At 40.9% G+C, this 110,756-nt stretch overlaps 5 protein-coding genes and 1 non-coding gene across 13 annotated transcripts; 3 read left to right on the top strand and 3 right to left on the bottom strand.

Annotated features, from left to right (window-relative positions):
* Positions 1-2,628: 2,628 nt before the first annotated feature.
* Positions 2,629-19,379, top strand: LRRC31 (leucine rich repeat containing 31). 2 transcript variants are annotated; one of them, XM_087933429.1, is made up of 9 exons: positions 2,629-3,015; positions 5,266-5,385; positions 6,620-6,787; positions 7,594-7,761; positions 9,540-9,707; positions 10,511-10,678; positions 11,248-11,415; positions 16,943-17,110; positions 18,589-19,379. In XM_087933429.1, exons 1-9 carry the CDS (start codon positions 3,003-3,005, stop codon positions 18,906-18,908), a joined length of 1,461 nt encoding a protein of 486 aa, XP_087789555.1. In that variant the 5' UTR covers positions 2,629-3,002; the 3' UTR covers positions 18,909-19,379. The 2 variants fall into 2 exon arrangements, with proteins under 2 accessions (XP_087789555.1, XP_026561572.1); XM_026705787.2 differs by having other exon boundaries at positions 5,263-5,385.
* A 75-nt stretch (positions 19,380-19,454) lies between these two features.
* On the bottom strand, positions 19,455-31,567 carry LRRIQ4 (leucine rich repeats and IQ motif containing 4). Its single transcript, XM_026705670.2, has 6 exons — positions 31,467-31,567; positions 27,312-28,461; positions 24,004-24,177; positions 21,874-22,012; positions 21,579-21,775; positions 19,455-19,598 (listed from the first exon to the last, which is right to left on the bottom strand). The coding sequence occupies exons 1-6, from the start codon at positions 31,565-31,567 to the stop codon at positions 19,455-19,457; spliced, it is 1,905 nt and encodes a 634-aa protein (XP_026561455.2).
* Positions 31,568-33,547: 1,980 nt separating this feature from the next.
* Positions 33,548-50,271, top strand: LRRC34 (leucine rich repeat containing 34). Of its 3 annotated transcripts, XM_087933416.1 has the most exons (11): positions 33,548-33,656; positions 35,300-35,421; positions 40,295-40,416; positions 41,460-41,524; positions 42,789-42,872; positions 43,552-43,680; positions 43,887-43,982; positions 44,497-44,651; positions 46,147-46,302; positions 48,100-48,226; positions 49,818-50,271. In XM_087933416.1, exons 2-11 carry the CDS (start codon positions 35,306-35,308, stop codon positions 50,019-50,021), a joined length of 1,254 nt encoding a protein of 417 aa, XP_087789542.1. In that variant the 5' UTR covers positions 33,548-33,656; positions 35,300-35,305; the 3' UTR covers positions 50,022-50,271. The 3 variants fall into 3 exon arrangements, with proteins under 3 accessions (XP_087789542.1, XP_087789543.1, XP_087789544.1); XM_087933417.1 differs by lacking the exon at positions 46,147-46,302; XM_087933418.1 differs by lacking the exon at positions 33,548-33,656 and having other exon boundaries at positions 35,415-35,552.
* Positions 50,272-50,369: 98 nt separating this feature from the next.
* Positions 50,370-65,246, bottom strand: MYNN (myoneurin). Of its 5 annotated transcripts, none has more exons than XM_026705790.2 (8): positions 65,154-65,246; positions 63,434-63,733; positions 61,541-62,343; positions 58,677-58,836; positions 58,398-58,576; positions 57,705-57,788; positions 57,459-57,545; positions 50,370-54,653 (listed from the first exon to the last, which is right to left on the bottom strand). In XM_026705790.2, exons 2-8 carry the CDS (start codon positions 63,697-63,699, stop codon positions 54,394-54,396), a joined length of 1,839 nt encoding a protein of 612 aa, XP_026561575.1. In that variant the 5' UTR covers positions 63,700-63,733; positions 65,154-65,246; the 3' UTR covers positions 50,370-54,393. The 5 variants fall into 5 exon arrangements, with proteins under 5 accessions (XP_026561575.1, XP_026561578.1, XP_026561576.1 ...); XM_026705793.2 differs by having other exon boundaries at positions 63,609-63,733; positions 65,154-65,177; XM_026705791.2 differs by having other exon boundaries at positions 64,923-65,155.
* Positions 65,247-65,859: 613 nt separating this feature from the next.
* Positions 65,860-65,932, bottom strand: TRNAV-AAC (transfer RNA valine (anticodon AAC)). Its single transcript has one exon. It is a non-coding gene; the product is annotated as a tRNA-Val (tRNA).
* Positions 65,933-69,301: 3,369 nt separating this feature from the next.
* On the top strand, positions 69,302-72,770 carry ACTRT3 (actin related protein T3). The gene is made up of 2 exons (XM_026705794.1): positions 69,302-69,504; positions 71,852-72,770. Exons 1-2 carry the CDS (start codon positions 69,302-69,304, stop codon positions 72,768-72,770), a joined length of 1,122 nt encoding a protein of 373 aa, XP_026561579.1.
* Positions 72,771-110,756: the final 37,986 nt, after the last annotated feature.

Here is a 110,756-nt window from a genome sequence, read left to right as displayed (position 1 = left end):
TTTGTCAAATCAACTTGTGGCATTAATCTCTAATGGTTTTATTCCCTTAGAATATTTTCCTTTAGGATTATGGAGTCATGATGAGGCAAAGTACAAAAATCCACTTTAATCTTTGAATTGTTAGATGTGTGGGAAGGAGCTAAAGAGATTGTCCTCAGAAAAAGGTTGGCCTCTCTTCTATTACCTTAATCCTTTCTCTTTCTGACATATTATTGAGACTAAGAATATATTTAGTACGGCTGGTATGCACACAATTGCATTATTTTCTGGACCAGCAAGTTCTTTTCTTAGTCGCCTTATTTTAATCACCTTCTGTTTGAACTTTTGCAATTTATTTAAAATGGGACTTGCCCTTGCAGGCCAATTAGAAACTATAGCCAATCCAGAATATAGAGGCATAAGTTGTTATGCTTATGTGACCCCTTTATTACGTGACCCAAAGATCCTTTTCCAAAAAGCAACTGAAGTTTCTCTGTTTTTTTCCTTGAAAATGTTTCGTCTGTCATTCAAGAAGCTTCTTCAATTCTGAACTTCAAAATTAAAAATGCTATGCTTATGCGTAATACCCGAAAAAATGGATAAACAAAGTGTATATTTAATATTGCATGTATTAACAGCAGCAAGGATTGTATTTGCGTAGCACTGGAAAAATGAAGAAATACCACTAGATGAAGAGATAGTTAAGAAGATGTTGGACTGTGCAGAAATGGACAGGCTTACATTGAAGATTAAACAGAAAGAAGATATGGAATACTACCAAACATAACATTTATTTTATCAATGGCTGGAAAAAAAGGGGGTAAAGATTAAGAATATGATTTGTATTGTTAAAGCAAACAAAACAACCCAAACTACACGATGTTTATTAAGCACTAATTAAATGTAATAGTGAAAAATTAATAAAACTTTATTACAAAAAACTAAAAGCACTTCTTGGATGAGAAACAAAATGTTTTCAAGGGGAAAAACCCCCGAAGAAAGTCCAGTTGGCTTTTGGAGAAGAACCTTTGGGATAACCATGACCTGGATGATTGAGAATCTCCATAGACTCTACGTTATGAGTTGCACTGGATATCAGTTGGTTTCTGGGTGCAGTTAAAGATACAGTTTTTCACCTGTGAATCCCTTCTTGGCTTAGGGCTTGCAATTTATGGGATTACCTGTCCCGAGTTATCTTTGCCTGTCATATAAAATCAGTCAGGGTTCTTATGCTCCAAGTCTCTTCAGCAAAATAGTGCAATCTTATGGGACCAGAGAGATGCCTTCTCTGTTGCTACTTATTTCTCCTATCTGGGACAACATTCTGCCCCTAAAGTACATTTGGCCTGAAATTATTGGAATTTAGAAGGGTTTTAATGCTTGTATTCCCTAATGTACTCTCAGGGATTCTGATGGGTGGCACATGATAAAACCTATATTTGGTTTTTGCAAACCAAATAAAGCATTTGCCAGTGTTTAACCAACCTGTCAGTTGGTTACATGATTTTAGAAATGTTTTTATCACATTTAGTGTTCACACCCTTGATAAATTGCTGTATTTACCCAACAACACCTGTCTTTGTGGCAGACTGCAATATGCCAACTCCCACACACTCATATTGCAGGCTTAGCCATCTCTGAGGCAATTACAATAACAAAACGATTGTTCGGGAAATGTAAAATATTAACACAAAGGTTTGCAGTGTAAACCTTTCCTAAGTACCTTACCCTATTACCTTTTCTGGAATTAAACTCATCAGTAATTTGATTTGTTGCTCTTTGGTTCCTGTTCTGTCTTGTGGCTGAATAATATTATATTGTGGACCTAAATAATTCTTCTGAGATTTATCCTCTTCCCATTGATACATTGCAATTTGGAATTGAATGTAGTTCAATAAATTGACAAGAGTCAAGAGGTATCCAAATTGAATTAAATAAATAAATAAATAAAATAATCATTTAGCTAGGGGTATCTTTACTTTTGGACAAGGCATTAATTACTTAGGTTTGGTTTCAAATCTATAAAATGAAAATAACAGTAATTTGAATAGAATAGAATAGAATAGAATAGAATAGAATAGAATAGAATAGAATAGAATAGAATAGAATACTTTATTGGCCAAGTGTGGTTGGACACACAAGGAATTTGTCTTGGTGTAAATGCTCTCAGTATACATAAAAGATACATTCGTTAAGAATAAAGAATCACAACGTACAACACTTAATGATAGTCATAGGGTACAATCAACAATCAAATCATACTAGGAAACAGTCAATATAAAGCGATTTGCTCAGTAAAATAGTACATGCAGGCATAATGAAGTCTGCAAAGATCTTTTAAAATTAAACACACTGAATAAATAGCAGATTTTTGTTCTGAAATCACTATCTTTTACTTATGATATTAATTTTTGTGCCTATTTGGTGCCACAATTTTCTCAGAGTGCATAAATTTATCCTTAAAACTAGAGGAAGCGAAAAGTTAGAGAACACACTGAACTTGTTCTTGAAGTATTGTAATCTGACCTATAAATTGACTCAACCCTTGGAAAACAAACGCAACCCCAGTAAAGTGTCACATGTAGGAAGCTGTAGTATCAAAGTCTACAAAATTATTCTCCTTTTAATTTTGGAACTGCAGAAAAGAAGCGAAGGCAGGAAGGCAAGCAGAAAGGAAGAAAGGAAGGAAAGGAGGGAAGGAGGGAGGGAGGGTGGGACAGTAGAGTATTTAATGAAATATCTAAGCACAACTATTTACTAAACCTTTGACAAAATTTGAGAGAACAGAAAACAGCCAAAATCAATTGAGAAAAAAAATCTGCTTGGGGCAACAAGTCTGCCACAGATTTCTAGAATAGCAGTAGTTTGGCTTTGTTTTTCCAAATTTTCCCTTTTTTCCTCCAGAGAAGTTATGTTAACAGCAGAAATTGTCCAAGAAGAACTAAACAAAGTGAAGCACTTAAAATGATCAAGAACCCATTGTCAAGGCTGATTTGATTTACAAGTCAGAAACCAATTTTACAATGGATGACAAAGGTAAGTTGCTTGATTTAAAATGTATTAGTGTATGTGAAGTTCTTCAACTTTAAAAGAAAAAAATTTTAAAATATGTCTTATTTTTGTGTATATTTGTGCATATGAATTCTGTTTCTGATGGGAGATGAGAAGATTGCAAGTTCCAATGATTACACAATGTTTAAGAGATCACATACAGCTGATAATGTTTCTAAACAAACCCTATCATGAGTTAGAGTTTTAAAAGATCTAAAAAGATCACACACACACACACACACACACACACACACACACCATGAGTAGGGGTGAGGGAGGACTAAGCATAAATGTTTTCATTAATGTTTAACAAATTCCTATTTTGCTCAGATTTCTACTGGAATTTTTTCTTCCATCCAGCTTATACACAGAACAAATTTTATTTGCTGCTTTTTCAAATTATGTTTAAGCATAGACTAATTGTTTCACATATGTGATCTATGTGGTAATACTAGATATTCAGGGGCATCCATAGCAAACTATGGTGATGCCAAATGATGATGTGTGCAATGATGCCATCATACAACTTTACCATAAGATGCTGTATTTGCAAGATAACATGACTGCAAATATTTTCCCTGCCCAATGGGCATCCATATTTGCATGAGGGCAAGTAAGATATGAACTATCTTGACCAATCGTTACATTTTTATTCCATTTCACACTAAAGACATTACCAGTATGTGAGAACACTGAATTGCATTTGTTCTTATTTCTCAAGAGGTGTATTTTAAGATTAGTCAAGACAGCTTGCAAAAATAATCAACAGTCAATAGGTCCAATGGTTCCTGTAGGGACATTAAGAGAGGTCAAAGAGGCCATCTAAATTAAAACTGAACAGCCTTCTCTCAACGCCTATCTCCTGTCTACAACACAGTTCTTTCAGCAGTCCCAAGAAGGTTCCACACTCATTTGCCCTCTAATTCAGGTGACTCTGTGGGTACAAACCTCCAAGCAGCCTCAACGACTCTCCAAGGACTAATGACTGACCTTCAGAGTGCTAACAACCAGATGACTACTAAGGAATATAAATTGTTCCATTTCTCACCATTCAGCCAGAACTGAAGATGCTTCTTGGATGAGAAGCAAAATCTCTTCAAGGAAAAAGAAAGTCCAGTTGCCTTTGGAAAAGCACCTTTGGGACTATTGGGCTAAACATTTTAGTTTGTCTTCTTTGAAGATTAGTTGACTGCAAAGACATTTGCACCAATAAGAATGAATGTACCTAATTGTTCCACTTCAAATAAACTCAATCATAACTCATATATTACTATGCCTGAATGTAAGAACTATAAATTCAAATTGCCATGCTGCTACGGATTTCATGCATATAGCTTTTGGACATACTATCACTCAACTGAAGTGTGCAATTCCTCAAAGCTCAAATGAAGTCCCACCGAATGTATTAGAAATTCTCTCAGTGAATCAAAAGGACATTGGTTCCAATTTAAGTAGACTGAGAAGAACAGTTTAAAACTGATGATAATCTTAGCCAAAGCCATTTATATCTCAAATGTTGTATGTGCAAATTGCATTTTAGTAAAAAAGCATGATCTTCAAAGAAGTCAGCCTAATAACTAATAATGAATAATGATGTCTGGTTCTGGTTATGCTTATATGGTGCCATCTCTTGCTTATCTGGGAAAGCTATGGACCATTCACAATAAATAGCATGAGATCAGAGTCAGACAAAAATGAGAACAAAGCAGTTCACAATAGATGGCAAACACATGTTTTTCCAAAGGCACTAAAATGAGTCAGCAAAATTGTGTCAAAATGTACATTCAACAAACTTGTCTGACTATTTGTGTGTTAACTAAGGTAACTAACTAATGGTGTGCTTGATTCCTGGTGACTTCCTGGACAATTTTCTGCTGTTTGCTTGGCAATTTTTTTAGAAGTGATCTCGCATGGCTTTCTAGGGTTACCTAGGGAAAGTGATTGGCTCAGAACCACTCACTTGGCTTCTGTGCCTAAGGCAGAACTGGAACTCACAGCCTCCCAGTTCCCAGCCTGATATCTTTTGTATTCATAGTTGAAGAAATCAGATCATTTTCACCAACTACATTTGGCAAGGGTATCTTTGTATTTCCAAAACTAGGTCAATTAGAGGCCCGACAAAGAGGGTTTGTTGGTTCATGCTGCCTGGCTTGGCTTTGTTGGTAGATGCTGAGATGGTACATTCCTAGTTTGTTTGTTCACCAAATAACTTGCTAACTTCTACTTCTCCAGCAGAAACAATGTCGTATCATTGGAGAGTTCAGCAGTTTTGGAAAAAAATTGGCAGATTGCGCTCTGACAAGAATTTGGATTTAAACAATTGTACGTTGAATGCAGTGGATATAATGGAGCTGAGTGAGTATACTTCTGTGATACTTCTTTTCACACTCATACATATGCACACACATCAATTATCTTCTCTGAGGCCCTTCAAGAATCAACTTGGCACATAATATTTTCATTTATAAAATTTGGAATATCTCATTCTGCTCTTCTTACGTGGAATCAAATTTTTTCTCTTTAAATTTCCAGCCCATCCTCTTTCTTACTTCAAGCCCTTTCCTAAAACTCTTTTTAAAAATAATTTAGAGAAGTATTTCTCAACCTGAGCAACTTTAAGATGTGTGGACTTCAAGTCCCAGAATTCCTCCAGCCAGCAGGCTGTATTTCTTGCATTGTATGGACTTTTGTTTTCAATTTTTCAATTTCTCCTTTCTACCAAGCGGGAATGCATTCAATGAATTCCACCCACAGAAATTTATTTCACATAATATCTGCTCATCTTTAAGGTTCCTCGAGACTATAATTTATTTTGCGGCAATAGACCTGCTATGAGGAATTCATTCATTCATTCACTCAACTGCTGCATTTTCCTAAAACAAGAGATAATCGTTTACATTATGGAAATTGGTGTAAGGCTAGATTTTCTCTGCTTTTTAAAAAATGCTGTTGAGAGTTGTAAATCAAAAGAGAGTTGTAGATCAAAAGAATGATCTACTTGTTATTTTTGTTACTATTGTATAATAATCAATTTGATAGTTATTTACAGTGTAATTTATTAAAATAAGTCATCTTTAATATACCATTTACAAAGCAAGCTTCTTTGAGCAAGATATAGTTAGAGCTGACTATGGTTTGTAACATTAAATAGCATTAAATAGTAACATATTGTAAAGCTTTCCATCTCCTTGTGGCTGGAGTTGGGAGAAAAAAACCTCAGGAAACTATATATGCCCAAGGCTCCATCAGACTTGTTTTCTTAGTGCTACATCATAGCACTTATATGTGAATCATTGTGTGAAAATATAGCCAAGGGCTGTTTACACAACCTATTTCACTCTGGTTAGCTGTGACACTGCTCTTTAAACTTCAGGGAATAAAGGACCAGCAAAAATTTTAAAGAGGAGAACATTTAACTACATGAATATACAGTAGAAGAGACATAGAGTGCATTGGTGTGGCTTAGTATTAACCATAAACTAATAAACTCGGATGCAGCAGTTGGATTTAAGAGAAATAATAACATTCATTCATGTTCTAGCCTTGCTGTGTGTCAGCAATCTTTCTCTGTTGCTTGGCTGCCTTTTAGCTGCTGTAATACCACTGATGCCGGATTTGGAAGAGATTGATCTTTCCTGGAATGACTTCATAGGAGGAGCACTAGAACCTCTGGCCCTTCAGTTCAAACATCTGCAAGAGCTGAAAGTTCTCCAGCTGAACAGCTGCAGACTCACAACCAAGGATGTTGCATGTTTAGGTACTGTTTAGTAGTAGTAGAATCCATTAAGTCATCCCAATTGACTTCATTATTAAAGAAATTGCAAAATCTAGACCTGCTGATTCTTTGAATTATCTCTAGCATATAACTGTCCCCTTCCTGATGTTAAAGCAGGGGAAGATATTGAATCTGTTCTGAAGTCTACATTCTGCTCCTTCCATATCTCTGTGAACCAGTCAGGCCCTGAGAGGAAGGGAAGCTTGCCTTTGTATCATCTGTTTCTCCATATAAAGTTTTTGTTCCCTGCATGATAGAAAGCAACCATTAAAAGCTGCCACAGTGGTTACTGATGGCAGAGAAATTTACTCTGTTCATATTTGATCCTCTAATTTTGTATTTTTGAGCCAATACCCCCCAAAAGAAACTCAATTATCCTTCAAAATTCAGATTGTTGTCTCAATACTGAAATGCATTTCCCCACTATACTTCCTATAGCATATTACATTTTACATTGGAGAAAGGACAAAAATATGTATATTCCTGAATGTAATGGCACAGCAAAGTATATATTCAGGAAAGTTGGATTCTAAATGGTATTTGATTGGACAAAACAGTTTGTGAAGTATAAAGAAATATGCAAAAAATACATTAGTACAAATTAGTTCCAATCCATTCTCAAGCTACTATGGAGATAAAGTACAGCAAACCAATTGAGGGAAATTTACAGATTCACTCACCCCCTATCAATGACTGAAATCTTCAATAGTCTTGTACATGTGTGATATTTTCCACATATTCAGTTCAATAGCTGAAACATCACAAAGAGTTTATTTTTTATTTAACAGGAGAAGCGCTAGATGGGATTCCTCACCTTGAGATACTGGATTTATCATGGAATTGTGGCATTGGGGGAAGCCTTTCCCTTCTAACCTCCAAAATCCTCAAAGGCTCTAAACTCAAAACATTAAAAGTAACAGATTGCTGTCTTACTCAGGAAGATGGGAAATCACTAGGTAAGATTCTGTGGCAGAGAGATGTTGGCATCTTTGGAGTGTTCCCTGTATCAGCTTATTCTTCAAACTCAAGGTCTGATTGAATGAACTCATGATTTTTCCAGCTCTTCTAAGTGGTCCTGACAGGAAACCAAAATCCAGAGGATTAAGTACTACCTTTGTTGTAGGGTTATAGCAACAGTATCTTGAAAGTACTTTCTCCCTGCCCTACCTTTATGTTCCCGATAGCAATAGCAATAGCACTTAAACTTATATACTACTTTACAGTGCCTTACAGCCCTCTCTAAGCAGTTTACAATGTTAGCATATTGCCCCTAACAATTTCGGTCTTCATTTTACCAACTTTGGAAGGATGGAAGGCTGAGTCAACCTTGAGCCTGGTGATATTTGAACTGCCAAATTGCAGGCAGCTGGCAGTGAGCAGAAGTAGCCTGCAGTACTGCCCTCTAACCATGGCTCCACTGTGGCTCATAATTAGGGAGGGTCTCTTCTGAGGCACCCTCATTCCTCTTTTAGACTCAGATTTCTCTTATTGGACTGTTGCTTATATTGAGGCTCTTCCTCCTGTCTCCCAAGATTGCTTTCACTGCCTATTACAATTTTCACTTATAGGATATCATCCCTGCTTCTCTTATGTGCATTATATTGTGCATGGAGCCAGAGTTAGGCTGGGGTAGAAAGACAAGGAATAAACAAGTCTTGGTCCATTTTATCCTGGAAGTGAGAAGAATTGGGAGACAGCAAAGCTGGTCATGTGTATTGGACAATTATTGTGGATAACTTCCAATTTAATTTGCATACAGGATGCATCTAGGATAATGCACTATATCTCTATTTCCAAATCAGAGCAAGCACACACAGCACTTAGTTCAGCTAGCGAAAATATAATTTGATATTTACTTCAGAAAACTTTAAAAAAAACTGACAAAAGTAAAACAAAATCAGGCAAAATGAGGGAGAGAAACATGAACAATGTCATAGGTCACAATATCCATGTCATCTATATCCATATCTATATGCCCCAGAACTTTTCAAAGCCACTGGAAATACTGTAGATAATTAACATGTCCTAAAAGGAGGAGCCATTGGTTATTCTAGTCTTAATCCCTTGTATATGTAACAGCAGTAGAATACAGGTGGGAATTAGGATGTGGTGTTTGTTCTACATTATGAAAGAATCAACATGGTGGATAGGGTTGATTTATCCAATAATGGAAATGCCTGTTCCCTAGAATACATATCCATAATATTAGGGTACCATGCACACTTGAAGATCTAGCTGTTGTAATGGTGTTATCTCAAGACTGGCTATTGTGTTATATAACTTACTTTTTATATTAAAATTTGATCTGTATTATTTAAAAGGACTTGGAATCTTTAGGATTGAAGCAGCATATAAGCCAAGCAGAGCAGATTATGTCTCATGCTTTTCCTATGGGGTTTCTTCGTTAAGATGACATACTTGAGCCTGTCAAAGACTTAAGACATTTTATTTCCTTCATTTGTAGCTATAAATGAGATTTGGTGATTTGTTGCTGAATTCTGGAGATGTACTCAGAATTAGATCTAGTTTCTCAGATTAGATCTAGTTTCTAGTTTCTCACTTGGAATTTTCAGAAACTTTATTAAAATGTCTCTGTGATATTTCTTTAGCAATCCTAGTTCAAAAATGCTTGGGGTGATTTCCTAAGTAGTAAACTCTGAAAAAAATTATTTGCAACTGTCTGCTATCCTGTGTTCCAGTGTTCTTAATCACTCTGCATCTGTCTTATTTTCAGCTGAGCTTCTAAGTAGAATCCCCAGCCTCAAAATTCTGGACTTGTCAATCAATGTAAAGTTGGGATGTAGTCTTAAAAACATTGCTCAGGAATTACGGTTTGTCTCAAGCTTGCAAATATTAAATCTGAACACATGTGGATTAGAACAAGATGGTTTCCATTCCTTAGGTAAATACAGGTGTTGATTGGGAGCTGGATTTTTTTTTCATAAGTAAATTTGTATCCAATATTTTTTGGGTAGGAATTGAAAACTATATGTTGAAGGAGGTGGTGAAGGTTAATATGGCCAAAGCACAAAAAGTCGGGGCTTGAAGTAAAAATCACAGAATACAGAGTTGCTCCATTACTGTAATTACAGCTGAATTGTTCATAAATTGAATTTAATTTTACATTGTAGACAGTTTCAGATTTCCAATATTTTTAGTGGTAGTTTAGCTAAGATACTGATCTTAAGCATCATCTTCATAAATTCAACAAGTAATTCAGCATTTGAAATAATGTAAAGTTTGTTAACATCCAGAATAAGGAATCTTGAAATAAATGCAAGTTATGAACAGAAAATTAAGTTAAATGTTTTTGCTTAAGAATATTTAAAATGCACATAACCTCTTAGTGTAGTAAGTTAGAATTTTTATAGAAAAAATATTGAAACTAAAACCTGATAACTTAAGGAATTCATCAATTCAAATCTTAATTCTGAGCTAATCAAAATGTGTTAGATTATGCTCCAGCCACATTTCTGACAAAGGAAAAATAACATAAGATAGTGAATATGGTTAACAAACAGCTTTTATCATTTTGGCTGTGTAAATTCAGCATTATTATATTATGTTAATCTTTTTGTAGTATTGTGTGCATCCTTGAATCCCATCATTATGGATGAAATATGATTTATCTGTCATACAAATGAATATCTTATTTAAATGTAATGGTTAGAAATTATATAATTAGTAAAAACTTACCTATTTCAGATGCTGCTTTCCAATATTTATCGGAATTGAGAATATTAGATTTATCCTGCAATAAATTGATTGGAGGAGGTTTCCAGTCTTTGGCTGGTCATTTGGCCAGTTTAAGTAACCTTGAAATCCTGAATCTTCATCAGTGTTGTATTACAGAAGAGGACATGTTGGTTTTATGTAAGAAATATGTGAAAATGCATTATAAAAAAATGGTAAAATCATTTAGCTGGGAGAAGCAGTGCTTATTAGCCCATGCAAAAAGGGAATCATCAATTCTCCCAGGCTTTTAACAAATCAATTCAAGTAATTTATATCTCAGTACAGAAGTAGCTGAGAGCAGGTCCATTACTGAAAATTACAGCAGAGAAATAGATTTGTCTGTTCGGCTAAGTGAGATAAATATCCCAGTCTAGTCAATTAAATCATCTTTAATGTGTTGTCAAAGATATTTTAATACAATGAGGTCATTACTTCAACAGAAGACACTCTTCAAGTGAGTGTTTTCTTCAATATTGACTATGATGGTAAAGTTGCATTATCTCCTAATAAAGATATTGCTTCATTTCTTATCATTTTAAAGCTGTTTCTATTACTCCATTTTTCAGATGATTTATAAATGTTGTATTCAAACAATTAAGAGAAGCAAAGAGTAGAAGAAAGATTCACAGGTCAATACATGCTGGTTTTCTATTAATGGGTTAAAAAAAATATTTTTGATTTTAGTATCTGTTACCATTTTTTCTCAGCCCAGATAATACCCCTTTTGACAAATCTTCGGGAGCTGAATTTATCCTCAAATACAAATGTAGGAATATCTACCTATCATCTTCTTAGCAGACTCCGATTTTTACCAAGACTGACATCTGTGCTCCTCAGCAATTGTGCCTTGCAACATGATTCATTTCTGTCTTTAGGTAAGAGCACACTAAAATTCTGTCTTTGACTCCTTGTGTCCTCCTCCTCCTCTTTCTAGTAGAATTTGTTCCTCTTCCATTTATGGTCTGCCTATAGAGGCAGACACTCTTAACATTAATGTCTGGGTCCATTATTAAAAGATATTCTTCAGTATGTCCAGGGTTAAAATATTTTGCTTCATTGTGTAAATCGAAGTCAAGTTTAAGTGTTCTTCTTTAATCATAATCTTTCATTCCTTTTAGTTCCTTTTAATGTCCAATTTTTAAAATTCAAAATGAAATTCTTTGGGAAGGATTCTTTATGATTAATTTCCAAGTCTTTTAAATAAATTTAAATTTTATTGGGCCCTTAGTCCATTTGTACATTTCTAAAATCTAAAGCCATCCTAAAATGTGATCAGAAGACTGTGGGGTGCTGCAAATGGGCATAAATGCAGCCATGTTGCCAATTGCCAAAGTGTGGTCATGTGGCTGTGGAATTGGGGGTGATGTCCTTGTTCCAGGTGCAATATTACTTTAAACAGTTGCTAAGCAGCTGGTTGCAAGTCAAGGACTACCTCAGCGGTGTCAAACTTGTGGCCCGCAGGCCAGATGTGTCACGTGCTGGTCATGTCCACGCCCATTTTAGCAAAGGGGGGAAAAGTCGTGATATATCACATGACAACAATGTGACGCTGCGAGTTTGACACCCCTGGAATACCTGGACATGGTTTTGTTCCTTAGTAGTAATAAGATTCAGGAGGAATAAAAGTTGGGAAATGTTGTAGAGCGGTGGAATAACCTGAGGCGAACACGGAGCAAACTTCAGCTTTACTTTATTGTAACAATAAAGGGTTGCCGCGGCTAACAAGGCAGCCAGCTGGCAGACAACAGCTGATGCCGTTTGACAGCTCCCTTTTATAGCCAGCTGTCAAACAGCATCAGCCAATAGGAACGGTCCGTGTTCCCACTGGAAACATGGACCGGAGTGAAGACTTCAGCTCAGTCTTTTCCAAACGCCACACTCCTTTCCCCCCGAACGGAGCATGCGTAGTCCTTCAGATAACTCAGGCGCTTGCGCAGGCGGCCAGATCTTCTAGGTTCTGACGAAGCTGCTCCTGGAAGGAACTTTTCTGCTTGTTGGGCAACTTCTGGTGCCGGCAAAACTGGCATCTCGGCTTCAGGCATCTCTGGGCGAGGGACAGATGGCTGCTCAGGTAGGCTTGCGTTCCTGTCAGATTCGCAGGAAGTTTCTTTGGGCACTGGCGGTTTCTCAGTTGTAGGAACGTCTTGAGGGCCATCTGCAGACGAACTCCAACGCCTTCTAAGTTGATCGATATGGTGGCGCCAGATGCGCCCATCTTGCAGTTGGACCCTGTAAGACTTAGGACCGGTTACTGCCACAATCTGCCCAGGCATCCACAAAGGGTGTCCCGCATAATTCCAGGCATAGACCTGATCATTTTCAGCAAACTCCCTTGCCTGGCTATTTGATCCTAGGGGGCGTGACTGGGGCATAATATGGATGAAATCTATCTAAAGTAGTCCTCAGATGCCTACCCATGAGAAGTTCAGCCGGGGACCTATTAGTGGTGGCACAGGGAGTCATGTGCTGGGTTAGAAGATACTTAGCAAGCCTAGAGTGCCAATCTATGGGCCCAAGCCTTTCCAGGACCTCCTTAGCAGATCTGATTGCTCTTTCAGCCAGGCTGTTACTGGCAGGATGGAAAGGAGCTGTAAGTGCGTGCCTGATTCCCAGGTTAGTTAGGAAGACCTCAAACTCACAGGAAGTAAACTGGGGGCTGTTATCAGACACGATAGTGTCAGGGAGGCCATGGGTAGCAAATATCCTTGATAGAGCCTTAGTGACGGCTTCTGAAGTTGTGGTGGTAATCAAGGTCAGCTCTACCCATTTAGAAAAAGAATCAACCATCGCCAGAAATGTACGCCCATGAAAGAGGCCAGCCAGATCAATATGCACCCGGGACCAAGGGGTCCCAGAATTTTCCCACCTGCCTGGAGTGGATGTGGGTGGAGCAGGTCTGGTAACTTGGCATGGCTGACAAGCATTCACCCAACTTGTAATCTGAGCATCCATGCCCGGCCACCATACGTAACTGCGAGCTAGGATTTTCATTCTGACAATGCCGGGATGCCCTTCATGCAGGACCTTTAAAACTGAAGCTTGCAACTTGGAAGGGACAACTACCCTAGTTCCCCAAAGTAAACAGCCTTGCAAAGAAGACAGTTCTTGCTGGTGAGTTTTGAAAGGCATGAATTCGAGGGCATAAGGAATTGCAGGCCACCCCCTTCCCACCCAGTCAAGGACTTGGGCGATTACCTTGTCCCTGGCAGAGTGGGCAGCGATAACAAGGGCGGGGATGGGAAGTTTGAGATCGTTGATCAGGAACACAGCATTAGTTGGTGCAGGATCCTCCACAGGAACAGGCAGGGGGCAGCGACTAAGAGCATCAGCGTGGCAGAGACTCTTGCCAGCTCGATGAACCAGTGTATAGGAATAGGCAGCCAGAAATAAAGTCCACCTGGTCATCCTTGGAAACAAAATCTGAGGAGTTTGTCTATCGCCTGACAGAAGGCCTAACAGAGGCTTGTGATCCGTAACCAACTCGAAATAGTGTCCATATAGAAACTCATGGAATTTTTTGACAGAAGCAACTGCAGCCAAAGCCTCCTTGTCAATTTGGCTGTAATTGCGCTCAGCTGGGGAAAAAGTTCTGGAGAAAAAGGCAATGGGTGCCTCAGAACCATTAGGCAGTCTATGACTTAAAACGGCAGCTATGCCAAAAGGAGAAGCATCTGCTACTAAAACTAAAGGTAAATGCTCATTAAATTAGATTAGAACAGCATTGGATGTGAGCAATGATTTGAGTGCACGGAAAGCATGGGCTTCCTTAGGTCCCCAGTGCCAGGGGGATTGCTTACCCAAGAGTCTGTGCAGAGGCTCTGCAATGGAAGCTTTATGTGGCAAAATTGAAACGTAAAAGTTAAGAAGTCCTAAAAAGGCCTGGAGCTCAGTTTTGTTAGTTGGTGTGGGTGCCTCGTGAATAGCCCTTACTTTGGATTCGATTGGGTGAATACCAGAGGCATCAATTCTGTATCCCAAAAATTCTACCTGTGGGGTGGCAATAGTGCACTTCTCTCTTTTTAGCTTAGGACCATGCTTCCTGAAACGATTGAGGACTCCTCTGACTCTCTGCAGTAATTGAGACTTGTCAGGGGCAGATATAAAAATGTCATCAAAATACGGAATTACATCTGGTAATCCTCGAAGAAGTCTTTCCATTAAAGATTGGAAAATCCCTGGGGCCACACTTACGCCAAATTGGAGGTGCCTACATTTAAAAGCGCCCCTGTGCATTACAATAGTTTGTAGTTCAGCGGCTGTGTCATCAACAGGGAACTGTTGATAGGCCTGTGACATGTCTAATTTCGCGAAAATGGTTCCTGGCTCAAAAAAATGTAGTAGGTACTGGATAACAGGGACTGGATAAGCGCTGATTTGTAAATATTTATTCAATGACGTCTTGTAATCTGCGCAGATTCTTACGCTACCATCTTTCTTCAGGGGTGTCACTATTGGGGTTTCCCATTTTGCAAAGTCCACAGGCTCTAATACACCCTGTTTAATTAATTTGTCAAGCTCCATGTATAATTTGGGGTGGATTGCAAAAGGTACCCTTCGAGGCTTTAAACGGATTGGTACTGAGGGTCCAAGTTGAAAGATATTGGGGTTCCTGAATTACAGCCCAGCCCCTCGCTGAACACATCAGCATAGTCATTAAACAAGGTGTTCACTTCAGCATTTGTAATAGAGTGGATTCCGCTTATATGGAGGCCAAGGGCAGGGAACCAGTCTAACCCCAACAAGCTAGGGAGGGCACCATCCACTACCACTAAAGGCAAAACTTTTGAAATTGATCAAAAAACTTGCCTTTTCCAATGACTGGGATGGTTCTGCCTTGGTAGTCACGTATGGTTAACTGGCAGCCGTGAAGCTTCTTCTTAGCCATTCTGGGAAGTAGTTGTTTCAAGGTGCTCCATGAGATGATGGACAACCTCCATCCTGCAAGGTTTCCCTTCTATAGAAACAAAAACACTGATTTTGTTAGAGCCTTTGTTAGTCAGCTTGGCTTGATAGCAGGTAAAACAGTCTTCAACTTGTTTTTGGAAATGTTGGGTTGTCCGAGGCTTTTGGGCAAAAGTCTTTCCTGCTTGACAGATCCTGGCTAAATGACCCTTCCTCTGGCATTTTAGACAAATGGCATTCCTGAACTTCTAGGATGCTCTGAGGTGGTTTCCTCCACAGCTTAGACAAATGGGCTGAGGCCGTGGAGGTAGATTGAGGTTTGGCCTGTTCTCCCTTGACTGTTTTTTTGCTGCTTGTGGCGATTTACATCATTAGCCTCTTCATAGCTTTCTTCTGTGGAGGCTTCATCGTAATGGATGGCTGAGCTGCTCTGGCTAATTGGATTTCCCTGAATTTCTGCTGCTGAAAGTGCTGATAGTTCAGCAGCTTGAGACTCTTCAATTGCTAATTTAAGGGTTAAATCACCTTTAGCCAATAGATGCCTTTATAGGCTTAAATCCCTGACTCCATAAACTAGTTGGTCTAATAACATGTCTTCCAGATAGTCTCTAAACCCACAATGCAAAGTGGCTTTTTGTAGGGCAGCCATGTACCCACCAATAGTCTCTCCCTCAGCCTGAATCCGTCTCCTAAAAGCATGACACCTGGCAATTCGAGATGGCTTAGGAAAATAGTGGTTGGAAAGAATTTCCTGCAATTCTTCCCATGGAACAGTCTTAACTGAACGTGGAGCCAATAATGCCATAGCAGTGTCAAACACTGTGGCTCTGCAAAAACTTAAAAAGTAGGACTTTTTCCTATGGTTGGAAATGTCAGCAAGGTCTATGGCATCTAGGAAACAGTCAAATCGGTTTCTGTAGGATTCCCATGTTTCTGCTGTCGATCTGAAAGGCGGGAATGCAGGGTTTGAAGTCATCTCAACTCAGCGGTGCCGGATCTTCCGAGGAAAGTTGAAATTCGCGCTCACGAATAATGACAGTAAGCTCTTAGTGACATTCAGCTCGGTAGTGACTTCGGCTTTTTTTGTAGTGACTTTGCTTAGCGATTCTTTGCCTGGTTGCCTCTTCTATGTATCCCACCTTCGTCGCCAGTGTTGTAGAGTGGCAGAATAACCTGAGGCGAACACAGAGCGAACTTCAGCTTTACTTTATTGTAACAATAAAGGGCTGCCACGGCTGCCATGCTAACAAGGCAGCCAGCTGGCAGACAACAGCTGATGCCATTTGACAGCTCCCTTTTATAGCCGGCTGTCAAATGGCATCAGCCAATAGGAACGGTCCGTGTTCCCACTGGAAACACAAACCAGAGTGAAGACTTCAGCTCAGTCTTTTCCGAACGCCACAGGAAATCAGTTTGATATATTTAGAAGAAATCTAATTTGTATGCATAGGGCCAAATTTCTCTGAGAATGGTACAAAGGGTTGTTGTTAATCTTTTCAGCTGATGCTGTCTCTCATCTTCCCGAACTGAAGCTACTAGACCTTTCTTGGAATAAATGTGTTGGTGGGAATTTAAAACTGATTCTGAAAGCATTAAAACCTGATTCCAAGATCCAAATATTAAGGATGAGCAGCTGTAGCTTGGTGGATGAAGATATGATTGATTTGGGTATGTACAGAATTATATCCACCCTTCTCCCATTCCTTCACACCTGTTCTGTCAAAACTACATTTCAATTTTGGTTTATTCATTGGGTATAACATATCTCCTAAATATCACAGGAAGTTTGCTCAGGAGGATAGTGTCAAATGGCTCCCTAATCCTTAGCAACAAATTTTCCCAATCTGGTGTCTTCTAAATTTGTTCCCAGAACTCCCAGTAGCCTGGCTAAAGACTCAAAATAAAAGGATTAACATCAGAATAAGCAACATAAAAATCACTCTGTGGTTTTCCAGATTTAATTTAGGAAGATGGGGATGACTTAGAAAGCTAACAAAAAGTCTTCAGTTAAAAGAGACATTATAGTGCACACGTTTGTTATCAAAGATTAATGTTCTGAGTCAACTGTCAATTGCTTTAGTCATGAGAGGGATCAGGTACTAAAAATGGCAGCCACTGACAGCAAGAGAGCAGGTAATTATTATAAACTGTATTAAAAGTTTTAAAAAGAACATAGAAAGTCAATAAAACTAATGTAGAATAAAGAAAGAAGGGGGGGAAAGCAAATATGCAGAAAAGAAGTAAATAAAAAGAATTAGAAAGAAAAAGAGACCTTGGCATTCTTGGAAAGAAAGAAACATCTTCAAAAATGTCAGCAACTGCAGTTTTCATAGACAAGTCAAAATTGTTATTTGACTTTCATTTGATTCAGGGCAATGGAAAACGTAATAGACCTAGATTCTTTATGTTTAGCTTTTGTGTTTGAAGTACCCAGGAATTGTATGAAAAATTCAGGGCTCTATTGGATTTCTTCAGTGCTAACTCCATGATTGGGAAAAAGTTCCCTAGCAACAGAAAGTTATAAGAGATAAGCCTTTATTTAATTCTTATAAATAGGGAACTCACAAGAGTCTCCTCTCTCAATTTTATTCTCATAATGCTGTGAAATAGTTTAGCTTAATAAATAGTCATGTGCAAAATCCAACCTGAGAGTACACCTTGTATGATTTTAAACCCATTATCTACATTTAGAATAAAATACTGTAGAATAGAATAACAGAGTTGGAAGGGATCTTGGAGGTCTTCTAGTCCAACCCCCTGCTTAGGCAGGAAACCCTATACCTTTTCAGACAAATGGTTATTCAATCTCTTCTCAAAAACTTCCAGTATTGGACCATTTACAACTTCTATAGGCAAGTTGCTCCACTGATTAATTGTTCTAACTGTCAGGAAATTTCTCCTTAGTTATAGGTTGCTTCACTCCTTGATTAGTTTCCACCCATTGCTTCTTGTCCTGCCCTCAGGTGCTTTGGAGAATAGCTTGACTCCCTCTTCTTTGTGGCAGCCGCTGAGATATTGGAACATTACTATCATATCACCCCTACTCCTTCTTTTCATCAAACTAGACATACCCAGTTCTAGCAATCATAACCTCCAGTCTCCTAATCATCTTTGTTGCCCCTAATTTCTTTGGTTGTTTCTTTCAGCTTTGATCATCCAGGCTAGACCTCTGGCTCAGCTAAAGAACCTGGACCTCAGCTACAATAACAGTATTTCAGACCAAGGATGGGAGACCTTCTGCGTAAGCCTATCTGCTCTCGGGCAACTTTCTGAATTGGATATTAGCTGTCGTCCTTCATCACAATGTGGCTGTGGGGAATGGCTTGGGAAGCTGTTGGATGCCCTATCTCAGATACTTCCATTCACAGACCTAGAACTAAATGGTTGGCTTCTTTCTGCAGCTCAACAAAAACTACTTGAAGATTTCAGGTTGAATAAGAAAGGAAATGCCCATTGCAACCTTTGATATAGAGCCTAAAATTTTGGAGTAGCATACAAATGGTTAGTTGGTTCATTGATACCAGTTGTCTCCAGATTTACCTAGACTTGGCAACTTTAAGATTTGTGGACTTCAGCTTCAGCTTCCAGAATTCCTCAGCCAGCCAAAAGCTTGAAGAGGAAAAGTGGAGAACTACATCTAATATCTAAGATAAAGGTTTCCCAGTCAGTTGTGTCCAACTTTAAAGGATGTTGGCCACTCATTTCTTGACCGAGGGAGCCACTGTTATCTGAAGACAATCTTCCATGGTCATGTGGCCAGAATCTACATGCTTACTTGAAGGTTTCAGGTTAGATATTAGGCATCTAGTCCTCACCTGTTGATGGGAGGATAGCCAATTCAGGCTTCCCATCCATACCACATGAAATGTTCTTTGAGCAGTAAAAAAGAAAATAACTTATTTACTTCTAAAGATAAACAGGGATTTTAAAAAAGCAATACTCATTCGTTTGTGTTTATTTCTCTTGTTTTCTTGCAGGCTTTCCAAAGGCCCTGTACAGCCCCAAGAAGTAATTATTTCTTCTTGTCTTTGGGTTTTTCTTTCTCCTTGCCTTTCTTCTCTTTTTTCTCTTTCTTGACTTTCTTCATCATTTTCAGGATCTCTGAATAGGCTCCAACCCCTTTGCGCACCATTAGGCCACGCCACCATGCCTGGACCTGTGGGAATGAGAGAATAATACCCCAAAGTGGTTAACAGTTCTTATGTTCCTTTGAAGATGCTGGGTGAGATATAGCATGCTCCTCCTTATTAAAAATGGGTTTATTCATTGATTTAGGCATAAAATATTACAGAGAATGCAATTCTTCTATTGTTTTTTCCACATGACTCAATATCCTGCCTCTTTATTTAAAGCCATGTCTCCTTTATATCATAAACCTGTACAATTTGCCTTTCTTTCAGCATTATTGCCCCTAATCCCACACTAATCAGGTTATACTTTTTATCTTGATCATAATTTCTGAGGATGTTGTGATGGTTTAATTATACTTTTTAGTAAGTATATTGAGTTTCTGGATTCTTGCTTTTTTATTTTAAAGAAGCTTATTACCAAACATTTTTAAAGTGTCATTTCTTACAAATAGCAAGAAATTACATCCATTCAGTTTTTCCAGTAAAAAGTTGCTGGCCCCTAGAGCATACTCATGGCTGCCTTTTTATACAAATATGATACAGAATTAGAATTATTTTTTATTGGCTAAGTGTGATTGGGCACACAAGGAATTTGTCTTGGTGCAAATGCTCTCAGTATACATAAAAATAAAGATACATTCATCAAAAGTCAACAATCATACGGTACAACATTTAATAATAGTCATAGGGTACAATAACAGGTAGTCCTGACTTACAACAATTCATTTTGTGACTGTTCAAAGTTACAGCGGCATTGAAAAAAGTGACTTATGACCATTTTTCACACTTATGATGATTGCAGCTTCCCCACATGATCAAAATTCAGGTATTCGGCAACTGATTCATATTTATGATGACTGCAATGCCCCAGGGACATGGGAACACCTTTTGTGACTTTCTGACAAGCAATATCAACGGGGGAGCCAAATTCGCTTAAACAACCATGTTACTAACTTAGCACCTACAGTGATTCACTTAACAACTGTGGCAAGAAAGGTCGTAAAAATGGGGCAAAATTCACTTAACAAATTTCTCACTTAGCAACAGAAATTTTGGGTTCTATTGTAGCCGTAGGTTGAGGCCTACTCTTAGTAGAATGATGTCAGCCTTGTGAGAAGGACATGTAGAAGTCGTAACTCTGTCTTTACTGAAAGGTTACATTAAGCAGAATCTTGCAAGTCTGAAAGTACATCTGTCCTCCCCCCTCACCTTTACAGTCCAAGGAAATAGGGAGGGTCCCTACTGAGAGGTTTGCCACGCCCCCATTCCTTTTGTGGACTCAGCTGCCTTTTGCAAGTAGTCTTCAACTTACGACTCAGTTGCTTAGTCTGTGTGATAGACATACCCAGGGGATCTGAATTCAACATTCCAACAGTCGCACGGCCCTGCCCCCAAACTGGTCACATGACCACACTTTGGATGCTTGGCAACCAGGCTGAATGTACAGCCGTTTACAGCATCCCACAGATACACTACTGCATTTTATGGAAGTTTTTCTGAAACCAGCATTTACTTCTGGTTTTCAGTAAAATCACACTCATAGCGAACCACTGGTTTGCTTAATGATCATGGACTCACTTAACAACCATAGTGAGCTACTTAATGTCCAATGCAAAAAAGGCTGTAAAATCAGATGTAACCGACCCACTTTATGACTGTCGCGTGTTATAACTGTGATGGGCAGACTCCATTAAGATCATAACCTGAGGACTACCTGCAATGAGTCATTGCTTTCTCTGCAGCTCCTATTTTATCAAATCATTCCCACATGCCATTACATATAATTATTTACACACAATCATGTTGTTACATACTTATGACTGCAATATGTAGTTTGATCATAAGAATTAAGGATCACAACATTTTTTCCCAGGAAAGACATTCTTGATCCAAATCATGTTGCTCCAACTGTTTAAGATATTAGGGGTGAACAACATACCATTTCATTTCATTTAACCTGTTCTCCTGTATGCTTTCTGACTGTCCTCCTTCTCCCAATGTCATACCTTTATGGTCGTTGCTCTTTTTCTTCTCCTATGTTGTAAATATTCCCATACAGCTGGCAAACCTTGACTGAATACCTCCACTGGTGGGGTCATCATAGGATTCCCTTCAAGCGATAGAACTTGCAATTTTTCTAGGCTGTCCAATTCCTCTGGGACTTGAAATAATTGGTTGTTATGGACCAATAGCTTCCGCAAACCTAAAGACAAACCAGGGGAAACAAATGAAATGGCATGATGAGCTAAGTTGGCTAAGCATGCCAAGAATTTTTTTTATGTATGTCTTTTTCATTTTTACCTTGTAGTTGGCATATGGAGTCAGGAAGTTCTATAAGAAAGTTGTTATGAACGTCAAGTATTTCCAGGTTATTCAATAATCTTATGCTTGATGGAAGATGCTCCAAGAAGTTGTTTTCGATGTACAGTTCTTTTAAATTCTAAGGGGGAAATGAACATGTCCATTTGGCCAGATGTGGCTACCGACTTGTCCAAATACTCAGGTAATCTTCAGAACAATGTAATGTGAAGCCACATATAATTTTAAATGAAAAAAGGCAAAACTGAATCTGCAGGCCCTTCCACATAACTGACTAATCACTCAAGATGTTTGTCTCCTCAATCCTTGTCATCTCTATTCTTTTGCCTCAAATGTATCTTAGAGTCTACCTGCTAAGCAACCTTTCAGGTAAAGTCAGCAATCCTTCCTAGAAAGCTAGTTGAAAAGTAGCACAATCAACTGGCATTCTGATGCCCGCCAGGTGGCTGCCTTGCTGTTTTGATCTTGCAGTGAAGAGATAAAACACAGGGATCAACTTATGGAATCACAATTTACAAACCTACGTTCAACTCAGTCAGGGAAGATAAGAAAACAACACCAATATATGGAGGGCCAGTTTGGTCCAGTGGTTAAGGCACCAGGCTAGAAAGTGGAAGACTATGAGTTCTAGTCCTGCCTTAATCATGAAAGCCATCTGGATCACTTTGGATTGGTCACTCTCTCAGCCCAACTCAATTCATAGAATTGTTGTTGTGAGGGAAATAGGAGGAAAGAGTATATCGAAAAAATAAATGCTGATATCTTGGTGCTTCAAAAAGGGGAATTCTAAGACTTTGATGACAGCAGAATTCCATCAATCAATATTTCCTGCCACTTCTCCAGAGTAAATGCAGAAGAAGGATCTTAGCAGCATTTTCTCTGTGGCAACATTTTGTGAGGACCTACAGGTAGTCCTCAACTTACAACCATTAGTTTAGTAACCATTCAAAGTTACAACGGCAGTGAAAAAAAGAGACAGTTGTTTTTCACACTTACGACCGTTAGAGCATCCCCATAGGTCACATAATCAAAATTTGGAAGTTTGGCACCTGGCATGCACTTAGAATACCTGCAGTGTCTTGGGGTCATCTGATCACCTTTTGTAATCTTCTGATAAACAATATCAATGAGGAATTGACTTAACAACTGTGTTACTAACTTAACAACTGAGGTGAGTTGCTTAACAACTGTGGCCAGAAAGGCCATAAAATGGGGCAAAATTCACTTAACAATTGAAATGTGTTTGAATATTAGTGGCTCAGGTTGGTAGTTGGCGGTTGGTGTGAGCTCCGAGCTTCGCAATTTGGTTGAAAATGTTTCATCACCATTCAAGGAGACATCATCAGTGTGTTTTGAATTGTGCTCATCTGTGAAAACAAACTCAAACAAGTGGCTTGTTTGATAGTTTGTTCTGACAGATGAGCACAATTCAAAACGCACTGACAATGTCTCCTCAAAGGGTGATGAAACGTTTCCAACCAAATTGGAACTCAAACCAACAGCCTCCCTTAACGGCTGTCTTGCTTAGCAATAGAAATGTTGGGCTCAGTTGTGGCCATAAGTGGGGGACTACCTGTACAGAATCCCCTGACTGATGCCAATCTCAGTTCTGCACAGCATTTGCAGCCAAAGCATCTTGTAACTTCATCAGAGTAGGCTTTGTTTAAAAAAAAAGAAAAATGCAGATCACTTTGAACAGTGAAAACCGGCTTACTGCTTAGCTTCAGTGACATCACCAGAATTTTCTCTTTTTGCAAAGAATGACTAATTAGTATGCATATGTGTCCGTTATTTTTTCTTATTAAAGCAATGAACAATAATCTGAGAAATGGGGAAATGGTGAACAAGTTGGATGAAAACTCTATACAATCTTGATCTTAACTAAAGGTCCAAGAGGCAATGAATTGGTGTTTCTCAAACTCAACAACTTTAAGACGTGTGGACTTCAACTCCCAGAATTCCCTAACCAATATGGCTGGGGAATTCTGAGAGTTGAGGCCCACATATCTTAAAATTGCTGAGATAGATAAACACCAATGAACAGTTTTCTAGGCCTGCTGTTTGCATTGCAAATGTCTTTACTTCAATTTATATGTTAGTACTTTTTCTTACCTGCAATTGGCTAATATTCTCTGGTAACTCTGTTAATTTGGTCCCTATATCTTGTCCCAGATAGAGTGTCTCTAGTGATGCAATGTGGAATATTTCCTCAGGAAACGAGACGAACCTGTTGCCGGTTAGTCCAAGGCTTTTTAGCTGATAAAGCTTATTTACAGCTGGAGGTATCTTGATGTTTTCAAAATATAGATTTGGGAAAATACATATTATTCAGTTTGTACATTTTAAATGGGTTCTAAAAGTTCTGTACATGAAGTAGTGTCATTGATTTCCAAGTACCCTTTTATATGCCAGTATCTTCTAAAACAAGGAAACCACCAAGGTATCTACAGGTGATTCACAAACACCAAGATTACAGCTGTGACCACATGACTATGGTCCCCCCCTCTTAACCTTCTTGAAACCCCAGGTGGCAGACATCCCTGGAAACAACAAACAGAGTTAAAGTATTCAAGATCTTGGAAAGTTATTCTTTTTCTCCTTTTTAAACTTCTCTTTCCCTCATCATCCTCAGTATGTAATGCCTGGTAAGTCTTCTGGCACCTTAAGAAAAAATATAACTACAGCTGAAATAATAATAATAATAATAATAATAATAATAATAATAATAATATCCTTTTAGAAGACCCCAGGGTATTTTATTCTGCCTGGAAATGTGAATCAAGTCACCAACCTCCAGAAGCGCTATTCTCTCCCCCCCTCTCTCCCTCCCTCCTGCTCCCTCTGTCTCCCTCTTCCCCCCTCCTCTTCCTTCTCTCACTCTCTTCATTCATTCATTCATTCATTTATTGAATGAAAATTGCAAATTTGGACAAGCAAAATGAAAAGAAATTAAAATATGATAGGGACAATGGATATGTTAGTGCACTTAGGAATTCCTTAAATACAGGGTGAGGTCCACAGAAGTTAAGTTAGAATTAAAAACTGAAAGTTAGTAGCTGAGACAACTGAATTGGAGTAAGATATTCCAGATCTTGACAACTCTGTTACAAAAACTGAATTTTTTATTTTAAGATAGTTTAAAGTGATTGTTCACACACATTGCATTATGATTGAAACTAAATAACTCATTTGCAGTAAAACAATACTTGTGCTGTCCAGCCAGTGTATGGGAATTGGATAGTTAGGTAGCAATTGTGAGCTGTTCCCTTAAGGGAATGCATTATGGTAAATGTAGTTAAGGTATCCTGGGAAATGTAGTCCATGTCACGTGACCACATCTGTAATCCTAATTGGTCACTAAACTGACCCTCGATGGGTTGGGGGAGTTTTCCTCACTCTTGGCTGAACTCATGGACTCGTGGTAACTGTTCTACTTCTATCGTTGCAAGATGGGAGAAAAAGGATAGGAGATAAACCATCTTTTTACCTACAAGACAGATATGCAAAGGATTGGTCATTAAAGAAGAACTTCATCACAAATGTGAGCTATGAGGATACCTGATGAACCAATAAAAGTACTTCGTTATGGATGTTTTGTGTTTATCTATCTGCATCTCTACAGTTTACAAATCTACCTCTGTACAGGATACAGAACAATACAATGTGAAATTTTATATGCAATATCTATATGTTGGGATCTCAACTCCCACAATTTTCAACTGACTGGCAGTCACAAGATTTGTTGCCCTAATACAAGGGTCCCCAACCCCTGGACCACAGCCAAATTCCAGTCTGTGACTTATTTCGATTTGGGCTGCGTGAGTGGCTGGCTGGAGAGCGTGAGCAGCAGGCCAGCAGGCACTCACATGTGGATGTGCCAACCCCCCACTCACACAAATTGAGCTGTGTGCGCACCGGCCTGCCGCTAACCTGGCCCAGTCCCCGTCTCACTCCCCCGGCTGGGCCGTCAAGCCACAAAGGTTGGGGACCACTGCTCTAGCATATCTGGAAGACATGAGAATGCTCTTGGGATGGCTTTCTAAAAACACATTTCATGTAGCTCCACCAGGGTGGTGTTGGAATGAAAATCCATCTAGTTCAGTTCCAAGCTGGGAGAAAGGCTCTGGAAATAAAATGGAGACTGGAGGCTGAGTGGAAAGAAGGTCCACTTATTGATGGACAGAACCACCAGGGTTTGTGGTTCTGGGGCAGCTGACCAAAATGGAGTTGAGAGTGGGTGGGTTTTATACCATTTTGGATCCCTGCAGATGGATTTTCCTTCCAACAGTGGCCTACCATAGTCTGAAGGAAACTGCAAGTTATGGTCCAAAGGGTTTGCAGCCATAAAGGCACAGTGAAAACTCCACCAATTTTGTGTGTCCCACATGAAACACAAAGAGATGGACATTTATGATTGCAACCTGTGGACACCCGTGCACCCCTGTAGACATCCCCACATTTATTGACTCAAATCTGCATATTTCCTCAGCCCTATGTGGGGAGAGGAAAAACCGAGCTAACAAGCAAATCTCAGCCACCCTGACTGCAATAAAAAGCAGACAGTTGCTTGGCTTACTGCTTTTCTTAAGCCTCTGGTGCATCACTTTTGTGTATCCTCTCATTATTTCTGACTGCACTTTTTAGTGCAAAATTTTGTAACAAAAGGTCTTTTAAAATTAAGGGGATAGAAAAGCACACATATTGCCAACTATTGTTATTATTTTACTTGCCAAGCAATATAAGTTCCCATGTTTTTAAAGATGAAAATGTTTGTGTATATGTTTATGTGTGTGGAATTGTTGGTTTAACTGAGTGGTCCTTATATTTTCTAAATGCTTATTTTGTATTTGACAATTTAAAGTTTGCGAAGTGCCCCTAGCAAGTAAGATTCTGCACTTTTACCTTTATACCAAAGATGGTATTCAGCAGGTTCTGACCAGTTCTGGAGAACCGGTAGCGGAAATTTTGAGTAGTTTGGACAACTGGCAAGTACCGCCTCTTACTTGCCCCGCCCCCATCTATTCTCTGCCTCCCAAGTCCCAGCTGATCCACTGGGTCTTCTTTTGTTGCCCTGCACAGGAGAATAGAGCTGGAAAGCAGGTTAGTGGGTTGGGGAGGGAATGGGTTTTTTGCAGTATCCTTCCTCTGCCACGCCCACCAAGGCATGTCACACCCACCAAGCCACGCCCACAGAACCTGTAGTAAAAAAAATTGAATCCCACCACTGCTTTAACATCTTTTATACTTTTAGGTACACCCCACAAAATATATCAGTGGTTTTCAATGATATAAATCTAGTAACAATCTACAAACATTGATCCTTTTAAAAAGTATTTAAGGATATTTTTAAGTGCATTTTAATTTACTAGGGGAGGTGATCTGGCTAGGAGAAGTAGGATAGAAATACGATGGATAAATACCTGACTTATCTGATTGTCGTCCAGGGACAATATCTCCAGGTTTTCCATTGCACAAATCTGTGCTGGAAATTCCTCCAAAAGATTTTGACTTAGATCTAAAATTATTATACTGGTTAGTTTTCCAAAAGAAGGGTGTAATGCTTTCAGGCCACAATTTTTCAGGTAAATCACAGTAAGGGATTTCCAATGCCGTAATGGACGTGGAAAACCAGCCAGGGCATTCCCTGATATGCTAAATTCCTTCATTTCTGTCAATTGCTTTAAACTTCGAGGGAGTTTGTGCAATTTATTTGTTGACAAATCAAGCACAGATAGCTTGTAACACTTGCTCAGTGAATCAGGCACCATTGTCAGCTTGTTACAGGCGAGATAAAACTGAGATAAATTCTGCAAGGATGAAATTTCATCCGGAATGAAACTCAGATTATTTTTCTCAAGATCTATAATTTCTAGATTATGCAGTTGACAAAGTTCCAAGGGAAAATGTTCAAATCTATTCTCCTTTAGATAGAGCTCTTGAAGTTTGGTAAAATTCACTATTTCCTTGGGAAGACATTTTAGATTGTTGTTAGAGAGTCCCAGCAACTTCAAGTGATGAAGATGTTTGCAGATTTCCAGGGGAAATGCATCCAGATTTAAATCATAGAATCGGAGATGAGTAAGGGACCGTATTTTACTGATGACTGTAAGTGAACTGTAAGGAAGTAGATTACTGCTCAGATCCAGACTTCGGAGAGATTTCAGTTCTCCCAGTTCCTCACATAGCTCTGATATCCTGTTCTGATTCAAATAAAGAACCCGTATATTCTTAAGATTACTTATTGCTCTTGAGATGCTACAAATTTCATTTCTTTCTAGATGTAGTTCCTCTAGGTCTTCGAGCTCAAATACTTGCCATGGGATGGTTTTCAATTTCCTGTTGGCTAAATCAATGAAAAAAATCCGGTCTGTGTTCTGCACTGGAACCAGAATTTCCTCTTTTGATTCTTTGTTTCCCACAACTTCATATATTATCCTTTCAACTTCGCTCAAATCCCCTTCCCCTGCTGTTGCCAGGGTCTCACTTTCTAGAATGGCAGGGAAAATTTCGGAGCGGACAGCAGATGCTTTTGCAATATAAGAGCTCTTGCAGGAACCAATCGGAATGTAACTGTTTTCCCAGAAGGAGAAAAAGAAATAGATTTTCAGCCATATCTTACAATACAGGTGGTCCTCAACTTACAACTATTTGTTTAACGGTTGTTCAATGTCACATTGGCACTAAAAAAATTACTAAGACCAATTCCCACATTTACAATGGTCGCAGCATCACATAATCAAAACTCGGGCACTTAGCCATCAGCATGAATTTATTGTGGTTGTTGCAGTATCCCAGGGTCACATCTCTCCTTCTACGACTTTTCCCAAGTGATTTTTGAAAAGCAAAGTCAAGGGTGTGTGGGGGGGGAGGGAATTAGTTAACTGATTTAGTTAACTGCAATGTTTTGCTTAAAGCCATGGCAAACAATTGTAAAATCAGACATGACTCCCTTAACTAACTGCCTTGCTTAGCAATGGAAATGCTTTCCAATTGTTGTCATAAATAACGGATTGTCTGTATCTAAAATGTTGTATTACTCCATTCTACAGGAAAGGTGTGATCTAAAATTAATGAAACCAGTGACCAGTGAAAGAGATTTTATAAAAAGATATTTGAACCACATTTTTAATATTTTATGTATTATAGAAAGAATGAGATGTGTAACGATTTTTTTACATATTTTGCCTAGTGGGGAACACATTTTCCCCCTTCCTTTACAACCACAAATTTAGGTTCAGCTACTCACAATAGAAGAAACTACTGCCTCCTATCTAAAAAGGAAAGTAACTTATTTCAGATACGTGGAGCAGGTTATGCTTTAAAACCTTCTGCAATGGGTATCTGCTTTGCTTTCAGTTGTAGCTTAATACCAAAACAAAGAATGTTGATTAAAGAATGAAGTTAAAATGTTAATGGTTTCTGGGTTTCTATGGTGGGAAGTAACATACTATAAGATGTTCAAAGGCAACTAAGCTTTCTTGTTGTTTTCCTTAAAAATGTTTCACTTCTCATCCAAGAAGCTTCTTCAGTTCTGGCTGAATATTGGGGAATGGATGGATTTATATTCTTAGAAGTCATCCGTTTGTTAGCACTCTTAGCTCTGTTCACACTGTCATTCAGGTGATCCTGAGGGAAGAGATAAAACCACAAGTATCCTCAACGACTCTCAGACTCTAAGAGAGCTAATGACCGACCTTCAGAATGCTAATACTGTAAAGCAGTGTTTCCCAACCTGAACAGTTTTAAGGTCTGTGGACTTTGAGTCCCAAAATTCCTCAGCCAGTATAGTAGAACCACAGTTTGAAGAAGCGGGGCGGGGGGCTCTAAGGAGAGGAAAAAAACATTCCAGCATGGAATTGATATGAGGGAGGACACATCTGAGATCAAACTATTAAGTCTATTTCTGCCATTTTCCACGAGTCAATCTGTCAGTCTTACAAGATTCTTATAAAGAGGTGTTTGACAATAAAGGAATGCTTTGGCCTATTCAAGAAGTTGTTTTGGTTATTTCACAAAATTTGGGGAATTCTGGGAATTGAAGTCCACAGATCTTAAAAGTTGCCAAGGTTGTTTCAAATTTTTAGAAAAGATAATTAGAAACACTAGCCCAGAGTTTTATTTGGCAACGCAGTTAGTTACACATGTGAGACCATACATAACTGGGCTGAATTGAGACAATAGTGTGACAAAATGACATTAAAAAAGGAAAACTCTTTTTTTTTCCTTTTCTGGAAATAGGAATGGAAATTATTTTTAAACCCTGCAAGTTTCCAGTTGCTTTCTGACACAACTGCCGGATTCTAGGACAGTTGCCTTTTTCAAATAAAGATTGAATCTGATTCGCTGATGTACCACTGATGTCATAAACTAATCTGTTAACAGTTGGCATTCATACTAAATAGACTGGCTCGGCAGAACTTATATTAAGGAGGTGGAAAAAGAAAAAAATGATCTCCTTAACCTCAACCCAACTAAGTTCCCCCATGGACAGTTCCATCACAGGGTCATCCTCAACTTCCAAGGTATCATCATAGAAAAATGGTGAAAATAAAGCTAGTAGATCAATAGAAGCTTTGCACATACTCAATTATTTAAACGTCGGCTTTCTTGAGCTGATATACAGAACCCAAACTTAAGAGCTAAACAATTCCTAAGGTAGCTTATAAAAGTACAATTGTCCTGAGAAATGGACAGGTAGGATTTATACTCCTTGCAGACAGATGGAGATTGGAGTATATACAAGGACTATAAATACAAGGAGTATAAATCTTTCCATTCCCCACCATTAAGCCAGAGCTGAAGAAGCTCCTTCAATGAGAAGCAAAATGTCTTCAAAGAAAAACCAGAAAGTCCAGTTGCCTCTTGAAAAAAGCACCTTTGGGACAACCATGACCTGGATGACTGAGAATCGCCATAGACATTATTTGACAGATAGCATTGGAAAATTGTTAGGAATTCCGTTTGCATAGGAGAAAAAAAAAATCTGATTTTCCTTCATTAATTTTACTCCGCTTCACCTTAGATTTCTACAACCATGTGACCTTGAGATGCACTGAGATTGCAATTCAAAAACAGGATTCGCAGCAGTGGCTTAGATGGATGGACAGGCTTTATATCAGTGCTGGATGATGGTCCTGATTCAAAGGGGAAAGGTGGTTTGAACCATATGTGGCCAAACATTGCGGTCATTGGCAATTCAAGAATCAATGTATTATCCTGTGCGAAGCCAGGAAAGGGTTCATCAAATTTAAGGAGGACAATTATTTCCTTTGATAATGTATGAAAGGTCCCTAGCAGGTCTGACCATCCAATACTGAGATATGACATTCTGACAAAGACGCAGGGCAGAATTTACATTTGATACATATTACCAGACTGGGTTGTGTCTCTCCTATTACCTCCTATCCGTGTATTAAAAAAAAAATTTTTTTCAACAAAAATCTGATTTCAATAAGCTGAGAGCATAAAGCAAGAGTTAAATTTGGACTTCCATCTCTATGGAAAGCCAACAAAATTACAGTTAGGTAAGGAATGGTTGGAAAGCATTAATAGCTACTGAAATCCAGAGTTCTTACTCTGTTGATCGGGCTTTCCTGTAGGCTGCTAGTTTAGACTGAGTCCCTTCTGAAAATCTGTTTGTAGTCAGAGTGATACTTCCCTCTGAAGCACTGCTCATGTTCATAAATTCTCGTTATTTATCTGTGGAAGTAGAACCAATAAAAAGCAGACAGTTGCTTGGCTTACTGCTTTTCTTAAGCCTTTGGTGCATCACTTTTGTGTACCCTCTAATTATTACAAAACAAAAAAGAAATCATGACATACATCAATGTGATTTTAACTGCTGTCACTGCAGTTTAGCCAATGGGAAATATGTATATATAAACAAAATGGGCAAGGAAAGTTATCCAGATGAGTGCTTGCTGATTTTCCAATAGATTATCTGTAAAAATTTCAAAATTTAAAATTATTCTGGCAATTGCCAGATTCTCTCAGCTTGTTTAAGACAAAATACTGCATACATATATGATAAGCACATTGTAGTAAAATTATGAAGCCATTACAAAAGAATTCCAACAACTGCTGTATATCAGATGCGGGCTCTGTTACACTATGATCAATGTTCAATTTTTATGCATTGCAAATTCCGTCTGTTCTTTGTTTTGATCTAGTACTAGTTGACTGATCTAGTAATAGGTGGCTTAGTTTTGTTCATGAGATGGTTCACAGAAAGTCTCTGGACTGCAGAAGCAGAGAATTCTTGACAAACGAACAAATAAATGTTTCTTCACAACTGTCAGAGAAGACCACAAAAACAAGGGTCTCTTGACACAGTAGGAAGGAAGGGGCAAAGGGAGGGAGGGAGGAATGAATGAAGGAAGGAAGGAAGGAAGGAAGGAAGGAAGGAAGGAAGGAAGGAAGGAAGGAAGGAAGGAAGGAAGGAAGGAAGGAAGGAAGGAAGGAAAGCAAGAGAGGGAGCAAGGGAGGAAGGAAAGAGAGGGATGGAGGGAGCAAGGAAGGAAAGAAAGAGGGAAGGGAAGAAGGAAGGAATAGCCATCTGTCTTCAGGCTCTACCAATATCCTTGTAACAATGATCCTATGGTGGTTTGGCAAAATTGTGGGGAATGGAAATTGCCAAGGAGCAATGCAGAAATTGGTGGGACTTGCTGCTAATGAAAAAATAGCTCATCTCAAAGGAGGGCAGGTGTCCAAAACTGTATCCTGCAAAATAGATTACATTGACTTGTAGTTAACCTAGAAACAAATAGGCTGAGCTCAATTTTGATGAAAGCAGGGTCCATACCGTGGACAGAAGTGCCCTCAGACTACATTAATTGAATTATTATCCAAAGAGGAGAAACATTTATTGAGACCTCTCGGCCTGAGAACTCTTCAGTTTTCCCCATTAAGCCCTGGCTTAGATGGACAACCTCAGCTGACTTCATAAAGAACTATGGTAGAGTCAGATGTGCTTGGGAAATTACAGCGACATTTGCAAAGCTGCAATCCAGCCTGGGAAATGAAAATTTGATTCCAGAGGGCAAATCTTTCATTTTGCCAAGAAAACTCCATAGATATCTACGAAGTCATTTGAAGTCAACCTCAACTGAAAAGATGCTTCATTTTTTTTTTTAACTCCAGAAGTTAGTGGGCCATTGTGAGGCGGGATCAAAAACTATGCAAAAGGAGGAAGGACAATGATACACATTTCTATACAGGGCTAAGATACGGAGATGATTTGTGTTTAACTAGGCAAGAAAGAGACGGGGCATTTTGTCACATGGCTAAGGCTGAACTTCAGTGGAAGTGAACGGGCCAAATTCCAAACCCTGCAAGAGTTAAAAGGCACGATAAAATGATTGATTGATTGACTGACAGCTTAATATCCCCCCTTTTTGCATGCAGGGGCTGAAATCGCTGCTCCTTCCTCCAGCTTTTTTTTTTTTTTCCCTAGCGATTTTAACCACTGGCAAGGAAAGGAATCTTGGTATTTTGACTCAGAATCTGCGAATGTGGCCAACCGCAGCATTGGCCGCTTCCCAGGAAAAGGCATCAAATCGCATCCCAGCCAAATCTCTGCAACGGGGAAGGCGGGGGGGGGGGGAGAAGGAGAGGGAAAGTGGCGCATGCTCATTTCGAAAAGAGTTTGTGGTCGCCATAGCAACCGCGGTCCGGCCAGCGTGTGTTTCTCTCTCGGGCAAATCTGATCTTGCAAGGATCGCTTCGCGGCCACGGAGGGAAGAAGGCAGCGTCCGCCAAGGCAAGCGGTAGGATGCTAGAATTGCACGGCAAGGGTCTCTCCCTCTCTTTGTCTTGCGCTCGTCTCGTGGTCCTAGACTCGGAAATATGCAAATGATCATCTGTAACCGTGAGAATGGCCACATATGTGGATCTTTCAAAATTAGAAGAAAAAAAAATATTCAGTGAGCATCAGTAGTCATGGTGCCCCAAAGGCTCACATGGGCCTGGGCCACTACTGTACGTTTCTGTACTGTACTGTTCGTTTGAAGTTGCAGTGGCACTGAAAAAAGTGACTTAGAAGTTAAAGCCATTTTTCATACTTCCAACCTTTGCAGCTGATCCCATGGTTATGAGATCAAAATTCAGGCAGGCATATCACAACTGGTGCACACAGTGGTGGGATTCAAACATTTTTACTACCAGTTGTGTGGGCGAGGTGTGGCTTGGTGGACGTGGCAGGGAAAGGTTACTGCAAAATCCCCATTTCCTCCCCACTGTACTAACCTGCTTTCCAGCACCGTTCTCCTCTGCAAGGCAACAAAAGAAGACCCAGCCGATCAACTGGGACTCAGGAGGCAGAGAATAGATGGGGGCGGGGCCAGTCAGAGGTGGGATTGTCCGGTTCTACAAACTACTCAAAATTTCCACTCTCAGACTGGTCAGAACCTGCTGAATACCACCACTGGGTGCACACCAGAACAACTAGACACAAGGACAGGTTTTTCCCACATACCATCACTCTGCTAAACAACTAATTCCCACAACACTATCAAACTATTTACTGAGACTGTATTACTATTATTCTTCTCATCCTTCCTATTACCTATTTCCTTTTCTACTTAGGACTATAACTTTGTTGCTTGTATCTTTACTATTTATATTGTCTTAGTTTCCTACTATGATTTATGTTGATTGCTTATTTAGTATCCTATGACTCTCACTAAGTATCTTATGATTCATGATGAATGTATTTATGATGACTATGATCAGGATTTTTCACTTATATCTTTTATGTACATTGAGAGCTTATGCATTGAAGACAAATTCCTTGTGTGTCCAATCACACTTGGCCAATAAAGAATTCTATTCTATTCTATTTATCATATATTTATTAGGACAATTGCAGTGTTCCAGGGTCATATGATCACCTTTTGCAAGCAAAGTCAGTAGGGAGGTCAGATTCACTTAACAACATGTTACCAGTTTTAGCAACGACAGTGATTTACTTAACAACTGTGGCAAAAGGTCGTAAAATGGGGCACATCTCACTAAACAACTGTCTCACTTAATAACAGAAAGCTTGAGCTCAATTGTCATAAGTTGAGGACCACTGGTATTCCCATTTCCTTCTTCCCAGGTGATCATTTAGAGAAATATTTCAAATTTGGTAACATTAAGACCGGTGGGACTTCAATTGCCAGAATTCGCCAGCCAGCAATTGAAGCCCACGGGTCTTCATGTTATCAAGTTTGAGAAACACTGATTTAGCTTCCTGGATTGTGAGCTCTGGATTGGTCTCCAGAGGCCAAACATATCTGCACCACAGCTACTGCCAGTTCTTTCCAAGTTGTGGGAATATCCGATAAACATACCCAGAATCAGTCGAGGGTTTTTGCTCATAGATGCTATTGAGCCAGTGACTGTTTTCTCACCTTCCTTCCCATTTTAGGTAAGCATGCTAGCATGCCTGAGCCTGGATCAACAATACTCCGAAACCTGCAAAGAAGTAAAACTACCTGTGAACCCATTCATAAAGCACGTTCTCCAAGAAGTGAAACTCTCTGATGAAGAGTAAGGCAGCATAGTAAAACTAAGCCAATAACTTATTACTATTCTTGGCATATGAAATGCTTTTGAAAACTATGATTTTTGCAGCAGGAAAATCTGGATTCTGCAAGCTTTAGGATACATATAAAATACAGGTAGTCCTTGCTTAGTGACTGGGTGCTTGGCAACAATTTGTAGGGACTCCCCCCCAAAAAGGTACTTATGACCCAGTTCCAAGAGCGACACTCCCTACGGTCACATGACTGCATTTCAGGCATTTGCCTTTACAACTGGCTGCAGAGTCCCACAATCACCTGATGTAATTTATGACATTTGTTTGCAAAAAATTTCTCTAAGAATGCATTAACTCACTTAACAACAACCATGTCCACTTACAGATAACAGATAATCAGAGTTGGAAGGGACCTTGTAGGTCATCTAGTCTAACCCCCTGCCCAAGCGGGAGACCCGACACCATTTCTGACAAATGACAGTCCAATCTCTTCTTGAAAGTCTCAAGTGATGACGCTCCCGCAACTTCCGAGGACAAGCTGTTCCATTGGTTGATTGTTCTCCCTGTCGGGAAGTTTATTCTTATTTCCGGGTTAAATCTCTCCCTGTTCAGTTTCCATCCATTATTCCTTGTCTGGCCTACAAGAGCTTTAAAAAATAGCTTGACCCCTTCCTCCCTGTGGCAGCCCCTCAAATATTGGAAGACCCCAGTTCCGGCAACCGTTCATTGTGTTTTAGCCTCCAGTCCCCTAATCATCCTGGTTGCTCTTCTCTGTACTTTTTCTAGAATCTCAACATCTTTTTTATAATGTGATGAACAAAACAGGATGCAGTACTCTAGGTGTGGTCTTACCAAGGCTTTATAGAGTAGTATTAGTACCCCCCTTGATCTTGATTTTATCCCTCTGTTAATACAATTTAGGATTGCATTAGCTTTTTTGGCTGCTGCTGCACACTGCTGGATCATATTTAGCTGGTTGTCCACTAAGACTCCAAGATCCTTCTCATAGTTCCTGCTATTGAGCCTGGTTTCACCCAGTCTATATGTGTACGTTTGGTTTTTCTTGCCTAAGTGTAGGTCTTTGCCTTTCTCTATATTGAATTTTATTTTATTAGATATGGTCCAGTGTTCGAGTCTGTCAAGATCCCTCTGGATCTTGAGCCTATCTTCTTGGGTGTTAGCTATTCCTGCCAGCTTAGTATCATCTGCAAATTTGGTAAGTTCCCCTTCTATTCCCTCATCTAAGTCATTAATGAAGATATTGAAGAGTACTGGGCCTAAGACGGAACCTTGTGGCACCCCACTGCTTACTTCCCTTCATGTAGACTTAGACCCATTAAGGACTACTCATTGAGTACGGTTTGCCAGCCAGTTGTCAATCCATCTAGTGGTGGTGCTATCTATTCCACTTCTTTTCTAGCTTACTAAGAAGTAGTTTGTGGTCTACTTTGTCGAATGCCTTGCTGAAATCTAAATATCTCATAGTCCACAGTATTTTGCTGGTCTACTAATTTAGTCACTGTGTTGAAGAATGAAATAAGATTGGTTTGGCATGATCTGTTCTTAACAAACTCGTGCTGACTGCTAGTTATTACTTTACTTGTTTCTAGATCTTGGCAGATCTGTTTTTTATTATCTTTTCCAGTATCTTCCTGGGTATTGATGTTAGGCTGATTGGTCTATAGTTTCCTGGGTCTGTTTTTTTTTCCTTTTTTGAAGATGGGAACCACATCAGCTCTTTTCCAGTCCTCTGGTAGTTCCCCGGTGCTCCAGGATTTTTGAAAGATATGGTGCAGTGGTTCTGAGATGACCTCTGTCAGCTCCTTTAAAACTCTGGGATGTAATCCATCAGGTCCCGGTGATTTGTTTTCATCAAGATCAGACAGGTTTTCTCTTATTATTATTTTTTGCTCATTTTAACTTTTATTTCTGGTCTGTCTTTTACAGTTGTGTTTTTGGTGGGTTGAGCTATTGTTTCTTTTTGCGTGAAGACCGATGCAAAGAATGAGTTAAGCAGTTCTGCTTTCTCTCTGTTGCCTGCTACTTCTTTGCCATCTTCTCTCTTTAGTGGACTGACTGTTTCCTTGATATTTTTCTTGTTATTTGTATGTTGGAAGAAACTTTTTTTATTATCTTTGACTTTTGTTGCAAGTCTTTTGTTCGTTCTGAGCCTTTGCTATCCTAACTTCGTCTTTGCAGATTCTGGCTGTCTGCTGATATTCTGCCTTAGTTGTATGTCCTTCTTTCCATTTTTTGTACTTGTCTTTTTTTTTTTCTTTCAATTTGCCAGAGAGATCTTTGTGTAGCCATGCTGGTTTCATCTTGGATTTCTTGTTTTTCTTTCTCAGTGGTATTGTGCTGGTCTGGGCTTCTATGATCATACTTTTCAGAGTTTCCCAACATTCTTGAGTTGTTTTCCCCTTTAGGATTTTCATCCATGGAATCTTTCCCAAGGTCTTTCTGAATTTATTAAAATCAGCTCTTTTAAAATCCAAGACTCTGGTGTCATTACTATTGCTTGTGTTATGTTGAATTCTAGTATGACATGGTCACTCTCATCCAAGGTTCCTGCAGTTTCAACTCCCTCTATCGCTTCTTTACTGTTTGTAAGAATGAAGTCCAGTATGTCCAGTAATTCTGAACTACTTAATTCTTAATTCTGAATTAAGTCCAGAATTAAGTCTAGTAGTTAATGACAGCAGCATTCATTTTACGACTGTCGCAAAAAAGTTTTAAAATTGGGTCAATCATATGGGTGCCTCAACTTATGATTGTCATGACTTAGAACTATAACTTTGGCCCAATTATGGTTGTAAGCTGAGAGTGTCTATGGCAGGGGTGTCAAACTCACCTCGTCACGTTGTCATGGGATGTATCGTGATGTTTCCCCCTTTGCTAAGCTGGGGGTTGGCTTGGCCAGCACGTGATGCATCTGGACTGCAGACTGCGAGTTTGACATCCCTGGTCTATGGAGATTCTCAGTCATGATTGTCCCAAAGGTGCTTTTTCAAAAGGCAACGGGACTTTCTGGTTTTTCTTGCAAGACGTTTTGCTTCTCATCCAAAAAGCTTCTTCAGCTCATCTAAGAAGTTTCTTCATATCTGAAGAAGCTTCTTGGATGAAATGCGAAATGTCTTCCAAGAAAAACCAGAAAGTCCAGTTGCCTCTTGAAAAAGCACCTTGGGGACAACTATGACTGAGAACTATGAGAAAGACATTTCTCATTTCGTCCAAGAAGCTTCTTCAGCTCTGAAGAAACTTCTTGGATGAGCTGAAGAAACTTCTTGGGTGAGAAGCAAAACATCTTGCAAGAAAAACCAGAAAGTCCCGTTGCCTCTTGAAAAAAGCACCCTTGTAAGTTGAGAACTACTTATATGCAGATGTGTCTCTATGCATTCATATTATGCAATGAGGTAGAACAGAGGAATTCATTCTCAAGTCATAAGAAAATTGTGAGATTCTCAAAATCGAAGCAGACATGTAGATTTATTTGTCCAGTTACAGAATGTTGTACTAGTTCAATGCAGAATTGCCTGTATGCTTCAAAGCACGCAATTGGCTTGGAGTTATAGCATTGGGCCTTTGAGGCTGTATGCATTGCTCAACCATAGAGTACATTCTTCGTGTGAAAAAAAAGCCAGAGGCTCCTTCAATTTAAAATCTCTGCTGCCCAGCTGGGGATAATGCAGAACAGGTTATCCTTCACAGGTAGAAGAAAGGGATTTTCCTGCAGAGCAGTGGTCGCCAACCAGTGGGCTGGGGGCTATTGGTGGTCCACGAGAAAATTTTGGTGGTCCACAGAGAAATGTCATCCCCCAAAGCAATTAATCAAGGCTACACCCTTCCCATGGCCCACAGGAACACAAGGCTTGCATCGCCTGCATTGTGAACAACATGAGATAGTGAGGGGAGGGGGGAAAGGATGGAGGGGGGGAATTTGCCCCACTCGCCTCATGTACCTCGCCTGGCCACCGGCCTGCTTCTTTCTGCTTCTTTCTTCTTCTGCTTTTGGCTGCACCCAAGAAAAGCAGCAAAAGTCTTTCTTTCTCTTCCCCAAACTCTACCAGAAATGAAAATATGGGACCCTGCAAGGGATCCTGCTCCAAGAGGCTGCGCCAGCAAAGACTCATTTCTGGCGGAGTTTGTGGGAGAGAAAGAAAGACTTCTGCTGCTTTCCTTGCATGAAGCCAAAAGTCTCTCTCTCTCTCACTCCCCCTGAGAACAGAGCTGGAGACGGTATCCTGCGATCCCAAATAAAGAATGATTGGTAGGAAAATGGGGTGGGGAATTTTCCTGCAGACTTTTTTCCTGCAGCCACCATCAGTCAAAATTCAGGTCAGTGGTCCGTGGGATTTAAAATTATGAGTTTGGTGGTCCCTGAGATCCAAAAGTTTGGCGACCCCTGCTGCAGAGAATACCTGGTTCAGTCTCCGCTTTTGTCAAAGATGGGTGAGAGGGGGAATCTGCCTAAAACCCAAAGTGCATCTTGCCAAGTGACTGACAATCCTGGACTAGATGAACTAATCCTGTGACTCAATAGGACAGTTTTTCTGCCTTCTAGCCAAAGCAATGGAATTACGAAGATACTAGGCATGGAATCCTGGGGCAAGCAGCTCCCTAAATGCTAAATCGAATCCGTTAAGGACAAAGAGGATTGCATCATGATATCATTTACTTTGGAGCAAATTGAGTGAGACTTACAATTTTTTTAAAAAAATGCATCTGCATATGCCTGGATGCATTTCAGATTGTGAATAACTTTTTCCTCTCAATGAAAGAGGACTCTCTGCGGATCCACGAATAACGTTCAAACTTCGCTTTTAATTGGAGTGAAATAAAATGGAACAGCAGCAACAAAAAGAGGTTCTGTTTATGTTGTCACAGGTTGGCCAACAAAGTAACTGTTAAAATAGCTGGGAATAACCGCTTGATACCTGTGCAGAAAGTGACCGATTCTGATTTTCAAATCCTTGCATCTGTCTTTATGAACAATGTGTTTCTTACAGGTATGTTTCCTTTATTTTAGCCTCTGAACACAAAACCTAATGAGTTAAAGGGGCTCCTCTAGAATTGGATGGTATAATTGAAGGAAGACTTGAAGTTTAGATTTTCCCCTTTACCCCAAAGGTGCTTTTATTTTAAAGGCAACTGAGCATTGTTTTTTTTTAAAGACGTGTCGCAGAACTGAAAAACATTCTTGGATGAGAAGTGAAATGTCTTAAAGAAAAATTGGAATGTCCAGTTGCCTTTAAAATAAAAAGCAACCTTTGGGACAACCCTGACCTGGATGAATGAGAACCTCCATTGAGATTTCAACCTAATGTCACAAAAGCACAATCAGAGAAAGCAACCGTTGTTAAATCCCACTTGCGACCCAGTTTAATATTTAAATTAGATCTTGGAATAAAGCAAGACTAGGCTTCAGGAATGAATTTTGTAGTTAAAGAAAGCCAATGGAATAGAATAGAATAACAAAGTTAGAAGGGACCTTGGAGGTCTTCTAGTCCAACCCCCTGTTCAGGCAGGAAAGTCTATACCATTACAGACAATCTCTTCTTTAAAACACCCAGTGTTGGAGCATTTACAATTTCTGAGAGCAATTTGTTCCACTGATTAATTGTCCTACAAAGGAAATTTATCCTGAGTTCTAGGTTGCTTTTCTTCTTGATTAGTTTCCATCCACTGCTTCTTGTCCTGCCCTCAGGTGCTTTGGATGATAGCTTGACTCCCTCTTCTTTGTGGCAGCCCTTGAGAACATTGGAACATTGAATATTGGAACACTGCTATCATGTCACCCCAGTCCTTCTTTTCATTAAGCCGGACATAACCCAGTTCCAGCAATTGTTCTTTATATGTTTTTAGCCTCCAGTCTCTTAATCATCTCAGTTGTTCTTCTCTGCACTTTTTCTACTCTCAACATTGTTTTTACATCGTGGCAACCAAAACTGGATGCCATTTTGGGATGGAGACTGTGAGTGTGTTAAGGTATTGTTACAAAAGTGATTACAACTACGATCTGTTCATTTTTGCATCCTTTGGTTTTTTTCAGGGCTGGACCTGAGATACAATCTCCTAACTGATGCTGGTGCAGCCCATATTGCTGCTTTCATTCAGGTATCATCAAGCAAACTAGAAATCCCTGTTCCTTGAAATTCCTCGGCTTGAATAGCATTTGCCCTCCGTGTCTGCTGCAATTAAAACTCTCAGTCTTTCCTTGCAGGGTGGAGATTCTGGAATCCATAAACCCAACATAGCTCCAGAGGGTTGTAGATAAGATTGGGCCAGCCTAGTTCAAGTTGTCCTTGATTTATGATCATGATTAGGAGTAGAATTTCTGTTGCTAAGCAATATAGTGGCTAAGTGAGTCACACCCCAGTTTTTCCACCCTCTTTTGCCATGTTTGTCCAATTGTTAAGTGAATCATGCAGTTGTGAAGTGAATCTGGCTTCCCTCAATGATTTTCCTTGTTGGAAGCTAGCTGGGAAGATTGCAAATGGTGATCACATGACCCTGGGACCTTTCAATTGTCATAAATACATGCTGCCAACTGCCTGAATTGTGATCACATGATAGTTGGGAATATGAGGAATAATTGTACCTAGTTAAGTAACTCAAATGCTGTTGAAAAGTCAAATGGTGGCTAAATGATGGCTGTAAGTCAAGGACTACTTGTAATACTATTTTTGTGTTGAAGGAGAATTCCAGGAAATGGTCTGCAGGCCTTAGCAGTAGCAATAGCAGTTATATACCGCTTTACAGCCTTCTCGGAGCAGTTTACAGAGTCAGCATATTGCCCCTAACAATCTGGGTCCTCATTTTACCCACCTCAGAAGGATGGAAGGCTGACTCAACCTTGAGCCTGGTGAGATTCGAACTGCCAAATTGCAGTCAGCTGGCAGTCAGCAGAAGTAGCTTGTAGTATTGCACCCTAACCACTGTGCCACCGTGGCTTAGGCAGCTATGTGAGCCCCCAAGCTGTTCCTGTTACTGAATGCCCCTATGTCATTTAGAGGTGTGGTGTGGAGCTTGATTTAAATGTAGCAATCAACAGACTGGTCTACAGCAATGTCTTTGCTTCCTACCACTTAAAATTGTACGTCATCTTCTCTGACTATCCCTGGTTTGGGAAGAGTTGTTCTTAACATCAAACATGGTGTCATGAGGTTGCCAGAAATCCTCCACAAATCTGTACGTGAGGTGGGAGATTGCCTGAAACCAGGTAGCTATTGGGCCTTAACTCTCAGCCATGTGTTGTAAGTGTTGGTCCGCTGATCAAACTGGAATGTGCATTGTGCATTCATCATAAGGAAATCAATCTTTGGAAGGGCGACCCAGGGAAGACAACATTAACTACACACCCCATTTCTTTCTCTTGTAGGATAATCGGTCCCTGCTCTACCTCAATCTGATGTTTAATGACATTGGTACCCTTGGAGCAGAATTCATAGCCAAAGCAATGCACGTAAGTGTGGATCAGTCTGGGAGAAAGCTACAGAAAGCCACATGAAATTCCCATTTGGAGCAAGGCACATTGGGATGTAATGTCTTTGATTCAATGGATTCAATCTAGGCAGTTGGGGGGTGGATTCAGTTGGGGTGGAAACACTCGCTTACCGAACCGGTTGTTACACCGGTTGAATTGCACCCCTGTCTTCAGCATAGTTCTTCTGCCAGCATGGGTCAATCCTATTCCTCAGGTAACCTGGACCTATGTTAAATTCCACTTGCAGCAAGCTTTCCCCCCTCTTAATGGCAATTAGATGCTTTTAGAAAAAAAGCCTAAGTTTCCAAATACATAGAACAAATGTTTCTCAACCTTGACAACTTTTAAGATGTGCAAACTTCAACTCCCAGAATGCATCTTGAGAAATTCTGGAAGTTGGAAGTCCTCCACGCATCTCAAAGTTGTCAAGATGGAGAAACCCTGATATAGAATGTCAGGGATAACACCAATCTCTCCTCAGCCTGGCATCATGCAGGAAAGTGGGGCTGCTAACATATTTAAAATTCTTCTTGGGAATTGTGAACATTAGAGTTGTAGCATATGCAAAGGATTGGAAAGAGCAGTGCTGGCTAGGGAAGGTGCCAGATGGGGAACAATTTAAACTGTTGCAAAGAAATAATTGATGTTTTCCTTCTAGAGGAATAAAACACTGTGTTACTTAAGAATGACAGGCAACAAGATTGAGAATAAAGGAGGAATGTATTTTGCAGCTATGATACAGGTGAACACCACAATACAGAAGCTAGATTTTGGAGACTGTGACCTGGTAAGTAAACTTAAAACAAAATTATTTGAGAGACTTGTCAAAAATAAAAACTTAGTTCAACCATCTTTACAGTACACAGCCAAGAAAGATTTGCCATTGTGGTTTTGAATGGAATATAAAACTAATTTAAGTGTTAGCTTAAATTGTTCAAGTTTAACGGAGGAGCTGAGCTGACTTTTTCTGGATTTTTTATTTTTTATTTTCAGGGTACGCAGAGCATTATAGCTTTGGCAACTGTTTTGAATCACAATGAGTCAATTAAAGCTTTAAATCTCAACAGGCCAATTCTGTACAGTGAAGAAGTGAGTATGCTGGGCAGTTTTAACAGCAATGACACATGACATGGCCATGAAAACAGCCCCAAATTTAAGTTGATTTCCCTCCCTCCCTCCAGGGAAGAATAGATGGTAACAATTATAAATATGGGCAAAAATCTTAGACAATGTCAAGTTTCTTTGTCCTTTGAATCTACACTAGCCAAACCCATATGAAATCTAATGTATCTCCTCTCCTCACACTTGGAAAGTACCATGTTGGGGAAGGCTGCAGTTAGGAGCCATGGTGGCACAGTGGTTAGAATGCAGTATTGCAGGCTAATTCAGTTCACTGTCGGGAGTTCGATCCTCACCAGCTCAAGGTTGACTCAGCCTTCCATCCTTCCGAGGTTGGTAAAATGAAGACCCAGATTGTTGGGAGCAATATGCTGACTCTGTAAACCGCTTAGAGGGGGCTGTAAAGTACTAAGGAATGGTATATAAGTCTAAGCGCTATTGCTATTGCTACCTGGAATAGGTTCAAAATGTAATTTAATAATAGGAAGAAACCACCATCCACATAGCTTCCATGCTGAAAGTCAACTGCACCTTGGTGGAATTGCATTTATGTAAACATGGAATGAAGAATTTTGGGATTGAACGTCTGTGCGATGCCTTGTACGACAATAGCACCCTCCGATATCTTGATCTCAGCTGGTAAGAGAGCCTTGAACAATACAGTTTGCTTTGTTAGAATAGGGCTTCTTTTTTTAACACTGTCTGGTAATTCTGAAAACTTCTGCCTCCTTAGTTGTTCCTCATCCTCCTTCACAAGCCTGCTGATATTCCCCCTTTGTATGGAGGTAGAGATAAACAATTACACTTCTCTTGCATCAAACCAGGCTTCTCAAACTTAACATGTTTTACACTGTAGATATGTTGAGATTTGTTGAATGTCCAGTGTCGGATGTGGGTGTACACCTTTTGAGAAATACGATTTTTGAGATATGATGGCAAATTCTACTGAAATGGATGCAATTAAGACTTCGTAAAGTTCTGGTTTTTAACAATTTTAAACAACTGTGCTAGAAAAGAAACCATATTAATAATATTGGATAATAGTTAAAGATATATTGTAGATTTCAAGTTTTATATCCAAATTCAGGTCCAGATTAAAGTTGTGATTTTGTATCCCATTTCCTATGAATAAAGCCAACTAATGACAGTGGGATTCACTTTTGAGTAGAACTATAAAATGAAATGGTTGGAAACTAGAAAATCATCTATTACCAGTGTTTTCCAATCTTGGCTATTCCCAGATGTGTGAACTTCCGGTTTCAGAATTCCAATAGTCAGCATGGCTGGTGGACAAAAGTTCTGGGAGCTCAAGTCCACATACCAAATGTGGGAAACACGGATCTATTCCAACCCACTTCCTAATACAGAACTCCACCATAATTGTAGATGATTGTCTGGGTTCTATTTCAATCCCTCCAATGAAGGAGCAACCATTAATTCCTGAAGTTTCATTGTTGAGCAGCGCTGACCTTTCTTTAAGAGATTTTTCCTAATATCCAACAGAGCTCTACTTTTTTTGTAATTTAAACTTATTCTTTCTTATCCTGGCTTGTGAAATGATAGTGGGCCATTCTGCCTCATCTTCATGACAGTCCATCAAAGGCTTAAAAAGAGTTATTATATCTTCTTACAGTTTTCCATTTTCCAAGCCATACCCATAGTCACTTCTCATAAGACGTTTTCCCCAGGCCTTCTAACATCTTGGTTATTTTCGACACACATTCCAATATCTCAGTGTTATTCCTAAAAGATGGTGCCCAGAATTGGCGCAATATTTGAGGTGCAGCCCTGCCTACTTAAAGAAGACTCAAAGAAATCAATGGAACTTAAATCATATAATTCAGCTTGTTCATAAATAAATACACCTAGACTTGTCTTGATAGCTTTCCCAGCCTTTCTGAACAATGTACAGGAAGGAAGGGCAATTGTATAATACAACATGGCATTAAAGTATTAGTTGCCAATAAGTATTATTTAGGAAACAACCATGCATATTTCTTCTGTCATGCCTTCTCGCTACTGACTGTGCAAGAGTACAGTATAATATTGACCTTTGTGGACTGCAATACAGTGTCCTCCTCTGGAACATAATACATTCTTTTAGAAATGAATATTTATGCTTATCTCTTTTCAGTAACAAAATTAGCCGAGATGGCATGAAGTTTCTAGGACAGCTATTAAAACAAAACACCACGCTTGAGATTGTGGATCTTAATTTTAACAGGATAGAGGATGATGGTGCTTTCTACCTGAGTGACGCCCTTGCTACACATAATCAGACCCTCCAAGCGTTAGTATACAAAATCTTTATTCCCAGTCATATGGATGTGATAACGTAAGATATTGAAAATCTTGCAGGTATGAATGAAATTTAAAAAAAAAAATGAAAACATTATTCAGGCTGTATTTTGAAGCACAACAGCCACATTTAGATCACTCTGTTAAAATGTTTTAGATGGAACATAAAAAAAAATCAGCATATTTTACTATTGCTTTCATTATTTGCTATGGATTTTTTTTTAAAAAAGGTCCTAAAAAAATCATGCCCATAACCAATTTTATGAAGATTGGGTTTAGGTAAGTAGTTGCACAACATAATATCCACCTATTTTTGTGATCCTAGAATGAGAAATAAAGTGGGCTGTTTCAAGTTTCTTTAAGATAGGCTTAAGATACAGAAGGATCTTGACAGACTTGAACATTGGGCGCTATCCAACAAAATTAAATTCATTGGTGAAAAAAGTAAGGTTCTACATTTAGGCAAGAAAAATCAAATGCACGGGTACAGTGTATGTGGTACGGTGCTGTCCAGACAGTACAGGTACCTTGCTCAATAGTAGTAACTGGGAGAGGGGTCTCGGAGAGGAAAAAGAAGGACTAGGGCAGACATGAGAACAGTGTTCCAATATCTCAGCGGCTGCTGTGGTGGTCTCTCATGGAAAAGATGAGACACAAGCGAGTGTTCTCGGGATGAGAGCCCAAAGCAAATTCCAGTGCTCCCTTTTATTGAGACTTTTAGCATAGCAAGTATAGTCACATTGTGGATTACAATAATTAGATATAGTACAGACTTGTTTACAGTTGTCTGAGCTGCTTGATTGTTTCTAGTGTTTGTTTTTAATTTCCTTATACTATCTCAGTGACCTTTAAGCAAGCATGTATGTATAAGGTCTTAGACTAATCATTACCCAATACCCAAGTCAAAGTTTATTCCCACAGGCTGCCACAAAGAAGAGGGAGTCAAGCTATTCTCCAAAGCACCTGAGGGCAGAACAAGAAGCAATGGGTGGTAACTAATCAAAGAGAGAAGCAACGTAGAACTAAGGAGACCTTTCCTGACAATTAGAACAATTAACCAGTGGAACAACTTGCCTCCAGAAGTTATGAATGCTCCACTGGAAGTGTTTAAGAAGAGATTGGATCACCATTTGTTTGAAATGGTATAGGGTTTCCTGCCTAGGCAGGGGGTTGGACTAGAAGACCTCCAAGGTCCCTTCCAACTCTGTTCTTCCAATTCTATTCTTAAACAAAATTGAACAAAATTAAATTTCAAACAAAATTAAACCCATCTGAATCTAAATCTGTGAGACCACTGCTGGTGGAACAGCTTAAGCACATGTCTCCTGGTGCCAAAATCTTCCTGATCACATTTCATTTGCTTGTAATCACTCTTCAGTGTGCTTATATCTGGGTCTGTGATGTGGGCTTTTCGTATATCCACGGTTTGCTTAACCATGATTTGCTGAAAGCCATAGTGGGTCTGGTTCATCCACAAGACTTCGGTTATCGGAGCATAGGTGAGAAGCCTTAAGGAAAATGGAAAGTGATATTTTCCAGGTAGTTTCTAATCATCAAACAAGGAGAAGTTAGCATCAGGAGGTGGGCTAGAGACTGTCTTGTGTAAAAAGGGATAGAAAACAAGATGGACTTTGTGGCTCTGGATAATGATAGCAGATGTGGTTATGGATGGAGAACAAAATGTAGAGAAGCATCTAGTATACAAATATTTTCTCATTAAGTTTGAAAAAGACTAAGGCTGATCAACTTTGCTCAAAACTTTGTTTTCTGATTTATATCCTTTTCTTAGGCTAGCAGTGACGTACAACAATCTATCTGGAGCAGGACTGGTTGCACTTTCAGATGCCATGAAAACAAACCCTGTCCTTTCGTACATCTACATCTGGGGAAACAAATTTGATGAGGCTGCTTGTGTGGTAGGTCCTTCTGCTCAGATGCTTCTTCAGACCAAGTTAACAGATTAACGGAGTTGGAAGGGACCTTGTAGGTCATCTAGTCCCACCACCCAAGCAGGAAACCCTACACCATTTCTGGCAAATGGCACTGTAATCTCTTCTTGAAAGCTTCCAGGAAGCTCCCACAACTCCCGTTGATTGATTGTTCTGTCAGAAAATCTGTCCTTACTTCTAGGTCGAATCTCTCCTTGATCAGTTTCCATTCATTATTCTTTGTCTGGCCTTCGGGTGCTTTGGAAAATAGCTTGACCCCCTCCTCTCTGTGGCAGCCCCTCAAATACTGGAACACTGCTATCATGTCTTCCCCTGGTCCTTCTTTTCACTAGAATAGCCATGCCCAATTCCTGCAACTGGTCATCATATGTTTTAGTCTCCGTTCCCCTAATCATCCTGGTTGTTCTTCTCTGCATTTTTTCTAGAGCCTCAACATCTTTTTTATAATGTGGTGACCAAAACTGGATGCAGTATTCTAGGTGTGGTCTTACTAAGGCTTAATAGAGTGGTATTAGTACCTCACTTGATCTCGATTTGTATCCCTTTGTTAATGCAGTTTAGGATTGCATTGGCTTTTTTGGCTGCCGCCGCACACTTAATTGGTTAATTGGTTGTCCACAAAGACTCCAAAATCCCTCTCTCAGTTACTGCTATTAATAGTAACATAGTTACTATCTTTCAGTACTTTTTCTAAATAAGTTTTTTTATTTTTATTTTTATTTAACACATCTCTTCAACGTGGTTCCAGATTACAACATTTATACAGTCATACTTGCATTTCCATGTATCTTGTATAATATCACCTCAAACCATTATCCATTCCACTTGTCATTAAATTTTTATTTCATATTTCAATTCATTAATTCAATATCAATATCATTTCTTCCACACATATATTTTCAATTCTTTATCCCCTATTATTTCCAGTTTCAGCTTACCACCTATTTTATTTTACATTATACCTCATGATCATCCTTAGCTTTCTCTAGGCCATATAATAAACAATCTAAAAACAATAGCAATAAAATAAAGCTAATATATTTAGGATCCACATGGTATACCCTCATAATCTATCTTTCAATACTTGAAGGGCTGTCACAGAGATGAAGGAGTTGAACGAATCTTCAAAGAGGCAGGACTAGAAATAGAGTGGAAGATCTTTAGAGATCCAACCTAGAACTAAAGAGACATTTCATGACAGAACAATTAGTGTAATGGCTTATCTCCAAAAGTTGTGGGCACCCCATCAGTGGAGGTTTTCAAGAGACTAGACAGCCATCTATCTAAAATGGCATAGGGTGTCCTGCTTGAGAAAGGAGTTGGACTAGAAGACTTCCAAGGTCCCTTCCAAAGCTATTATTTTATGTTCTACGATATATTCTACTTCTATTTGACTGTTGTCTTTCCCCTGTCCCTCAGGGTAATTCTTTCAGTCTGCTACATCCACATGTATTGTTGCCATATCTGCTGCATTCTTCATTTTATTTTCTTACTGAAAGTATCCCTGCGCCACTGCTTATTGCAAAAATGGTGAACTTCATATTCTGTGTTTTTTCAGGCATTTGCAGAATTGCTTCAGAGTGGCCGTTTGAAGCCCACTGGAACAGATGTTGAGCCATACGAAGTGGATGGACGTATATATCTTGCTGAAGTCTCCCATGGCCTTAAGCGTCATTACTACTGGACACCAAGTTATGGAGAACCAGATAACGAATATGAAAATGCATCTTTAGCAATAAATCCTGTTATAGGACATTTATGAATATAATTCTTCTCCCACCCACCCCCTTCAGCAATGTTTTCATGTGTGTGCCTTGCATTTAACATGTGAGCACTTTTTAAAGTGTTTGTATCATAATCATGACAACAATCAATGCTGGGAATCTGGTTTATTCCAGCAGTTGGGGTCTCAATGCAGCAATAGGTAATCTGATTGAAAGCATTTATTCTGTAGCTTTTGTGTTTGTGTGTATGTTGTATAAGAATTATCATAAATATGTTTTTATACTGTTTCACGTTTAGGTCATTGATCATTCTGAAATGAAGACTTTTCAAATCTCTCTTCCGTGTCCCTTTGTATCCAAAGCAACAATAGAAGAGCAGAGCCCAGAACTGTTACAAAACCAGTTTATTCAAATCTAACATTAAAATATTGCAACCTATGCACGGGTACCCTCAGAGGGATGTACAAAAACAGGAAGTCAGCTACACATACATTTACCCTTGAACAAAAAAGATTTGCAAATACATGAGAAAAACATTTAAAAAATAACTTAAACTGGGGGTGGGGGGTGGGGGTGGTGTAAGTCACAAAACTTTTTAGGATGCCCACAATCGTGCAACTCTCATGTGGCAAAAATAATAACATTCTTGGCCAAGAGCTCAACATGCAGATGAAGGAAAGGTCTGAATATCCCTTTTCTTTGTGGAAACAGTGTTCCACATCAGCATCAAAACCTCCGTTTATTGGCTGGTGAATCACAGCAAATGACTAGTCATCAACCAGGTTAATTTTTAAGTCCAAAATGCAGTTGGCTCTTCCTTCCATCTCCTCCCCACCGAAGCTAGAGGGGGAAGCTTCATACACAAAATATAGCGCACCCCTCTTTGTGACCCAGTCCCTATAGCACCCAGCAGATTTTCGCAGCTGGTACTTTTAATACCAGCAGAAACCATGATTTGTGAAAAAAAGATATGTTATCGCTCAACAGCCCACGTTTTCCAAGTATCACAGTAGAATCGTCAGACTTGGAATTAAAAAAGGTTGTATATTCAGTTATTGCTCCAATAATTTTCAGCTCTTCCAGAGTCTAAGTAGTGTATATGATAAAAACGGTCTTTTAAAAAAATTGCTTTGTGTACAAACCACAAACCGTAGAAAGAAAAAAAAATATTTATAAATATTAAATAATCAAATACAGTCCAATAAAAAAACCCCAGGGACAAGGTTTTTGGAAATTCTGAAACAGTGTTCAAGAGTGACCCAAATCATCTTCATCTGAAATACCTATATTAAACTGTTTTCTCCAGAAGATAGTTTATAACGATATTATAAAGAAATATATCCAAAATCTATCTTCGTATACATTTTACAATTTTTTTTTGTGCTATCACCAGCCCTAAGCAAGATTATACCACAAAGGCCGGTGGCACAGTGGTTAGAGTGCAGTACTGCAGGCTACCTCTGCTGACCGCCGTCTGCCTGCAATTTGGCAGATCAAATCTCACCAGGCTCAAAATTGACTCAGCCTTCCATCCTTCCGAGGTGGATAATATGAGGACCCAGATTGTTGGGGACAATATGCTGACTCTGTAAACCGCTTAGAGAGGGCTATAAAGCACTATAAAATGGTATGTAAGTCTTAGTGCTATTGCTATTTGAATGTATCAGGAAAATATCAACAACCAGCTCCTCTCCATCTTCACAAATGTAAGAAGTGGTTGCCAAGCTTCACAGAGACAACCCTCCTCCTTTCCTTTTTCTCTAAACTATAACTCCTAAATGTAAGCTAACAATGCTAATTATGTTCTTGAATAGTCGGGGAAGGAAATAAGTACGAAAGCCACTTGACTTTGGGCTTGAAGTTTGTTAGGATAGCAATTTGGCTGCTGTAAATAAGGGCAAAATCCTTCTATTTTCAGTTTTTGATGATTCAAAACCAGATTATTTTTATTCAGGCTGGATCTACCAAGCAACACATCAGGCTAGGAATATAGTTCCTAAAATCAGAATTACTGAGTCTCTAGCTCTCCTGGTCCTGAAAAATGCATGGAGATGAGTTTTAAACTCTTCTTTTTTTCTTAGTCCTACTCATGCCAAAATTTCTGCACAATCACATCCAATGGCAATGTTCATCCTTTGCATACAGTTCTACAAATTCCCAGATTCAATAATTGGGACACAACTGTTACCACACAGCACACTTTTTAAAGATCTCTTGCCTGCAGGAACTGGAGGGCAAAATGCACAATACAGTGGTTCCTTTTATATTATGCAATGTAAGGAATACAGTTCGTTCTGTCTGAATCTGGTTTTCTAGTTACTAGATTATATTCAGTTTTGCACATAAATACCATATACCTATATAAGCCAGATATCTGAGTGGGTACTACAAATCTTACCCAAATCAAAATTTGAATTTGGTATAGTTGCCAGAGAGAGGATACAGGTTGCATTAATGCTAAAACTGCTATAAATTTAATAATTGTACTTTTTCTTATGACACAGTACATTTGCTTTTGTTGCATTGGATAAATTTGTAAAAGAATGGAATCCTACTCAAACATTTCTCCATCTTTTTCAATATTCCTGTATTTCCCAAGGTCTACAAAGAATAAGAGAAGGAAGTGAAATAGTATAGCTAAGTTTTTCTTTTTTGTTTCTTAGGAGTTTGAACATAACTTCATGTTTAAGTTTGCATGCTGTTTAATGTCAACTTAACAGCACTTTTCAAAAACATGTCCTTATCAGCAATTCCCTAAGGGCAGCTCGTAGTCAAAACATGAAAACAGAATTCTGGATAGACTGAAACTTTGGCTGAAACTAGCAGGTTAATTCCTTTACAATGCAGAGCTCCTTAAAGCATATCTATATTTTTGGCAAGGAGTGATTGAAAAAAATAGTTAAGCCACTTGGCACCTCCTCACAGAAACACTTGGTATTACTAAATAAAAAACATAACTGCTACGAGGACATCAAGAGCTGAAAGAAAATATTTGTCATTTTTTTACTCTTCTGTAGAAATGACAAGGAACCACTTCCAGGACTTGCCTTGAATTTTTGCTAAGAATTTCAACTGGAAGGGAATTGCTTTTCAAGAAAAAGGGAACTCAATATGCCTTTGGCAGCATAGAAATGGTCAGTGTGGATATTGTATGGGTTTTAGGCTAGCTTCTGTTGCACAAAAATTTTATAATTCATTAGACAGAAAAATCAGAAGTCAGCTATGTATTTAGAAACTGATTTGGTATGCATGAACCACTCAGAATTTTAAACTAGGTGAACACAGCAGTGATCAGATAGTTTGACAGAGAAAAGACGGAATATCAGTATTCCTTCTTCAGCCCTTTCATTTTTCTGATAGCTCTGAAGGAAATAAAATTCTTTTTCTACAACTAACATGCCAGATCAAACTAACAATCTTCTCATAAAGCTATAAACTTTTGTGAAATTACTGATAAACCAGAAGAGCTTTTCTTTAATCTGTAACAAGCCATTCCAAAATTTTCAAGCCAAGAATATCTGAAACTGGAAACAAAAGTCCCGGGACCAAGTTATTGGACTAGCTGAATCTGTATAGAATAGGTAGCAAATCAGAAAAAAAATTTACTTTGGGTGATTTTAGCTTTGAATTTTATCCCTAAGACCTGAAATCTGATTTCAAGGACATTATAATTATATTATTTATTATCAATGGAGCCAACATACTTCACAACCAATGATAATAACTTATCAGGTTATTTAGCTGATATAGGCAACTTTGTAAATTTCTCTTTAGACAAGAAATTCATCCTGTGGCCTACATAGCAAACATCATTGCAACTTTCTATATCCAATGACTTAATCTCTCACTCAGATTTATCTCTGCTTCTGGAGACACAGCATCTTCTTCAGATAGCCTCCACTGTCCCAAGTTCCTAATTTTCCATGACAGAAAAGTTGACATCCTGGAAATGGCACAACTCCCCCATCTTTTGTCCAGTGGCATCCAGTTGCTGCATCTATTTTGGCTATTTCCAGAGTTGCTTTCAATTATTGTTGGGTTTGTTTATTTCAAAAGCTAAATCATTTACAGTTAAAAGAAGACCTCTCTAATTTCGGTTCAATGTTTTGTTTGAATACCTTGACTTAGTTTCTGCATGAACACTGCAGGATCTTCCCTGTGTTAAATGGTTTAGGATTCTTAAGGCAGGTGTTGAAGAAAAACAAACGTTTTTTTAATCTCCTAGAAAATGCAATCTTGATTCTTTCAGGTGAAAATACACAATCTTTGTCCTAGAGTAATAAAATACTAGCAAAAAAGCTGAATTCAAAGCAAAGTCCATAGTGGAAACTGAGATGTAATCTAGCTCACCCATAGCTCCCTTTGATCAGAGACGCTTGGATTTCTAGAGTTTTCGTCACTCAACAGTTGTCAGTACAATTGTTGGAGGAAAATAAACTGAGGTTCTGAATATCCCGTGATGGAAGATCGCAGAAGTGTGTCAGATGGGGAAGACTGACCATCCGTGACAGGCAGCAATACCTGATGGTCCTCTGTTCCAATGGGCAGAGGCAATATGTCTGAAGGCTTCACATCAGCAGATTCCAGCAAAAGGCTTTTCTCACTTGGAATTGAATCTTGCTCGCTGAAGGAAGGGTCAAGTGCAATGGAATCCAATGGGTTCTCAGAATCTGAAAAGTCAAACAAAGCCGAAGAATTAGTTTTGAAAACAAAGATCTACTGTATTTTTCACATTATAAGATGCACCTGACCATAAGACGCACTTAAGTTTAGAAGAGGAAAACAAGAAAAAAAATATGGAGCGTCAAATATGGAGCAGCAGTGTGGTGAGGGCGGGAGGTGGAGCCTGAGAGGACCATAGAAAGGTGTCCTCTCATGTGCCAGCTCTGCCTATTGATTCCTGCACTGTGGAAAAGAGACAAAAGAGGTGGGCAATGACAAAGATGGAAGAGGCGGGATTTAGCACTGTAAAATGACCCCGCCACGGTGGCCCAGCTGCTATTCACCAAAGGACCGGAACCGATCCACCATTGGGACCCCTGAGGTAATACATGTCACAGTCTGTGATGCAATATTCGCTCCATAAGATGCACAGACATTTTTGCCCCACCTTTGAGCGAAAAAAATGCATCCTGTAGGGCAAAAAAATGTGATATTTAATATATACCATGTAACATGGGCATATTTGATATATACCATGTAACATGGGCCCAAGGAACATTATATTTATGTTATATTTATTTTATATTTACAAACTATAGATACAAAATAAGTATATCAAACTTCTTAACCACCCATCTCCCTCACAGAGGAGCTCCGGCCAGTGTACAATTTAACCAATACAACAAAACATTTCCACCAAATAATTTTAAGATTAAAAATTTAAAACAGCATTATAAAACTGCAAGAGATGAGAGAGATTGAAGATGGGGAGACTAAAGAGCTGTTAAAACAGGCGAGGGGAGGGGTCCTCACGGCAAGGCTATTTAGCTAGGTTTTGACCCCTCTGCGGAAAGCCAAGAGAGTAGCGGCTTTCCTGACCTCTGAGGGCAAGATGTTCCACAAAGCAGGGGCGGCAGCAGAGAAGACCCTCTTCCTTGACCTAAGAAGAAATTCTCTGACTGATGGGGTCCGTAACATATTTTCCCTGCCTAAACTAGCGGGAAGGGCTGATGTGATATATAGGGTTTTACAGGTAATGACCAACATCTAGCAATGCCTAACACAGCAATTAGCTTCTAGATTTATAAAGATATTTTTAAAAGTTGTTTCCCTTTCTTTCCCAATCAACCCCCATAATACTTAGCTATCAGAGCCACTGGCACTAACAAGAATTAGACTGCAACACATTATTTATTTGAGTTATATCTTATCCTTCATTCAGGAACTCAAGGCAGCATACCACAGTGCTCCTTCTTCTGTTTTTCCCCACAGCCACGTTCCTACGGGAGAGGTTGAACAACTGGTCTCAAATCACCCAGTCAGTTTCGGTGCCTGAGGACTGACTAGAACCTGCAGCTCTCGGGTACCAGTCTAAGACTTTAACCACTGAGGCACACTGCCCCTCTTTTTAAAAAAAAAGTGTTGAGGAAAGGCTCTTCTAGACTTCATCAAAAAAGGACAATCTGCTGGAGTAGTATAATTTTTCCCTACAAATAAATTAATACTTTCCACCTCATAGGCATTTATTTATTTAGGCCAGCGATCCCCAACCTTTCCAGCTTTGTGGGCCACTTGGAGGGGAGAGGGAATGGTTACACGCGAGTGCTAGTGAAGACGCGCGCAGTTCCATTTGCACAAAGGGTGGACAAACGCGCCTGTCGTACAAATAAGTGTTATGCTCACTTGCCCACCGGTTCCATGGTCCAGTTCCAAGGCCCGATAATGGGCTGTGGCCTAAGGGCTGGGGACCCCTGATTCAGGGCAATGCACTGTTAATTTCCGATAAAACTAGAGTTTGTAATTCACATTTTATTTTTAACAGTTCCGGCAAGAGGTCATAAAGGTCTATCCACTGATGACTGAGATCCCAGTTTCAAGGGGAAAACAATTGCAAAGAGGTGGCAGGAAGACGAACAATGTCAAAGCAGTATGCCTGAAAAGTAATCACGTCTTTGCAGATTATTAAGCCTTCAAATGACTGTACCTAAAAACTACATTAATTGTATTGTCTTCTGCACCCACCACAACAGCCAGAAAGATAGCCAAGCACCCATACTGTAGCTGAGGGATGTCTGACACAGATATCACCATAAATCTTCCAAGTATTTGATTGTTATGCCAAACCCAGCACTGGAATAATGGATTTTTGTAAGAACAATAAAGGAAAGGCATGCAATTAATTTTTACAAGTTACATGAGATTCAGCCCTGCGTAAAAAAAAGCTAATGATTAACCTAGGTAAACAAACAGTACAGAGGGACAGGGAATCGTTTCAACTAAAGAAAAGCAGTACTGAAAACGTGATGCAACACTCCCATATTTTCCTGCCCATTTATCCTTTCCTGGTTCCAGTTTGTTTTCTTAGTTTCTTTCAGTATTTTATGCAGGGATAGATTAACAATAGAGAATGTCAAGACGTCACTACAAAAACATCCAGCATTTAACTTTGTTAACTTAAGAGGACTGAGGTACAGATTCCTCTGCTTGGAACAGATGAAGTAAATGCCTTTTATCTAGGCCCGTGATGGAGAACCTATGGCACGCAGAGTCCTCTCTGTGGACATACACGAGCTGTCGCCCCTGCTCAGCTCCGCCGCGCATGTGCGCGTGCCTCCTGCTGGCCAGCTGGTCTTTGGTTCTGCCGTGCATGCATGGGGGGGCAGAGGGCATGCATGGGGGATGGGGCTCATGCACGGGGCGTGCACGCATTGCATTTTGGGGGTTTGCATGCATGCGCTTTGGGCACTTGGTGCCAAAAAGTGCCATCTCTGATCTAGGCTATGTAAGCTTTAGGTATTAAAGTCAGCACTTACCCGAATGAACTTTCAATTTGTGTTTCTTTAGGTTCTTGATATCTGTATAGGAGTTTCCACACAGCTCACAGATAAATGGTCTTTCACCTGAAAGCAAAATTTGTAGTCAGTCCCCAAATTCCAATATAGATATTTCAACAGGAAGGGAGTGGGGAATGAAATCACAATTAGCAATTAGCAAATGAGCAATAGTATAGCATTAAGCAACATTTCATGCGTAAATAATGGCTTTGCTTCAGATTTCACCTGTATGAGACCGGAAGTGTTTGTTAAGTTCTCCTGAAGAAATGAAGCTTTTGCCACAAATGCCACATATATACGGTTTCTCTCCTGCAGAGAAAATAAAGGATAAGTTATCAGAAAATGCTGCCTTTCACCTATACTCTAATAGAGGCAACATAGTCTCTTTATGGTACATAGGTAAAGGTTCCCCTCGCACATATGTGCTAGTCATTTCTGGCTCTAAGGGGGTGTGGTGCTCATCTCCATTACAAAGTCGAAGAGCCAGGGATGTCTGAAGACGTCTCCGTGGTCATGTGGCCGGCATGATTAAATGCCGAAGGTGTCCAGAACGCTGTTACCTTCCCATCAAAGTGGTCCCTATTTTTCTACTTGCATTTTTACATGCTTTTGAACTGCTAGGTTGGCAGAAGTTGGGACAAGTAACAGGAGCTCACTCTTGTTATTCGGAACTAGGAATTAGAACTGCGAAACTGCTGACCTTTCTGATCGACAAGCTCAGCATCTTAGCCACTGCGTCCCTTTTTGATACATAGAATGGTCTTAATCAGATGCCTGGTCTCCAAATTTTTTAGTCTGTTATACTTTCCTCCCGAGGGCAAAAGACACACGAATCCACGTTTTGCCTTTCAAAACTTCCCTTTTTATAGCTACACCAGCCCAGTAAGGCCTCCCTGGTTCATTTTATTTCAGGATTACCTGTATGCTTTCTTGAGTGAGTGATGAGCGAACTTGAAACAGCAAACGTTTTCCCACAGGTGTCACAGACATAAGGCTTTTCTCCCGTGTGTCGTCGCACATGGTAAGTCAATGTGCTTGCTTGTGCAAATCGCTGCCCACATCGATCACAGACATATGGCTTCTCTCCACTGTGTTTCCTAAGGTACAAAAGCAAACACCTACTATCCATGCCCTGGTGGCTTTTCAGCAAACAACATCCCTCTTTAGCCAAATTTCAGGTGATGCTCATTCACTCACCTGGCGTGAATTTTTAGATTACTTGAAGTTGCAAACTGCAGGTTGCAGGCATCACACTTGTATGGTTTCTCCTCTCCGTGATGCATTCGGCTATGGAAAACAAGCTGGCATTTCTGAATAAAACCTTTGTCACAGAGTTCACATTTGTATGGCTTTTCACCTGCAAAGGGAATTAAGATGTTACTTTAGTCATGCTTTCTAAAGGAATTTTTATTTTCCGTTCTGGACAAAAATGAATTGTGGACAGAGACAGGGAGATATGGCTGAATTTCAGAGAGTGGGCAGGAACCCATCTGGTGAGATCATTTGGACCCTAGGAGAAGTCCATCTCCTTGGCTGATGACACTCTTTATTCCAGCTTAGCAGCACTTCGATTTATTGTCAGTAATAGATGCAATGGAGAGATATGTTTTTCTTGATTATCCATAATAATTTAGCAGTAATTACCCATGTAATGCTGATTTTTTTTTTTTGCCACAAATCAACCCCTTGACAAAAATGTTCAGGAGTTCTAGATATTGTCTTGCTGCTTGATAAATGCTGAACATTTTCAGGTGCTGTTTACTCCACTGAGTTTTGGAATGATTACACATTTAAGAGAAAGGAAGAGGTACACAGCAGAGATTGTGTGTGTGTGTGTTCCTTTCATGATTTCACAGTTGTTTATCAAGTCAGATTTGACATTCCAAGTTTATTTATGTATTCATTACATTTATATGCCATCCATCTCACTATCAAGCAACTTTGTGTGGCTTACAATGTCATAAATAACAGTATAAAACAATTAGAAGGTTAAAAACATTGGCTATTAGAAGTTAAAACACAAAGTTGCATCCTATATACTGCAAAGACAATTCAAACCAACAGAGTTGTTAGTTCTAGAAGATTGCACAACAAAATATACTCTTTAGAAAGACATGGTTTAATTGTCACATAATCCTCATCAAAAAACCCCAAAACAATGAAAGGAACTGTGATAATCTCACACTGTTACTTATTAAGATTTTAAATACTGTGAGCTGGAGCCACATATTCCATACACTTTCATAGCAAACATTTTTTAAAGACTGCCAGAAAAAAACCCGGGGGGGGGGAGAACTACTGTGGGTTTTCTTTTATAGTGATCAGTCTGAAGGATTACAACAAGATTCCTTTTCTGGCGAAGTAGAAGCTTACTGGTTTACAGGCAATATGATTCCAAAGAAAATGATTTTCCGCACCTCTCCTTCCTCCTAGCTGTCTTCAGCTTTCAGTTTTAGATTCTGGGCATCTATCCAGCTAGCACCTGGCATGTCTTTCCAGCCAAGCAACATGACCTTGGATGTCTTCTCAAAACACTGACTGTGAAAAACGAACCCTTCTTTCAACTCACAGAGACCTAAGAAGGACATTACTGTATTCCTTTTCAGTCTTTTTGCCTCTCTCCTATGTTTCCTGGCCTGGGGATTCCTTGCCTTAGCATTTAGCCAACCCCTTCTCTTGTCCAGCCCTTGCCAGATATTTGGCAGGACCAATATAAGAGCTCTCTCTGTTTCTTATTTTAGCACTCTCTTTTACTGTTAGCGGATGTAATTTTGGCTGATTTGATGCCTGAGCTGGTTTTGTGACTATTGCTGGACCAGATCAGGAGTTGGCACTTAATCACTGTTCTTCCCACCGGACAGGGCTTCCAAAACCAAGCAGAACAGGAGGCTCATTCCTTGACTAGTCAATGTCCTCAGAAGTCTGACCGTTCCCATTACTGGATTCCCATCTTTCTGATAACACTGCAATTCCCATAAACTTCAGCTGCTACTTTAAAGCTGAGCTGCCAGGCCTCTGGCTGTTTCCTCCTTATTGAGCCCCATAGCATAAAATGTACGTACTCCTATCTTCATCTGAGTCCTTGGTTTTCTTCCCAAGCCTCTTCCTCCGTGTTCTTCAGCCTTCTTCCACTAGCTCTCTGCCATACCAAACCTTCAGCGACCACTATGTCAGCTACCACTATGCTATCAACACATCATCACCCAGTTGCCACCCAACTTCTCTGGAATTAGCCTTTTTAAAAGCCTTTTTGCCTCACACATGACCTGCACAGGTGTAAATGTTTATGTACAAGACGAGTAAAGGGTGATACTGCAAGGCAACACAGTGCTTTCTCACAACTGTTTGTCACATAAACCATAAGATCCTCCATTTTTTTTACAATTATGGCGAAACACAAACCTACTGTTTACATCAAAGTAGGTCTGCACTGTCAACCATAACTTGTGCACCAGCAACCAGAAACCATTTTGTTTAATAAGATCTGGCAGAAGCTCAAACCATGTTTTTGTATTGTGGGCATTTTTTTCCTTTCCTTTCCTTTTAGTTTTATAATGTCCCTACCTAAATAGTCCTGGCAAGAAACAAATATTACAGAAAGGGGAGAAGGCTCTAGCTCATAAATCAGTAGATCAGTTTATCAGGACAAAGTGATACATCTAGTTGGAAAATGCCCAAGACTGAGCTTTCTGCTCACAAATTATATTTGGTAAAATCTTTTCTCTCTCCTAGCAGCTTATAGAAGCAACAAATACTGATATATCTAGTTTCATTTGATAGGGTATACCTACTTCCTTAAAAAAAAAAAAAATGAAGACGAAGAACGTTCCTGAATCCTACTTATATAACTGATCACAATAGCAACAGCACTTAGACTTATATACCTCTTCCAGTGCTTTATAGCCCTTTCTAAGTGGTTTACAGTGTCAGCATATTGCCTCCAACAATCTAGGAAAGATGGAAAGATGAAAGTTGGCAAAAGGGAATTTATTTGAAAGATGGGTGACCTTTCCTGCTCACGGTGAAAAGATGTAATTCCCAAACCCAAATAAACAGCCTACCTGTGTGAGTTCTTACATGCGTTTTCAGCTGGTTGCACTGGGTAAAGGCCTTGCCACAGAGCTGGCACACATATGGTTTGACTCCCTTGTGAATCCTCATGTGCCGTCTCAGACTACTAGATTCCGAAAATATCTTCCCACATGTATTACACACTGGCTTGGCCTTGGGGTATTTCTGATCCAGGTCTTCTCCCGAGCTCTCCAACTGATAGGAGTTCTTGTCACTGGTAATGTTAGATAAGCAGTGCTCTTTCAAAGCACAGTTTTGACGTGGTTTGCCTTGTTTTGGTTTCACGGCCATAGTCTGCACAAGGATTTCTTGAGCAGCAAAAGTTTCACTCTCCACCACAGGGGTAAGTTGCAGTTCAGAATTATCGCTGCCTTGGGCAGCTTGTTCTGTTATCTCAGTGGCCAATTTATTTGCATCTAAAAACATCTCCATAGCAGAGTTTTCTGCTACGTCACCTGGATATTGTACTGGCTTGCTCGGTGGGTGTTTGGGAGAACTGAAAGCCTTTTTTCGTTTTTTGGGTTGGACAGATTTTTTCCCCAAGGCTACTGTTAAGACTGGAGATTGAACTATATCCACCGAAGGGGCATCTGATTTCTCCTGGTTATTGTAGTCACGAAGTGTTAGCAGGCAGGTCTGTTGGTTCAATGCAATATTCCCAGTGATACTAGAAGTTTCTGTAGAAGAAGGATTAGCAATAAAAGCAAAATCTTCCATTTTAATTTTACATTTAGTGACTACTTCCTCCACTTTAAGGTAGTCGGCAGCCTGGTGAATTTCTTTAACATTCCAACTGCAAGAAAAACATACATAAAGAAAACTGATGGTCTTAAAAATGCATGAATATTAAATTAAGAAAACAGATACAATTTTTAAACAAGATTTTTTAAAAATCTAGATCAGATATAAGACTTATGCTTCCTTTTCCTCTTTGGAAATGGCCATTAAATCACAAAAAATAAGCATCAGCCATAAAAGTTATGTCACTGCTATATAATCCCATTTTACCAATCAATTCACCTGAACTATATAGTCTAACACTGTTATTCAGATGGACCAAATCTGATACTGGACTGTAGTTGACATAAAGCATGTCACAACAGAAGTACTGCCACATAAAAAATATGGTAAATATTAAGACATGAGAGCCAATGCTTAGATGGACCACTGGGCAAATTTTAAGCCTGAAAATATTGAATTCAGTTTAGCCTATGAAAATGTGCTGAATGGAAAATAATCACCAACATTTTTTACATATCACCGAATGATACTAACTGAATTATTCCTTCAGTCACCTCTGTGGAGAGGCAGGGTGATGTAGTGGTTCAAGTATTTGGACTAGTCGTGGGGAGATTTAAATTCTCTCTCCCTTCAGTCATGGAAGATCATCAGGTGACTTCAGACCTCCTCACCTGGTGGTCCTCGTGGGGACAAGTAGGAGGAGCAAGTACTATTGTTGGCTTCTTGAATTATTGTACAAAGACAGGCTATAAATCTAATATCTAAATACATGACAAGCGGTATCAGTTCTAATTCCTTGTAACAAGCTGTTGTCATACAATCTGTTAAGCTGTTGCTTGTTATGACACTTGAATCAAAAGACATTTCCCCCCAACTTCCTTGCTTAATACTGATTTTTTTTAAGTACGCTACTCATATAACAGAGGATTTTTGTACCATGAAATGAGGAGCCTGCAAATTGGATTAAACTAATCATCATGTGACATTGCACATCACCTTGCCTATACTAGTTTCCTCTTCTGCTCCTGCCTGCTTTATTTCTGTGACATCTTAACTTACATTGTATTGTATACCTTAAGCGAGCATTCTGTTTCATTCTGTCTAGTATTTCCTTTAAACACTAAATAAATATCCAGCCATACCTATCAAGTTTTAAATCTCCTGTGTATATGAATTCCAAAAGTTTCTGAAATCCATCAGCCTTCACTTGATTCTGATCCAGAAATATATTACTCTCTGAAGTGTCCCTGTAAATAGCCCAAAAGTACTCGCTAAAGGATGCAAGAACATTTCGATGAGCTTTGAACTGGAATTCACCAATGATGATGGTGCAGTCACAAAGGAAGCCCACTTCACGCTGCCTGTTTAGACTTTCCAGTAGATTCTCAGAGTGATGGGAACACTGCATTTTGTGTAACGATGCACAGTTTCTCCCCTTTGGCCTGAGAAGAAAAACAAATATATAAGTATCAGGGTTCCTCGTTCCAGCAGAAGGAAAGAAAAAAACACAAACTCATTCAAATATTTGTCTCTATCTACTATTTTTGAATTATTTAGACAACAGAATCTAATTATTATGAAGAAAAGCAAAATGCAAAACTGAAACTATTTCATTCGCCAAATTCAACATCCCCACGGGTGCTATAGCTCACAAAAAACATTTGCTGGGGAAAGATGTTCTAGAAAGTATGAGCATTCAGTTTCCAAAACAAGCAAATTTAAATCACATCAGAAAGGAAGCAGGTTAGATACTATTTTAGAATGTAATAAGAGATTTTTAAAACTGGACTCTCTTTTGGCTTGCCAACCAGAGGCTGAATTGGATGGGTGTCCCATCAGATTTCCTGCATCCTCAGAGCAGGTTTTCCCCACAACCCCATGCATGTATGTTTGGCAGAATAAATTCAAGAAGCCAAACTTAAAAAGATATATCTCAGTTGCAGAGCTCAATTGAGACTCTTCCCATTTTATGCACAGGATATTATATCCCACTCCTCAGTGTCTTTATGTAGGGATACAAAGGGCAGAATATGATTTGGAGTGCCATCTGCAATCCCCCCCAAAGACATCCTTTTCGGTATTCTTAACAGGGATGCATAGAGGTAGCTTCTTTATTTATTACATTTATTGGCTGCCCGTCTTACCCCAGGGTAACTCTGGGCGGTTTACAATATGAAAAAGATAAAATTATACAAATAAAATATGATATGCGACCCTAGCTGACAGATGGGGAGGGAGGGAGCAGGATGAGCAAGGGAGAAAGGTGGGATGTGTTATTAATCTAATCCATCTACACAGAGTGGAAAGTTGGACCAGGACTGGAGAGACCCAGATTCAAGGGACTCCCAAACTTCCATTAGAGAAAGTCACTGGGTGATTTGGGCTCAGTTGCCCTTCCTCACCCAAAATTCCCTAACAAGGCTGCTAAGGGGTTTCTTCCCTGTGCAAAATGCATGGAACCCCCTAATAACAAATACATTGGGGTGGGTGGGTGGCAGTTTTGGAGCAATTCTGCAAAGTGGCATCTCCTGTAAGAAGAGCAGAACACAAACTGGCACCAGCATCTTTTCGCCTGAGGATTTGGCTGAGGGGGTGGGAGGGGGAAGAGCTCCCTCTGGTTCCAAATCTGACCTCCCCAAATGCCGGGTCCCTCCTGTCACTCACGGCCGCCAACTGGGATGCCTCCCACCCACTTCTTTTCCTTGGTCCTTCGGATTTCTCTCCAGCAAGCCCGGGTGTCCCTTCTCCTTCCTTCTCCTCCCCCTCCCCCGCCATCCAGCCCAAATGGTTCCGACCTAGTCCGCTTCCTTTTCTTCTCCCCCACCCCTCCCCTCTCTTCAGAGTTATAGTGGGCAAACACACCTGGCAGGGGTGGCAACTCGAGCGGAAGAAGCTTCCGCTCAGGGCGCCATTTTGTGATGATGCGGGTTGAATCCGCCCTCTTTGGTTGGTGGCGGGTCAAGGCTCACTTCCGTTCGCAGAACAATTCCAGCCAGGAAAGAGTGGCGGTGGCTGCGCTTGGAATCGGGGCGGGGCTTCATTACGTAGTTGTGGGGAAATGGGCGTTTCTCCAGCATAAACTACATTTCCCATGATGTCTAGCGCTATAAATTATTAATTTTTAGGGTGGGTGCGAAAGACTTTGTAGAGACGGATGGCGTGAAATGTACTTGTCCTCTGATAAACTGGAAATTAAGTATATTAGGATTCACTGGTCTGGAATGTCTATAGTAGATCTAGGCAGGAATGCGCATTAGCCACATAAAACCATTACTCTTACTTTTACGGCGCAAAGTCGGAAACAAAAGTAATAAACATTTATTTCAAAGCCGCACGGTTGCAATATTAAAATGTTGAGGTGCACCGTCTTTTTTTAAGTTTTCTTTTTTAAAAAAAAAAAAAAGTTACCCCTAGCCGCTGGGAGCATGTGTATTAAATATTAAAACCAAATTTATCGCAACAAGCTGAGAGAAAGTCCATTTTTAAGCAATTTCTGTCCATTATAAATAAAATAAATTAAAAAGAAGTACCTTGATGTCTAAATAAAAGTCGTTTTTTGAGATTAAAATGTTTCCGCCCGGTTTCGAACCGGGGACCTTTCGCGTGTTAGGCGAACGTGATAACCACTACACTACGGAAACTGTTATGCCCAACCCTTTGGAATTATTTTCCTTACACTCCTTTACTTTTATTATACCTAGGTATCCTCAAGTAGAATTTGAGTACAGCAGCATTCAACAGTGAGACCAAATGTTTATTCACAAAAAACTCTAACTAAAATATAGATACTGCAGTCCCAAATGAAGATTTCCTCTATCAAATCATGCTGCTACACATCTATAGGGTAATGATACCTAACTGGGTAATGAAATGTCTGCAAGCAAGTAACCCAGCTCGAAGAGTAGTAAATAACAATTCACAATTCAACCTTGAGCTACGTATATTCACAACTATAGAAAAATTAACATGCTTACAAAAAATAATTATTACATTATCCTCATTTTCTGTTCTTAAAAACCCAGTTACTTATGACTTGGTAAAAAGGACGGATTATTAACTTGATAAAAAGAAGGGATTAACTGTTATTCTGTCACTCCTTGAGACAATTGTTGAGAATTAAAACAGTATAAACGAGAAGTGGTAGGTTATATTCTATAAGACCCTATAAAATTAATTTTAGAAAAGGACATTATAAGATGAGCATAAATGCCAAATTGAACACAGCGGGATTTCAGGGGTGAGCAAGACAATGGGTTTGATGGATGATTAAATGTAGATTCTTTTTCCATGCTTTCCTTTCTTTCAATTAAGGAATATAATTACCATATCACCCTTATTTCCACTTGGTTTCCAGGTGAGATCATCTGAATGTTAAAATAATATCTACAGAATATAACTTGCCCAGATTTTTCCCTCTCCTTCCTGTGGTGAAGTTAGTTGAATTTCTTGTTTCCTAATAAATAGAGCACTTTAAGTATCTGTAACTATTACAAAGTAAGTACCTGTTCCATCAAAGTAAATAGCACCATTACACAAACACAACAGGTGTTGTGGCAGGTGTTCCTCTCCCTCTTCAAACTTGTGGGAGTGGGAACCTTGTGCCAAAGCATAGCCTCAATCTTCCATTTTAAAAAATCATGAATTGTTTCCTACAAATGTTAGGAAGAAGGAAAAAAAATTGTGCCCGCATGAAAGATGTTGCAAGTCCCCATGGTTGAACTGAGATTTAAAAGATGACGCATGATATTCATTAGGATGATTCATATGACATGCATATTTATCAAATTATTTTGTTGTGCAATTAATTCAGTTTTCTTGGGGCATGTGGCATACTGAACTATAAACTCACTACAAAAACCAAGCTCCCACAAACGCTCTGGGCTAAAAGAGGGTTTGATACTTATGTGGGAGTAAATCCCACTGGCTTCAATGGGGTTTGCTTCTGATTAAATTTGGGATGGGAAGCTGATGAGTTCCAGATTTCCCTTATGATTGTTGGCTGAGATAGACACAGCCATAATTCCAAAAATTTGGAAAGCTACAGCTTTCTCCTTCCTGGTGTAATATAAAGGATTCCAATGAATACAATTCAGTCATTGCTAAGTGATCGATGGGTCACAAGTGAGGAAAAAGTATTTTTACATACCTATTACCCCACTTTTAAGTGGTAAAATGTTTCAGGCATGTTAGTGCTTGCTTGCCATTCTTTGCCTTTCAAATGGAAAGATCATTACATTTCTTTGTCTTACAAACTGGAAGAAGATTGTTTGAGTGAAGACACTTCTGTCACCTGTTTATATGGGGCTATACACTAAATATAGAATGAGGAATTTGCTGTACATTACCATAACACATTGCTGCCCTAGTCCTGGAGGGGGAATAACTCCTTCTTCCTGGAAGAGAAGATAGTTTGGCCCACTTCCCCAATCCCTGCCCAGACTCTATGCTTCTTAAACATTCCCCATATCATTGTCTTGCCATCGTCTTTCTCCAAAAGCCAAATAAAAACCCACCAGAATTCTTTTGTGGGTATGTTATATCAGTAAACTTATTTGACCAATTGACCTTCTATCAAAATAGATCACTCCCTTTTATCAGATCTTAAGAGCTCTTTGTTTCAAGGCACAACAATCTTTGAATCAAGATTGTAGATCAAGGAAGATGTACTTTGAAGTCTTTTTCACCAAATCCTGAAACCCATAACAATTGGCTGCCATGCAAGTTGGGAATTGTCACTTCAACGGAAAACTGAAGGACTTCAGACTAGGAGAAGCAGATGTATTTCTTTCACTCCCCAGACTTATTGGGAAGATAATTATGAAAATATCTGCTTCCCAGAAACATAAAGTGCTTACAAAGAAGGTGCCACAGGTCTAACAACCTGGTTGTCAACCAAGTATTTCATTAAACAATAGAGTCCTCTTCCAATGAGAAGCAAGTGGTGGGTGAGATTCAAGCTCAAATTATTATTTTTTGTTATCCTTAGCAATGCTGGGGCTGCAATTCCTGAAAGCAGCAATTCTGTGAGCGCAGCTTCACAACTAGGCTTGCTATCCAGGTCCTCTGCCAGAAGAGCCTGGGAGAATTGGAATCAGTCAGAGGAAGGCCAGATATGTCCAAAAAAGTCAAGAGGGTGGCTGTGACCATATGATTAAAGCTATTATCTGTTTTTATATGCAATGCATTTTAAAGGTAGGTAGAACATCCATAGCACCATTGCAGCTATTTTAGCTCTTTTCACTATAGCCTGACACTCCCAATGAAAGCAGTAGTACTGATGCATTTTAACTCTTTTTAGTGCAGGTTGACTCATTTTATTTTATTTTTATTTTTCTGTTCCATTATCTGTTAGTTGGTTGATCTATTTATAGATATTGGCTAATTTCAGTACATAAACTTCCTAGATTCATTCCTCCTGAAGTAATTGTCTTGTTTCAATTATTAAAATAAAAACCATTCTTATCCAATATTAAGCTTGCATCAGCCCTACACGCTCCACAATATCTTGGGCTCAGTAACAAAAACTTTAGACCTGGGGAAGAGGGATATCCTGTTCGGCCCCAACCATGTTTGGGTAAAAGGACACCTCCCCATTAAAAAAATATCTGCCCTGGTGGTTCATGCTTAAGTCACCCTAGTGAGAAATTGGAATGGTTGGAATGGGAAGTGTCAGCTTGTGTTATGTATCTGGGCCTTTGGTCAAATTTAAACAGTTTCCCATTTAAATTACATGTCCCCACAAGAGAAAAGACTAACCACAACTGGACAGTTCTCGAACCATGAAATAGGCTTCACTGAGGAATGCAGAATCACTGTATTCATCCTATCTTATCCAAACATCTATTCAAGGCTTATAAAGCTTTGCTCAGAAGGTATCATAGCAACATGGAGGTCACAATAGCCCGAGCAACACCTGTCTGGAGAGATTGTTAGCCTTAATCTTTCCCCAATATAAGACAAGCTCACTGAGGGTCACTGCTCTGTGCAGGAACCAGAACCATCAATAAGGGATGGGTGAGCTACCACCAGCTATAGTTTTAGACAATGGCTCAGGCCTGCTCAAGGCTGGTGTTGCTGGAGATAAGGAACCACGTGTCATCTTTACCAACTTGATAGGCCGTGCCAAGGCCAAGTCTGTAATGCTCGGTGCTGGCCAGAAGGATTTCTACATTGGAGATGAAGCACAGGCCAAGAGAGGGATCCTCTCCCTAAGGTGCTTTAGAAAACACTGGGGAATGTAAACCATAGGGGATGAATAAGAGTTAACTGGTCAGAAAATCATCTTAAAACTGTTTACTTAGAGGAGGGAGTAACTTCAGAAAAAGGAATCCTAAGAATTAAAGGTTGAAATGATGATGTAAGAGAAGATGAATTTACATGAACATAATTTTAGGCCGAGTGAATGACATCTATAGTACTGCAATGGAAAAGGGCTATTCTGAACAATAGAACGTCAATTTGATGGACTAATGCATTCTGTGATGATTGACAGTGAGTTCTGCCTTGGATCCATGTAATTGGATATTAACTCCATAATTGGCAGCAGTTGGCAGTCTTTCAGATTGGACATGCTGGTTGCACATACTGCTGCTTGGAGTTCAGTGTCTAGAAAGGTATACGTTGTCCATTCAGGTGCTATTAAAAAGAATTAGATGTACCTTCGCTGGTTTTTGGAGGGCAGTGAAGGCTATCAGAGATTCTTCTTTATCCACAAGAATAAAACCCTGATTTTCTACTATACTACACCATAACAGGGTCACAACTTCTCAATCTATGGATGGGAAATCATCAAGAAATGCCAGAATTAATATCAGAAACAGAACAGGTTAGGCCAGGGGAAAACATCTTGAAAGACTATGGCAAGGCATTTTTTAATTGGTGTCTTTTACTGAGAGTACTAGATGAAGGAGGCATAAAAAATGTTTGTACACAGAAGATTACTTTCTTCAGATTGCAAACACTTTTCAAAATGGGAGGAGGGACTTGCTTGGTGTACATCATATTTAATTATTTAATTTGTCAAACGCAAGATTGCTTCCTTTCCTACTATCTTTGCAGTTTCTATCCAGATTATCCAAACTATGATGGGTATTTTTTCCCTTATTTAATTTAACAACTGTCATGCTTCTTTGTCACAATTTTGTATTAACATACCAGATGTTAAGAATAAAAATCAGCTTGGGGTATGCTGTTAAAATATGCCCGCTTATGTAAAAAGTTGAGGTTCAGTTAGAGCATTGCATAGTACTTAATTAAGCATAACCATGGTTTAACTCTCTAGTTAGGAACTATAATAAAAATATGTGGCATGCATAATTACCAAGTCAATTCATTTCTTTAAATGGCCTAGTTTGCAAAAAGATTCAGAGCTGAAGACAAAATGTCCATAGTCAAAATAGGTGTATTTTGTGTGTGTGTGTGTGTGTGTGTGTAAAGCCTAATAGATGATTGTGTCTGCCAAATTAGGTACAAATTATTCTGGAAATGTCATTATCCATACACACACACACACACACACACGGGGGGGAGAGAGAGAGAGAGAGAGAGAGATTGTAGCAGGTAGTAGGCCAAAGGAAGAATTCAAAACCTTTACATACTAGGTATAGATTAATCATGATCCTCTAGGAATGGACAGCAAATAGTCTCAGTGTCACTGAGCTGAATGAGTTTCTATCTTTCTTTATCATTGACCAGGCTGGGTATCAAAGTCAATATTTAAATATGCATATGTTGTCAATTTCTGATCTACAGCAATTGATTTCACAAAGATTTTTCTAGCTCTGTTGTAATGCATAAAAGAAAATCAATTGAAAATACAATAATTTGTTTTAAGTTTCTATATATAAAATGTTAGTGTAGGCCCACTTCCTACCAGGAATAATTTCAACTCACAAAGCTTATTGATAACATTCCATACATAAAGATGTAAATGTTGTGCAACACTTAGTCTGCTACAGCTTGCAAAATTTAGGAATAGTAATTAGAATGATAAGAAGCCCCAGGTTCCATTCTCTAGTTAACTAAGGAAGCACCCTGAATGACAACCAATGGAACAGATTGCCCTTGGAAGTTGTGGGAGCATCATCACTTGAGACTTTCAAGAAGAGATTGGACTGCCATTTGTCAGAAATGGTGTGGAGTCTCCTGCTTGGGCAGGGGGTTGGACTAGATGATCTATAAGGTCCCTTCCAACTCTGATTATCTGCCATCTGACTCTGGCCAATCATTACTTCTCAGCCCAGCTTATCTGAGAGTGATGAGAATTCAGATGGAAAAGAAATGACTATACACACATCATCCCAAACTTTTATAGAAGGAAATGAGGAATGCATATCTAACAAAACTATAAACGGAGTGTAACTAATGTTAAACAACTACAGCATCAAATCTTCCACAGAAGAAGCATTCTAAGATTATAAATTGGGAACCATGAAAAGATATTTGGAACTGAGATTTTATATGGAAACACGTCCTTTGTGAATTTTTAGAATTTTGTCTGCCCCAGTTCAAGTTGTTTTAGATATGTGCATGCTTCTTTAATTCTCAGTTATATCCAACAGATATCCAGTAGAACATGGCATTGTCACTTCCTGGCCAGACATGGAGAAAATCTGGAAGCATACTTATGAGAATGAACTGAGATTAAACTCTGGCACAAGGCCTGCACTGATCACCGAGGCACCACTTAACCCATTATCCAACCGTGAACAAATGACGAGGTTGCTCTTTGAAAAATTTGAGGTTCCAGCCCTCTACGTGGCCATTCAGGCTGTGTTGGCCCTCTATGCTGCGGGTCTCACGACAGGCTGTGTGATGGATTCTGGGGATGGGGTCACACATACTGTCCCAATCTTTGAAGGCTACTGCTTGCCTCATGCTGTTCTCCGACTTGACCTGGCGGGCCGGGATCTTACAGATTATTTAATGAGAATCCTGAGAGAAAGTGGCATTGCCTTGGTGAGCACGGCTGAAAGGGAAATTGTGAGGATCATCAAGGAGGCCTTGTGTTATGTGTGCTTAAACCCTGAAGAAGAAATGGCCAAACAACCTACTGCAATAGAGAAAACATGGAAATTGCCTGATGGTCAGATTATCAAAATCCACAACCAATTGTTCCGCTGCCCAGAGACCCTCTTTCGCCCATCTAACATTGGCATGGAAGCGCCAGGAATCGATAAGCTCTTATTCAATACCATCATGAAATGTGACATTGACTTAAGGACCACTCTGTACGCCAACATCCTCCTTTCTGGTGGCTCCAGTCTCTTTCCTGGGATTTCAGATCGCTTGACGAAGGAGTTGATTCGCATGGCTCCCAAAGACACTGAAGTCCTGGTCCAAGCCCCTCCTGACAGGAAGATCTCTGTCTGGATGGGAGGATCCATTCTTGCTTCTCTCTCAGCCTTTCAAGAGATGTGGATTTCCAAGGAAGAATATGCTGAAGTTGGGCCTAACATAGTACACAGGAAGTGCTTCTAGATCCCTGTGGTACAGAAACATTTTTATTTAAAAAGCTGTGGGAAGAACGTCACGAAACACTTGGTGAGATTTATTGCCTCACCTTTTTGAAAGACAAATAAAGGTAACAATTCCATGGCTGCTTCCTTAGGCTATATTTCTGTAAATATCCTATAATACAGTGATTCACTTAATAACTGTGGCAAGAAAGAAAGGTCCTAAAATGGAGCAAAACTCACTTAAATGTCTCGCTTACCAACATAAATTTAGGCTCAGTTGTGGTCGTATGATAAGGATTACCCTGTAATAATTCACAGACAGCAATACTTTAAAGCAGGAGTCTTCAAACTTGAATGCTTTAAGACTTGTGGACTTCAACTCCCAGAATTCCTCCTCCAGTCATGTTATCCCAGGAATTCTGTGAGTTGGAAGTCCACAAGTCTTAAACTTGCCAGGTTTTAAGACCCTTGCTCTAAAGTGCTATGCACTATTGCCCTTGCTGGTTTAGATTAAGGCTGAAATGGCATAACAGAACAATAGGGTAGAAATGGAGGAACCAATCCTATTCCCTCTGCTTCCCAAACAAAGACAAAGAGGAATGCAGAAGTTAGCATTTGTGGTCTACATTAAGAAAAGAAAAGAAAGGAAAACAAACCTTGTTCATGACAGAGCTTTCTCACACTTTAATCTATTTTGTTTTAACTTTATTCCAATTATTCACAACATCTTGGGAGAGTTGATAAGGTGGCACAGGAGCGCTGTGACTGGCAAATGTTTTTTTTCTATCAGCTGATAACCTGATGGAAAACAGCAAAGCTTAAAGGTTCAACCAACTATCACATTTGCCACACACAAAATCAGGACACTACCATTTGGCAGGGAGTCAGAACAGACTTAATGGAGGCAAGATGGGGGCAACCAATTTTAAGCCAACCTTGTTTTCTATCCACTCAAGAATGGATGAGAAGTGATTGGAGTTAACTGTCGAAAGTTGTCAGAGGCAAATAAGCCATCTAGCAGCATCTACTGGCTGAAATTTCTTTTGAAGACAAAACAAAGTGTTTGAAAAGCATTTAAGCAGAAATAGGCAACCTTTGACTAAGGGCCTGGCAAAATTTGGGATTGGGGTTGAGAACTGCAAGATGGGGAAAGAGACACATCATATATGTTAGGATTAGACTTGATGGGAAGTTCTGTGCTGTGTCTGTTTTTAAAACTGTGATGTTGGTTTTAGGGCTTAATGTTTAATCCCCAAATGACAACAAGACACTTTCAGTTTCCATTTTATCAGAACAGGTTTGGGAGAACCATAAAGGGTGACTTAAAAAGCTCATATAGCGACAGACAACCCATCCTTACACAACAGGATTGCAAAAGGAAGATGGGATTGCAAAACCCTTCTCAGTTTACACCTATGCCTAAAACTGAGACTCGGTAACTTTTCATCCTTTCTTCCCAAACTCGGGAAACTTTTGCTCGAATTTCCTGTTGTTGCCATATGTTTCACAAGAGAAATATGGCAACTCTATGCTACCAGTCTTTTCCAACCTTGGCAAATTCGTAATGCGTGGTTTTCAGTACCCAGGATCCCTCAGCCAGCACAGCAATTGCTGAGAAGCTGGGGAATTGTCCATACATCTGAAAGTTGAGACAGTGGGGAGAAATATCCACCTGGTTCAGTTCCAAGCCGGGAAAAAGACACTAGAAACATGGGAGGCTGATTGGCAAGATGGTTTAATGGTGAAGCGTAAGCACATGGGTGGTTCTAGGCAGCTGACCACATGGAGTTGAGAATGAGAGGTATTTATATCTTCTCTTGGGCTTTGAACTTGAGCTTCCTGTTCCTGTGCAAAAACATGTATTCTATTGGTTGTTTTAGGGGTCATAGCTGGCTCTGTGGGTTGTCCCAGGTTTGGCTGAAGTTTGGAGGGTGTGGTGCAACTGAGATAATGCAATGAAGGAGCTTGTGTTCGGAAAGGGTATTGGACAATTCCTTTTATGGCTTAGGGCTAATCTTACTTACCTTTGCTCAGACCTTGCTGCAGAGGATTTGCTTATGAATAGAGCTAGCTACGGTATCTCTTTATCTCTTAAGTGCTGGCATCTGCTGAGGGCTTTAAGAAAGGTGGGGGCTATTAATAGTGAGTCTGCTTCCTGCCTGTAAAAAGAAATATGTTTCCAAGAAATTATAATATTCTGCCTTTTCAGTATTTTGAGAAATATTTTAACAAGATATTTCATTCTTCTAGAAGGGGGGTCTTCCCTCAGTGGAGAAACACTGACACTTTCTGAAGTTACACCCTTCACTGTGCCAGTTGGTGCTGCCTGCTGCTTTTTAAAGAAATCACTCATTTTAACACCTGCCTTTTTTCAATAGCTGAACTAACTGATACCAGCTTTTCCCAGGCCTGATATTGTAATCCATCACTTCTATAGAAGTCTGGATTTTAGGTTTGCCATAGATTAGCCTTCCCTAATTTAGCACTGTAGAGGACTCCTGGATTCCCAACTTCCAGAATCTCCAACCAGAGAGGAAGAGAAATCAGGCATTTATACTTCCATTATGCCTACAGACACCAAGGCTAAGCAAAACCAACTTTCCCTCCCCTCATCCCTTCATCAAAACAGGAATCTGGTGGCACTTTTTCTCACTAACGCATTTTATGAAAAGTCATAAACTTTCCTGCCCTGCAGCTCTTCATGAGATGCTACATCACAGTATTCATTTATTTTTTTAACAAACATGTAGAACTGTCCTTCTACCAGAAGAAACTCTGGACCAGGAACATTTTTTAAAAATATTGGCACAGTAACGCAGAGCATAGCAGTGCATTATATAGAGGTGTTTAGCATAGCAATGCATAGCATAGCGGTGCACAGCATAGAAGTACAGACCATAGTGCACTGCATGGAAGTTCATGGCATAGAAGAGCATTGCATTACATTGCGTTGTGCTGCATTGCATTGCATTGCGTTGTGTTGCATTGCATTGCATTGCGCTGCATTGCGTTGCATTGCGCTTTATAGCATTGCATTGTGCTACATTGCATTGCATTGTACTGTGCTAGAAAGGGCACTTGAAACAAAAGGGCACGAAAGCTTATGCTTTAAAAAACGTGTTATTCGGGAGAAGGAGGTTCGTGTCTACAGCAGACTAACATGCCCCTCTCGCGATTTAAAGCACGAGCATGTAGAACAATCTTGGCAACTTTAAGATGTGCAAAGCAAAACCCGGGATTTTCCAACCAACGTGCTCTGCAGGAAAAAAAACTCAAGCCCGGGCAAGTTCCGTTACAAAAAAAAAAAAAACACCACACGAGAGAGAAAAAAAATCTGATGTCGTCACCCTCCTCGCACCAATGAGAAACAAGGCATTCGCGCTCGCTGACCAATGGGACTCTGCGGAGGAAAGGTATTTAAACTCCGGAGGCGGGCGGAAACCGGCAGCGGTTGGGAGGTTTCCCTTCTTTACTAACCCTAACTCGCTGTCTCCGACGGCGGCTGGCCTCGTTCGCTGTTTTACTCGCTGACTTTCAGCGAACCGAAGCTCCGAAAAAACGTCAGCGATTCGGGGGAAGCCTCCTCCTCCGCCAGCCGGCCACGTGTCCGTTCCCTCCTTTCTCCGCCTCGAGCGTGCTCGGCTTTCGAGCCGCGCAGCCGCCCCCGCTCGAGGCCGCGGTCAGCTTGGTCCGGGCCACTGCTGCCGCGAAGGGTTTGGCCCTGCCCGCCTCGGGGGAGGCGAGTCTCACCGAAAGGCGGAGGACGGCGGGGAAAAAAGTGCTCGCAAGGCCCGGGCGTGAGAGCAAATACGGGCGGCGGCCCCTGTCCCACTCGCCCCTGAGTAGTGGGGTGTGTGGCGGGCGCCGTCCGGACATGCCAAGTTCGGGGAGAAAGGGGAGAGCTCCGTGTCGTCCAAGCAAGCGCTATGGCGAGCGCCAGCTCTCCTTGGGTTGTGCAGTTAAACGCTTTCCGGGCATGGCGACGACGGTTGAACCGGCTCAACCATTGGGGGGGGCGGTAGTAGTAAGGGGGGCTTAGCGCTGATTAGGCGGCGAATGCGGCCCTCAAGAGCAACGTAAGGAGGCGAAAGGAGTGTGCCGCATCCCGGGGACGTACTTTATGTCCTAGGTGTGAGTCCCACAAGTGCCTTTTCAAAAAGGCAACTGGACTTTTTTTTTCCCTCCCTTTAAGGTCTTTCGCTTCTCACCCAAGAAGCTTCCTCAGCTCGCTGAAGTGTTGAGGAAGTGTCTTGGATGAGCAGCGAACCGTCAAGGGAAGAAAAAAAAAGTTGCCTTTTTGAAAAATCACTTTAGGGACAACCCTGATCTGGGCGGTGACTTGGTGGTTTTTCTAGATTCTGCCCCTACTTAGGCCATCTCTGAGACAACTGTTAGGTCTGGAAAAGCTTTGAAATATTTCACTTCATCCTTTTTTCTTTTTCTTTTTACTCTTTAATGCAAGCCCTCCAAAGTTAGGTGGCATCCAGTTTTAGCAAATGCTTATGAATACATTCCTGGGTGCTTGGTTTTTCACCCTGTCTTTTGAAATGTACTTTTGAAATATGGTAAGGAAACCCAAGTACATTAGCAACATTCTGCAAGACAGACAAGTTTTAAAAAGGGGTGGATTCTTGGCTTCTATTCTGGCAACAGTACAGGAAATTTCTAAAATTGTGGTTCCATCATAGTTGGGGAAAACGCATATATTTTTTTTCCCTAATTCTCATTTCCCCCCACTAATTAAGAAAGGAATAAATGATTTAGTGCCCCCATGTTTTGAAAGGCTCTCTTACCAGAGTTTTAAGGAAACTTAAGTATGGTATCTAATTTCTAATACTGTACAAACCTAGTTAGATCAAATGATAGTTTTGGAGATGCTTTTGAATTGTGCAGTTGTAAATATTGCAGGAATAGCTTCAGGTATAGATGGTTACTTGCATTGGCAAGTCCATAAAAGGCTGTGCGGTGATCTAGATTCAAAGGGTAAGGGTGATTTGGGTTGCATATAATATGTCAGCATTTCCTTAAATATGTTTTTTAAGGAGTTGCTGACAGGTACAGTGTGTGTGCCCTACATGCTCTGAATCCCTTCCCCCCTTCATACCCAGAATATTGCAGAGCCCTGAATCAAAAATCATCCAGCCGATATTTTTTTTTCTTAATATAATTAAGGGCTGCTAAACAAAAACGATTACCTAAAACTTCTTTTGCAACCTCTTACATCTGTATTTGATGTTCTTTTGCAAACATGGAACAGAAAACATCCACCAGCTTCCTTCTAAATTAAAGTGTTCTCTACATTTGTTAGGACTGTACAATAAACTGCCAAACTCTGGTCGATTTATGGCTGCATGTGTTCTGGGAAGTCAGTGTTGTCTTTAGAAAGTGTAGGAGGAACCTATCTTACTCAAATACTTCCTTTAATTTTCTTTGTGGGATTCTTGTATCCATATTGAAAAACTTTTCCAATGACTTAAAAGGTAATGATGTCTCAGAGTCTGGGATTGAAAAAGAGCACCAGATAGGTTGGACAGCAATCATTTGTCCAGAATACAATCAACAAGTGGAGATTTCAAACAACTGCCTATTTGGCTAGGCTGCCCCAGCAAGTTCAGCCAAAGAGCAGAATGTTTGATGCTCAAAGAAGTCTCTAAAGATCCCCAGAATTCTATCACATGATCTACACATAGATCTTGTCATTGATGTCAAAGTATGACTACTATTGGAACCTGCGCAAATGCGATCTTCATGGAGGTGCACCAGAAAGAAACCTTGGCTGTCCAGAAAGAACAATGGGGTGTAACATGTTTGCCCATAAACATTAAGACATACAGGAGACCAAGCCTGGAACAATGTTCTGGACAACAAAGAAAAGATTTAGCCAAAGTACTAGAAGACGTTTTGTGAATACCAAAGCCATTTCACCTAAAGAACCTGATACTAATTAAATGTGTTGGTGGAAATGTTATGGTTTGGGGCTGCTTTATTTCCTCAGCAGTGCAGCATAGAAGTTCTACTTTAGTTTTACTAGAGAGTGCTTGAAAATGAAAACTTGGAAGATTGAAGTTCGACCAGAAGTGGACCTTGCTCCAAGACAATGACACTAATTCTAGTAAATCCTTCAAGGAATGAATGAAGGGAAAGTGGAGGGTTCTGGGATTGGTAAGCTGAATCTAAATCCCATCAAAACGTGCGATGATTTGAAATGGTTGGACTGCATATGGTGGGGGAACCTCAAGACCTTGCACAGCTGAAATCTGCATGGTGAATTAGGAAAAGGGCAAAGCAAATGGGTGTACTTTTTCCACAAAAGGAAATGGCATATAGTTTTTGCTGTATAAGTCAATTTTCTTAGGGGTTTTTTGGTTCAATTAATCTATATACTATTTGAAAATAAATTACTGATGTGTTCACATGTTAAAAGAAAAATGTTGGGTGGGGTGTAGTTCTTCACCTGAGTAAAAATGCCTCATGACAACAAAATCCAAGGGTTTATAGGAATATATAGGAATAGGTTGTAGGTTATCAGACAATACATGCTTGTTGGGATTAAGCCTCCTTAGAAAAAGTGCATAAAGTTGCATTCTCTTGTAATTTCTGTCACTTGTTTTATATATTGGCATAGTTATTTAAATATTCAGTTTTTTAAAAACTATATAAATATGTCCAGATGCAATTTCTGATAAAATGTGGTTTTCAGTTTGATCAACTAATGCCATCTAGTGGTATCTTAATGAAGTTGAGAAATCCAGCAAACTCATGTTTTCTAATTGTTAGCAAGCATGCTCTTATTAGCCACCACTTCTGTTTCATTACCATTTAAATCTGGCTGTGAAGGAACACAAGTGAGAAGTTCTTTCTGCTACCTTAATATTTAAGATGTCTAAAATTGACTTGTTTCTTTAAAACAACACAATTTTCAAAATAGGCTTTTCTATTTTTTACAAAAGCATGGATTAGTAGACTGGTATACTATATATGTACAACTGAATGAGATGAAACAGCAAATAATGGAAGTGGAAGCTATCTTAACAAAACTGCAACATGGGGAAGGAGTAAGTGCTATTGACAATGCTTTTTCACTTAAAACATTTTGTAATTTAAATTTTACATCTTAAATAAAAAATTGATAATGGAACTATATGGTAAGAAAACTTGATAGTCAAAGCTATATTGATACCATGATTGGAGGGGTGATTCTTTCAAATTATATATTGATTACCAGCTAGCCATAGTATTTCATACTGGAGACCAGAACTAAGGGGAAAGTAAAGTCTATAGTTGTAGATAGTTCTGTGGTAATGCTCTGGCGACAGTTACACCATGTGTATTATCCAGAAAAAATTAACCCCTGATAAGTAGCATTGCTACACTTGTGGTTTGAACAATTAAGTAGTCTTAAGAATCTTATCTTGTCTAGTCCACTGTAATGGGCATGATACTCAGAACCTGTGTTTTAGTTTAGTGTCTTCATGTCCCGGTTTTTCTCTTCAAAATACTGGGCAAAGGAATTTCAGACCCAAGCCAATTGCTGGAAAACATATCTAGAATGTCTTAGTGAATTTATGCTGGCCATCTGGCAAATGATTATGCCGAAAAATATCCCAGTATTTCTTAGTTTCCGGTAAGTAAAGCTATGAAATTAAAGCTTCATTATGGCAAAGTTCTGAATTTCAAAGATACAGCTTTTGATTTTTTCAGTGAACAACTAAGTTTGTTCATGTTTAAAAATAAAGTCCGGAATCAAAGCTATCCACAAATCATATCCAGGGCTGAGGAACCCCAAGCCTGCATGGAACCAATTCTATTGTCTTCTGAACAACCCCAGATTGTATAGAGCAGGGCTGTCGAACTGGATTTCATTGAGAACTGCATCAGGGTTGTGTTTGATCTCGGGGTGTGTATGTGTGTGTGACCTGCTCAATGTCATTCATGTTGGGGGTGCCTGTGGTGTGGCCTGAGTGCTCTGCCAATGAAAATGGGCTTCTGAGCTCTGTTTTTGGCTGTCCTAGCCCCCTGCAATCCTCTGCCAGTGAAAATGGGAGCTTGGGAGAGCAGCACGTGGCCATCAAGCTCTTTTCGCTGGCAGCAGCACCGAGAGCCAGTCCTTCACTCTTGGCAGGGTGGCCCTACAGGCCAGCCCCTGGCACAGAGAGTGGCAAACATTTTTTTTCTGTAGTACAATTTTGCCATAAATGAATTTATTGTTGGATCACTTCAGAACTGAGTGAAGAATGCTAAATTGTATGGACTTGATCCAGCATAAAGCTCCATCATAGGATAACGTGAAATCTGAATGTGCATTTGAAACTGCATTTTAAGTGGGGAAAAAGTTATGATGAAAACATCAGTTTTCTAACAGTAGATGGCAATATGTATTCATTAGCAAAAAATAACACCACAGAATTTGACTAAAATTGAAAATATAGGACTGAAGTGGATTTAATTTCTAAACACAAATTAGTGATACTTAGTCATAATTGTAACCTCAATATTTTTTACAGTATCTAAAACTACTGTATTTCTAAAGATGTGTGAGTATCGGTTACACAAACACATTGCAATGCAGCTCCACTTTTGATCGGTGAAATGTTCAGATACATCAAAGCATGCATTTTTGTTGAATTTTAAGATTCAGTTTTACTTGGAGAATTAGAAAATTCTCCAAGTACTTTGTTCTTAAACTCACTGAATGCAACAGGATTAAGGTGGTTATTACTTATTCCAGTGTATTGCATCTCCATTTTTGACTATTTGAAGGTTGTGACTGCTTATTTGCATTTACAGAATGCCACATCCAAAAGGCTCTCAGAATTTCACAAGAAATATACACTGCTCAAAATAAATGGACACAAAAATAAGACATCCTAGATGTGAATGAAATATTCTTATTAAATACTTTGTTCATTACATAGTTGAATGTGCTGACAACAAAATCACACAAAAATTATCAATGGAAATCAAATTTAGCAACCCATGGAGGTCTGGATTTGGAGTTACACTCAAAGTGGAAAAATACACTACAGGCTGATCCAACTTTGATGTAATATCCTTAAAACAAGTCAAAATGAGGCTCAGTAGTGTGTGTGGCCTTCACATCCCTGTATGACGTCCCTACAATGCCTGGGCATGCTCCTGATGGAGTGGCGGATGGCCTCCTGAGGGATCTCCTCCCACACCTGGACTAAAGCCTCCCCCAACTCCTGGACAGTATGTGGTGCAATGTGGCATTGGTGGATGGAGCGAGACATGATGTCCCAGATGTGCTCAATTGGATTCAGGTCTGGGGAATGGCTGGGCCAGTCCATAGCATCAATGCCTTTGTCTTGCAGGAACTGCTGACACACTCTAGCCACATGAGGTCTAGCATTGTCATGCATTAGGAGGAACCCAGGGCCAACCGCACCAGCATATGGTCTCAGAAGGGGTCTGAGGATCTCATCTCGGTACCTAATGGCAGTCAGGCTACCTCTGGCGAGCACAGAGGGCTGTACGGCCCCCTAAAGAATGCCATCCCACACCATTACTGACCCACTGCCAAACCGGTCATGCTGGAGGATGTTGCAGGCAGCAGAACGTTCTCCACGGCGTCTCCAGACCCTGTCACATCTGTCACATGTGCTCAGTGTGAACCTGCTTTCATCTGTGAAGAGCACAGGGTGCCAGTGGCGAATTTGCCAATCTTGGTGTTCTCTGGCAAATGCCAAACATCCTGCATGGTGTTGGGCTGTAAGCACAACCCCCACCTGTGGATGTCGGGCCCTCATACCATCCTCATGGAGTCTGTTTCTGACCGTTTGAGCAGCCACATGCACATTTGTGGCCCGCTGGAGGTCATTTTGCAGGGCTCTGGCAGTGCTCCTCCTGGTCTCCTTGCACAAAGGTGGAGGCAGTAGTCCTGATGCTGGGTTGTTGCCCTCCTACGGCCTTCTCCATGTCTTCTGATGTACTGGCCTGTCTCCTGGTAGCGCCTCCATGCTCTGGACACTACGCTGACAGACACAGCAAACCTTCCTGCCACAGCTCGCATTGATGTGCCATCCTGGATGAGCTGCACTACCTGAGCCACTTGTGTGGGTTGTAGACTCCGTGTCATGCTACCACTAGAGTGAAAGCACCGCCAGCATTCAAAAGTGACCAAACCATCAGCCAGAAAGCATAGGAACTGAGAAGTGGTCTGTGGTCACCACATGCAGAACCACTCCTTTATTGGGGATGTCTTGCTAACTGCCTACGCTTTCCACCTGTTGTCTATTCCATTTGCACAACAGCATGTGAAATTGATTGTCAATCACTATTGCTACCTAAATGGACAGTTTGATTTCACAGAAGTGTGATTGACTTGGAGTTACATTGTGTTGTTTAAGTGTTCCTTTTATTTTTTTGAGCAGTGGTATAATAAAGGTATACATATAGATCCAAAACCAGAAATGTAGAATAAACCAGGCTACAAGGAAATAAAAACAGAATTAGCCCTCAAATAATTTCTGGAGGAAGTTTATTGTGACACACCCGCATATCTATTGGGAGTGGTTTCTGATAGGGAAATTATGCTGTTGGGTCAATTCTAATGGGAGAATACAGTTTTGCAGATAACTAGGCATCAAACCATGAAAAGCCTTTTGGGGAGCACATTAAATTGAACCTGGAGGCTTGTTGGCAATTATTGTAGGTACAGCGTGGTCCTGTGAATGCCATCATATAGATTGCTGCACTCAAATCAGCTGCAGCTTCTGAGTGATACTGTTGCTTTGCATAGCTGTCTATCAATTACACTATTAAGTGATTCAATGTCTTCAAAGGCTGCCCCTTGTAGAATATGTTTCAATACTCTAGTTACCATAGAAAAATCCTCTTGCCCAGATAGGGTTGCAATTGGCATATCAGCCAAAATTGGGGAAAGAAAAAGGAACCATTAGATTTGCATGTTCATGGTTTGTCCAGTTTCGGAATGATTTATGATGCAAAACCAAAATTCTGGTGATACAAAAAATACAGCAAAGGAGCAGGATAGCCTCCCCATAAGTATGTGAATGATTGCTGACTTTGCAGAAGCAAGCATGATTTTAATTGCTTTTGCTTTATACTTGGAGGGTAGGTTGTGATACATTATACATTTAGATTACAGGACAGCTTTTCATTATATCAGAGATGGGAATTTCTGTCTTGTTGGCCTCAAAAGACTTTTCTATAAGCCAGTTGTGCTGGTTTCTTGGGTAAGGTTTGTGTTAGAACCCCTAGTGATCTTGACAAGTCATTTATGATTTTACTGTTCTATGGATGCAATTATATGACTAGCTAGTCTTTTGCAATTAATGTGCAATGCAAGGGTGAAGAGTACAAGAAAAGCAAAGGAGAGGACCATTAATCCTATGATTTGCTGCTGTATTGATGCAAATGTATTGTTCCCATTACTGCTAGGTCAGTGCTTTCCAATATAGGTGCCTTCCTGTTGCGTAGACCAGCACCCAGAATTCCTCACCTAGCATGGTTATTGCTGGGAATTCCTGAAAATTATCCTAGTGAAATACTGGGCAACAAGAATAGCTGAGCTTCAATTTTATGGACACATTATTCAATTTTATGGACACTCCCCCTCATTACAACATGAGGATATTGCATTTATGTATCTTAAATACATGAAGTACAGAACATTTGCATCTCAATAGTTCCTTTCTTTCTAACAAAATAGCAACTATTGGTTTATAATAGAAGCGGGCTGCATGAGGCCTTAAAATTGCATCTACCCTAAAACCATGGATTGCTCCCTCAGAGATTTATTCTAAATTGTAATTTTTCAAGTTGACAAATGAGGAAAATTATTAAATATAGAAAAATCATATTAACTATATTTAGTTTTAATTAAATTTAAATGGGAATTGTTTTATTAATTTATAAAGCAATTTGTTGTGGTGTTGATGTGCTTAATTGGCAGGGTCAGATACAGTTGTAATTTAGCTATTATGTTTATAACATTTTTTCATGAATGGTAGCTATTAGCTAATCAGTGATACTGGATAGTTCAGTGGTCACATTTTTATAGATCAAATTAAAAAATAAGAGAGTCTAATTTGATAACACAAACCTAGGCCTCGATTTTACTCAACTGTGAAACAATAACCTATGTTGAGGAATGTGGGAATACATATAATGTTTGGAATGTGAATAACGTGAATCAGAATCAAAGCTGTAAGAGACCTTTGAGGTCTTCTAGTCCAACCCCTTGCTTAAGCAGGAGACCATATACCATTTCAGACAAATGGCTGTCTAGTCTCTTCTTTAAAAACCCCAGTGATGAAGCACCCACAACTTTTGAAGGCAAAATGTTCCACTGGTTAATTGTTCTAACTGTTAGGAAGTTTCTCCTGAATTCCAGGTTGCTTCTCTCCTTGATTAGTTTTCATCCATTGTTTCTTGTCCTGCCCTCAGGTGCTTTGGAAAAAATAAGTTGATCCCCCTCTTCCTTGTGGCAGTCCCTCCAATACTGGAATATTGCTATCATGTCATCCCTAGTCCTTATTTTCTCTAGACTAGTCAAAGACAAATCCTGCAACTGTTCTTCATAGGTTTTAGTCTCCAGGCCTTTAATCATCTTAGTTGCTCTTCTCTGCACATTTTCCAAAATCAACTTTTTTGTAATGTGACCATAACTGAATGCAACATTAGTGGTCGTACTAAGCCTTTATAAAGTGGTACTAATGCCTCATGTGATTTTGATTCTGTGCCTCTTATTTATACAACCAAGGGTTGTACTAGCTTTTTTGACAACAAAAGATAGCATGCTGACTGGGGAATTCTGAGAGTCGAAGTCCACAGCCTTAAAGTTATGAAGGTTGAGAAAACTTGTACTGTTTAATTGTGAATGTTTGATCAAAATTTCTCCCCAACCACTATACTATGATTCACTCTATTTCCTTACAATATAGTATCTAAATTTTATAATGTACTTACAATGCATAAGCTAAATATACTGGCTTTTTGTAGCGTCCTATGTTTCAAGATTATTTACAACCCCGTACTGGATTACAAAATCAGTGCTGTTCAGTTATGCTTTTGTGAGCATATTTAAAGAAGCAAAAACACAGGAATAGAATCTGCAAAATTGGATTTGGATTCTTGTTTCATTTCCCAAATTCCCCAGATATTTTTCAATGTTTTTAAAAAGATGATTAAATAATAAACAAACTTGATTCTTTTAAAAAATGTACTGCTTTGAAGTAATCTACCAAGAAATGGTTGTTTTCCTGATATTCCCACCACTGTGAAATATATGGTGTTCCTGGAAGAGGAACAGATTTGCTAGTTGTGAGCTCGTGTGTTGGTTTAATTAGCCTTGGTTTAATTTAATTAGCCTTGGTTTAATTTGGATTCCTGCATTAATGGTTTGGACTTAAACAGCAGTCCTTAACCTTTGTGGCTCCAAGGAACAGCAGCAATGGTGGGGAGGGATGGTTTCAAGCCCTCAACCTACCTCCCACACATGCACGAATGAAGCTTGAGACGCTTATCCACTGCTTGTGTGGCCTGGTTCCCAGTGGGCCACAGACCAGTACTGGCCCATGGCCCGGCGATTGGGGATCCCTAGGATAAAAGGCCCTTATCAACTCCTCAATTTTTTTAAAAAAGTGCAAGTGGTTAAGGCACTAGGCTCGAAAGCAGATGGCTGTGAGTTCAAGTCCCATCTTAGCCATGAAAGCCGGCTTGGTGACCTTGGCCAGTCACTCTTTCTTAGCTCAGCTCAACTCAAAGGGTTGTTGTGGGGAAAACAGGAGGAAGAAGATATGTTGGATCTGTCAAGTTATTTTAAAAATAAAAGTGGATACTAATAAATACATACATACATGCATACATATAGATACAATTGATGTCACTGGTTATTTTGAAAATGTCTCTCATCCCACAAGCCAGGGGACATCTAATACTAACTTTCCTGCTTGGGTTCAGATCTTTGTTTTGTTGAACCTAATTGTATGTTGTGGTCATATGGCTTGATTCCTGGTACTTGTACCTTTAGAATTTTTTTAAATTGTTTTTGTAAACTTGGCAAGAAATGATATCATTCAGGACTTCTCAGATACTATCAATGTTTAAAGTTATGCCTTGCGGGAGACAGGCTTATGATAGTTCTGGTCTGTGGCTAGAAATAGGGTGATTCATGAAGAGTCAGAAATGAAAAGTTGGTGATTTCCTATGCATCAAGTGATTACATTTGTTAAACATTTAAATATTTAACTTGATTAACTTTTAAAATAAGAATGTGTGGGAGTTTGTCAATTATTAAGCTGTGTCTGAGTTCTTACGGTCACCCAAAAGTAGAGGAAGGTCAGTTTTGTGGTTAAAAGCTACACATTTTAAAAAAATTTGCCTTCAAGGGCAGCAAAGTATAGCAATTAGGAGTAGAGGTTAAGATACAAAAGAGGTTGGTTAAAAAAAATTAACTATACCTACTTTGCACCTGAAAATAGGATAAACACAAAGGATACAAGCAAAATATTGACCTTAGGCTCCAGGCATATTTCTGGGGCTGCAAAAATATGGATCATCTTTCATACCTCTATGCCATTGTTTAACCATGATTTGTTAAGAGATATTCATGCAGATGAGCAAAAACAATTGTGATTTTTGTTTGACCAATTCCTTGCATTCCTCTCCCTTTTTTAATTTACTCTCGCCTTCTGTCACTGTAGAGAGTTAGCTCTACTATGCCCAGGAGGGTCCATCTAAGTACTAACCATGCCTTTTAGCTTCTGAGCATAAGCAAGGTCAATTAGGTGTTACCACCTGCTGTTAATTAAAGATTTGTCTTGGATGTATTCCACCATCATTATCAAGGTAGAGCTCTGAAACTGATTACAGGTTTCTAATGAATGATAGGAAAGGATTAATGGTGCTCCTTAAGGCACGTTTCAAGGACAAAATTTTAAAGGACTCTCAGATCAACATAAGGATGTTCTTGTACACCAATTAATACAGCTTTCCAATGATCCTAACACATCAACCAAGTCCGAAATTACTCGAGTAAAGGTTACATTTATTCTGTAAGAATCTTATAAAGCTGAATTTGATACAGAAATCAGGGGAAAGTATAAACACATCAGTATGACACCTTATGACTAAAAGCAAAATGTCTCTACTTCTAGCTGTTTCCAACTATTCTGGACTATTGAAGTGTCCCATAAATAAATTTGATTGCAAAGCTGTTGAAGAAGACAGCTTGAATAGGAAGTGAACTTAGACTTATTTGATTCATAAACAGATATTATTCAACTGATTAACTTATTCTTTTTTAGGTCCATATTAGAATTGTCTGAAATACCAGACATTATTTTCAGCTGGATTCACATACCATTCTGTAGAAAGTTAGCACCCACCCCTCTCCGAGAAGAATGAAATATTTTAGGAAATGTTAAAAAGGCAGAATATTGCACCTCCCTGGATGAGAAAAGGAGAAACATGCTCTTGGAAAGCAGCCCCCTGCTTTTGTTAATAGTCCCGGAAAGACTGAGCCATCCTATCGACAAGACAACAGGTCTGCAGCCTCAGGATAATAGGATTAGCCCTCCCTCCAGATCCAAACCAGGACAAAGCCATTAAGCCATAATAGGAATTGGCCAACACCCTTTCAGACCACAAGCCTCTTCATTACATCATTACCCTCCAAGTTTCTACCAAACCCGGGAACTCAGACAAAGTTAGTTATGACCCCTACATAGTCCCATGGGAGTCTGACAACAACCAATATAATACACGCCCTTGCCACAGGAACAAGAAGCTCAAGGACAAGGCCCAAGAGAGGGTATAATACCTCTCACTCTCCACTCCATGTGCTCTGCTGCCCAGGATCAAAAACCCATGTGGTCTGGTTCACCAGTACACTATCTTTCCAATCACCCTCCATGTTTCCAGTGTTTTTCTCCCCACTTGGAATTGAACCCAAATGAATATTTCTTCCAACAATTCTAAATCATGGTTTCCTTAATCTAGGGTTCTTGGAGCTCTGAAACATTCCATGTTCACTAGATGGCAGAAAAGAATGAGATTTTTCTCTTCACTTCGCTGCCTTCTATTAACCATCTAGCTTTTTCAGCCACAAGCTGATTTGTTTCTTTTTAACCAGGATTCATAGAATAAGCTTTGGCTGGTTATATGTGCCAGTCCTACAAGGTACACTGGACTATGAAACCAACTCTACAGGAAGATTAGAACTCTACTTTATCAAGTAGGCCATAGCAATGTTTCTCACCTTGGCAACTGTAAGATATATGGACTTCAATTCCCAGAATTCCTTATGCAGCTATGCTGGGAGTTGAAGTCCATGTATCTTAAAGTGGGCAAGCTTGAAAAATCCTGGGCTATAGTTATAGACTTTTGCAAGTCTTCCTCTGATTTTCCTTTGCTCCTTCATATGCTCTAGGACAGAGGTCTCCAAACTTGGCAACTTTAGGGCTTGTGGACTTCAACTCCCAGCTATGAGTTCTGGGAGAATTCTATAGTTGAAGTCCACAAGTCTTAAAGTTGCCAAGTTTGGGACCACTGCTCTAGGAGTTTGAGTAGAATCAATGTGACTCTCCTCCTCCTCACTCTACGTACATGGATGCTTCTTTTTCATCTGTTGCTGTTTTAACAGATTCTGGCTGCCTTCTCCAGTTGCATCGCTCCTGCAATGTAAAGTCCTAGGCTATAATTTACAAAATTGTTGCGATATTCTAAGCCCAAATCAAATTTCATTATGTCATGTTATGTAAATTCTGGCCCAGTTTACTTAAATGATAACTAAGCCCCATTAAAATAACAATATTGAAATTGTTTTAGCTGAAATTCCTGGTCTGGAACATTATGTGGAGTCTTTGTGGCACAGTGGTTAGAGTGCAGTACTGCAAGTTACTTCTGCTGCAGCCAGCTGCCTACAATTTGGCAGTTCAAATCCCATCAGGCTCCAGGTTGACTCAGCCTTCCATCCTTCCATGGTGGGTAAAATGAGAACTCAAATTGTTGGGGCAATATGCTGACTCTATAAACTGCTTAGAGAGGGCTGTAAAGCACTATGAAGTGGTATATAAGTCTAAGTGCTAATTGCTATTATCCAGGTGTGGATATGATCATATTGGTATCAATACAGTCATACCACCTGAATCAAAAGCTGCCATTTTAGAAATAAAGAATTTCTCCAAGAAATGTGTGGTACCCCATGAATCCCAAGACTATTGGCAAGGTTGACTGACATCACTCATTTCCCCATTAGCCAGCCAGGCATTGGGACGTGTGGTTTGATCACTACATTCCATCAAAGATGGGAAGGTGCCTAGAAGCTCTCCAATTGAACTGCTTACCATAGCAGCTGCTGCTGTTCTAGAGCTTTTTTTCCTGGAGGATTAGATAAGCATAACAGGATAATGAGCTGTGTTTTAGTGATTGCGCAGCGTAGCTTCCTAGAACAGATGAAGTAAATTTAGAACTATTCAAGATTGGGTGGGCTGAACATCCAGTCTAATCTTTGTCCGGTTGATTGATACCCTTTTTTGTATTCCCATGCATACTCATCCTCCCCTCCCCTTCCCTTATTCATTCATTCATTCATTCATTCATTCATTCATTCATTCATTCATTCATTCATTCATCTATTCTATATATATAAAAGCGAAATACCACTCATGCATCATCACAAATTCTCCAGAACTGTAAAGCCTACAAACTAGAAGTTTGGCACGTATGTTCCTCTTGGTTTCTAAGAAAACCTTCTTGGCTCACTAAGAAAGGATTTTTCGAAATGACCATCAGAGCTTTAGTATTTCATATATTATCATTAATACACTCTGATGCTAAAGAGTTTTACTCCCTTGCCCCACCTGAAAATAAATCTGTTTGAAATGCAAAACACAAGCAGAGGAGAGCAGTTTTAGTTTCAAAGCCCCAAGCAGCTTTAGTACAGAACAGTTGAGCTAAACAATGCTCAGGCTCCTTGCTGTCTCTTTGCTCACACAGCAAATACTCTTTCAGCTCCCAAACAGCCCTCAACTCTCTCACACACTGACAGGCCGCTAGCTAGATGACTACCAATGGATGCTGGTAGGCAGAGGCAGAATCCCCCCCCCCCATTTTCCTCCCCCCAAATTAAGCCCGACTACATAGCTTTGTAGTGAAGCAGGATATTGAGCTAATTCATTCATCAAATTTATTGGCCACTCATCTTACCACAAAGTAACTCTGGGTGGCTTAGTAACTCTGGTGTGACCTGCAGCATGGCTCCTCTGCCGGCATGAGTGAGATGGGCCAATCCCAGTGAGATGAGACAGTCCCTCAAGTAGCCTAGACCCATGCCATGAAGGGCTTTAAAGATAATGACAAATGTCTTGAATTGCCACCTGGAGAAGAAGGCTGGCAGCTAATGCAGTTTGTGGAGCAGTGGTGCTTTATCAAGGATTGGAGTAGGCTACCAACTAATTAAAGCCCTCAAAAGCAAAAGAAGGGAATAACAATTTGCTTAGGACCCTGCATTAACTTGGTTAGTAAAGCCGTGTTTGTTGTTTGCTTGTTGCATTTCTCCAGAAGCTTCCATCATGAGGCAATGCTATTCTACCAGTAGGGAAGCTGACAAACTCATGGTTGCTTACAGCCCCTTGGGAGAATAAATTCCACTAAGTTGATAGGATCTACTTCCACGTATGATAACTGTCTTTGGGATACAAATGTCAGATTCCTGCAAGTGATACTAAAGTGGGTAGCCTATATAAATATAAATTTGTATTTCCTAAAACATGGCAGCTTTTCCTCCCCTTCTATATAGAAACATACTTTCCAGAGTGACAGGGAAATGTATGACTTCAAATTAGCCTCCATGGATTTAGGGGTATAAGTAGCATCAAGGCACTAAAGGATATGCAATTAATTACAACTGCTTATTTCATCTGAAAAAGAGCCGCCTTGCTAAATCAGCCATGGACATGTAATTTCAAGCATACAGCAACTATTTAGTGCATGTGTGTTTTTCCGGTAATGAACATTATGCAAGATTGAAATGTGATCTTTGAAGCAGAAAATGAAGATGGAAAAAAAAAAAGCATCTTGAGTTTACAGAAAGTGATCCAAAACAAAGCACAATTGTTTTCAAGGTCTACAGAATAGCAGTTGGAGCAGGGATCTCAACTGAAGCAAACAACTTGTTTACTCTTAGTTTCTTGCTTTTGCAGGGTGAGCACTGGATTAATCTTGATCTTGTGCATTATATATAAGGTAAAGGTTCCCCTCGCACTTATGTGCTAGTCGTTCCCTGCTCTAGGAGGCAGTGCTCATCTCCGTTACAAAGCCGAAGAGCTGGTGCTCTCTGAAGACATCTCTGTGGTCATGTGGTCAGCATGACTAAATGCCAAAGGTGCACAGAACACTGTTACCTTCCCACCAAAGTGGTCCCTATTTTTCTACTTGTATTTTTGCATCCTTTAGAACTGCTAGGTTAGCAGAAGCTGGGACAAGTAAGGAAATGAAGAAAGAAATCAGACCATTTTAAAAAGAAATGTGAATGAAAATTGATAGCCTAACCAAATTGTTAAAAAATAAACAAGATAGTGACTATTATGAAGTATGGAACATTTGGTATGATTGGTTAAAGAAAAGGTAATATTTGATATTTGGATAAGTTATGGAAATGACAGAAGACGTGCATTTAATTATAAACTATATAGAGAAATTAAAACATTAAAAGAACGAAGGAGCTATTGTAACAAGGCAGATCACGTCAATGATAAAGATATATATATCTCATATATCTCATATATATATGTTATGACTCCCCTTCAAAATTCAAACGAATAAAACAGAAAGTAGCTGTTTCAAATTAAATCAAACAGAAACAAGTCTTACAAGATAACGGCTGGCAGAAATCTCAATCCACAGCACAAATCTTTACTCCGCCCGGCAAACCAGTCCTGGCAATAAATCTCAGGTCTCAAAGCTTCTTGCTGTAACGTCCTCACTCAATAAGTCACTTTGTTCCTGGCAAATTGTACCAGCCCAGCTGTGTCCTTTTATACTCATTGAGGCAATGTGCTAATTTACTGACTCGCCCTCCTCCTTCGTTCCAGCTGATTTTGCCTTCTCAAACATCTTCTGTTCCTTACATTTAACCACAAATTTTCCAAGTTCTCATCTCCACTAGAAGACTCTCTCAAAACTTCCCTGTCAGCCATTCCCGGCTGTTGATCAGATAAGGAACCAGAGGAGGTCAAAGGTCCTGACAATTCTAATACATCAGGTCTGTCTTCCTTTGTCATGTCCATCTCCTCATCCTGGTTACTAGTCCAATCACTGAGCCATGCCGGTTCATATTTTTCTGCCATGTCCTCCTCACTTGAACTCATATCAGTCACAGGAGCTGAATCCAAGCCCGGAGCCACAACAATATATATATTTGTTTTCTGAGGTTCTTGTGGGTATTTGTATGTGGATCTTTGGTTGTTCGGGTTTTCTCCCGCGTAAGATTCGAAGTATCTAGGCAACGTTTCGATGAAGTCTCATTCATCATCTTCAGGCTTCTGTCTTCAGCTCTTGCTTCTCAGAGTGATGTGAGATTGCAGCTGCTTCTTCCTTTTAACTGCTAGTGGGGGTGGGACTTGATTGGGTGGGGGCTTGGCTGTGTTCTGATTGGGTGGGGGTGTGTTCTCATTGGTAGGGGGTTTGGCCGTGTTCTGATTGGTTGGGGGGTTGGCCGTGCTCTGATTGGTTGGAGGCGTGTTCTGTTCAGGTGGGGGCTTGGTTGTGCTCAGGTTAGTCTTAGTTGCTGGGGGATTTGAGTTGGTGAGCTGTGATCTTGCTGTTTGGCTTCAAGTTCGTGGTCGTGCTGCATCTTCATAGTGGGTGTCGGTTTGCTTCATGTATGGCTCGGAGGGGTTTGAAGTGGGTAGTGATGCAGCTGCAGTGCAGCTTCTGGTCCATGGTCGTGTCTCATCTTCTGAGTGGGTGTGAGTCTGTTTTCTACATGGAAGTGTGGTGGTGGCATCTTGTGTGGCTCTCATGGGTGTGGGTCTGGTGTCATTCTTCATGTTAGGTACTCGTCTGTTCATGAGGGCGGGTTTCCAAATGGCTGGAAGGCGGGAGGTATCATCTCGTTTGTTCATGCTGTGTGGGCGTTTTTCTATCTCTATGGCTTCTCTGATTATTCTGCTGTTGAAGTGTTTGGTTTTGGCGATAGTTCTGGTATTTTTAAAGTCAATTTCATGTCCTGTGGCTTTGAGGTGTTGGACCAGGGAAGAGGTCGTTTCTTCTTTTTTGATTGAGTTCTTATGTTCTTCAATGCGTGCACTTATTCTTCTGTTAGTTTGTCCAATGTATGTGGTAGGGCAGGCAGTGCAGGGGATTTCGTATACTCCTTGGTTTTCTAATTCGATTTTGTCTTTGGGGTTTCTTAGGATGGTGGATATTTTTCTGTTTGTGCAGAATGCTGTTTTAATGTTGTGTTTTTGGAGGATCTTGCTGATTTTGTCTGTAGTGCCTTTTTGTTTTCTTGTTCTCTGTCTTGGATTTTGGTTGGGGTTTCTTTTTGGATTAGGTGAGTAATCTTCTTTCTTTGGAATCCATTGGCTGTAAGTACGTTGGTGAGAGTGTGTAGTTCGGTTTTTTGGTGTTGTTCATTGGCTAAGCATTTTGTTCTGGGGATGAGTGTCTCGGCTACGGAATTGATCTGTGCTGGGTGGTGGTGTGAGAGTGCATGTAGATAGCGGTTTGTATGTGTTTTCTTCTGGTAGATGGTGTGTCCTAGGGAGCCATTGGATCTTTTGTATACCAAGACATCTAGGAAGGGAAGTTGATTGTTGGCTTCTGTTTCCATGGTGAATTGTATTTTGGGGTGTAGGCTGTTGAGGTGTGTGAGGAAGTTGTTCAGTTTTTCTTTCCCGTGTGGCCAGATTATGAAGGTGTCATCTACGTATCTGAGCCAGAGTTTGGGTTTGTGGTCGTATTTTTCTAGAGCTTGTGTTTCAAAGTGTTCCATGTAGAGGTTTGCGATGACAGGTGAGAGGGGTGATCCCATGGGTGCTCCTTCTATTTGTTTGTATTTTTGTCCATTGTAGGTGAAGTAGGTATTGGATAGGCAGTGGTTGGTCAGATCTAGGATGTGCTTAGGGGGGTTGTATTTGTTTTGGATGGCTGTCAAGGCTTCTTTTATTGGCACTTGGGTGAAGAGGGATATGACATCGGAGCTTACTAGTAGGTCGCTGGGTTGTAAGTTTTGTTTCTTTATGATCTCGATGAACTGGAATGAGTTTCTTACGTGTGAGTTGATCACAGCAAGATCACAGCTCACCAACTCAAATCCCCCAGCAACTAAGACTAACCTGAGCACAACCAAGCCCCCACCTGAACAGAACACGCCTCCAACCAATCAGAGCACGGCCAACCCCCCAACCAATCAGAACACAGCCAAACCCCCTACCAATGAGAACACACCCCCACCCAATCAGAACACAGCCAAGCCCCCACCCAATCAAGTCCCACCCCCACTAGCAGTTAAAAGGAAGAAGCAGCTGCAATCTCACATCACTCTGAGAAGCAAAAGCAGAAGACAGAAGCCTGAAGATGATGAATGAGACTTCATCGAAACGTTGCCTAGATACTTCGAATCTTACGCGGGAGAAAACCCGAACAACCAAAGATCCATATATATATATATATATATATATATATATATATATATATATATATATATATATATATATATATATATATGATTTGTCTGTTTTAAATGTATGTCAAATGAATATTTTTTTCTAGAATAAAAAATTAAAAAAAAAATAAAATTGATTTTTTTCCTTTAAAGTAAATTAGTATCAATCTCCTTTTTAAAACACACACACACACACACACACACACACATACACACACACACATTCATGAGTGTCATTCCTTGGGATAGCATCGTTGTAGTGTTCCCGACAGCTTCTAATTATGGAAGCAGTTTGACATTGCCACCTTCTTATGCTTACTCTGTATATTTTGTTTTAACTTCTCGGCCTAGTCAACTACTCAAAAATTTCAGTTACCAAATTTTGCAAAATGGAAATTTAGAGAAAAACAAAGAGTAATTCAAGAATTACATATGAAAAAAAGAGAAGCCCCAGTCTACCCTATCTGAAGCGTGTTCTTAAGTATTTACCCTTGTTTGGGATAAATATTCCAGAATGCATTTGTATCACAAGAAATAGAGTTGACAATCTGTAATATGTAGACTATCAGTCACTCACTGTGGTTGCAGGGGCTAATGGTGCCACCAGTGAAAAGACTCTTTTAATCACTGTGGCCATCCATCTCATAAAGTACATGCATTTGTATTAATTGCAAGGTTTCTCTGCACCCAATACATGACTTGTGGACTGTCAAGGGATCAGGAGTTCAAGCTATTTCTTGTAGATGTTGTCATCATAGAGCGCCAAAGGTCACCCAAGGTCACATATGTGAAGTTGACCTCTCCCAAAATGGGGTCGAGTCTACTTTTGTGAAAAAAAGGAAGGGAAAATAAAACAGCATGTTCCCACCACCATTCCTGGCTAAATTGCATCTTCCTGAACTGCTGACATTTTCTTAGGAAGTGCTGAGTGATTTCAACCATTACTGAAAACAACAACAACAAAGAATAGTGGTTGATGAAGACACTTGATTTGTTCCTTACACAGCTGGGTCGTAAGAATTAAATTGTATATTGGTGAATGTACCTTGTTTATGAATACCATATCATTTATGTAGTACTATCAATTAGGCATTGCACATTAAATAAAATAGGGGCTGACTCCAAAACCTTGGCTGTGACCCTTTCTAAATTGCAACCAAAGTCTATCTTTTTTCACGTGAAAGCAACAAGAATTGATTTGATACATGACACGTTATTGAATTAAATCACAAAGAATCCCACCGACTTTTCATTAATTTCCTTTTGCTTTAATTGAATTTAAATGGAACTGGGTAATGAAGGCTAATTTTTATTAGGGGCCCTCTCTACTTTCTGGTCCCCATCATATCATGGGTGGCAAAACTATAACTTTTGGGCCCAAAGGTTTATGCCTCCCGATCTGGTAGTGTAGTCTATTACCGAGATGCAAATCATCCAAGATCCAGTCTGAATGATTGACCTGGACTGAATTGTCACCTTGAGTCCAAAAAATGGAGTCAATTTGATCAGAACCATTGCTATGAACTGAATTGATTGAATTAGAATATTTATTTGATTTGATACCCAAACAAGGAACTCTTACTACAGAACTGATAAGATGGCATCCTGCCAGTTTGGCATCTAGTCCATTTGGCAATTTGGTTCAAAAGGATAATTCAATTGAGATCATTTGAATTGGAACTTGAGAGAGTCAGAAACAGAGACAGAGAGACAGACAAGACAGAGACCGAGACCTATGATTCATTCTTTCTCCAACTCTCAGACCCAGCCATTCCCTAGATGATCCATTATGATAGAGAAATATTGATTGTGGGTAATTTGGGGTATACAAGTGAGAGTGAAGCTGTGTTAAGCCAGAATGGTTTGTCAATAATAATGCAGTGCATCTCCACACCGAGCAAGATCAAGGGAGGTACTCATACCACTCTATAAAGCCTTAGTAAGACCACACCTAGAATACTGCATCCAGTTTTGATCCTCACAATATAAAAAAGATGTTGAGACTCTAGAAAGAGTGCAGAGAAGAGCAACCAAGATGATTAGGGGGCTGGAGGCTCAAATATATGAAGAACGGTTACAGGAACTGGGCATGGCTAGTCTAGTGAAGAGAAGGACCAGGGGAGACAAGATCGCAGTCTTCCAATATTTGAGGGGTTGTCACAGTGAGGAAGGGGTCAAGTTATTTTCCAAAACACCTGGAGGCCAGGCAAGGAACAGTGGATGGAAACTGAATAAGGAGAGATTTAACCTGGAAATAAGGATAAACTTTCTAACAGTGAGAACAATCAACCAATGGAACAGAAGTTGCCTTCGGAAGTTGTGGGAGCTTCATCACTGGAAGCTTTCAAGGAGAGACTGGACTGCCCTCTGTCAGAAAGGGTGTAGGGTTTCCTGCTTTGGGGGTGGGTGGGTTTGGACTAGATAACCTACAAAGTCCCTTCCAATTCTGTTAATCTGTTAAACTTAGCTGATGATCTTGTAGACCCTGATTTGAAGCATCCTTTGGAACTCTAATGGGAAAAGCATATAGTTTAGTAGAAGACGGCAGGGCTAAGATCCACTGTTTAGCCCCAAAAGGGTGAATAGTTTGTAGGCCAGGCTTCTATCAACAAAGGAATTATGTGGGACAAGTTATAACAGCAGCAATCAATGTCTTTTTTTGAAAAGATTTGGCAATTCTGTGATCAACTCTGTAGAGCAGTGGTCCCCACTTTTCTGGCACCAGGAACCGGTTTTGGAAGAAAAATTGCCTTCCATAGACCAAGGGTGACAGTTTTATGCACAACCTAGATCCCATGTATGTGCTGATGAAACTTTGCATGTTCACCCACCACTTGTACGGGCCAGTTCCTAGAGGGTAAAGAATGGTTGGCACCCCTTCATTTTTTAGAGGCAGTTTATGACTGATATGTAAGATGAGTGATGGGATTCAATTTTTTTTTACTAATGGTTCTGTGGGCATGGCTTGGTGGGCATGGTGTGGCTTGGTGGGCATGGCTTGGTGGGCGTGGGAGGGGAAGGAGACTGCATTCTCTCCCCACCCCACTAACCTGCTTTCCAGCTCCATTCTCCTGTGCAGGGCAACTAAAGAAGATCCAGCCGTTCAGCTGGGACTCGGGAGGCAGAGAATAGATGGGGGCAGGGCCAGTCAGAAATGGTATTTTCCGGTTCTCTGAACTAATCAAAATTTTCATTACCGGTTCTCCAGAACTGGTCAGAACCTGCTGAATACCACCTCTATGTAAAATACCACATATATAATAACTCGCTGCAACCAACTTGCCACGGGACAATTCAGCAAATACAAAAGTTAAATTAATTTCAGTGGAACTGTTGAATGGGCGCAGGTGAGGAAGGAGGAGGACTCGGAATGCCAGAAACTCTTTATTTACAAACCGGATTCAAAAAGCAACCAATGTGGCCAGCACCAGCTTTTTATAGCCGGTGCTGTTCGACACTTCAGCCACTGACGGGGACTCAATCTTCCCTCCAGCGGCTGAGCCAATGAGTGGAGTTGTACATCAGACTCCGCTTTGCATATAATGTAGGCTCATGTCAATGTGGCAGTCACAGGGCAGGGTCTTCCACTAGGTCTGGCAGGGGGCACCTGCTGAGTGTGTTGGCATGTAGATATGTCCTTTCCTGGTCTGTATAGGAAGCTATAGTTCTACGCTGCCAGGAAAACTGTCCATCTTAGCATTCTCGGTGCTGGGTGTCTCCTTTTCCAAAACATCCAGATAGTCTCCGGAGCTTGCTCTGGTCACTGCTGTTGCGTTGATGCTGGTGAGGCTGATTTGCAGCGGCGCGAACCACTCTCTCCCTAGAAGGCTGGATAGATCTTGGTCTACAATTGTCAGTGGTCCCTGAAAATCTCCGTATTCCACGTGGCAGATTTTCTTTTCCCAGGACTGGTATTTTGTTACCTTGGTAGTCCTTTAATATTATTCATTGTGGCTGGAGCTTGCTTTGGCAGATGTTGGGGTTGATCTTCTGGAGGGCCATCCAGAATATCATTGATATGTAAGACCCCGAGTCCACTTCCATCGACCCTAGGGTTCCATCAGTCCTCACTTTGGTAAGAAACTTGTTGGATTCAACCGTGTCTGTGTGTCCCAAGCGGCGTGAGGGTAGCCTCCAATTGTATGGCGGGTTTCTATTTCCCGGCCACCATCTTGTTTTTTGAATTTCATGCCAAATTGCTTCCAACCCTTGTATTGTCTACTCGGGGAGTATGTTCTGCAGCTCAGTTTGTCTGCTGGTTGGCTGGCTTTGCAGGCTTCCGTGACGTGGCCCTTCCTCTTGCATCGCCTGCAGATTGCTTCCTTAAAATGGCAGGTGAACTGAGGATGATTTCCTCTGCAGCTTCTGCAAGGCTTGATTCCCTTGGTGGTTTCAGGTTTGTTGGTTCTTACCCGAGGGACATCTTCCTTCTCACTGTCACTGCTTTTGGAGTTGGATGGGTTACCCGGTGTTCCCCTCGCTGCCTGGGTGATGTGGACCTGGCTGCTGCTCTTGACTTGGGCTGCAGAAGAGTCGGAGGCTTCCGTGGCTTTCGCTTCTTCCAGAGCCTTCTTGAACAAGATGGCTCACGTAAATGTGGCGTCATGCATATTTAACAGGAACTGTGGCCAATAATAATGAAGTTAATCCAGAAATACAAGTTACAATAATTTCAACAAAAATGTGGTCACCCACGTAAGAGAATGAAATGATTAATACAGCCTTGAATTGTCCTGTGGCAAATTATCGTGGGACAAGTTGGCCATGGTGGGTTGTCCTACATCCTTCAGTCAAGCACTCCTCCCAAGCTCCTTTTGTAAATCTGTTTGACACCCGGTCCCCAGGCGCAAAGGAGGGAAGTGGAGCAACATAAAAAAATGACAAGCAGCAATTGGAGTTGCTTCTATGGTATTAAAGTCTTCCTAGACTTAGTCATCATCTTAAATGAAAGACAGGTATGCATGAAATCCCATTAATCTCTGCCCTGGTTCCACTGACAACTTTTGGGAGTGTGGCTGTCAGAAGCCATTGTTCTCCCTGCATTAAATGAAAGTGAAGGAATATGAAAGCATCCGATGCACAATATCTATGTAGGACCAACAAGGATGATGACAATGATGGAATTCAGTATTTTTCTGGAGTTCGCATTGGCTGACACTGCAGCCTTAATATGACCCACTGAATTTTAGAGGAGGCATTCCAAGTTAAATGTTTAAAAAATACTTCCTAATAGGAAGAATTTGATTATGGAACAGAGGCTGGACACCCCTCTATCAAGGTGACTTAATATGGAGTTCCAGACAAGAGAAGTGAAGAGAGGACTTTGGTTCAGAGAGGACTGGCCTGAAGATGGCTTCCGCCATCTAGGAGACCCTGTGTGCTTTGTCGGCTCCTGAGCCATTCAGGCTCTGATTTATAAATTACATAGTAGGCAAAACCCTTGGAGCAGGAGAAGGAAAGCGCCTCTTTTTAAAACTGCGCCCTCCTGAAGTGACCTATCTTTTGTCTCCAGCGTTCCTGATTGTGGCCGCTAGGAGGCAGTGCAGGACAATCAGTTGGCATTTCGGAAAAGGGAAACTCCGTATGAGTGTGTGGGTGTTGTGTAAGTGTGTGTGTGTGTTCCGTTGCAGGTTTTCACAAAGCAGTTTCATTCCCACAGTCTAAGGGAGGATCTTCTCTAACTCCCTGGAAAAATGCAAGGCCGTTCACGATGAATAAAAAACAGTTTGCGAACGTTATTTTTCTGATGTCTGCTTTAGCTAAGGTGATTGTCTCTGGGCTGCCAAAATCCGCTCGGCCACTAGATGGCGAAAGAGAGTTTTCATTGCCCGCGTTGCTCGCCCAGCTTTTGACCCCCCTGGTAGGGCATAGCCAGCCTGTTGCGAGTTTCTTCTCATCTGGGTGCTAGGATCAACACTTTTTATGCCCGCGCGGTGGGCACCAGATCCAGACTGGCTTCTGGATTCCACCAAGGTCCACCAAGTTTGAGGAAGCAAAATCTAAGCTTGTTCTAAGGAAAGTATGAAAAGCACACCTGGTTTGGCAGGAAAACCCGAAGGATTCTCTGAATGGGGAGCAGACGCTGCAAGTGAGCCCCCGCGCAATTTCTCCAGAATAATTTATGTTGGGGGGGGGGAATCTTTTGCTCAGTGATTTGCCATAAATCCTTTGAGATAAAGGTTGGGGAAGCAACGCTGCTTTATTTTTCAGAAAATTCCCTTTGACGGTTAAAAAAATACACACAAGCACAGCAAGGCGAGAGTTTGAAGCCTGTCCACTTGCGCCCCATCCATAGAGCTGTGCCATCCGGCTTCCTTTTCTCCTCTCGCTTTTTCCGAATCTTACGTGCTTCCGAGCTTGGCTTCTTTTCTTAGGCATCATTCAGATTTTTATTTTTTTAAAAAGCCAGCTCTGAAGAGGTGGGTGGTTAGCAATGGCTGTTTTCTTACCAGTGATTTATGGCAGTAGCTTCTTACAGCGCCATCCAACCATTTCTGTATTGAGATGTCAGTATTGAAGGCGGACTTTAGATCTCTTTCTCTCTGTGTGTGTGTGTCTCTCCCCTCCATCTCTCTCCCCCTCCCTCTTTGTGTGTGTGTGTTGTGCAGGTGGTGTGTGTGTGTGTGTGTGTGTGTAGGGGGGACTTGCAGCAAATATGCTACAAAGATGCCTTTCTAGCATCGGTTTTTTTCTTTCTTGTTGGGTCTCTCTCATACTGTTTTCCATCTTATCCTGGATGGAGGAAAGAAAGAGGTTTCAATCCTCCTCTTGTGTGTGTATGTGTGTGTGTGTGTAAATAGTATTTTACCTCTTTTTTCTGACGCCATCAGAATAAAGGCAGCCTACTCTGCTAGACTTTGCCACCCATTTCCCACAATGGGAGGGAGGGAAGGAGAGAGAGAGAGAGGGAGGAAGGAAGGAAGGGGGAGAAAGCCTTGGAAATGGCTTGGGAGGTGAAAAGCACAGCTGGACAGTTGTGTGAAAAGTGATTCTCCTTGAGCCATAAGAAAGGGCATCCTCACCTTTGCTGATCTGATCTGGAGACCCTGCGTTGTCAGGGCCAAGGGCCCCTTACGAGGGGCCAGTCAAGGAAAGCGATTGGTGGAGGTTGCTAGTATTGTGGCTTCACCTCCCTCAGCATCACCTGTCAGCAGGAAAACTACCATCTGCTGAAGATGGCAGGTGGGCTTGGGCAAGGGGCTTTGGGGGGGGCATCTTTCAAGAGATTTACAGGCTTTGAGATGGGGCAGGGAGGAAGCCATCAATCATGAATATGCTCAGTGGTCCCAATGCTGTGTGAGAGAAGTGGGAAACTATGGCCCTCTTATGACTTGTGGACTTCAACTCCCAGAATTCCTGAGCCGGCCATGAAATCCACAGGTCAAAAAAGGCCACAGTTCCCCACCTTCTGCTATAAGATAACAAGAGTGCTGGCCAATAGTCCAGCAGCTCTGTCTTGGTGCTCAGCATTATCCACAAGGGCCACAGAGTCATTCCCCCCCAAATTCTAGACGCCATGTTAAAGCTCTGGAAATAGAAGAAAACCTGATAAGGTGGCAGAGCCAGCCACACATGGTTCTATTTCTAGGTTTAAATAGTGCTAGCCTGGTTTGATAAACACAGGTCTACCGTAATTTCCAAAGAGAGCTAAACCTATGGAGCCTCAAGAAGAGTGGGCCACTGCTGTGGAAAGGCGCTGTAAAGCATTACACTGAGTTGAAGTCTGCCACAGCTCAAACTATAAAACTGAGGCAGTTAAACAGCCTGAGCTATTTGAGGATGAGATGACAGCTCATGGCATACACACACACACACACACACACACAAATACAGTAATAACTAGATCAGGGATCTCTAAACTTGGCAACTTTAAGACTGGTGGACTTCAACTCCCAGAATTCTCCTGGCTGGAGAATTCTGGGAGTTGAAGTCCACCAGTCTTAAAGTTGCCAAGTTCGAAGACTTCTGAACTTAGAGCATAACTGTGTAGCAAAAAGGGGGATAAGAGGATGCACCCCAAAGATGCCGGATATTACATCACTTCAGCATGTGCAGGTGAGAAGATGCTCGAAATCCCTCTCCTTAGAAATAGCCTTTAGGGCCAATTTCTCTAAAGCACTAAGGCAGTGCTGTTGTTTTTAAAAAAATACTTGGCCACTTTAAACCCTGTGGACTTCAACTCCCAGAATTCCCCCAGTCAGCACGACTGGTTGGGGAATTCTGGGAGCTGAAGTCCACAGGGCTTAAAAAGTTGCCAAGTTTGAGAAAAAAATAAAATAAATAAGAACACCTCCCTAAGGACAAGCTAAGCTCAAAATATGGGATCCTGGAAAATAATGCAAGATAAACTCTATTCTCTCTTCCCGCCCCTCTAAGGAAGCAAGCGCTGCCTGATGGGAAGCCACACTGTGTGTGATGGGTCTTGTAATCCAACTCACCAGATGGCTGCCAGCTGATGGAAGAAAAGTATCCATTTTGGTGTGTGTGTGTGAACGCCCTTCTCCGAGTGCAGCTTTTGCTACCTGCTCTACGAGGTTAAAGGAGGGGAGAGGGGGGGCTCCTTGCTAAAGGGGAGGATGGAGGGAGGGAATTGAAGTCCTCTTTTCTCCCCCCCCCCCATGGGATTGAAGTGTGCTTTTTTAAAAAAAAGGGAGCTTCTCCTTAATGCAGGGAGGAGGAAGGCAACCACAGGGTTTTTAGCAACCCGGCGTGACCCCCGCACCCCCACCGTCCGTTCCTCGCCCTTCTGCAGCCCAACGAGTCTCCACTCCAACCCGCTGGGCGAGAATGAAACCCCCTTCGGGGCCAGCGGAGACCGCGGGTGGGCAGCGCAACGCCCCGGTTCTTCGATCGATGCTTTCGAGAATAAGAGCCCCCCTCCGCTCCCTCCCTCCGGCGGCGGCGGCGGCGGCGGCGGCGCTTCCTGCGCAAGCGCGCTTAAGGTTGCCTCTGTTAAGCCACGGGGGTTTTTAAGCCGACCCTCTCCGCGCGTTTATTTTGCGCTTTGCAGGCTCGGTTAGCATTACCTTTCAAGTCTCCCCTCTCGTTTTTTTTTTTTAAAGATTGGAGCCTGAAAACACCCGCTGCAACCGTTTCGCGTGGCCAGTTTGGGAGCGGGAGGGAGGGGAAAAAAAGCAGGATTTCCTATACCAGGGGTCTCCAACCCTTGGCAACGTTAAGCCTGGAAGTCCCTCCAGCCTTCAAGTTGCCAAGGTTGGAGACCCCCTGTCCTATCCTATAGGACTCGGCTCCAACCCTACAGAAGCTGCTCCTTATAATTGTAGTTAGAGCCCGTCTTAAGGTCGACTCTTTCTAGGAACTCGGGGCTTGGTGAGTTAAATAAGTGCTTTTCTCCTTTGCCAACGTGACGCTCTCCGGACGGGTTGGACTGCCAGTTCCCACGGGTGTCCGTCCAGGCGTCGCGAGTGGGTAGTTCCCCGCCCTTCAGAAAGGGCGCCTGGTTGAGGGAAGGCTCCCATTTCGAGGCTTAGTCAAACTGAACCGGCGCGCGCGTGTTTTCTCCTCCCTTCCCCTGCGCTTTCTCCCGCCCCTTCCTCGTGCATTTGTAAAGTAGCCCCCATCGAGAAATGATAAATACCCCTGTTGATCACTTGATTGATTACCTCTTGGAAAGGTCACGAAAGCTCGGAGTAATTTCCTTTTGCCCGAGGCTTCCTTTCCCACTTTGACTTCTGAGCGCGACAGTTCCAAGTGTACCGGCGATGGGAGGAGGAGGAGGGGAGCTTCGCTTTGATTTTAACCCCTAAGTAGCCCCCGGAGGAGGAGGAGGAGGAAGAGGAGGGGAGTCGAAGGAGAGGAAAGGTAGGGTAGGGCAAGGCTGGGTAGAGAAGAAAAAAAAAACATAGCGTGAGGCGAATAAATTCGAAGAAACTCAGTCAACAGTGGCCCGGGACAGACAGAGACCCCGCCAAGATTAATGGAGCCTCCCCTCCCATTAATGAATGGGGATACCTCCACCAAGATAGCTCACCGCCACCAATGGCAGCGGATCTTGTAAAGAGGGGAAAAAAAGAAGCTGGCCTCTTGGGAGAAGATAAAGGATTGTTTTTTAAAAAAATTGCTTTTTTAAATATAAAATCTCACCTCTGTTCTGGGAAGAAGTATGGGATTGGGGAGAGGAGGAGGTGGGGCTAAGTGTTGTCTGGGTGTCTCTTTCTCTCTCTCTCTTTCTCTCTCTCTCTCTCTCTCCTGTGGTCTTAAACATTCAACTGTAAGCAACCAGACGCGCTATTAATTTACCCAGTCCTACCCAGGGTCCTGAACCCAATTAATTTCTAATAATTATAGCCCAAGGGGACTTGGGGGAGCGTTACTTCCCACCCCAGCTGCCTCTCCCCGCTTTTCCGAGCTGCGCCACTTTCACGCCCCCCCACCCTTCGCCAGGTCAGGGGGTCATCATAAAAGACTGTCTTTGGAAAACGATCTGGAGAACTCATCCCCAGAAAAAAAAAGGGGGGGGGGGAGAGGCGCGGGGGATTGGTTTTAAGACCAATTAGTCCCACCGCGGAGTTCTTGGGAATTCTCCTCCTCCTTAGTAATACCAATAATTAATAATTTCCAGTCGGATTGAACAACAACAACAAATTCGTATCCGCTTTGGTCGGGGCCAGTTCAAGAGTTTTAATTTCTTGATAGCGAAACCTGACATCCAGCGCTGCTGCCTCTTGGTAAACAATAATTGCCCGACAATGATTGAATTAATCTTCCTGCGTTTGGTAGCCAAGAGAACCCACTATAAGCGACGGGGCTGACTCACGCTCACTAGAGTTCACTGCACAAAGACAATGGCGCAACAAATCCCGCGATCAAGGAGGCGAGAGAGCGGCCAGGGGTGGGGGTGTTGGGATGCGAAGCATCTCTCTCTCTCTCTCTCTCTCTCTTTCTCTCTTTCTCTCTCTCTTCTCTTTCTCTTTCTCTCTCTCTCTCTTTCTCTCTCTCTCTCTTTTTCTTTTCTCTCTCTCTCTCTCTCTTTCTCTCTCTCTTCTCTCTTTCTCTCTCTCTCTTTCTCTTTCTCTCTTTCTTTTTCTCGCTTTCTCTCTCTTTCTCTCTTTCTCTTTCTTTCTCTTTCTTCTCTCTCTCTCTCTTCTCTCTCTCTCTCTCTTTCTCTCTTTCTCTTTTCTTTCTCTTCTCTCTTTCTCTTTCTGTCTCTTTCTCTCCCTCTCTTCCCCTCTGGTTTTCTTTCCAAAAGAGCTGCAGCCTTCTTCAAAAGCTGCATGGTGGGGGAAAAGTGTGTTTGTGGTGGAGGAACAGAAACACACGACTTTATGCCTTATCTTCTTTGCCCCTCCTCTGTCCCCAGATCAATTGTCAAAATCTTAAGCCAGGGGTCTCCAAACTTGGCAACTTTTAAGACTTGTGGACTTCAGCTCCCAGAATTCTCCTGGCTGGAGAATTCTGGGAGTTGAAGTCCACAAGTCTTAAAGTTGTCAACTTTGGGGATCTCTGTCCTAAGCAGCCTATGGAGTTCCAAGCCAGGGGTCGTAAGGAGTCCTCTTCCCCTCCCTCCACCCCCCCAGATCGGCCTTAGCGACTTTGGGCTGCGTTTGGCTCTGGGAAAGCTCTCTTCATTGTATTGATGCTGGCTCAGCGGGCAGGCGCGAAAAGAAGGTGCAACCAGCAGACAGAAAACGATACAAAAGGGGCCTGCAGGAGAAAGAATGCTGCGGCTCTTCCTTGTCGTGGAGGACGCCGAGCGAACGTGTGAACCGGGCTTCCAAACAGGCAGCTTGGCCGATGCATTAGGGAGTTGGGTGAGAGGAAAGCCGGCTTCGATCCTTCTTCGTTCGCCCGGGATAGCGGCCCGGCAACTGGCGGACTGAGTGACCGACGCTGGCGCTGAGTGAATGGACAGAGGGAGGGTGGGAAGGAGAGACGAGGCACGCAGGTGAACCGGCGCCTCAATACTTGGCGCCCCCACCTGGAAAGCCGCTTCCTTCCTTCTCCAGGTCGCAGCCTCCTGCCTCTCCTGGCGATGAAAACTGCCCCAGGCCGGCCTGTTCCTCTTGAGGTGGCGACGGAGGAGGTCTGGGCTGAAGAAATCCGGAGGATGAGCAGGTAGCAGCCTAGAATGAGGATTTGATTGGTTTCTGGACAGCATTTGTCCGAACTGGAGTAAGCTGCAAAGCTAAGCAAGGTCGGAAGAGAATCTACTTAACTGTTGGATGGGAGACCATGAGAAAATCCCAGAGTGCTGGAGACTAGAAAAAAGAAAGGCTATATAACTTTTTGTTGATAAGAAAACCATATTAACGTCTTCATCTGGAGTTGAATTTAATTGCAACAATGTTTTGTTTTCTCCATGTTTTGTTTATATATTATTATTTCCACCACCTGCAAGGCCTACCATGAACTCACAGAATCACTGAAAGCCTCTGTTATGCACTGGGTGATTAGAAGAACTAGGCAGGTGTTTAGCTGTGTTTGGCATGTTGTATGAAAGCAGCCATGATGGGTCTGTAACCTAAAGTCAATGTGCAGCTAATGTAGTTTATTCCATAATAGCAACAGCACTTAAGACTTCTATACCACTTCACAGTGCTTTACAGCCCCCTCTAAGCAGTTTACGGAGTCAGCATATGGCCCCCAACAATCTGGGTCCTCATTTTACCCACCTCGGAAGAATGAGACAACCTTGAGTAGGTGACAATCAAATTGCTGGCAACTTGTGGAATCAGCAGTAGTACTGCAGTACTGCATTCTAACCACTGTCACCATGGTTACTCTTAAGGAATCCGTGGCTCGCTCATTGTGTGAATACAGCCACTAACTGTCAGCCTCAGTTTTCCCTTCTGTAAAATTGGATGCCTTAATGACATTAAGCAGGAGGGTTGAGAAGTTTAAGGGGCAAAGCAGAAGGTCAAAATGAAGCAGGGCTGAGACTGACTGTCCCACCAACACATTTGAAGAAAAAGAGTGAGACTACGGAAATCTGTGATCCACCCAACCACAATTTGCACACATGTGTAACCAGTGATATATAAACAAAAGACAATTTGGAGATGGGTTCTGTTTTTTTTATAAGTCCATCCATCATATTAACTGGGTTACGATTCTGTGTTTCTCCCCTCTTCTCTGGGATAGCAGGTGTGGTACATTGGGTTTACACACCCTACGGACTCCTAACATACTTGGTTTCCTCTTTCCTGGTGAATAAACTCGGCTGTGGCTTGATTAACAAACCATGGTTGAAGACTTCATAGTTTTGGGTGCCTTTACTCCTGTTTCAGCGGAATCCCTTTCTGGATAAACCTGGTAACGACCCTGCCGTCCTCTGCTTCGGAGTAGGGGGGCTTTCTAAGGAGAGCGTAGAGAAGGCGACTGCATAATCGTCTGAATGGGAAAACAATAAACCTGGCCAACCCTCGCCTAGTTTACAGACAAAGCGTAAGAAGGAGGCAGTCAGACTAGCGCCAAAGGCAAGCGAACAAGAATTGCTTAAAAACGCTGTATTTATACAATGTGTTGGTCCAAGTCAGGAGAAGGCTAAAGATGCAATATTAAAAGAATATTAGCAAAGCCAGTTGAATGCCATGGGTATAAATTGGGCTGGGACCGAACTCTCCTTTACTCAAGAGGTACTCAAGACATTTACTCATACTCCGTGGCTTTCGGTCGGTCATTCTGCCTTGCAAATATCTCGAGTCGGATCATATTTGCGGGGCATTGCAATTCTATAGTTTTGCTTGGCCCTTCCTAATTTTGGGTTTCGGTTTCAGGAACCCTGTGCAAATCCTTTAGGTTGAAGCCGCTCACGGTGAGGTCAGGGAGAGATGGAGATAACGATTTACATTTATCTCCCGCTTTTCCTCCAAAGCTTAAGCAGCCAGGGGACATTTGTTTCACTTTCCTCACCCCGCCCTCAATGTGAGGTCTTTGCACTATACAGTTAAACATGGGGTGGGTGTCCCTGGTTCTCATCTTGGCCACCTGATCGCTATTCCCGATTGAGGGGCGTTCACACAGAGCCTCAAGCTATGATGTCTAAACCGTGTCTTGTTGCATATGAGCCCCGATTGGATTTACATAACAGGGCAGGCCCGTAAGTTTCAGTTTACAAGCGTCAGCGCTTCGGTTTGCGCGTCCCTAAACCTAAAAACCCAGTCAAGCAACCCCTTAGCCCCACGTGTGAACTCTCGTTAAGATCTCATTTAGCGTCTGGAGCTCTCCACCGGGCCTCCCCGCTGTGGCCAGGGAATACTTGGTGAGCTGCTCGCCCGCAAGGCCCAAGGATCGCCGGGAGAGAAGTCTTCGCTGGCCTGCAAAGAGGCCGAGGCAAGAGGGATGGCAGCCCGAGACGTCTGACCAACAGCAAGGAAACGGAGAGGCCCGCAGGTGCGGCCGGAGCGAAAGAAACGAGACCGTTCGCTCCAGCGCGCTCCTTTCCTACTGTGCCTTTAAGAGTTACGCATCGCCCCCGCCCGAGCCTTCCCTTCGTCTGAAGGGGAAGAAAAAGAGCCACTCTTCACCTGTTGGATTTCTCCACCTTCCCCCGGGGCTCTCAAGGGCGCGGGAACCTGGCTGGAGAGGGCGGGGGGGCTTATAAAAGAAGGCCTACTCCAATGGAGTAGACAGGCGGCTGCAAGCAGCAGTAATTGTGCACCTGGCTATCTAGGAAGGAAGGAAGGCTGTCTCCGGCGGGTCCCCCTTTCCGCCGTGGGGGTCCGTGTATCCCCATCTCGCCCCCTCACCTTTTAACCGCGGGGAACACTTCAGCTGCAATTCTTCCTTTCTTGTTAATCACCCCCACCCCCTACCCCACGCACTTCTGCCCAGACTTCTCTGGGCTACATTTGATTTACTTATTTCATATAATATATCTCCCTTGTCTTTAATAACCTGGCTTGTTCTGGGACTCGAGGCGGGTGGGTAAATACCACGAGGTGTGCATTCACACATCCGATGCCCTCTCGGGAATAGGCCTTTCTTCCTAAAATACTCGAGTTTGAGGTTTCCCTCAGACCTTCTCGCGGAGCAAGCTAATTTCTGGGAGCGGATTCTTTAGCAAAAGGGACTCTTCTGTCCCGATCCGTCAGAGTGCGGATCTCCCCCTCCTACCCCCCAGAACTAAGGCAGGTTCACCTGGAGAAACGCATTGAAGACGAGAACCGTTTACAGGTAGACTGCTGCTGCACATGTGGGTTTCATTCAGCTGGCATACTTAAAAAGCCCTCAATTGACCCGTGACACACTAAACTTAACTTCATTTCGGTCAAACACGATCTTTTCTTCTCTCGCCAGATTTTCCCCTCTCTTGAACACATACCGGGAATCGGGTATATGCGTTTTCCCTCGAAAGGAAAACGTCCGGGAAGGTCTCTAGGAGAAGCTGGCGTG

Source organism: Pseudonaja textilis, chromosome 4 (assembly GCF_049901715.1).
Source record: "Pseudonaja textilis isolate UNSWEBS1 chromosome 4, rPseTex1.2, whole genome shotgun sequence".
NCBI classification, from domain to species: domain Eukaryota; kingdom Metazoa; phylum Chordata; class Lepidosauria; order Squamata; family Elapidae; genus Pseudonaja; species Pseudonaja textilis.
The sequence above is the reverse complement of the archived record's forward strand: the minus strand, read 5'-3'. Positions and strand labels throughout refer to the sequence as shown.

Coding starts and splice junctions, on each gene's coding strand:
- LRRC31 (XM_026705787.2), top strand. Junction 5,386..6,619: donor AGTGGATATAATGGAGCTGA/GTGAGTATACTT, acceptor GCTGCCTTTTAG/CTGCTGTAATACCACTGATG. Junction 17,111..18,588: donor TGAAGATATGATTGATTTGG/GTATGTACAGAA, acceptor TGTTTCTTTCAG/CTTTGATCATCCAGGCTAGA.
- MYNN (XM_026705790.2), bottom strand. CDS start 63,699: ATGCAGTGTTCCCATCACTCTGAGAATCTACTGGAAAGTCTAAACAGG. Junction 58,577..58,676: donor AATCTAAAAATTCACGCCAG/GTGAGTGAATGA, acceptor TTTGTACCTTAG/GAAACACAGTGGAGAGAAGC. Junction 54,654..57,458: donor CAAATTGAAAGTTCATTCGG/GTAAGTGCTGAC, acceptor TTGACTTTTCAG/ATTCTGAGAACCCATTGGAT.
- LRRIQ4 (XM_026705670.2), bottom strand. CDS start 31,567: ATGAGCAGTGCTTCAGAGGGAAGTATCACTCTGACTACAAACAGATTT. Junction 28,462..31,466: donor AGGAAAGCCCGATCAACAGA/GTAAGAACTCTG, acceptor CTGGGAAAACAG/TTACATTCCGATTGGTTCCT. Junction 19,599..21,578: donor AAAGAGCAACGACCATAAAG/GTATGACATTGG, acceptor TCATTCCCACAG/GTCCAGGCATGGTGGCGTGG.
- ACTRT3 (XM_026705794.1), top strand. CDS start 69,302: ATGGGTGAGCTACCACCAGCTATAGTTTTAGACAATGGCTCAGGCCTG. Junction 69,505..71,851: donor AGAGGGATCCTCTCCCTAAG/GTGCTTTAGAAA, acceptor TATATCCAACAG/ATATCCAGTAGAACATGGCA.
- LRRC34 (XM_087933416.1), top strand. CDS start 35,306: ATGCTAGCATGCCTGAGCCTGGATCAACAATACTCCGAAACCTGCAAA. Junction 43,983..44,496: donor CAATTCTGTACAGTGAAGAA/GTGAGTATGCTG, acceptor ATTTAATAATAG/GAAGAAACCACCATCCACAT. Junction 44,652..46,146: donor CGATATCTTGATCTCAGCTG/GTAAGAGAGCCT, acceptor ATCTCTTTTCAG/TAACAAAATTAGCCGAGATG.